Here is a 144,179-nt window from a genome sequence, read left to right on the forward strand (position 1 = left end):
GTGTCCAAGGCCACTGACTTCTGCCCGTTACCTCCTGTCCTCCTCTTCTTACTTCCCAGCTTGAGTACTTGAGTTCAGTTACTTTTTTATGATTCCATTTAAATATGTGAGATGAGACAGTAAGGTATTTGTCTTCCTCTGTCTATTTCCCTAAGAACAATGTGCTCAAAGTTCATCCAATTTGTTGCAAATGGCAAGCTTCTCTCTCTTTTTTTTTTTCTTGTGGCTGAATAATACTCCACTGTTTTTCTATATCTCATGACTGGTGGACAGTTAGGTTGTTTCCATATTTTGGCTATTGCAAATAAGACTTCTGTTGACATTGGAGCACTTTTATCTTTTTGATCTAGTGTTTTATTTTCTCTCTCTCTCTCTCTCTATATATATATATATATGTATAAAGCCAGAAGATATATGTTGCATTCTATGGTAATTATATTTCCATTTTTCAAGAAACATCTGTACCATTTTTTTTCAGAGCGTTTTAATCAAATACAGTCCCATCAACAAAGCACAAATGTTCCCTTTTCTCTGTACCCTCACATTTGTTTTTTCTTTTCATTCAATAATGTCTGTTCTAACACATAAGGTGATATCTCATGGTGGTTTTGATTTGCATTTCCCTAATGATACATGGTGTTTAGTACCTCTTTGTATCCCTGTTGGCCATGAATTTGTCTCATTTGAAAAGATGTCTCTTTAGATCTTCTGCTTATTTCTTTGGTGTTAGGTTCACACCTGGCAGTGTTCATGGCTTCCTCCTGACTGTGTGCTCAGGGATCACTCTTGGTAGTGCTTGGGGGACCATATTGGGTGCAGAGATCAAGCCCATGTTGACTGCTTCAAAGGAAGCCCCGATCTTCCTTTCTTTTAAGTTCTGTTTTTCTCTGCTAAATTTCCTTCCCTCTCTTTTTGAAGAACTTTCTTTAACATATTAAAATAGCATGTGAGTTGATTTCCTTTCATCTGAAAATGGCTTCTTATTTTCTTTTCTTCTTTCCTTTTCTTCTTTCCTTTTTTCTTTCTTTCTTCCTTCCTTCCTTCCTTCCTTTCTTTCTTTCTTTCTTTCTTTCTTTCTTTCTTTCTTTCTTTCTTTCTTTCTTTCTTTCTTTCTTTCTTTCTTTCTTTCTTTCTCTCTCTCTTTCTTTCTTTCTTTCTCTCTCTCTTTCTTTCTCTTTCTTTCTTTCTTCCTTCCTTCCTTTCTTTCTTTCTTTCTTTCTTTCTTTCTTTCTTTCTTTCTTTCTTTCTTTCTTTCTTTCTTTCTTTCTTTCTTTCTTTCTTTCTTTCTTTCTTTCTCTTTCTTCATTGAGCTATGATTAACTATCAAAAGCTCTATGTATTTATTTCAAGAGTAAACAAATATAATCAATTTCAAGAGTTTGGAGATAGTTCTACACCTGTGAAGTCAGTACTGCTGAGTCACACCCCAAGCTCCCTTCTAATATAGATTTAAGTTGTTATTTATTTATGTATGTTTTTGGGCTACACCTGGAAGTGCTCAGGGCTTACTCCTGGCTCTGTGCTCAGGGATCACTCATGGATGTGCTTGGGGACCATGTGGGTTGCTAGGGTTTAAACCTGGGGCCAACCATGTCCAAGGCAAGAGATTTCCTTGTTGTACCATCTCTTCAGCTTCTGGATACTTTATTCTTTGAAAAAAATTAAAAAATTATTTAGCTACCATGAAATTATAATGTTATTCATGATTGGGTTTCAAGGATGCACTATTCTTAAACCCAAAAAAGTACATGAGAAAAAAAATGAGTGCATGAATATTATTCTGAAATGTCCTGTATTTCTTGTTTTTCTTCTATTTGTTGATTTTATTCTGTTCACTCAGATTGCCATCTCTTAATCTTACTGACCCTCACTTATGTTGAAATCTTGCACATTTCACTAGGCAGCATTTAATGATATTTCCTTCTACAGAAATGATGTCAGCTTTCTGAGTTTCTGATTTCAATCTTACAAGATTTTCAGTGTTCTGTTCATATCTCCTTTTCAATGGTAGGATGGAGGGTATTCTGGTTTTTGGAAGGAGGGCTTCCGTGATCTAAGAGCAACTCCTAGTAGTAACCCTTGTCCAGGAGGGCTAGAAGGTCAGTGTAAAGGTCTGAGGGTGCACTTCTTGGGCCCTGCAATGCCAGGAAACCCCTGTGCCACCTCTGCAGTGCCTGGAGATCTCCAGGGCCACCCTTTGCAGTGCCCAGAGACCTCCAGGATTGAAATGCAGTCCCAGGGCTACAAAGCATACTCCCTTATCCCCAGGCACTGAGCTATTCTTATCACTCATCACTTGGTGTATTGATTGTATAATCTCTGGTTAAAGAACAAAGGAGTTGAAAACTGGAAATAAGCTTTATTAGAATCTGATTTAAGGTCATTCTGGTGATCAAAGAACCAGAATGGAGATGTGGATCTCTTCGCCTTAATTTAGTGGAATAGTGCTTATATGCATGAAACCCTCTCAGCAACAGTATGGCAAGCCACAGTGCCAAATAGGAAAAAAGGAAAAGAAAAAGTGCCTGCCATATAGGCCGGCTGGGAAGTGCGGGTGTGTGGGGGTGGGGAACTGGTGCCGTAGTGGAGGGAAGTGGACACTGGTAGAAGGATTGTAGCACTGTAGCACTGTCATCCTGTCGTTCATCAATTTGCTCGAGTGGGCACCAGGAACGTCTCCATTGTGAGACTTGTTGTTACTGTGTATGGCATATCGAATACACCACAGGTAGCTTGCCAGGCTCTGCAGTGCAGGCGGGATACTCTCCGTAACTTGCTGGGCTCTCCAAGAGGGACAGAGGAATCGAACCGGGGTCAACTGCATGCAAGGCAAGTCCAGGGCATGGACTAATGAATACAATGTATTGGAATAAGTTGAGAAATAAATGAACAGGAAATTATACTGACCTTATGTGTCACTGTATCACTGTGTCACTGTCATCCCATTGCTCATCGATTTGCTCAAGCGGGCACCAGTAACATCTTCATTGTGAGACTTGTTACTGTTTTTGACATATCGAATACGCCACAGGTAGCTTGCCAGGCTCTGCTGTGCAGGCGGGATACTCTCGGTGGCTTGCCGGGCTCTCGGAGAGGGATGGAGGAATCTAACCCGGGTTGGCCGCATGCAAAGCAAATGCCTTATTGGTGATAGCACAGAGGGTAGGGCATTTGCCTTGCATGCGGCCAACCAGGGCAATTCCCAGCATCCCATATGGTTCCCTGAGCACCACCAGGAGTAATTCTGAGTGCAAAGCCAGGAGTGAGTCCTGAACATTGTTCGGTGTGACCCAAAAAGCATAAATAAATAAATAAAAATTAAAAAAATCAACCTCTCTAACTGACCTTATGTAAATACTTATAGGGATTATACTTTCTGTCACTGCATCTTGGTTTTGAGCACTAGTCCTTTCCCTTTGGATGAGGTGGCTTTCTAATTCTTCTGTGTCTTTCCACTTCTTCTAAGCTATTGAAATAACACTATTTCCCATTTTCACAAAAAACTCGATGTATTTCAGTTGCTCTACATATTTTACTGCATTGTCCTTGGATATATTCACCCCAGCACTTCTTAAGCTGTTCAGTTACTGTGAACGTTAGAAACAAATAAACAAACACAGTAGGACAAGGTCCGTGTTTGAAACTACAAGGAAACTTTCATCAAGGGGAAGATAGAGGATATTGTAGGGCTTGGGTATTGGGAGATTCACACGTATTCTTATAATTTTCCAAGAAGAAAAAGTTTAGTGTTTAGGGTTAGTCATTTATAATTAGTTCTAAGGTTTTGGATCAGTATCTGCTGAATTATACCCAAAGCACTAGGTATTGTCTCCTCCCCTCCTCCCTCCCTCCCCCTCCACTCCCCCTCTCCCCTCCCTCTCCCCTCCCCCTGTCCCCTCCCTCTCCCCCCCCCCGTCCCCTCCCTCTCCCCTCTCCTCTCCCCTCCCTCTCCCCTCCCTCTCCCCTCCCTCTCCCCTCCCCCACCACTTTCCCCTCCCCCTCCCCCTCCCCCTCCCCCTCCCCCTCCCCCTCCCCCTCCCCCTCCCCCTCTCCTCTCCTCTCCTCTCCTCTCCTCTCCTCTCCTCTCCTCTCCTCTCCTCTCCTCTCCTCTCCTCTCCTCTCCTCTCCTCTCCTCTCCTTTCCTCTTTCCTTTGACCCTACACTCTGTACTATCTCTCCAGGCCCTGAAGTTTCTTACTCCTAACTCTTAAGTCTAGCATTTCTCTCATTATCTACACACTACAGTGTAATAGGCTATAAATATGCATATATTATAGACAATACACATATCTCAGAATGGAAGATAATATCATATATGCCAGAGTAAAAATGGCATCTAAAGTAATTAAGACTTCCCTAGATACTGGGCCCATTCTTTTCTATAATGAGATCTTCCTAGGAAGAATTATGACCTCTTTTCAGGAACGTGAATATTCCCTTAAAGAATAGTGCTATGGTATAAAGCTTTAGAAAGAGGAAATTTCTATTCAAGATGTAGATGTCAGTCATCCCTACAGCCCTATCTCCTCCTACTGTAAATTACAAAGTTTGCTCCAATATCTGAAGATACAGCATCCCATTGTTGATTTGAGTGACCCCTGGGAAAGTTCTGGATTGCCTTTGGGCTTCTGGAATAGCAGAGTTGCAATCATCAAGAGGGCTCTCTTGGCCAAGCTTCCCAGAGGAGGTGGCAGCCAAAGCTCCTGGTCCCTTGAAATTCACACTATGCCACGTTCTGCTGGAACCTGAGTCCCTAAGCACTGAACCAGAACAGAGGCTATGATCGGAGTATGCCTCCAAACGCCTGAGTTGTGCACTTTGCATCATGTGGGCAGGCCCAAGAAATTTGAAATAACTTTCATCAAGGGGAAGATAGAGGATAGTTACCCACTATCACGAATCACGAAATCCTGTTAATTGTCAATTTCTCGAGCGGGCTCAGTAACCTCTCCATTAGTCCTTTCCCTGAGATCTTAGAAGTCTCTCTCGACTTGGCCCTCCCAACGATGTCGATGTCGCACTGGGGGCTCTTTCAGGGTCAGGGGAATGGGATCCAGCTGGTTACTGGATTTAGCATATGAATACACCATGGGAAGCTTGCAAGGCTATCCCATATGGGCAGGAAACTCTCAGAAGCTTGCCAGTTTCTCCCAGAGGGAGAAGTAGGCTACAAGATATCTCGTGGCTGCAAAGCGCGCAAAGCTTCTGGGAGCTCGCTTTTAAGTCTCTGGATGTTGGCCGTTGATGGGATCACACACCCCTGGGTTCCTCTGCCGGTACCTTCATGTGTGAGGCCTGTCCGAATGTGTGGAGAGGGCCTCGAGCATGGCTGTAGCTAGGCTCCGGTGGTCTTCTGCCGCCGGGAGCTCTGCTCGGGGCGGGGAGGGAAGCTGGAGCCCATCCCCTCTGAGGGGCCCCAGGGAAGACAGCCAGGCGTGCGGGCAAGAGACTCTCTGCCCACTCTAACCCCACATAAAACTCAGAGGCACAGCATGTTCTATCTTATCATACATTTTTGGGCAGGTGGGTGAGCTACACCTGGTGAAGTTCAGGGGTTACTACTGGCTCTGCAATCAGGAATTTACTCCTGGTAGGGCATGGGGACATATGAAATGTCAGGAATTGAACCCAGGCCAGCAGCATGCAAGGTGGGTAGGGTAGGGTCCTATCTCTCTACTGTATTATCTCTCTCCAGCCCCATCCTTTCATACTTAATGCTGTTGTGTAGATTGTAGACAGTTAGTGAGAAAAATGTGATTTCTCTGCTTTGGTTGTATCCTAGATCTAGGTTGACATGTACTACATGTACTAACTTCTTTTTTTTTTTTTTGCTTTTTGGGTCACACCTGGCGATGCACAGGGGTTACTCCTGGCTCTGCACTCAGGAATTATCCCTGGCCGTGCTCAGGGGACCATATGGGATGCTGGGATTTGAACCCAGGTCGGCCTCGTGCAAGGCAAAAGCCCTATCTCTCCAGCCCCCGACATGTACTAACTTCTAAGAATGAATCAAGTGATGTAAATAATGAAGCTTATTTCATTTACTGCATTTAGATAATCTAGGCACTCTAGGTATTATATCTATACCTCATCGGCCCAATTTGCAGCCAATGTTCATCCCAACATCCTAGATAACTATAATTACTAACAGAAAAGCAATAAGTGACAGAGGTTCAAAAGATAAATATAATTATTTTTGAGGCCAGAGTGACGGCACAGCTGGTAGGGCTTTTGCTTTGCATGTGATTGACTCAGGTTCAATCCCTGTTGCCCCATACGGTCTGCCAAGCCCACCAGAAATGATCCTAGAGCAGAGTCTGAAGTAAGCCTTGAGCACAGTACACAAACAAAAGCACACAATAATTATTTTTTAAACTATTAGTACTCAGGAATTTAAACTAATACTAATTTAAACTATTAGTATTAGTGTTGCTGCAGCACACCCACCAGACCTCAACTTCCACCTCCAGGTCCTCGCATGTCCCTTCACTGTAAGTAGACTCTAAGTTTCAATTGTCACAGACCATTATGTCCAACACCACAGCAAACACGGGACCCAAACTACAATAACTGGATCTAAAATGGGTCTATGAAGGAGGACCCTGGGAGATGGGAGGGAACCGTGAGACACTGGTGGAGGTCATTCGATATTTGTCTTTCTCCATCTGGCTTATTTTGCTTTATGTGATATCTACAGTTTCATATATGTTGTAGCAACTTGCAAAATTTCCTTTTTTTCCCAAATTGTGGAGTACTATCCACTTTGTATGTATTGTGTATGGATTCCACAACTTTTTTTTCCTTTTTGGAAATCAATATATGTATTTTTTGGTTTTTGGGTCACACCCGGCAATACACAGGGGTTACTCCTGGCTCTGCACTCAGGAATTACTCCTGGTGGTGCTCAGGGGACCATATGGGATGCTGGGATTTGAATCCGGGTCGGCCGCGTGCAAGGCAAATGCCCTACCCGCTATGCTATCATTCCAGCCCCGGAAATCAATATTTAAAAAATTTTCTAATATTACTTTATTCTTTTATTTTTTCCTTTTTGAAAAAAATCACCATGAGATATAGTTACAAAACTTTCATGTTTGAGTTTCAGTCATGCAAGATCGAACACCCATCCCTCCACCAATGTACATTTTCCAACACCAATGTTCCCAATAGCCTCCCCCCTCCACTATCCCACCCCTCCCCCTGCCTCTATGGCAGATAATTTCCCTCTTCCCCTCTCTCTACTTTTGGGCATTAGGATACCACAACTTTTTTGGGGGGTCGGGGGCTAACACTCCTAACTCTTTTCATGGGCATTATTCCCCACATTCCTCTGGGAACCATTTAGTTTGAGGGATGAGTCCAGGCCACTTTCATGGGAGGCAAGCTCAACTCTTAGACTATCTCTCCTTGGACTATCTGTACCACACTTCTGTATTCAGTCAGCTGTCATAGGACATTTTAGATTAGTTTCCATAGTCTAAGCATTGCAGTGAACATAGATGCTCATATATCTTCTTGAATTAGTCTTTTTTGTGTGTTTTGGGGATAGATGGAATCATTGGATCATATATAAGCTCTGTGCTTACTTTTTAGAGAAATAGTCATACAGTTTTCCACTGAAACTGAATGAGAATATTTTCACATACAGCCAGTGAGGGTTCCTTTTTTCATATTCCAGCCAACCCTGGTGTTCCCAGCCTCTTGAATATGTGGTTTTCGTTGGTGTGAGGTATTTTGTTGTTTTGATTCATGTCTTTAATAATAAGTGACAGTCAATACGTTTTTCATATGTGTTGACCATCCATATGTCTTTTCAGAAAAGAGTCTGTTCATCTCTCTCTATTTTTGATTGTATCATTTGTTTTTGTTGTTATTGCTGTTATTGTTGAACGTTGTGTGTGCCTTATAAATCTTGTATATTAGCCATTTATTTAATGCATTGAGTGAAAATATTTTCTACCATTCAGTAGGAAGACTCATTTCTCTAACTTTAAAATATAATTTAAATTCATGAAACACAATACTTCCCATCTTCTTTGAGAATTGCTTTGGCTCTCCTGGGAATTTCGTGAGTTCATACAAATTTTAGTAGAGTTTGTTCTAAATCTTTGAAGAATGTCTTTGGTATTTTGATGATGACCTCATTGAATCTGTATAATGCCTTGAGTGTAATGGCCATTTTGACAATGTTAATTATCCAAATCTATGATCATGAGATACTTCCCACTACCTGGCGTTTTATTTATTTATTTCAAAAAATTGACATAGCTTTTAGGAGCTGGAGATATAGTACAGTGGGTGGGACACTTGCCTGTCATGTGACTGACCCGGGTTCGATCTCTAGCATCTTCTGTGGTCTCCTGAGTCCTGCAGGAGAAGTCCCTGAGTGCAGAGCCAGCGTAGCCCCCTACCAAATGGCGTAATTTTTAAACTTTCCATCTCAGTTGTCTCAAGTAGCACACTGAGTCCTACAAGAAAAGGTGACACCTTGCCCAGAGTCACACTAATTATCCTTTTCTTGGAACAAGACCTAATTCTTCTGGCAGCCTGAGGGTATAGCAAATTTGAGGAACATCAGAGGGTCAGGAAAGAAACTGCTTGTTCATTGCATCATCCGTGAAAGGAGCAGTAAGAGATGTGCAGAGAGAAGAACCCTATTGATGGGTCAGTGATTCCTACTGACAATTTAAGTTAACAGAGAAATTGTGGCAACTTAGGTCCTGGGAACACACAGGACTTTTCAAAAAAATCTTCCATATCAGAAAACATGTAGCTTGAGACACGTGTGGTGTTGGTGAACTGCTTTGGTGATTCTTGGGGGACCTTACAGTCCTCCCAAATTGGGGGTGGTTGCATGCAAGCCATTCTTCTTAACCTTGTGCTCTCCCTCTGGACCCTATTTTTTAATCATTTGAACATTTTACTGAATTCTCTGATGGCTTCTTAGAGTTTCCTCCAGGGGTCATTTCTGGATCAATTTTTAAAACCTTACTATTTTTTTTTGTATATTTTACTTAGTCTTTGAAAAGAATCACCTGTTTTATTTATTGAGTTGTTTATATACAAAAATATCTTACAATTAAACTATTTAGTTTAACTTTGCTTTGTTTTGTGGTTTGGCCACATCTGGCAGTGCCCAGGGGCTTCTCCTGGTCCTGCACTGCTGGGTCACCTCTGGAGCTGATTGGAAGGATGTCCAGGGCTGAGGATTCCCCTGCGCCTTCTTCATGCACAGCCCGTGGTCAGCCTGTTTATAGCTAAACAGCCAAAACCCTCTAGGTGAAGCAATCCTCCTGTTTGTTACTTCCTTTCTGAGCAAATTGTCTTTCTGTATTTCATTGAGTATTTATGATAGATATTTTGAATTCTTTTCCAGATCAAAAAATTCTGTTTTAAGGTTTATTGTCTGCAGACTTGTCTTTCTCTTTCTGTATATCATGTGGCTATAATTTTTGATATTTCTTAATAATATTCTTTTTTTTTTTTTAATTTTTATTAAATCACCATGTGGAAAGTTACAAAGTTCTCAGGTTTATATGTCAGTTATACAATATTCAAACACCCATCCCTTCACCAGTGCCCAAATTCCACCACCAGAAACCCCAGTTTACCCCCCGCCCCCACCCCCTACCCCCTACTGTATAACTAATGAATTTCACTTCATTTTTTCTTTACCTTGATTACATTCCATAATTCAACACAAAACTCACTATAGTTGACATAACTCTCTCTCTCTCTCTTTTTTTTTTCTCTTTTTCCTTTTCCATTTTTTTTTTTTAATTTTTCCCCCTCATCCCCCTTCCTGCGCCTCATAGTATGGTGTACTCCACGCCACGTTGGCCAGCGTGGGGCTTTTGCTTAGCTCATAGTCCAGAGGTGGCTGTTACATTAAGAACCTTCAATATTTCAACAAAAACTTACTGTTATTATTTGGAGTTTCCCCCCCAAGTCTGACCTGTTCAAATGGAACCCTTTCACATTGATGACAATTATAAATGTTAAGTCGCGCGGACGCTGCTGCGTCCGCGCGGTTTTGGATTTCTGTATAAAGTCCTGGGAAAATTCTGCCAGAAACCAATTCCTAAAGCTGTCTCTGGTTCCCGCTTGTTCCACATCCACCGGCTCTGCAGGGGCATGGGCGCCCGGGCCGAAAACCCGGCCGGCCGGAGCCGAGCACGGGCCCGACTAGGGCTGGCTCTGTATCCTGCGGCTGTTTCAAGTTCAAAGCACACATTTTTTTTTTTTTTTTTTCCCGCGCCACCAAGTTCGTACCTTCTCAACGGACCCACAAAATGTCGGACACCACGCCTTCTCCCGGAGGGGAGAGAGACCAAGAAGGAAGGTTCTTTCCTCCGTTAGCCGGCGTGGGGCAAAGGCTTAATTCACAGTCTCCATACATGGGTGCAGGCACTTGCTGGAACCCCAATTCCTAAAGCTGTCTCTGGTTCCCGCTTGTTCCACATCCACCGGCTCTGCAGGGGCATGGGTCTTAATAATATTCTTTGTGTGTGAAATATCTAACAGTGATTAGGTTCCCTTTTTTGATAAAATATCTTCATTCTTAAAATTTAATCTCTTCTACTATTTATTTTCTAACATCCTGGGAAATAGCCCGCATTTAATTCATTTTAAATTAATTTTTTGGGTTTATTTTTTATTAGACATCATGATTTACAAAAGGATTGATATTTATGTTTTAGGAATACATTGTGGCTATCCCACACCCACTGCCAGAGTGCCAACATCCTCCACCACCGCCTCTTTGGCCCTTTTTACCCTTTTGCTGCCTACTTCGATTTTTTTTTCTTTTTGGGTCACACCTAGCGATGCACAGGGGTCACTCCTGGCTCTGCACTCAGAAATTACCCCTGGAGGTGCTCAGGGGACCTTATGGGATGCTGGGAATCGAACCTGGGTCGGCCACGTGCAAGGCAAACGCCCTACCCGCTGTGCTATCGCTCCAGCCCCACTTCTATTTTTTAAAACATTTTAAAATTTTTATTATTTTACAAAGCTGTTCATGATTGGATTTCAGTCATACAGTATTCCAACACCCATCCCTCCACCAGTGTACATTTCCCAGCACCAGTGTCCCCAGGTTCCCTCCCCCTCCCATCACCTCCCACCCCCCACCTCCTGCCTGCCTCTATGGCAGTTGCTGCCTATCTCTTTACAAGCTCAATATTCTATAGACTGGGGCTGGAGCAATAGTACAACAGGTAAGGTGTTTGCGTTGCTTGTGGCCAACTTGAAGTTGATCCCTGGCATCCCATATGGTTCCCTGAGCACTGCCAGGAGTGATTCCTGAATGTAAAGCCAGAAGTAACCCCTAATACTGTTGGATGTGGCCCCCAAACAAAGCAAACAAACAAAAAGTTCTATAGGCAGAATCTCAAGTTTTGTTATTATTAGTCACTTGTTTATTGCTTTACTACGTTCCTTTATATTCCACATGAATGAAGTAATTTGGTATTTGTTTTTCTTTCTTTGATTCACAGTCACTCAGTTTGATATTTTCCAGTTCTATCCAAGTTGCAGTGGACAGTAAGATTTCATCTTTCCATAAAGTTGAAATTAAATGATATATAGTTAGTATACTATTGTGTAAAAATACTGCAATTTTTTTACGTTTATTTTTTGAAGTAATGTGATTTGCAGAAGTTTGAATATCATTCTTTAATTATTTGTTTTGTTTTGTTTAGGAGCCACATCCTGCTTCTATGCTCAGAGATCACTCCGGAAGGGTCTTGGGAGACTGTATGCAGAGTTTAGGATCCAACCCAGGTCAATCACATGTGAGGTAAAGGTTTTACTTGTCGGACTATCTCTCCAGTCCATATCACTTTATTCTTTTTTTTTTTTAAATTGAATCACTGTGAGATGCAGTTACAAGGCTTTCATGTTATAGATTCAGTCGTACCATGATCAAACACCCATCCCTCCACCAGTGCACACTTTCCACCACCAGTGTCCTCAGTATACCAGTATATCCCCCTTCCCTCACCCCAGTCCTCACCCTGTCTCCATGGCAGGCAATTTTCCCAATACTCTCTACTTTTGGGCATTATATATATATAATATGTGTATTATATATATTTTGCTATATATATATAAAGCAATATATATATTGCTTTTAGAGTCGCACTTGGCCATGCACAGGGGTTACTCCTGGCTCTGCACTCAGGAATTACTCCTGGTGGTGCTCAGGGGACCATATGGGATGCTGGGAGTTGAACCCGGGTCAGCCGCCTGCAAGGCAAACACTCTACCCGCTGTGCTATCACTCCCACCCCTGGCCATTATGTTTTGCTTGAATTTTCCTGCCACTATTCAAGCCTGCCTGCCAGGGGCAGATGCTAGATCATTTATTATTCACTGCTCATTTTTTAATATCTTGGGTGCTGTGGCTGCACACTTCTGGAATCCTAGATTGTAAATGGTTGGGTTCCAGAGACATTTCTGTAGGGCACTAATTCATTTTGGGATTCGATTGGGCGTCTCTGGATCAGGGCTGTTGGTGCACTCAGATGGTGCTCTAAGGCACATTGTGGGCGCATCACTTTATTCTGCAATGCTTCCTCCCTACCTCATCCCCAGTTTGTCAGTATACCTCCACTACTTGTCCAAGACCTCTTCTCCTTCCCTCCCTTAACTCATACAGGTCACTCTTCTCTGGGCATGATTTCAGAGTTTGCTTCTACTGGGGATTGTCTTATCCCCTGCTGTCCTTTTTCATCCCTCATATGAACCAGATCATTTGGTTATTGCCTTTTCCCTTCTGACTCACTTCATTTAGGATGATTACCCATTCTTCCTCTACTCCATCCAGATCTCATCAAGCAACATGGTTTTATCTTTTAACATCACTGTATCACTTATCTGTTCATTGATTTTCTCGAGCAGGCACCAGGAACGTCTCCATTCGTTCCCCTTGTGTGCTAGTGTAGCCCGATGGCATTATGGGGGGCTCTTTCAGGATCAGGGGAACGAGGACTGTCGTCATTCTGTCTGTCAACAAGCTACAGAGAGTGTGGACAAGCTACATTCTGTCGACAAGCTACGGAGAGTATCCCACCCGCACGGCAGAGCCTGGCAAGCTACCTGAGGCAAGCTGTGTATTATTCTGTAGTATATACACACAACAACTCTTGGGAAGAGTGTGAAGAATACAGGTGTGCATCCATCCTGTGGGATAACGTTTTAGTGTTTGGGTAGATGCTAAGGAGGGGAATGCTTGGGTCATATGAAAGTTCTAGTCTTCATTTTCTTTCTTTTCTTTTTCTCTGGGGTGTGGTGGGGCATACTTGGTGGTGCTCTGGGCTTACTTCTGGATGTCTGCCCAGGGATCACTCCTGACTTTGCTTGGGAACCTTAGTGGAGAGCTGGGGATGAACAGGGATTGACCATGTGCAGGGCAAGTGCCTTACCTGCTGTTCTATCACTCCTGCTCCCGTTCTTCATTTTCGGAGACACCTTCACACTGTATTCCATAAGGTCTGGTCCAGACATCTGTCCCACTAAGCTAAACGTGAAGGAGAATCCCTTTTTCACTGCATTCCCACCATCACTAGTTGTTTCCACTTTTTTTGTCGGGGGAGGGGTATTGGGTCTTACCTAGTGGTCTCAGGCCTTACTCCCGACTGTGCCCAGGAATAATACCTGGCGGAAGGGTGAGGGGACCATAAGTTGGAGCCAGGAACAGAACACGGGTCTCCTATGTGCAAAGTAATCACTTTATCTGCTGTACTATTTCTCTGACTCGCTCCCCACCCCCCAAATCAATCTGATTTTCTGCGTATCATTCTCACTGGTGTGAGATAATCTATCTCACTGTGATTTTTTTCTTTTTTTTTTCTTTTTTGGTCACACCCAGCGATGTTCAGGGGTTACTCCTGGCTCTGCACTCAGGAATTACTCCTGGCGGTGCTCAGGGAACCATATGGGATGCTGGGAATCGAACCCGGGTTGGCCCTGTGCAAGGCAAACACCTCGCCGCTGTGCAGTCGCCCCAGCCCCTCACTGCGATTTTGACTGTGATTTTAACTTGCATTTCCCAGATAATCAGCGATGATATATGCACTTTTTTTTTTCTTTTTTGGATCATACTTGGCGATGCTCAGGGGTTACTCCTGGCTCTGCACTCAGGAATTACCCCTGGCGGTGCTCAGGGAACCATATGGGATGCTGGGGATCGAACCTGGATTGGCTGCATGCAAGGCAAACGCTCTTTCCCACTGTGCTATCGCTCCAGTCCCTGATGAATGCACTTTTATATGCCCGTTGATCATCTTCATGTATTCTTTGAGAAAGTCTGTTTCTCTCTTCTCTCTATTTTTTTGATGAGGTTATTTGTTTTTCTGTTGTTGAGTTTGGGTGTTTTAAATATGTTCAATATTAGCCATTTTTTTAGATGTGCAGTGAGTGAATTATTTTCTTCTACTTTTTAGAGCATCTTTAAATTAATTAATTATTTGGTTTGTTTGGTTTTTGGGTCAACCTAGTGGTTACTCCTGGCTCTGTGCTCAGGGATCACTCCTGGCAGAACTCAGGGGACTATATGTGGTGCCAGGGATCAAGCAACAAAGGAAAGACTCATTTAAGGAAATAAATAATGATGGTCAAGTTTCAGATTGTAGAACATTGCATTTCTCATCTGTAACCACAGCGATTACAAATAGCACTAAGAAGTTTTCAAGGTAATGATCCAGGAAAGATCTGAGGAGAAAACTCAGTGGGTTCCACTGGGAGCCTTTACATTTCAAAGAGTTCTTACGAACCTAATCCTGCCCACTCTGTTCTCTGCATAGTAAGAAGCTCCCCTCAGGTAAAAACATTAACTCTAACCTTCGAAATGTGTTTGTTGCTCCTTTTCAGTTAAGTCTATCATCAATTTAAACAGTTCTGAAGATTATACATAACACAAAGTACTATACTCAGTGGTAGGATTCTTTACCAGGTCAGCTCGATCTCTTACTTTGTACTATATTTAGAATGTGCCGTTGAGTCCAACATAAAAAATAGAACTTAAAAGCAAACCAGTCAACCCAAGGTGGAGAAATTGTTCTCAACAGTGATGAATTTATTTCTTTTTTTTTTTTTTTTTAAGAAAGTAGAAAGTTGGGGGCCGGAGCGATAGCACAGCGGGTAGGGCGTTTGCCTTGCACGCGGCCGACCTGGGTTCGATCCCCGGCATCCCATATGGTCCCCCAAGCACCGCCAGGAGTAGTTCCTGAGTGCAAAGCCAGGAGTAACCCCTGAGCATCGCTGGGTGTGACGCAAAAAAAAAGAAAAAAAAAAAAAAAAAAAAAAGAAAGTAGAAAGTTGGGGCTGGAGAGATAGCACAGCGGGTAGGGCGTTTGCCTAGCACGCGGCCGACCCGGGTTCAAATCCCAGCATCCCATATGGTCCCCTGAGAACGGCCAGGCAGGGGTGATTCCTGAGTGCAGAGCCAGGAGTGACCCCTGTGCATCGCCAGGTGTGACCCAAAAAGCAAAAAAAAAAAAAAAAAAAAAAAAAAAGTAGAAAGTTCATTGAAAAATAGAAGAGAAGAGAGAGTAATTCCCTGTGTGGGGAGGAACTTAGTATGAGACGAAGTTCAAGATGAATTTCCTAAACAAGTAAAGGAATGAAAATAAAATATTTATATCATCTTTTGTGTACCAAATTAATTTTTAAAATATTAACTTAAAATTAGTAAAAAGAAGGAATTTTTTTATACATAACAAATGCTAAATTATAACACAGAATGTCCAATAGTATAATATCTGTTCTCTGGCTCACCCAGAATATTTCCCTTCCCTTTTCCAACTTACAGTTCTATAAATATTTAGAAACATCTTTCTCTGTCCTCTTAGTTATATACAATAACAGGAATAGGAGCAACAATAGCAATATTCTAAGACCAAGAATTCTTTTTTTTAAATGTTCTTATGTAATTATAGAAAGTTATAGATGGTTGAGTTTTGGGCATACAGTATTTCGACACCATTTCCACCACCAGTGTCAACTTCCCTCCATTAGTGCTCCCGGCTCTCTCTGGCCGTCCCCGACTCCCACGGGGCCACTCTAAAATCCTGTGGTTGCAGTTTAGGTCTCATGTTCTTAGTGTTGAGTCTGTGTTTTGTATGTATAGCCATGCCAATCTCTCACATCACCAGTGTAACGAAAACCCCTGAACCTTGTTCCCCGTTTCTTTCCTTCCTTATCTTCTTCCTTCCCCCTTAATTTCTCTCTTTCTCTGTCCCTCTTCTCTCTATACTCTGGGGTCAGGGGTGATAAAGGCATCTCCCTTTTACTACTTTACAATTACTCATTCAGTTACTCTATATACCACAGGTAAGTGGTATATAGCACTGGAGCGAAAGCACAGCGGGTAGAGCGTTTGCCTTGCACGTGGCCGACCCGAGTTCTATTCCTCTACCCCTCTTGGAGAGCCCTGCAAGCTACTGAGAGTATCCCGCACGCATGGCAGAGCCTGGCAATCTACCCGTGGCGTATTCAATATGCCAAAAACAGTAACAAAAGTCTCACAATGGAGACGTTACTAGTGCCCGCTCAAGCAAATCGGTGAACAACGGGATGGCAGTGCTACAGTGCTACCACAGATAAGCTAGATCACCCTATGTTTGCCCTTCTTCTGGCTTGTTTCACTCAGCATGCCATCTTCCAGTTCTAATCAGGTTGCTGCAAATTACATGACTTCATCATTCCTTACAGCTGCATAGTATTCCATTATCTTCATAATCCATTCATCTATTGTTGGACACTAAGGTTGATTCCATATCTTTGCTATTGTACTAAGTACAGCAATGAATAATGATGTGCATATATTATTTTGAATAAATGTTTCTCTGTCCTGGGGTAGATGCCCAAAAGTGGAGTTGCTGGGTAAGACCAATAATTCTAAGAGAGGAAATATGCTTGTCTAACAGGAAGAACAAGGGAAAAACCTTTGCTTCAGTATCTTTAGAAACCAGAATGGAGATTTTCTTTTTAATTTAAAGATGATACTTATTGTTTTATTGCATCTCATGATCACAAATAGGTCTGAAGAATCATCCTGTATCTTCTGCCATTTCTGTAGCTGGAAAACGTAAATCTTATTCATCAGTCTTGTTGTACTGTTCCCTTTTCGGAAACACAGATACCATCCCCAACATTTCAGATATCCTTGTTTTTAACTCTTGTGGCTTACTGAAGCAAAGCAGCTGAATTTGATACAAGTTTAATATTACGTCCTTCAGGAATTAACCCATCTTTCTGGGTTTGGGATATAGAACAAACAACAACTGAGCTCACCTGAACCCTGGGGTTATATTTTTCAGCCAAGAAATTTTGGATTTCAAGAAGTAACTCATTCTCCTGAATGACTGTGTTGTAGGGAAGTGAGTACACACAAACCTCATTTTGCAGAGGAAGCCCAGTGTAGTGTTCATGATCCCGTTCTGTACTTGAATAAAGATGATGCTGACTGAAGCCGCTTCCTTTTGGTTTCTCAACCATTAGTCAAGCCAGAAACTCTTTTGAAGTGATCGAAGTCCCTCTGCAGCTTGCCTGGGGGCCCCTCACAGTGACCTTGCACCCCTTCTGAGATTTGTTGACATTTCCTGGAATGCGGACAGTCTGATTATTGAGAATGCTCTTATCGGCAAGAATGTGCAGTAGATGTGGCCAGAATGGAGATTTCTTTAGAAAAAGTATGGAAATTTCCTAGGAGGCCAAATATAGACTTACCATACAATTCAGCAATTCCACCGCTATGCATCTATCTGAAGAGTATTAAACGCTAATTTGGTTCAAAATAAAGCAAGCGAATAGAGAAAACACAAACCAAGAGTGATCCTGCAGAACAGAGGTCACTGGAGACAGAGGATGTAACAAGGACACAGCAAGCTCAATCAATAGTCAGTGTTGGAGTGATTTGAAACTTTAGCGATGGGCAGGTATGACAATTTATTATTGTTGGGAGCCACACCTGTCTGTGCTCAGGGCTCATTCCCGGCTGTACACTCAGGGATCACTTCTGGAAGGCTCTGGGGATCCTATGAGATGTGAGGGATCAATCCAGGTCTGCCATATGCAAGGCAAACACCCTGCCTGTTTCCTATCACTTCAGTTTCACAACTGACTTTTGAAGAAGGCTGATAAGAAGTTCTTGAAACATATATGATAGGCAAATTGATATTACACTAAATAAAAAGAGAACGAGTGGGTATATGTCACTTCTATCATTGTTCCCTGTTTTCTGTGGCTCTTACCAGATACTCTACCCCAAATATCACTGTATCATGTCATCCCATTGCTCATCGATTTGCTTGAGCGGGCACCAGCAACATCTCCATTGTGAGACTTGTTGTTACTGTTTTTGGCATATCGAATATGCCACGGGAAGCTTGCCAAGCTCTGCCATGTAGGTGGGATACTCTTGGTGGCTCTCCGAGAGGGATGGAGGAATCGAACCCTGGGTCGGCCGCATGCAAAGCAAATGCCCTACTTGCTATGAAGATAGCTCCAGTCCTACATGGATGAATATAATTGAATATAATTCATGTGTTTGCAAAACTTGGGAAAGTTGTTTCCATGGGCATGTTGCTGCATCTCAACTATTTTCCAGATGCAATATTATGAAAACACCTAGTTCATACTCATTTCTCAGTAGATGTCAAATAGCACACAGAGTTTTCCAAGATAGGTTGCATTCCAAGCAGGGCAAACCAATGATCCTTTTCTTGGAACATCAAGCTACAGTTGTGCTCACAGCCTGCAGACATAACTGAGTTTCATGGAGCATCACAGGCAGTGAGGGAACTGCATGTTCCTACCATCATCCACCTATCTACTGTGCTGCAAAGTGATTATGTGAGCTAATAAATAAAGAAACAACAACAACAACAAAATGCTGAGGCGAAATACTAGAGATTTAGAAATATTTAAAAACAATCCACAAAAATCTCAAATACTGAGTGTACGAAGAGCTCTCAAAGTCCAACAATTTAATTTTAAAGCAGATACTTGAGGGCCAAAAACAGTAACAAGTCTCACAATGGAGATGTTACTGGTGCCTGCCTGAGCAAATTGATGAACAATGGGACGACAGTGCTACAGTGCTACTTGAGGGACTGGAGCGATAGCACAGCAGGTAGGGCGTTTGCCTTGCATGTGACCGACCTGGGTTTGATTCCCAGCATCCTATATGATTCCCTGAGCACCACCAGGAGTAATTACTGAGTGCGAAGCCAGGAGTAACCCTTGTTCATCACCAGGTGTGACCCCAAAAAGCAAAAAAAAAAAGAAAACAAAAAGCAGACACTTGATTTAGAACATAAGAACATACTTGATTTAGAACATAAGAAAATATTCATACAGACATTTCACCAAATAAATTATATAGATGGTAAACAAGACACACACACACAACTTTAGCATCACTAGCAAATAGGAAAATTTGAGTTAAGACCAGAATAAGATATTACTAAATGTCTATTAGAGAAGCTAAAATTAAAAATCATAAAAATTTAATACAATTATGAACTGAGTACACAAAATGGGGGTTAGAGACAGGAGGAGCCTAGAGACAATGGTGAAGAGACCTTGGCGCTCTGGTAGTGGGCAGGTGTAACAGTCTGCAAGTATGAAACAATGGTATTGTTGTTATTGTAATATTTTTAAAGTTTTATGTTTGTGTGTGTACATGACAGTACCAAATGTACTGTATACGGCTCCCTGAGCACTACCAAGTGTGGCTCCAAACAAACAGAATTCATAGTCACTAGATTGGTGGTTCAAGAAATACTAAATCATCTCCTATAAAGGCAAAGACATGTCATGCAGAAATAGTATATCACTGTAGCACTGTCATCCCGTTGCTCTTCAGTTTGCTCGAGCGGGTACCAGTAACCATCTCCATATTGAGACTTGTTGTTACTGTTTTTGGCATGTCGAATACGCCACGGGTAGCTTGCCAGGCTCTGCCATGCGGGTGGGATACTCTCAGTAGCTTGCTGGGCTCTCCAAGAGGGGCGGAGGAATCGAACCCGGGTTGACCACGTGCAAGGCAAATGCCCTATCTGCTGGGCTATCGCTCCAGCCCACAGAAGTAGTAAGATACAAAAAACAAACAAAAAGAACAAGAATAGGGGAAAGGAATGTCAATTTGCAGAAGTCAAATTTTCTTTAAATAAAAAAACATAAAAAAGGATATAAGTTTGAACTTTAGATGGAGCATCATAGTACCCTCAAGACAAGTACTTAGAAGAAACAATAAGAGACAAGTGAATCTCATCACTAAACAAAAGGCGGCTATCAGAGTACAGAGTGAGAAGATAAGAGCATGGCAAATAAATACAAAGTCCTCAAACAGACAAAATCCACATAAAAAGGCCAATAGATAAGTTTATTTATTTATTTTGGGGGCCACACTCAGTGGTACTCAGGGCTTTCTCTTGGCAATGCACTCAGGGATCACTCGTAGCAAGGTTGGGGCTGGGGCTGTGGGGAAAGGGTGCAGAGGATCAAATCTGGGTTGGCCATGTGCAAGGAAAGCGCCCTACCCATTGTACTGTCGCTTCAGCCTGTGATAATAGATAAGTTTAGATCAGCAATTTCTCTAACAGTGTATTGAGCTCACCAGTAATGGTACTGAGTGACCTGATGTATCAGTAAATGAAACTTAACCTATTGTCTACAGGAAATACACTTGAACTTCCACGAAAACACAAAGGATAAGGTTAGAAAACAATCATGTAGACAAGTGGTAGGCTAAAGAAAGACGGCAGGGTAGCCATAACTCTATCAGACAAAAATAGAGTTAAAATTAAAGCAAGGGAAGAGGAGACAGGAATAGACATGGTATACTGATGGCAGGAGCAGCACTGCATTCCAAGAGGGTTTACTAACATATAAGCAACAAATAGAGAGGTATCGAAGTTTATAAAATACTAGTAATAGATTTGATAAGAACAGTGATGGCAACACAATAGTAAAAAGAGACTTTAATAACCTACTCTCACTGCTGGAAAAATAGACCAGAGAGAAAAGTATAAAGTGAAAATCTTTTTTTTTTTTTTTTTGCTTTTTGGGTCACACCTGGCAATGCACAGGGTTTATTCCTTGCTCTGCACTCAGGAATTACTCCGGCAGTGCTCAGGGGATCTCGGGGGATCATATGGGATGCTGGGAATCGAACCCAGGTCAGCAATGTGCAAGGCAAACGCCCTACCCACTGTGCTATCCCTCCAGCCCCCTAGAGTGAAAATCTTAATTAATGGGATCATAAATTAAAGGGGAGAAGTTAAAATAAATCCACAGAAATGTAAAATATAAGATAATGCTATGACTATTATAATCCACTAACTTGTAGAACCTAGAATAAATGGATAAATTAATTAATTCACTTAAAAACTTAATTGATTGGGGCTGGACTGTTAGCACAGCGGGTAGGGCTTTTGCCTTGCATGCGGCTGACCTGGGTTTGATTCCCAGCATCCCATATGATCCCCTGAGAACTGCCAGGGGTAATTCCTTAGTGCAGAGCCAGGAGTAACCCCTGTGCACCGCTGGGTGTGACCCAAAAAGCAAAACAAAACAAAACCTTAATTGATTGAGATACTATGTTTTGCAATACATTTAGTGTTGATTTCCCATGTACATAATTCCAAGACTCCTCCATCACCAGAGTACCCACCTCCCTCCTCTAAGGTTACCAATATCCCTCCCTCTCAACCTCTTCCCCACCAACTCAGTTTGGTGGATCAATGATCTCCTCGTGAAGCCTTTGCCCTTTGTGCTACTTTGCTGTGTATGTTAAAGTCCCACATATAGTGATATCATTATGTATCTGCCCCTTCCTTCTGACTTTACTCAGAATGATATCCTCTAGTTTTACTTATATCGTGAAAAATTGCATGATTTTATTCTTTAATTGGCTGCATAGTATTCCACTGTGTATATATACCATAGATTCTTGATCCATTCATTCATAGTTGGGCATTTGGGTTGTTTCCATACACTGACTATTGAACTAAGTGCTGTGAAGAACATAGATGTGCATGTGTTCTCTCAAATTAATGTGTTTTTGAGTTTGGGGGTTAGATGCCAAGAAGTGGTATCTTTGGATTGTCTGGAAGTTTTCTATTCTTTTTTTTCTTCTGAGAGCTCTCCATGTTGTGTTCCATAGAGGCTGATCCAGATAACATTCCCACCAGCAGTGGTTTCCTTCTTACCACAACCCTGCCCACACAGACTGTTCCAGACTTTTTGGTATGAGCCATTCTCACTAATGTGAGATGATATTTTAATGTAGTTTGATTTGCATCTCCCTAGTCATTAGTGACAATGAGACATTTTTAATATGCCTATTAAACATCTGCATGCCTTCTTTGGGAAAGTATCTGTTCATCTCCTTTCCCTATTTTAGATGGTGTTGTTGGATTTTTTTTATTGTTGAGTTTTGTGATTTCTTTATAGATCTCCAATATTTGGTCCTTTATCTACATACTCTGTATAATCTTCTTCCCCCATTCACTAAGTTTTTTTTTATTAATATAGATTGAGTTTCTTTTGCTGTGCAAAAGGATTTTTTAAGAAAAAATTTGGGGCCAGAGTATAGGGTGCTTGCCTTGCATGTGATTGATCAGGTTCAATCCCCAGCACCCCACTTGGTCCCCTGAACCTATCGGGAGTGATTCATGAGTGCAGAACCACGAGTAAAGCCTGAGCACAGCTGGGTGTGGCCCCCAAATAAAAATTAATTAACTGAGTAGCATTGTAGCACTGTCCTCCAATTGTTCATCAATTTGCTCGAGCGGGCACCAGTAACGTCTCCATTGTGAGACTTGTTACTATTTTTGGCATATTGAATACGCCACGGGTAGCATGCCAGGCTCTGCCGTATGGGTGGGATACTCTTGGTAGCTTGCCGGGCTCTCCGAGAGGGAGGGAGATATCTAACCTGGGTTGGTGGTGTGCAAGGCAAACACCCGCCCTACCCACTGTGCTATCGCTCTAGCCCAATTAACAGAGTAGTTAGTAAAATTCCTTCTAATAGCAATTAGGCAAGGAAAAAATGAATGGTATTCTTTCTTTCTTTCTTTCTTTCTTTCTTTCTTTCTTTCTTTCTTTCTTTCTTTCTTTCTTTCTTTCTTTCTTTCTTTCTTTCTTTCTTTCTTTCTTTCTTTCTTTCTTTCTTTCTTTCTTTCTTTCTTTCTTTCTTTCTTATAAGTGTAAGGTGGGTACCATGAGGGTACAGTTACAAATTTACCCATCTTTGTCCTTGTGTTTCCCTCATACAATGTTCAAGAACCCATCCCTCCACCAGTGTCCATTCTCCACCACCAATGAACTCAGTATCCCTCCAACCCTCTACTCCCGTCCCCCACCCCCACCCTACCCTGCCTCTGTGGCAGGGCATTCCATTTTGTTCTCTCTCCTTTTGGGTGTTGTGGTTTGCGATAGGGGTATTAAGCGGCCATCGTGTTCAGTCTCTAGTCTACTTTCATTATGCTTCTCTTCTCGCACGACCAAAGAACTTTTAGAAACAATAAGCTTACACAGTGTTGGGAAGTTTGTCTTGTTTTTTGAAGAGACTCCCTTAATGCTTCTCACAAAACTGGTTTCAAGGCTATGAATTCCCTAAACTATTGCCTATCCATGATGAAGCTCTGTACTGAGTTTTCAAATTTGAACGACACTCTAGCTGGACAGAGTATTTTGGTGAGGTGTTCATTTTGTTCAGTTTTTGTGCTATCTCCCCCATTCTCTTCTGGCTCTTCTGAGTCTTGTTTGATTGATCTGTTGTGATTCAGTGAACTTTCTTTCCTTTGTAGGTAAATTTCTGTTTTAATCTTGTTGTTTAATATTCTGTCTCTGCCTTTGGTTTTTGTCACCTGAGCACGTTGTGTTTTGGTACATTGTGAGACTCTTGTGTTTGGTGACCTGTATTCCACAACTCTGGGAAATTCTTATCTATGATTAACTATTGGTTCTTCATTGAATTTGCCTTCCTGTTCCTTTTATTTTGGGGGAGGGAGAGTGGTGTCACACCCCGTGGTGCTCAGGACTTACTACTAGCTCTGTGCTCAGGATCACTCCTGGCAGGACTTGGGGGACCATATGGGATGCTCGGGATTGGACCCATTTCAGCCACATGCAAGGCAAATGCCCTACCTGCTGTACTATTGGCCCCTGCCTTCCTGTTCTGAAGGGACTCTGATGATTCTTATATTATTCCTCTTCTGCTCACCTTATAGTTCTCTGGTGTGCTGTTTCCTTCTTTTCAGACTTTCCCCCATCTTCTGCTGTTTTCTAGAGGCTTCTTCCATTTCATCTTGGAGCTTGCTGGTCTTTTTCTCAGCTGTTGCTATTCTGCTGTTTAGAGCTTCTAGTACTTTTTTTAAAAAATGTCACCTACTATACTCTTCATTCTGTCATTTCTATTTGTATTTTTCTCATTTCACTTTTCATGCTTATACTTTGCCGAATACCTGGTGCCATCATTTCTCTGAGCTCATGAGACATCCTCCCCATGGTGTCACTAAAGTCATTCTCAGCATTTACAGAGTTAGTTGGTACTGGTCGAGCCTTCCATGTTATTGTTTTCATTTACAGAAATATTTATTTGTAATTCAGTATAACATGTCTACAGGAAAGCACAAAATTCATAAGAATAGTTTGATAAATTAACAAAAAATAACAAGAATAACGAAATCAGGTCACAAAGAAATAGAATTTGGCCAGTTTTACTTGGCCAGTTCACCTTATTTTTCCTTTGCAGAAATCACCAATATCCTGATTTCTAATGCTATATATTTTTTGTTTATTGAACCCTAAAAGAATAAGGCTTCTTTCCCCTTTCATTGTGTTGAGACTAATCTCTGTAGAAATGGTCTATTTATTTTCATTGAGATGCAGTATATTTATTCTCTAGGTGTACTTTACATATGAGATGATATTTCTTTAAACATTCTTGTACATATATTTTTGTGTGTGAATATATGTACTCATGTCTATTAGTATCTGCTTAAAGTGGGCAGGGTGAAATGTTTAGAATGAACTTGTTCAATATTCCATTTATACATATAAAAGCAGTATATAAGGGTTTCTATTTCTCTATATCCTTGCCAATCTATGAAATTGCCATCTGGTTACTCATTCTATCATATGCTAAAAACATTTCAACAAAGTTTTTATTGACTTTTCTGTAGAGATAATGAGGGACTTGGGCCACTTTTGTTTATTGGTAATTTAATTACCCAATTTATATATTGCCAGAGTATTTTTTTGACTCACTTTCTTTGAGTAAGCGAGAAAGGCAAAATGCAATATTTCTTGTCTCTAAACTCTCAGTCTAAGCTATTCAACAATTTAGCTTTCTTTATTGTTTAGAGCCTTAAAAAAACCCAATTACTGGGGCTGGAGAGGTAGTGCAACAGGTAGTGTTTTTGACTTGTAAGTGACCTGCCCAGGTTTGATCCCCAACACCCATAAGTTCCCCTGAGTAATGCCAGTAGTGTTTCCTGAGTGCCAGGGAGAAATCCCTCATAACTGCCAGGTGTGACCCAACAAATAAATAAATCCAACTGAAAAGCCTCCCCCAAAACTCCCTCCAAAAGTCCCTCCTCTAGAGGCTGGAGTGATAGCACAGCGGGTAGGGCATTTGCCTTGCACGAAGTGGACCCGGGTTTGATTCCCAGCATCCCATATGGTCCCCTGAGCACTGCCAGGAGTAATTCCTGAGTGCAGAGCCAGGAGTAATCCCTGTGCATCGCCGGATGTGACCCCCAAAACAAATGTCCCTCCTCTAATTATGAATCTTCATAAAATAAAAGACAGACACAGGAGACTGAAATATATTTTTACAGTGAAAATATTTTCAGGAATCTTTGAAGGGGGGAAGTTTATCTTCTAATAATCTTGATATACGCCAATATCATAATTTGAATATGATTGGACGTCCATGTCTTCAGAAATGTTGAGGGTTGGTTCAATTTTGCTGCAGCATTTTTGTGAATTTGTGCACTTATATTCTTGTTTTTCATCTTCTTCGCATATATTTCTGCAGATTCCTGAACATGTAACTGGCTCCTCTGTATTCAGTCTCCTGTGTACTCTCCTCAAGCTTCCTGGGAAACATAAAGCTGCAGTTAGCTTTCTAGAAAACTGTGACATCAGCAGAGATTTAATGAGTAAGTACACAGGGGCTGGAATGCGAATCACCTTGGTCTCGGTTAATTTATTAGTTTCTAATCTTCAGACACACAACTTAGTTTTATTTTCTCTTTTGCCCTTGTGGCCAAAAAGTAGATTAGATGTTAAAAATGGCATCATTAAGTGAGTTAATGTCTGCAAAAATGCTTATAATAGTGCCTCTGCACTTATATTAATTATATGTACATACAAATGATAAATGTATTTAATATAATATATGAATACAATACATTAAAAATTATATTGTTGTAAAGGTCTTTTATGAGGGGTAAGACTATAAGACTTGCTTACATGAACTGCACTATAGCACTGGCACTGTCGTCCCTTTGTCCATCGATTTGCTCGAGCAGGCACCAGTAAAGTATCCATTGTGAGACTTGTTACTGTTTTTGGCATATTGAGTATACCACGGGTAGCTTGCCAGGCTCTGCCATGCAGGTGGGATACTCTCAGTAGCTTGCTGGGCTCTCCGAGAGGGACGGAGGAATCGAATCTGGGTCAGCTGCGTGCAAGGCAAACGCCCTACCTGCTGTGCTATTGCTCCGGTCCCTTACATGAACACTGCTAGATATGTTCCGATTGCCTGAATTGATGTGTGGTCTGAATTCTCAACACCTTGAAAGTAGCCAGTGCCAATTCCATGGTAGGATACACACAAGTATTGATGCACATATCTGTCCGTATCTCCATGCGTGAAATAAGAAACATGCTATATATGATAGTCTGTATATTATACCTCACAGAAAAAACACTGTGTATCAATGGACACATTGGCATGAACACATATGTTTAACTCTATTTATTCACAGATTGGGGCAGACTGGAGTGATAGCACAGCGGGTAGGGCGTTTGCCTTGCACGCGGCTGACCGGGGTTCGATTCTTCTGTCCCTCTTGGAGAGCCGGGCAAGTTCCCGAGAGTATCCCGCCTGCACGGCAGAGCCTGGCAAGCTCCCTGTGGCATATAAGATATGCCAAAAACAGTAACAACAAGTCTCACAATGGAGACATTACTGGTGCCTGCTCGAGCAAATCGATGAACAACGGGACGACAGTGCTACGACAGTGCTATTCACAGATTCACAGTCACACACAAAATGAACTTGTATAAATGTACGATATGTGTTTATTCTCCACAATCGTGTACAAATTAACAAGAATGCAGAATTTCACAGAATAACAAATTGCTCAGATATTAATATGTGCATAATCATTCTGCTGGAAAATGTTTTAATTAGACAGTTCCTGGCACATTGTTATCATTCTATTCTATAAACATTTCTCATGAGTCACAATTCAGTTTATCAGCTCAGAGAGATAGTGCAGAGGTTAAGACACTTGGTTTGCATGGAGCTAACCACGCACAGTTTGAATCTCCAGCACTATTTACAGTTCCCCTGAGCACTGCCAGGGGTCACTCCTGAGCATAGAGTTGAGTGTAGCCCAAAACAACAACGAAAACAAACAAATAAAAATAATAATTCAGTTTGTCAAAACAGTCCTTTGTAAAAAAAATAACAATAACCACTATCGAAAAATTTATAGCACTTGGGGCTGGAGCGATAGCACAGCGGGGAGGGCATTTGCCTTGCATGCGGCCGACCGGGTTCGATTCCCAGCACCCCATATGGTCCCCTGAGCACCGCCAGGGGTGATTCCTGAGTGCCGAGCCAGGAGTAACTCCTGTGCATCGCCGGATGTGACCCAAAAAGCAAAAAAAAAATTTATAGCACTTGATCCAAGAATCTTTATATATCACTTGGATGGTAAATTAAAATTTTGTTGTTGTTTTTGGGCCACACCCAGTCGTGCTCAGGGGTTATTCCTGACTCTGCACTTAGGAGTTATTCCTAGTGGTGCTTGGAGGACCATATGGGATGTCAGGGATCGAACCTGGTTGGTCTTGTGCAAGGCAAACACCCTAATCGCTGTACTATTGCTCTGGCCCTGGTAATGTACAATTACCAATCATTATCTCAATTTTGAAAATATTTTTCAGGGGGTGAAGCAATCGGACAGCAGGTAGAGCATCTGCCTTTTTGTGACTGACCAGAGTTTAATCCCTGGCACCCCATATAGTCCCTGACACACCAGCAGGAATAATTCCTGAGTACAGAGCCAAGAGTAACCCCTGAGCACTGCAGCATTGCTGGGTGTGGTCCAAAAACAACAAAAAAATTTTTTTTTGTTGGAATAAATGGAGTTCATGTTCCTGCTAAGATACCTAAAATAGTATGGGAGATAACCAAATTAGAACAGATTTTATTTGGAGGTTTTTGAGGAAAGGGAGAAGGAGGACAGGGAAAGCGAGAGAGGGAGAGAGAGAGGAAGAGAGAGAGGGAGAGAGAGAGAGGGAGAGAGAGAGGGAGAGAGAGGGAAGAGGGAGAGAGAAAAGGAGAGAGAGAAAGAGAGAGAACGTGGGTTTCTCCAAAGATGGAGAGAGCCAATTAAAAAAAAAATTTTGACTCTGCACATGACTTTGAACTGTGAAATGACATCAGAAAAAAAAAATAGGCGGGTATATGTAGACCCTAAATTCTTCCATAGAAACACTAAATAAAAACATGGGGACCAGATATATGTTGGTTTTTTCTTTCTTTTTGGGTCACACCCGGCGATGCAATTACTCCTGGCTCTGCACTCAGGAATTACCCCTGGCGGTGCTCGGGGGACCATATGGGATGCTAGAATTTGAACTCGGGTCGGCTGCATGCAAGGCAAACGCCCTACCCTTTGTGTATCACTCCAGCCCCTATATGTGACATTTTTGACTAACTCTTGCATCCTTCAATAATTGGTACAATGTGGCAAAATTAAAAAAAAATATTGCCTTATTCCCAAACCTTTTTTCAGGTTGTAAGGGGAAAATGGAATTTGTTAAATATGCTGGCAGGTGAGGGGCTACATAAAGGATGGCCTTGTTGAACCATTGACAGGGATGTTGGCATAATTTGAATATCAGAAGGCTGAAGAAAGAATGGTTTGTGATTTGTTACAGGAAACTGGGAGCCTCAAGACAAGAGATTATGAAAAGAGGAATCAAAGAGAACATAGGGGCCATGAGAATAAGCAGACTGAGATTCTAAAGAAAAGTTAAGGCATTTAAAATCAGCACTGGATATGATAAATTGGGGGAGGGGAAGCATTCCCTCAGACCCAGGGAGCACACTTCCTCCCGGAAATACTAGAGAGGAACTTTAGCTTTCACTAAAAGTGTATTGGTAAAGATATTCATCCAGTTAGAGCCAATATGCAGATTATGAGTTGTACTTGTTTTCAAATGCCCAGTTATCAACAAAAATCAGAACACCTATAAAGAACATGGAACATTGTCCAATGGAAGAAGCAAAATACATTATTGGAAACTGAACCTAAGGAAATACAGATGTCAGACTAACTGAAGGTCAACGTATCTTAACTGCTCAATGAGTTAAGGGAGAACATAGACAACTAAACAAAATCAGGACAGTGATATATAAGCAAAATGGAAATATCAACAAATATATAGAATTTATTAAAAAAATACAATAGAAAATCAGCCAATCTTCACAGGCTTGGGCAAGCCTCATTCATGAATGAATCCGTTGAAAAACTCAGGTATGCAGGTTTTGAGACCGAAATCTCCAGGCTTTCATGGAGTTGGGGATGGGTGACATCCCTCCATACCACTGTTTTACCAGGAGCCTGGCAGTCATGCCCACAGACTGCCTCTGGCACCATATAAGCTCATTAACCAGCCATCACCCGGAGACTTGTAAGTAAATCTAGGAAGAAATCAACAAGCTGCAGAGATGCCTCCAGACCCCAAAGTCATCATCCAGTTAAAAATTTAACTCTAACACTATCACCTTATTTAAAATTTTAGAATTCTTGGAGTGCGTGTGGCCGCGAATGTCATACTCTACACTACTGGAGTACCAGGAGTAGCACACACTGGATAGAGGTAGGTAGAAGGCAACAAGTCTCAGTTAAAAAAATATTAGCACACACACAAATCCTCTAGTAAGCTGGGAGTAAACACACCTTTAGTATCCTAGTAGAAGGCAGTCATAAGCACCACAAATGAGTGCCATACTCAGTACCACATGCCGGAAAGTTGTCCTGTCTTTTAAAGAAGCTCTTTTAATGCTTCTTACAAAAATTGCTCCAATTATGAATTCCTTGAGCCTCTGCCTGTCCATTCATGAAGCGTTGTATTATTCCTTCAAATATGAATGATAGTCTGGGACTGGTGGGATACTACAATGGGTAGGGTGCTTCTCTTGCATGTGGCAAACTCGGGTTTGAGCCCTAACACCCCATAGATGGTTCCCTGAGCACTGCCAGGAGTGATCCCTGAGAGCAGAGTCAGGAGTAAACCCTGATCATTGTTGGGTGTGGGCCCAAAACAATATGTATATGTTGGTTTATATATACATATATATGAGTAATAATCTAACTGGATAGCGTATTCATAGTGAAGTGTTCATTGCGTTCAGATGTTTTTCTATATCCTTCTCTACTCTCTGACTTGCAGAGTTTTATTTGATAGATCTGCTGTGAGCTTTCTCTTGATTTTAAGTTCCTTTTTTGATCTTGCTGCTTGCAGAATTCAGCCTCTGATTTTTGTCATTCTGAGCACAATGTGTTTTGAATTTTCCTTAGTTGAGTTTTCTCTTTCTTTTTTGGGGGGGCGTGTAGGATACCATTGGTTTGTCCTTTCTCCCTTGCCACAAAGAGATTAGGTTTATCTGGTAATACCCATCACAGTGCTCTTGAAGCACCTCCATTCCTCTGTGTTTATAGGAATGTAGCTCTAAACATTTTAGGACAATATTGGTATATCCTGTTCCCCTTGCCACAGGAAGCTGAGGTTTATCACAGTGCTCCTGAGGCACTTCCATTCCACTGCGTTTATCTGTAAACTCTTCTCTGTGCTCTCTTCCCCAACCGGTCTACCACCTCTTCCCCCTAGTCAGACTCTGTTAACCTGTAAGGTCAGATTCCTCAGAAATCTATGATTTTATATGTATGAGTGAAATACTGCCTTTCTCCTCTCTTTATGTCTTTGAATAGTTTACTTTAAAGCAATGTCCTTTTTGTATAGGCACAGGAAGATAGTTAATATTATGCTTTTATAACTTGGGATTTAATTGGCTTCTAATATTATTCTCTCCCGGGCATCTGCTTTCTTGACTTAAGCCTCAGTTGTCCTTAGTTCCTAGAACTCCAAAAGCAGGGTCCCAACGAGGAACTGGCATCGAAATGGGCCAGACCAAAGTGCCACGATACTCAACTATAAGTTGAGAGCAGATCATGGACAAATGCTGTCATGATCCGAAACTAATGATGAGACTAGGACCCTGCTAGGGACAGGAAAGACTAATCTGGCCTGAGCACTGTAGTCTGAGATCGAGATGACCCCAGGAGAGCAATTCTATAAGCTTAATATATCTCTTACTGTGTCCATACAAAATGATTAATATTATGAATGTTTATATGTTTGTTGGACTAAGGAGAGGAGAAACACACCCATATTTACCTTTAAGCCAGTCGTCTTGCTGGATAAGAATCTGTCCTGAAAGTAGCTTCCCCTGAGGGAAGGACCTTTCATCCGCTGATTGTATGATGACACTTATGTGTAAGCCCCAATCCCTCATGCTTGGGGATTTAACTAGGCTGTAAGAGTGGGCTGGGGGAGATCCAGATCCAGTTCCAGAGTGAGACGGAGAATAAAGTAGCACGGGGGAGGAAGAACAGGAGGAGAATCAGAGGAAAGTGGAGATGGGAATGGAATAAACTGCAACTGAGACCAACCAGCCTGGCCCTCCTTCCTTCCTTCGCTTGCCCATCGCCATCGACCTCCCCGGGGTGGGGGAAGCGGCTTGAGACTACCGAATTTGGGTGGTGGGAGAGGGATAGAGTGTCGCATGCCCTTTTTGTGTTTCGACAGGGGGGGGGTCACACCTGGTGATGCACAGAGGACAATATGGGATGCTGGAAATCGAACCAAGGTCAGCCGCGTGCAAGGAAAACACCCTACCTGCTGTGCTATCGCTCCAGCCCCCTTAGTTGAGTTTTTTCTTTCTTTTTTAAAAAAATTTAAATTTTTGGGGGGCTGGAGCTATAGCACAGTGGGTAGGGCATTTGCCTTGCACGAGGTCGACCCGGGTTCAATTCCCAGCATCCCATATGGTCCCTTGAGCACCACCAGGGTAATTCCTGAATGCAGAGCCAGGAGTAAACCCTGTGCATTGCTAGGTGTGACCCAAAAAGCAAAAAAAAAAAAAAAAATTAAATTAAAAAAAATTTTATTGAATCACAGTGAGATAGTTACGAGCTTTCATGTTTGGGTTACAATCTCACAACGATCAAACACCCATCCCTCCACCAGTGCACATTCCCCACCACCAGTGGGTATACCCCCCTTTCTCACCCTCCCCCTGCCTTTATGGCAAACAATATGTAGTTGAGTTTTTTCACCAAGACCCTTTGGGCTTCTTATATTTGATTGCCTGGTATCACTGAACTCTGGGATGTTCTTAACTATGCTTTCTTGAACTATTAGTTCTTTATCAGATTTTCCTCTCTGTCTGCAGGGACTGCATTGATTTTTATATTGTTCCTCTTTTTTTTTTTTTTTTTTGCTTTTTTGGGTCACAGCTATCAGTGCACAGAGGTTACGCCTGGCTCTGCACTCAGGAATGACCCCTGGTGGTGCTCAGGGGACCATAGCGGATGCTGGGAATCGAACCTGGGTCAGTTGAGTGCAAGGCAAAATCCCTACCTGCTGTGCTATTGCTCCAGCCCCTTGTTCCTCCTTATCTCACCCTGGAGCTCTGGTGTGCTGTTATTCCCTATCAGGCTTCCCCTCTGCCCACCTTCTGTTGTTTTCTAGAGGTTTTCTCCATCTGATCTTTTACTCACTTGTTATTCTGTTGCTCAAACTTTTTTTGTGTGTTTAAAGCAAACAGATTTATTTGAATTACATTTTTAGCAATCTTGGGGCCATATGACTGTATCTCCCCCACTAAGGAGTTTACCATCGCAGTGTTAGTTTTACATTTGTGAAAGCATTAGCATGTCAGGATGAACAATTGCTGCTACTCTTCCTAAGACTTGGCCTAGGACTTGCTGTCTGCCAAGTGTCCTGTTTGCTTTTCCATTCTTTGAAATTTCCATTCTTTAAAAACAAAAAAAATCCATATAGATAGAGCTTGAACATCTGAACTGTGATTAATATTGGAATGCTCAAACTCTCCCCTACATTTTTTTAAATTGAATCACCATGAGATACAGTTGCAAGCTTTCATGTTTGAGTTACAATCACACAATAATCGAACTCCCATCCCTCTACCAGTGCACATTCCCCACCACCAATCTCTCCAGTATACCCCTCCTTTCCCACCCTCCCCCTGCCTCTATGGCAGACAATTTTCCCCATACTCTCTCTCTACTTTTGGGCATCATGTTTGATCCTTTTTATCTCCTTTCAGCACACATCTCCCATCCTGACCAGTCTCCCCAACCCTCACTTTCTTAGTGGTCCCTTCTCTATTCCAGTAAAGATTACTACTTTCATTTCATTACTGCCTCTCAATTTATTGCAATTTTCCATTTCATCCTAATTCAGTATTATAAGGTTAAATGATTCTAAGAACTTAGTCATTATTTCTCTGTTGTCCAAATGGTTGACATATCTCTGTTTCATCCTGGTTTAGGCCTGGAAAGTTAAAAGAGTTCTAGAATTTATCCATTTCTCACAATTTCTCCAATTTTATGAATTTTCAGATGCATCTCTTGTAGGCAGCAGAAAGTTGGGTTCTATGCTAATCTGGCCTGCATTTCTGTGCCTCTTGGCTAGTTTCAGGCCTTTGATATTCAGTTGGTTGAAGGAACTTAGTGCTTTCATTTGGTAGAAATTCTGAGTGCAAGTGAAATTTGTTTTATCTTTTAAAGAAGTTCCTTCTTGCAAATCTTGCTTCAAGGATATGGCTTTCCTAAACTGTTGCTTGTCTACAAAGCTTTGCATCAATCCTTTAAATCTGACAACCTAGTTGGGTAGAATATTCTCAGTGAGATGCTCACTTTATTGAGTTGTTAAACTATATCCCACCACTCTTTTCTGGCACAAAGAGTCTTGAACTCATCTTTTTTTTTTTTAAGATGATCTCACTCATATTTGGGATACAAAGAAACAAAGCATCAGATCTACAAAAGCAAAGAAAACAGTCCTTAAAATTCAGACCATAAAGCTGTCATTACATAAAGGGAGGTAGTAATAGGGCAGGAAATCATTTCTGGTAAGATTCTTGCATTGCGTGTGTCTGATTCTGGCTTAATTCCCCCAGCTCAGCATATGCTTCCTCAAGAACCACCCAGAGTTATTCCTAAAATCAAAATCAAGAGTAATCCCTCAGTATCAAAGAGTGTGTCCTAATAACAGAGTGGGAAAGTGGGATTGACATGGAGGGGCTCAATGGACTGTGCTGGGTGAATATTGGTGTTTTGATGGTGATTGTGATGTGATAATGTGTCTTTTATAGATATGTAAAATTCAAACTCTAATACATTATAAAGTTATCTCAAAAATAAATGCTATAAAATAGTTGAAGATTATTCTCAAGTATTCTAAGAAAAACCTTCTATACGATGAAAGTTTAGTTGGAGAAAAAGCATAAAGTATAGAAGCTTTATGCTTTATGCTTTATGCATAGAAGCAAAGGTAACTCTTGGTGCCAGGAATCACTTAACACAGGTTTGTTGAATATGCAGTACTTGGTGAGCTATTCATTTCTTGTCACTCAAATCCAAATAATTCAAAGCAAAATAGCTTGCTAGGAAATATCCAAAAATATTAGCAACTCATCTGGCAACAGATGTCATGCTATATTTAAAGAAATGTTTAGCAAATTCATTTTTTTAATTTTAATTTTTTTAATTAGTGAATCATCGTGAGGGTACAGTTAAAGATTTATACAATTTTGTGCTCATGTTTCCCTCATACAAGGTTGAACTCATCTTGAACTTCCTCTTGAACTCATCCCACATTTCTCTAGTATGTTGTTAATTTTTCTTTCTAATTTTTCTTCAGTTTTATTTCCATCTTGGGGGGCTGGAGCTATAGCATAGTGGTTAGGGAATTTGCCTTGCACATGGTGGACCCAGGTTCAATTCCCAGCATCCCATATGGTCCCCTGAGCAGCGCCAGGAGTAATGCCTGAGTGCAAATCTAGGAGTAACCCCTGTGCATCACTGGGTGTGACCCAAAAGGCCAAAAATAAATAAACAAATAATTTCCATCTTAGTGGTTTTCTATAATCTTATATAAACTTCTATAATCTTATACAAATTTTCTATAATTTTTTTGGTTTTCTATAAATTTAAGTCACAGATTTGTTACTTGGCTGTCATCACTATGCTGCTGAGGTCTTGCAGTGAATTTTTTTATTTTGCCAAGCATGCTCTTCAGGTCTGTCATTTCTGAATGAAGTTTTTTCTTTTGCCCTCCCTCTCATATTTCCTCTATTTATGTTTGTCTTTAGAACTGATTTGATTTGAGTCCGCTGAAGGTAGAATAGAACTACCCTTGAGCATCACCGATGTGGCCCAAAAGCAAAGGAAAAATAAGATCAGGTAATAAAAATATTGAAGGTGACTAAGGAGAAAATTAAGTACCTGTAGTAGTTCTCCTATAAAGCTTTCATGAAATTCCTGAGAAGAAATTATAGGCCAGGAAAAAATTAGCTGCTATATTCATAATATTGTCAGTTAAAACTGCCAGTGAAAACATTATGAAAGACTCTAGATCTAAGAGATGTAAATATCTTCATAAATAAGGAAAAGCTAATGGAATTTGCCAACATCAGTCCTTTCCACAAGAAATAGTAAATGGAACTCACCTATTAAAATGGAAAAACAGGAGTTTACAACAAAATTAAACAAAGAAATAAATGGAACCAAAAAAGACAAATGCAATTGGAAAAACTTATATGTCAACAATCACCCTCATTGTAAATTAACTGAGCTTATCAATCAAAAGGCAGGTATGAGGAGTTGAAGAAAAGATAAACACGTGATCTATAAAGAAAATTACTAGTTATCCAAAGGGAAGGGGAGTGATTAATGTGCAAACTGAAGCAAAGGAAACAAATGGGTTGGACTTCTAGTGGTGAACTTGATGCAGTATATACATATTTTTTAGTGAGTCACACATAAAATTTATATGATGTTACAATGTAATATTCCTTCAAAAATATTTAACAAAATTAATTTAAGAAATAATTAATTAAATGACAACTATCACTGTATCACTGTATCACTGTCATCCCTTTGCTCATCGATTTGCTCGAACGGGCATCAATAACATCTCCATTGTGAGACTTGTTACTGTTTTTGGCATATTGAATACGCCACAGGTAGCTTGCCAGGCTCTGCCGTGTGGGTGGGATACTCTTGGTAGCTTGCCGGGCTCAACACCCAAAGTCCAAAGATGATACTTTATTTTTATATATATATACACATATATGCACACACATATATGTACATATACATACATGTGTATGTATACATACATATATATATATTGCCTTTGGGTCACACGTGATTGTCTTCAGGGCTTACTCCCAGCTCTCATGCAGAGATCACTCTTGGCAAGCTTCAGGTACCAAATGGGGTGCTAGAGATTAAGCCTGGGTTGATCAGTTTCAAAGCAAATGCCCAAACTACTGTACTATCTCTCTGCACCCACCCAATGCATATTTTTTTGGGCTTTTGGACCACACATGGCAATGTACAGGGGTTACTCCTGGCTCTGCACTCAGAAATTACTCCTGGGGGGACCATGTAGGGTGCTGGGGATCAAATCCAAGAAATAGAAGCAAAGGTAAGAAGAGAAAAGACTGAACATAGTAACTGAGCTCAAACCCTATAAAGAATAACTGCCTCTGTTATCTCTAAGGAATCATTGAAATTCCTTCTATGTTTTTGTTGTGTCCCTGTGTTTGCATGTGCCGGGATTCTGGGATACTGAGGGTTAAAGGAACCTGTCAACATTCTAACCTCCCAATTTCATTTTCTGCCTTTTCCTCCACACAGGGTTTTCTTTATAGTCTAATGAGGTTGCATTAAGAAAACTTTCAAGAGTAAATAAAGGCATTGCACATATTTAATTCAGTGCTGATTGATTGCTATTATTCTAATAATACTGGTGCTATAATCCACTGAGGTATATAATGTAAGTCTAATAAGCCCAGATCCTACATTAGGCTAGCTCAAATTCTATTCTCTTCAACCTTATATTTACTTTCCTAAAACAAACACCCGATGTTAAATAAGCTTAACATCAAATTAGGGTGTTCCTATGCCATACCCCAGTTCTAATACTAAGACAACACATAACACTAATCATGTCATCCAGCACCAATATCCAGCTTCAACTCACTTCGGTTTCAACTGTCCTACATAGAAACCCCATCTATTCCAGTTCCCAATTTTGCCCAGCTTAGTTGCAAGATCCATTCAACTACAAGTGTAATGGCCAACTTGATCTATCCTAGACAAACTTCATAAATATCGCACTTAACAATGTTGCACACCGACACACACATGTGTGTGTTTGTGTGTTTATTCCATAAACCCAGACAAATTCAATATACAGCCCCTTACAATGTATCATATATATTTGTGTGTGTGGTGTGTGTGTTAGTGTATGCATGTGTGTATTACATCAATATCTTAAACATAACTACAGCCCCTCACTTCCAGCTAATTACTATTTATTTTCTATCATTACTGCCACCAAAAGTTCATAATCTTTTTGCAACACGATTTATTTCCCAATCTAAAAAGTATTCCGTGATTGACCCTATAAATTCTCAAATTGATCTCAGCTCTGCACCACTAACTCATGTTCCGTTTTGTTGATGCAATGATACTGCTGCCCTCATATGACCTCTGCCCAGTAGTCTCCATCATCACCACTTCACTTAGAAAATGATAGTGGTCATCAGAATGAAAAGGGCACACCCGTTTAAATGCATCATAATATGACAAAGGCAGTAAGATTCTGACTCATAATATGAACCCGAGTTTAATATCTCTAAGCTACCTAACACCAGATGATCAACATTTATAAACTATATCCAGGATCCCTAAATCATTCATAGAAGCTTGAGTTACCTGAACTCCTATAAACCAGAATCAGAAGAATGGCAATGGTCATTAAATAAGTCTTCATGACTGACAGATTCTCAGGGAATGAAGGGCACAAACAGGAGACAGACTAGAGTTCTCAACAGCAAGGGAGTGCCAAGCTTTATTGGTTTCAGAAGTAGGCCGATGTTGTGGGCAGTGAGTTTAGAAAGAGAGGACATACCTGAGGTTAGCATGTACTGGGCCAGCTGGGTACTCTTTGTAAGTGTAGGTGAGCAGTCAACACCCACACCAAGGTGCAGTTTCCTTCCCAGTATGAGACAACATAAAGTTAAAGTCAGTTTATAATTTGTGTAAGACCAAGGAAATGAAGGAGAGATTCACTCAATTAAATAAAAATTAGAAAGAAATTAATTATAATAAAACTTTTTTATGATCCACAAACACCACTCTCTCAACATTTATCCAAGGGATGTTTATTCAAAATCCTAATTTAAAAGGATATTTATGCCCCTATGTTCATAGCAGAATTAGTCTTAACATTCAAAACATGGAATCAACCTAAATGCCATTCAAAAGATAATTGGATAAGGAAGCTGATGTACTCAATGGAAGTACTTACTCAGTGGAATACTACTCTGCCATGGGAAGAGATGAAATAATGTTTTTCTGGAGAAAATGGATTAAACATAAGTTGCTCATTATGCTGTGAAATAAAGAAACAAAAATAATAATTAAATGGCTTCATTCTTATGAAATATGTTTACTAAAACAAACAAGCTGGAAAGAAACAGCAAAACTAACTACTAAATGCAGGAAAATGATAGTGGTCATCAGAATGAAATGGGACTAATGGACAGAATGAGTAAGCAGAGGAGGCCTATTGGTGATGGGTTGGTACTAGAATGTTTGTGGTGGGAATGATGACAACAACACACATATAAAGGTTCAAATGATTAACCCCCCTAGAATTCTATAATACCTAAGCCAATAATAAATCAATGAAAAATATTAAAGGGGAGTGGTGTCAATAAGATATATAACTAGAGTATCCCCCATTAAAAACCACACTGATTACATACTCTATACCTTATCTATGTCTATTTCTCTTCATATCTCTTCCAAACCCTATCCTTTGCAAGGTCTGTCTTAACTAAGAAAGTCCATCTCTCCCAACGGAAAACCACACTGATCATAAGAGGATCTCAGTAAAGCCAAGACACTCTCCGAGTTGATTCTCGGCACTAACCAACATTCCATGTTGATTTCTGTCACCCATTCAAAGAAGTAGATGAAACATCACTGTCACTGTCATCACTGTCATTCCATTGTTCATCAATTCGCTCGAGCGGGCACCAGTAACATCTCCATTCATCCCAGCCCTGAGATTTTAGCAGCCTCTCCTTACTTGTCTTTCCCAATGATTGTAGGCTCTTTCAGTGTCAAGGGAATGAGACCAGTTATTGTTACTGTATTTGCCAGGCTCTTCTGTGTGTGGGCAGGATACTCTTGGTATCTTGCCAGACTCTCTGAGAGGGACAGAGAATGTATATCAAGAATACAAGCAAGTATGTTAAAACCAAACACATGTTACTTCAAAAAATAAAAAGTAAAAACAACCTTTACCCACAGTACTGAAACATACTGGTCAAAAACTCTTCAGATTTGAGAAGTTAGATCGGCATATTGAAAATGTGGCCTGGCATGGGAGGCAATGTTCCGGACTAGAGATGTGTGCTGAAAGTGGGCAAACAACCGAACATAATGGCCTTCAGTATCTGTATTGCAACCAGTAATGCCCAAAGAGTCGGGAGAGAGGGGGGTGAGAGAGAGACAGAGAGACAGAGACAGAGACAGAGAAGAAAATTGCCTGCCATAGAGGCAGGTTGGGGGATGGTGGTGGGAGGGATATGGGGGTATTGGTGATGGGAAATATACACTGGTGGAGGTATGATGGGTCTTGGAGCATTGTATGACTGAAAATCATAAAAGCTTTGTAGCTGGATCTCACAGTGACATGGTGATTCAACTAAAAAAACTCTTCAAATTTACTGGTCAAACTTTTGTGTAAAACCATATGGACCAGAAGTTCCAATGGGCTGGAGTTTATGCTTTGTATACAGAGGACCCTAGTTGGATTCCTGACTCCACATAGTCCCTTGAGCACCTCCAAGATTTATCCCCGAGTACTGAACCAGAAGTAGCCTCTGAGCAGTACTGGGTGTGACCCAAAATCAAACAAACAAAAATATTCCATGCTCATGATTGGAAAATTTAACATTAACATGGCACATCACCTGCAGTAATATACAAATTCAATAGAGTCCTAATAAAAATCCCAATGACATTCTTAATAAATATAGGATAATATAATAAAATTTACGTATAATTACAAAAGTCCTTAAATAGTCGAAACAAACTGGAGGGACAAAAAGAGCAAAAATGAAGATACTCTCTAGCCAATGTACCAAGGTATTTGAGTAAAATATAAACAGATGGCAGTGCAACAGAATAAAGAGTCCAGAAATAAAACCACCTATATGCACAACAACTAATTTATAACTAAGGAACCAAGGGCATAGAATGAATCAAGGAAATTTTCCTAAATGGTACCGGGAAAACTGGACAACCACATGAAAAATAATGAAGCTACAGGTACCAGAGAACTAATACAGAGAGTTTGGTTTTTGCCTTGCACATAGCCAACACGGGTTTAACCCCAGCGTTGCATATGGTTTCTTGGGCACTGCCAGGAGTTATTCCTGGGCACAGAGCCAGTATAACCCTAGAGCACTGCTAGCCCACTACCTAATGCAATACTAAAATTTAATTAAAAATTGATGAGACTAAGATACTTGATCTGAAACCAACTCATGAGTGCCAAAGGGAAGGGAGAATACGGGTAAAGTAATTCAAGTAAGAGATGCATTGTATAGTGATGGGGAAGACACTCTCTTGGAAGTAATGATTTGTTTTACTTGCAGTTTGAAATAAGCTAAATGAAGAAGGGATTTTTTTTCCTTGACATTTTGACTAAAGATGCTAGAATAGGTTCAAACCTAAAACCCAGCATACCTGATTTTTCTCAGACGTAAGCAGTAAAGATCAAAATGTAGATACAAATTACTGCCAGATTCAGTTGATAGCCCCTGTCTGAAATACAAAGCATTTGTAAGCTCAGAGGTGGAGCCTTGGGATCACCAAGCCACAGAAGAGAGATGCGGAGGAGGATCTGAGAGTAAGAAAATTTTTGATTTCTGTCCACATCCTGTACTCCACCTCCACTTTTCTTAGGGTCTTACAAACTATGCCATTTTTTTTCTCACAAGAATAACCAGACTCAAAGAGTTTTAGTATTTACCATCTATTTTGAATTTTTTTTCAGGAAGGAAGGAGAGAAGAGAATGTCTACCAGTCTGTGTATCGTTTCATCCCATTGCCTGACATAACAAAACTAGAGACTTCCTTGGATAACTGAATATGCCTTTAAATGCCCTTTAAGATTTGTGTCAACCGGCAATAGGAGGAGTGAAACTCAAGAAGAAAAATGAGAGAAATTGATAAATACTTGGGAGGATGAAGTTAACATTATGAAAGCCACTATTCAAATGGAATGCTAATAGCAACCAAAATAAATGCATGGACTTTGGTCTATTGGTTTGTCATTTGTCTAGTAATGGCATGTCCAGTTATAGTGCCTGTGACCAAGAACAATACTGTAAAACTGTCGTCCCGTTGTTGATCGATTTGCTCGAGCAGGCACTAGTAACATCTCCTTTGTGAGACTTGTTGTTACTGTTTTTGGCATATCGAATATGCCACAGGAAGCTTGCCAGGCTCTGCTGTGTGGGCAGGATACTCTCGGTAGCTTGCCGGGCTCTCCCAGAGGGATGGAGGAATTGAACCCGGGACGGCCAAGTGCAAGGCAAATGCCCTACCCGCTGTGCTATCACTCCAGAACAAAAACAGAAAATAACAGAAAACAAGAAAATAAGACAAATGAGACATATAAAACAAAAACAGAAAATAAGAAATATAGCAAAGTAGACCAGAGTGATATGACTATATACACAGTGATGTACAGGTATTGTGATATACTCATACTCGTTCCTCTCTCTGCCACACTGCCTTTCTATATGATGGGATCTCTAGAAGATCTCTTCTTTCCTTATCCATTTATTGGTACTCTGTACCAATCCATGCTCTCCGTACTAAGCATACAGAGGTCTACAGATTTGAAACTATTTCACACATGGAAAAGCAGTGCTAATTTTTTGATGAGAGAAAAGAAAAACTTAGTGAAGTTGGAGAATGGGAGGAGGGAGAAACAAGGAAATATTTCAAGGAGAGACACTCCGTAGCAATTGGGATATAAGTATATAAGTATATAGTGCCCCAGAAACTGTTACTCTGGTTCTGATAAGACAGTCAGTTGTTACTACACCAGCCAATCTTTTTGTTAAATCAGGGAAGGGTGTATAAAGTGACCTGCCATCATCTAAGCTACAGCATCATGGCTCTGCTGTATTTTCTATATTAATTCTTCTCAGAGTGAAACCTGCTCTCAATTTGGTACCATCCTACTAGAGCTAAAGCGGGTCTTTCTGGATAATATCTAAACTTGAACACTTTAATGTTCCTCCAAATATGCTGGATGGAAACCAATAGGCCACTCTTTGTGTCTTAGAGGTTGATAGGAACACAGAGTGAGGATCGGGCAAGACCCCTTCTCTCACTCTCGCCACACTGGAAGCAGATCAAGGCATTCCAAGAATTCTCTAAATTAGTGACTAAATGAATGAACAAACTTTTTTTTTATAGAAATTTATAACTTTCACTCCTGCAGTCGTTCTGGCTCTTAATGCCCTATGTAATTATGACACCCACACATCAAGTTAATATTAATATCACCTTAGATGTTCATCCCATCTTTATACTTATGTCAGAGGGAACCTGATTTCAAATCTCAGAATTGCTTCTGACTCTAGAATCTCCAACTCTCTACCTTTGCATGTAAGAATGGGAAAATTTTAATCAGAACCAAAAATTATCAACTGCACTTATGAAGGAGGGGATTAAAATATGTGACATATTTTAATGTTTCAATTTCATATTTTAATTTTTCAATAACCGGAGTGATTTTTAAGTATATTACCATTATGTCTTGATTTTATAGGTCTGGGGAAAGGCCACTGTGAGTGTGTCTGACAAGACTGTTTATTTTTCATAAAATGATCAAAGAAACTTCTGCTTGAAGTCAAGCTCACAATCCCACTTCACCTTCCTTATACAGCAATAAACTTTGCCCAGCTCATTTTTTTTTGCCACAATGAATTTGTTTTAAGAACAAATTTCAAAATTTCAAATTAAAAAAATGCTTTGGATATTAACAGTTCTGTTTAGAGACAAAATCAATACATACATTATTTCTCTGCTATTGTGCACCACATACATGATATTCCGCCTCTAATTGGAAAGGTTCCTGCTACCATTTATTAGGCATATGTCATTTATATATTCACCCAATAAGTATTGCTAAAATCTCTGCATAAAGCTCTCAATTCACTGTTTGCAACCGATTAAAAGGAGAGTAAAACTTTATTTTATGTGTTTAGTTTGGGATGATAGAAAGAAAAGTGGACTTTATTTCAGAAAAGATTGTCCAGAACAGTTCCTTCTCATAAATTGTGGCAGGTGAAACTATTAACTAGTTATTAAGGAAGCAACATTAGCTAAAGTTTTTAAAGCGTAAATAAAATCTTTGTCTTTATCTTCCTGATAGTAGAATTTCCCCTTGGTCATCTGTACTTACTGCAGAATCAACTCTTTCCTAGATATCATGGGATAACAAAGAAAATGGTGAAGAAGAAGGAAAGGGGATAAAGAGAGGAGGGCAGAAGAAAAAGAGAGAAGGAGGAAGGGGACCAAGAGGTAAGAGAAGAGATAAGAGAATGATAATAAGAAGCAGACCCGGGGAGACAATGGAAATGATGGGGGAAAAAATTGGATAGGAGGCATATCAGAGGAAGAAAAGGAAAGGCATGAGGTAAAATAATGGCAATTCATATTTATCATTAATCTATCTTGTGTGAGTTTTTATACCAAATACTATAGCATATAAATGAACACTTACTACATCACTGGAGTGATGCAGTAAAGCTAGGTTGTAGATGAGAAGAAAAATGTTTGAATAGGTGAAATAACATCTCTTGCCACACATTGAATGAGGCATATAGTCTAGATTATAAGTGATGTTTGTTTGCCTTACATACCTTTCGAGTGTTTAATTCGCTTTGTAAGTGGAGGGGCATAAAATAAGATGTAACAAAATCACATAATCAAACTGCTGAAAAATCAAACTAACACTATGCAAGATAAACTGGCTGAGAAAGTCAGAGTGAGAAAGTTTATCCCTTGAGAAGTAGAAGTGTAGAGATTTTTATTTTTAGGATACCACACTGTCTTTTGACTCAGATGATGTAGAAGATGACTGTAGAGGAAGTTCTTTAAATCTGGAAACCAGAGAAAGATGATTTCAAACATCTATGGTAGGATTTCTGCATCTGTCCATAATGGAAATGGAAGGGAACTGGCTCTTTCACAGGTAACTGGAATCGCCACTATCCCACCCACTCTCAGCAACATCAACTCACAGGAAGTGACCATACTAGGCAGGTATTCCACACCTTGACATCTATAAGAGTCATTGGGGAGGGGCTGGAGTGATAGCACAGAGGGTAGGGCGTTTGCTTTGTGTGCGGTTGACCTGGGTTCAATCCCTGGCATCCTATATGGCCCCCCAAGCACCGCCAGGAGTGATTCCTGAGTGCAGAGCCAGGAGTAACCACTGAGCAATGCTGGGTGTAACTCAAAAAGCAAAAAAAAGTCATTGGGGAATTTGTTAACCAGGTTTATTCGTCACCAAGAATACAAAAATATTAACTCAAGAATACATGTGAACATCTATGTCTATTGCATTAGTACAAAAAACAGGATATGGAAATAGCCATGTCCAATGACAGATGAACGGATGAAGAAGTTGTGGTATATACACACAATGGAATACAACACAGCTATTGTTGAAAAAATGAAATTATGCTCTCTGGTGCAACTTAGATGGCACTGGAGAGCATTAGGTTAAGAGAAATAAGTCACAGGAAGAAGGACAAATGATCTCATTCATGATATATAGAGAAAGAAAACAAGGGAGTGGAAAGTGTCAAATGATGAATGACAAACCTTTGGGGTTCTAATTATAGAACTGAACTACCAAGTAGTAGGGGTAAGAGATGGGGATGAGAAGAGGACTTGATGTGACATAAAGACTGTGGTAGAAGCTCTTGGATCCTTTGGTGATAGTGAAGTAGTAACTTTGTACATAAAAGCCATAAACAATAACACTATTGTTATCATGCTATCTAAAGTAAAATTTGATAAAATTAGAGACAAATATAACTTCACTTTATTGCCATTCAAGTTTGTATCTTCATCTTCAAGAGTGGGTGCCACTTACAACTTTCCCAGAGCACAGCGTGATGGATATGAAGAACGGACAGGAGAACGGCCCCCAACAGGAAATGACAAATAAAAAAACTTGTTGACAATGTTTAAATCATGCCTATGTTTACACATAATAAAAAATATTCATACTTGAATTAGAAAGTCAGTCTCCTCCACTCCACATGTGTGCTGTGGGGTCCTGAAGACCAAACTGGGGTACTCAGGTGCGCGTTCCCCTGGAGATCTCTCCGGCCCGCGGAGAGACAGCAGTGGAAAGCGCTCCTAATTGGGTGGGTTCTGTGAGCGCTTCCGACCTGAAATAAAACTAGTGAGGATAATAAATAGGGGGCCCAAGACGACACATGCCGATCAAGGGCAACTTTATTAACTGCCACACTGGCTTTATACTTTTCTTAGCAGGGGGTTGGTACATAAGTTGTCAATCATCAGGGAAGTGTCTTCTCAGACCAAAAAGGAAAGGTTCAGGGTGTATTAGGTGGGCTTACAACATTCTTCAAGAGTAGATTGAGAAATAGTGGGGAGGGGAAGGCAAGGGTCTATCTGGCAGGAGCATCTGGCAGGAGGAATGCACAAGGTAGAGGAAGGTATTCTACTTTAGGGCTTTATGGGGTCTCTCAGTTAACTGCCCTGGGCTACTTTTACCTCTTGAGTTTGGCTATTTCCTTTGTCACAAGGGCACCTTTGCCTCAGGTCATGCAAAGCTGGTAATGGAATTTTCCAGTTTGTCCAGGGTAAAGGTTTCGGGGTCCTCTTTTGTTCAGGGTCCTGAGCAGTCCCCAACACTCAGGATGCCAAGAAATAAGGCTAAAGGCTGTGGAGAGTGAATGTATGGAGATCTCTGGATTAGGAGAGTCTGCACCAATCCACACTCACATCAATCTTTTCATGACTTTACTCCACTATCTTTCTCCCTAGTTTTCCTTCCACAATCTTCTGCTTTTCTTAGAGCAAAGACTATGACTAAATCTCTGAGGATGGTGTTGTTTGTGAAAGTGGGTGTGAACTTCAGTTAGGAAGAGAGCAGAGATCTGGGTGGTGCTCTGAGAATCCTCTACAGGGACGTGATTTTGGACATCGACAATAACAAATGTCACTGGGGCATCTGTTAACCATACCTGAGGTGATCATCAAGTTCAATCAAGGAGCAGAGATATGGTCTATAGAAGAGTCTCCAAACCAAAGCATCTCAATTGGGAACTAAAAGAGAAGAATTCTACTTTCTTCTGGAAATGTCTGCTCCATATTCATAGTCCTCTACCTCAGAGTCTGGAGTCAGAAAAAGTTATCTAAACTATTTTCATTCAAACTTCCTGTAGCAAGAAGCTGGAGAATCCCCTGGCAAAGTCCGCAAGTCAAGTCTTCCATGAGTAGCTGGAAGAAAGGTGATACATAATGGTCTGACTGAATCTTCATACCTGTAAGAGTGTTCTCTAGCATATGAGATTCAAATAAACATCATTGATTTCCTCTTTCCATGCTCAGACATAGCTCAGTTTTGACTGGTTTAAGATTAAGTTGCAAATGTTAGACCAATCTCTACCTGAAAATATTATAAATTAACTAGATCTCTTATTTTGTTTGTTAAAAGGCAATAAAATATTCTTTCTGTGTTATGATTTATCTATGTAAGCTGAGAGAACCTTTGAAGATACGCCAGTCACCTAGAAAAGTCTATTGACTGTTCTTTAGATTAAAGTCCTCAGTTGGACTCTAAATAATCTCATTTTCAACACATCACGGTCTGAGAGGATAGTTGTTATAATTTCTCTCCTTGATTTTTACGAAGATACGTTTTGTGACCCAGCAGCTTGGCTCTCTTGGAACATGTTTCTTGTGCACTGGAGAAGAATGTGTATTTGACCTTCTGAGGATGCAGTGCCATGTTTATGCTGCGTAGACTAAACTGTAGCACTGTTGTGCCATTGTTCTTCGAGTTGCTCAAGCGGGCACCAGTAATGTTTCCATTGTGAGACTTGTTGTTACTGTTTTTGGCATATCGAATACTCCACGGGTAGTTTGCCAGGCTCTGGTGTGCGAGCGGGATACTCTCGGTAGCTTGCCGGGCTCTCCCAGAGGGACAGAGGAATCAAAACCCGGTCGGCCGCATGCAAGGCAAATGCCCTACCTGCTGTGCTATTGCTCTAGCCCAAGACTAAACTATAATTTTAAAATAATCTCTTTGATAAATTAATCTCTTAGTATTTAAAAAAATGAACGAAGAACATCATCTCAATCTTTGAAATTTATGAACATGTAAAATCTGACAGAGGAAGCAATTTTGTTCCCATGGTAAATCAGTGGCTTACAAATGGTAACAGTTATTTTACTCTTCAACTTCCCTGGTGTCCTGGAAAATTAAAATGAATGAAACTTACCCTAAATGATTCAATAAACCACAAGCTTATAGTAATCAAGGGCTTTACCTTGGGTTTATGAATACTAAAGTTAACTCACCTTAGCAAGTTTAATATTTCCCTGAGTCAATATTTGGAAATGTTGTGGGTCTCAGGAGTGAAACCTTGCTATTTACCTGATTTAAAGGCAGGTTGGCCTGTTTTCCTAGGGTCATTATGCCATCATATGGCCAGACAATGGAGGGTCCCTCTAAGAAGGTATGTCTACAGAGAATAGCACTGTAGCACTGTCATTGCTCTGGCGGGCACCAGTAACGTCTCCAGTATGAGACTTGTTGTTACTGTTTTTGGCATATCGGAATACACCATGGGTAGCTTGCCAGGCTCTGCTATATGTGCGGGATACTTTCAATAGCTTCCCGGGCTCTCCGAGAGGGATGGAGGAATCGAACCTGGGTCGGCTATGTGCAAGGCAAATGCCCTACCTGCTGTGCTATCGCTCGTCTACAGAGAATTGGAGATCAAATCTATATTCCAGTGTTGTAATAGCAGCGAGATTATTATGCTGGGAAGGATCCTATGACTCACAATACTGTCAAAGTGAAGAAGCAACACAACTGGGTAAGAGCATCACAGGTGAAACCAGAATCTACGACTGAATGAGTTGCAATTACCATTAGGACCTTAGGTTATATTCTCCAGACAAAAGCTTACAGCAAAATGCAAGATAAAGAAAATTGTTTCTAACAGACAGGTGGTGAGAGATATTAATTATTTTAAATTTCCTGGCCAATATAATTTTAATATTTTGTCTTGTAGCAGTAAAGCATGAAGCTTAGAATTTTATTTCTCCTTTATACAAAAAAATAAATAATAGTGCAGGAGCCTAGGAGATGAGCCAGTGACAAGACAATATGTCTTGGACCAGTTAGGCATGAATCTTATCATTTTATTCTCTTTTATAAAAAAACTAATAACTCAGGCGCCCAGGGGATGACTCAGTTGTGTTGCAAGGATGAGGCCACTACTCTGATCTTGCCCAGCTGTATGTGCCAAATGTGGTTCGTGTAGTTCTGTTGTCAGGGACACTATACAATGACTGGTCACAACCAGACGTGTGCAAGCAACACAACCAAATAAGTGGGACTCACAACCAAGTGTTTACAACACCTAGTCATCACAATACTAACAATAATAAAGGATATATAGAATATTTAAAACAGCCAAGAGAGAAATCAACACTACAATGTAAATTATATGGAAAGACTTGCCAGACAAAATATATCAAATGGATAATGATTAAGAATGCTAAACTTAATCTACACGTATTGAGGCATTTTAAAATATTTGACTAATCCAGATCAAAATGGATTAAAGACCTCAACATTAGACCACAAACCATAAGGTACATTGAAGACAAGGTCGGCAAAACCCTCCACGATATTGAAGATAAAGGTATCTTCAAAGGTGACACAGAACTAAGCAATCTTGTAAAAACAGAGATCAACAAATGGGACTACATTAAACTAAAAAGCTTTTGCACCGCAAAAGATACAGTGACCAGAACCCAAAGACTATCTACAGAATGGGAAAGGATATTTACACAATACCCATCAGATAAGGGGTTGATATCAATGGTATATAAAGCACTGGTTGAACTCTACAAGAAGAAAACATCCAACCCCATCAAAAAATGGGGCGAAGAAATGAACAGAAACTTTACCAAAGAAGAAATACGAATGGCCAAAAGGCACATGAAAAAGTGCTCTACATCACTAATCATCAGAGAGATGCAGATCAAAACAACCACAAGATACCACCTCACACCACAGAGACTAGCACACATCCAAAAGAACAAAAGCAACCGCTGTTGGAGAGGATGTGGCGAGAAAGGGACCCTTCTACACTGCTGGTGGGAATGCCGACTGGTTCAGCCCTTCTGGAAAACAATATGGACGAATCTCAAAAAATTAGAAATTGAGCTCCCATTTGACCCAGCAATACCACTGCTGGGAATATATCCCAGAGAGGCAAAAAAGTATAATCGAAATGGCATCTGCACATGTATGTTCATCGCAGCACTGTTTACAATAGCCAGAATCTGGAAAAAACCCGAATGCCCTAGAACGGATGACTGGTTGAGGAAACTGTGGTACATCTATACAATGGAATACTATGCAGCTGTTAGAAAAAAGGAGGTCAAGAATTTTGTAGTTAAGTGGATGGGCATGAAAAGTTTCATGCTGAGTGAAATGAGTCAGAAAGAGAGAGACAGACATAGAAAGATTGCACTCATCTATGGTATATAGATTAACAGAGTGGGAGACTAACACCCAAGAACTGTAGAAATAAGTACCAGGAGGTTGACTCCATGGCTTCGAGGCTGGCCTCACATTCCGGGGAAAGGGCAACTCAGAGAAGCGATCACCAACTACATTGTAGTCGAAGGCCATGTGGGGGAAGGGAGTTGCGGGCTGAATGAGGGCTAGAGACTGAGCACAGCGGCCACTCAACACCTTTATTGCAAACCACAACAGCTAATTAGAGAGAGAGAACAGAAGGGAATGCCCTGCCACGTGGCAGGGTGGGGTGGGGGGGAGATGGGATTGGGGAGGATGGGAGGGATGCTGAGTTTACTGGTGGTGGAATATGGGCACTGGTGAAGGGATGGGTTCCTGAACTTTGTATGGGGGAAGCATAAGCACAGATGTGTATAAATCCGTAACTGTACCCTCATGGTGATTCATTAATTAAAAATAAATAAATTTATTAAAAAAATATTTGACTAATCTGGGACTGGAGCGATAGCACAGCGGATAGGGCATTTGCCTTGCATGTGGCCGACCCGGGTTCAATTCCCAGCATTCCATATGGTCTCCCGAGCACCGCCAGGAGTGATTCCTGAGTGCATGAGCCAGGAATAATCCCTGTGCATCGCTGGGTGTGACCCAGAAACCAAAAAGAAAATAAAATAAAATATTTGACTAATCTTATATGCTACTATCATCTACTATTAGGTACAATAATAGTAGATACTGATAAAGAATTATAAAGAGTAGGACCCCAAAAAAGTCTGATAAAAAATTATATAAAACAGATTGTGAGAGTAAGTTTAGTGTAACCATACACATAAATTGACTTATGACTATTAACTAAACATAACTATAAATATGGATTGACCACACAAACAAAGCTATACATAAGTGACATATATATAGAACTAGTCAAGCAAATGCATAACTATACATGCAAATGTAACTATGCATGGGAATTAACATTTTTTGGAGGGGGAATTAACTTTTGTTTTTGCTTTTTGGGTCACACCCGGCGATGCACAAGCAGGGGTTACTCCTGGCTTTGCACTCAGGAATTACTCCTGGCGGTGCTCACGGGACCATATGGGATGCTGGAAATAGAACCCGGGTCAGCAGCGTGTAAGGCAAACGCTCTACCCGCTGTGCTATCACTCCAGCCCCCGGGGGGAGTTAACTTTTGACTGTTAACTAAACGAATATGAAAACTTTATTGCTATTTTGATGATTACACCAGTGTTATTGCTTGATATTTTCAGGATTGCTATGCCATGCCACCACCATAGGGCCAAGATACTGCCTGTATAACCCCAGGATCCCTGCCCCACCATCCCACCCCCACCCCTTACTTAGCATACTTAGAGAACAGTTCTATTGAGTAGATTTCATGATTTGTTTCCACTGTCTAATTTCTTGTTTTTTTGTTTGTTTTTTTTTTTGTTTTTTGCTTTTTGGGTCACACCTGGCAATGCACATGGGTTACTCCTGGCTTTGCACTCAGGAATTACCCCTGGTCATGCTCAGGGGACCATATGGGACGCTGGGATTTGAACCCGGGTCGGCCGCGTGCAAGGCAAACGCCCTACCCGCTGTGCTATCTCTCCAGCCCCTGTCTAATTTCTTTAGACTCCACATATGAGCGAGAGCATCTGATATTTGTATTTTTCTTTCTTCCTCACTTCACTTGGCAGGACTTCTTCCAACTCCATCCAACTTGCAGTGGACTGTAAGATTACATCTTTTCTCATAACTGGAGATGCAACTCCATTGCATATCAATAAAATGTTGTGTTCTTGGGGTAGAGTTGGAATTACACGGTCATATGAATCACTATTCTTAATTTTTTGGCAAGTCTCCAAACCATTTTTCAAAAAAGCTAACCCAGGTAATTGTTCAATTAATGAGAGATCCTTTTTGTCCAGATCCCTGCCAGCACTTATCATTTCCAGACTTTCTGATATAGATTATTCAGTCATTTTAATTGACATTTCCCTGATAATCAGTGATGTTAAACATTCTTTCGTATGCCTGTGGACCATTTTTATGTCATCCTTAAGTAATTCTATGTTCACCTCTCCTTTTTGTTTGAGGAGTTGTTGATTTTTTGTGATTACATTTTTAGAGATATTCATGTATCTCAGATATTAGCTACCGAAAGACAAAACCTGAACAACAATGTTCTCAGTGTTTATTGAAATAAAGGAATCATTGGAAGAGAGATTCAATAAAGCCAAAAAATATTGATAGAAAAAAATGAAAGAATTCAAGCAGAAATGATGGATATAAAGAATATGTAGCAGAACTCAGCAGAAAAATGGAAAAAGTAAAAACATCCTATCAGTGACCACAAAAATGAAGCATATTGGGGCTGGAGCAATAGCACAGCGGGTAGGGCACTTGCCTTGCATGTGGCAAACCCAGGTTTGATTCCCAGCATCCCATATGGTCCCCCAGCACTGCCAAGAATAATTCCTAAGTGTATGAGCTGGGAGTCACCCCTGTCCATCACCAGTGTGACCCAAAAAAAAGCAAAAAAAAAAAAACCTAAGCACATAATATCATCAATAAAGAAAGACTTTTCCTACTTTATTTAAACACTGTGGTTTACAAAGTTGTTCATGATGCATTTGTTACAGGCATTCAATATTCCATCCCCAATTCCACAACCTGTGATCTTTCCTAACCACCCCTCAAGTCTGCCCCTTTAGCAGACCCAAAATAATTCATTTTATATCCCAATCCCCTCAGCTGATACCAGTCCCTAAGATAACAAAGTGATACATCACTTAGAGAAAAGTTGTTCACTCTACTTGGAATCTATTTTTCCTCAATACCTATCAAAGGACTGTAGCGACAGCACAGCGGGTGGGGCGTTTGCCTTGCACGCAGCTGACCCGGGTTTGATTCCTTCACCCCTGTCGGAAATCTCAGCAAGCTACCGAGAGTAACCCGCCTGCACAGCAGAGCCTGGTAAGCTACCTGTGGCGTATTTGATATGCCAAAAACAGTAACAACAAGTCTCACAATGGAGATGTTACTGGTGCCTGCTCGAGCAAATTGATGAACAACGGGACGACAGTGCAGTGCTACAGTGCTACTGCTTGTTACTACTAAATGACTTAATGGAATTATCAAAAAATACTTCATTAAAAAAATTGTGAAAATTGTTCTATCTCACCACAAGAACATTAAGTCTTTGTCTGATGGTTTACTGACTACACAAGACTGTTGTTGCTAGTTGAGCCTTCTGCATTAACATTTTGGTTAATTGGTTAATTGAGCTTAGTTGGCTCAACATTCCCATCCTCACATCCAGATCCCTTCTCTGTGAGAACCTCTTTATTTTACAGTCCAATCATTTTATTCCTTGTTGTTTTTCCACTGTGCTTGCTTTGATTATTTATATTTTGCATGTAAGTAAAATGTCTCTTCTAAGTCAACTGTATTTCTGGCTTATCAAAAGGAGATTTTTATATCTAGTATCCTTTACCCTGTTTCTGACCTGATCTGTGATTGCGTAGGAAAGGAACACAACAGACCTAGCATTCAGTTGAAGTAGAACAGAGGTATTTTTTTTCTCCCTCGGGGACAGAGGTGGCAAGGATCCAGAAAATAAACATGAGTTACAAATCAAGGAAAACTGGCTGCTTTCAAGAAATCTTTGTAACCAATTCAGGCAAGAGCCTTTGTTCTATTGAATGCAGTGTCCCTCTGAGAACCTAGTGCATTTTAATGCTATCTGTTAACCAAGATGGTTTAAAATTTGTACTTTAATTCCTTCACTTTTCTTGACTCTTCTGAAGTAGAAAAGCATTGCAAGAGTCAGTCTCCAGGAGAGAGATTTCTTTAATGAATATATTTGTACATGTTACAAGGTTTCATTGATGCTCACTTCCTCAAGGATTTGCAGCCTTTAGAAAGTTTTTTCTTAAAGCATTCACTGTCACTGTCATTCCATTGCTCATCGATTTGTTCAAGTGGGCACCAGTAACGTCTGTCATTGAGAGACTTATTGTTACTGTTTTTGATATATCCAATACACACGGGTAGCTTGCCAGGCTCTGCCACACGGGCTCGATACTCTCGGTAGCTTGCCGGGCTCTCCGAGAGGGGCGGAGGAATTAAACTCGGGTCGGCCTCGTGAAAGGCGAACGCCCAACCACTGTGCTATCCCTCCAGCCCTCTTAAAGCATAAATAAATTTAAAGCATGAAGGACATAGGTTTGCAAAATGCTTTAAAGGAAAAAGGGAAAAGTGCCTGCCATAGAGGCTCAACCTGGAGTTACAAAAATCAGCTCACTGAACGACTTTGTTGAGTACACAAGACCACAGTCTAATCACTGTCCAATCAGGGTTAGAGCCAAACATTTAGGAAATCCCCACCCGGCATCTATGGCTGCCAGAAATCAGCACAGTTATAGCAACAGCCTGAACTCAAGAAAGGACCATCAGATCACCGCTCAATCACCTGGAATTTGGAGTTCCACCTTTAGCTCCCACAAAATAACAGAAATAATGATGATTATGATGATGATGATGATGATGATGATGATGATGGAATCAAGTATTCCTTAAGCCAAATCAATGGATGCAGAGAGAAGCCCAGAAAAATCCTCAAGGAGTTCAGAATGTATGACACTGCTGAGATTGAATTTAGAGCATAATCAGTTCAGTGTTCACTGAACCGAAGAAACCATTGGAAGAGAGATCCTATACACTCAAGTAAAACTGGAAAAAAGATGAAATATTTCAATAAAACTTTACAGGGACTTTGAGAGCCAAGTAACAAGATGAAGTAAGGGTTGACTGAGGGTGAAAATGAGTCTAAAAATGAAACAGAAGGCGGTGGATTCTAAGGGTCCTATCGGGCTTTTCTGTTACAGAGGCAGAGCTGGATGTTTAGGACTTCACGGATGGCTGGCAGATCTCCACAGTGCCAGATCCGTAGTAACATCTCAGATTTACCTTGGGGAGAGAGCAACTTGGGGGACACTGTGTACCTCCTTAATTTTGAGTCCTGTATCATTTTTCTCCACCAACCTCTGCAGCAGGTAGATCATTGTCTTGAATTCTCTGGTCACCACATAAGTGAGAGTAATACAATAGATTCACTTGTGTTTAATAACCTTACTTTCTACAAACCTTTACTGTGAATATGCCTGATGCACAAAGTGAAACACATGCTCCTTTCTCTCAGGAGTCCCACAGTCAAGTGCAGATGGACGCTTGAGAAAGTAGACTGCTGAAATAAGGCTGGAGTGAGAGGGTATATACTGAGCAGAGGAGGCAAGACCCTGGTAAGAAGAGAGAAGTCAGGGCAGGGATTCTGGGGTGCAAGCACTCCTCCACATCCTCAAATACTCCTAAGAGCCTCTGTGACTCAACCCCATGATGCCGTACCGGGGCTCAGTATCAGATTCTCTTTCCATGCATCAGGCAACAGAGGAGGTTCTGCATGAAGTAGCTTTAATATTATCTGTTCCTTTACCTCACCCCACCCCTCTCTGCTTTTTAATTGAATCATCATGTCATCATGAGATACCGTTACAAAGCTTTTTTTTTTTTTCGTTTTGGGTCACACCCAGCAATGCACAGAGGTTACTTCTGACTCTGCACTCAGGAATTGCTCCTGGCGGTGCTCAGGGGACCATATGGGATGCTGGGAATCGAACTCAGGTTGGCTGCATGCAAGGCAAACGCCCTACCCGCTGTGCTGTCGCTCCAGCCCCACCATTACAAAGCTTTAATGATTGAGTTTCAGTCATACAGTGTTCCAATACCCATCCCTCCACCAATATATATTTCCCACCACCAATATCCCCATATCCCTCCTGCCACTGCCCCAGTCTGCATCTATGGCAGGCACTTTTCTTCTGTTTCTCTTTCTCTCTCTCTTTCCCTTCTCTCTCTTTTTCTCTCTCCCTTCCTTCCTCCCTCCTTCTCACTCTCCCTCCCTCTCTCTCCTTTTGGGCATTATGGTTAGCAATACAGATACTGAGAGGCCATCATGTTTGGTCGTTTGCCAACTTTCAGCGCACTTCTCCAATCCAGAGTGATCCCTTCCTACTATTACTGTCATAATGGTCCCTTCTCTGTCCTGACTACCCTCTCGTCCAGCCCTTGAGGCAGGCTTCCCACTGTGGACCGTTAGTCCCGACCCTTGTTTCTACCGTCCTTGGGTGTTAGTCTCTAACCATGTTTTGTTTTGTATATATATATATATATATATATATATATATATATATATACACACACACATGGAGCGATAGCACAGTGGTAGGGCATTCACCTTTCATGCAGTCTACCCGTGTTAGATTCCTCCACCCCCTCGGAGAGCCCGGCAAGCTACTGAGAGTATCGCGCCCCCACGGCAGAGCCTGGCAAGCTACCCGTGGCGTATTTGATATGCCAAAAACAGTAACAATAAGTCTCACAATGTGAGACATTACTGGTGCCCGCTCGAACAAATTGATGAGCAATGGGATGACAGTGACAGCGATATATATACATATACATATATATACATATAAATAACAAATCACAAATGGGACGTCAAAAGAACGTGTGGCTGCCCACCTATGAGATGGTCAGACTTCTTTTCTTTTTTAAATTTTATTGAATCACCTGTGAAATAGTTACAATCTTTCATGTTTGGGTTACAATCTCACAATGATCAAACATCCATCCCTCCACCAGTGCACATTCCCCACCACGAATATCCCGGGTATAACCCCCCTTTCCCACCTTCTCCCTGCTTCTAAGGCAGACAATATTCCCCATACTGTCTCTCTACTTTTGGGCATCATAGCTTGCAACACAGACACTGAAAGGTCATCACGTTTGGTCCATTATCTACTTTCGGCCTTCATCTCCCATCCCAACTGGTTCCTCCAGCCATCATTTTCTAGTGATTCCTTCTCTATTCCATCTGCCTTCTCTCCTCCCTCATGAAGCAGTCTTCCAACTATGGGGAAATCCCTCTGGCCCTTGTATCTACTGTCCTTGGGTGTCAGCCTCAAGTGATGCTACCCTACACTCCACAAATGAATGCAGTCCCTCTATGTCTGTCCCTCTCTTTCTGACTCATTTCACTTAGCATGATACTCTCCATGATTATCCATTTATAAGCAAATTTCACGACTTCATCTCTCCTAACAGCTGCATAGTATTCCATTGTGTAGATGTGAGATGGTCAGACTTCTTCATCAAGACCCTGAACGAATGATTTGAGGCTCTTCGTGTTCCTGGTGTGATCAAATGCCATTGGGCGACACTAGCATGCGACAGGGACAAATGGAGACATTAATGGCGCCCCCTCAAGCAAATCGATGAGCAACGGGATGACAAATGACAACTGATACATTGAAGAATATGAACAATATCATATAAAATAACACAAACATTTATGTAATACTGAAAAGAATGCACAATACTTATGTGGTTATGCAGTACTGTTCTTTAATATTCTTCTTTAATATTTATTAATTACCAATAAATATTTAGGTCACCCATAAAGATGTACTTTACTTTTGTGAACTTCTGAAATCCCACTGCAGGGGAATTATTATCTTTGCAGTCGTTTGTTAATTGCTTATTTTTTTTAGCATAACAACAATGAATATACTTACATCAAAATCTGTGCATATTGGTACAAGGGCTTATACAGAATAGATTTCATTTCAATTACCTAGGCTACAAGTGTAAAATGTTTTATTCCATAAATTCCATCATTTCAGATACTTATAGGAGAAAGAGCTAGTTATCAAAGTTTTTTGCAATTCCAGATACAATAAGGGTCCATATCGCACATGCTGTGTCTGTGTTCTCATGGAGGAGTTGAAACGAGAAAAGAATGTTTTATTTTCTTTTTTACTAATTATTTCATATTCATGTTCATGTTACCTAGTCTTATATATTGCTTATGTTAATATTCATATTACCGGGGCTGGAGCAATAGCACAGCGGGTAGGGCGTTTGCCTTGCACGCGGCCAGCCCGGGTTCAATTCCCAGCATTCCATATGGTCCCCTGAGCACCGCCAGGGGTGATTCCTGAGTGCAGAGCCAGGAGTAACCCCTGTGCATAGCCAGGTGTGACCGAAAAAGCAAAAAAAAAAAGATTCATATTACCTGTGCATGATTCTATCTACATCATATAGCACTGCACTGTAGCATTGTAATCCTGTTCATCGATTTGCTTGAGCGGGCACCAGTAACGTCTCCATTGTGAGACTTATTGTTACTGTTTTTGGCATATCAAATATGCCACGGGTAGCTTGCCAGGCTCTCCCTTGCGGGTGGAATACTCTCTGTAGCTTGCCGGGATCTCTTAGAGGGACGAAGAAATCAAACCTGGGTTGGCTGCATGCAAGGCAAATGCCCTACCCGCTATGCTATCGCTCCAGTCCATCTACATGATATACTGCTCAAAATCTTGTATAGAAATGGGAACAGCCTTTGGGCCGTGCTGTGGATCGAGCATGATGGAAGAACCCAAAAGCGCGCCCTTGGACTCCAAGCAGCCCACTGAACTAATTCCGGCACGGGATCGGAGAACCCACGGCGGGCTGCGAGAGTGGAAACCGGGAATTCCCCAATTCTTTTAACCTCTCTCTCTCAATCCCTTCCTCCCGAGCACAGCGTAGGGTCCACGGCTTTCTGAGTGCAAAATGGAGACGCCGAACCTCTCTCTAGGTTTTTCCATCTTATGAGCACCATAAAAGGGTAAAAGTTTGTAGTGATGTTATTTCTGGTTGTACTTTCCCTGGACTTTATACAGAAACCCAAAACCGCGCGGCTGCTGCTGCGGCCGCACAACCTAATGTCATCTTAGTATCAGCAATATGTAATGGTTCCTTCTTAATGGGTCGGACTTTTGTGGGAGATCCTAACAAGAATAGTAAGTCTTTTGCTGAAATATTGAAGGCAATCAAAGTGGTAGCCATCTCTCTAGACTGAACTAAGCTATATCCCCACGCCGGCTGAGAAGAAATATCCTTCTTTCTCGGGAAGAAACACAGCGTGGTGTTAAACATAGTGTGATGTCCATTAAGCAAACAGACCTGGTGGCATGGGAATGGGATATAAGGGGAAAAATTATGTACATGGAACAGCGGGACGCTGGTGGAATCTCGAGCCGGAGCCGATACCAGCGCAAGACCTTTGGTTCCAGAAACTGCTTGCAGACACTCTACTAGACTATCAACTAAGCCAGAGCCCCATGCCGGCTGATGACAGGAAATAACCATCCTCTTCGGTTTTTTTCCCTTTGTCAGACAGCGTGGCGATTACTAAACAGGCGTGAACTCGGTGGCGCGGGGCAAGGGGGAAAAAGAAAAGTTATGTAACAAACAGCGGGACTTAATATCTCTATATTCTTAGCAATGGAGAACTATCAAATGCTTCCTTGGCAATAGGACTGTCTTTTTCTTTTTTGGGGGGAAACCCCAGCAACGGTAGTGAGTTGTGTGTTGAAACATGGAATGTAATCGAGATAAAGCGTAAACGAAGTGAAACTTATCACGTACAAGGGTGGGGACTGGGGAGGTGGGAGGGGGCGGCAGATATACTGGGGGGGTTGGTGATGGAAGATGGGCACTGGTGAAGGGAAGGGTGTTTGAGTATTGTGTAACTGACATAATCCTGAGAACTATGTAACCCTCCACTTGGTGATTCAATAAAAAAAATTTAAAAAAAAAGAAATGGGAACAACTTGGAGATGGAGCGATAGCACAGCGGGTAGAGCTTTTGCCTTGCACACGGCTGACCCAGGTTTGATTGCCAGCATCCCATATGGCTCCAATTCCTTGCAACTAATAACTTTTTAAAATTTATGGGAGACTAATTTCACATTCAGAAAAGATTTTTAAATGTCAGATGTGAGATTTGAAAGGTTTTTTTTAGGAACAAGGTGCTGCTGACTCCTGACTGAGAATTTTGTAGCCATAGTTTAATTGTGACCCAAAAGATTCTTGTGGGTGTCAAGGATAGAGTCATTTCATAAGACCTAGAATGCAACAAATAAAACTATTGGTATTTCCTTTTATTATTCAGGCATGGAGTCTTCATTGTGACCCCAAGATCATTTCAACAGACTCCACTATATCCATGAAAACTGTGGTTTCCAGTATCATACTATCCACAACACCCAATATTTCATAGGTTGATTCATATCCTTAATCAGCTACAAAAAAAAAAAAACCCACCTGGATTTGGGACCAGAGCAATAGTACGGTGGGTAGGGCATTTGTCTTGTATGCAGATGACCTGAGTTCAATCCCCAGCATCCCATATTGTCCCCCGAGCACCACCAGGAGTAATTCCTGAGTACAGAGCCAGGAGTAACCCCTGAGCATCGTCACATATGGACCCAAAACGAAAACAAATCAAAACAAAAAACCTAACCTGAATTTGAACTAATTCAGATCTAATTTGACTTAATCAGATCGTTAGTACTAGAATAGCAGGTAGAAATAGATAAATATACCAAGAGAACACTCCTGAAAGTGTGAGTCAAGGCAAAACTCCTGGTTCAGAACAGAGTGGTCATTGCTTACTCCATAGAAGTTGAGAGAAATGTCTCACGAAATGCATGAAAAGCCATCGTGACTTCAGTGTAATTGATTATCAAAAAAATTAAATCCTGAAAATACCACACTGACCCATGCATGTTACCCTCAACCTCTCATAGAAACAATTCTGTTGTATGGGAATTCTGCCTATTAAAACGTATTAATTTTAGACAGTTTGGAAATAGCCTGTCACATGGAACCACTAAGAAGAAAAAACATTCCTTGTCTCAGAAAGAGCCAGGCTCACTCATCAAAAAGAACAATAATAACCGGTGGTGGTGAGGATGCAGAATAAAAAGACCTTCATTCATTGCTGGTGGGAATGTAGACTGGTCCAGTCTTTTTGGAAGTCAATATGGTTATTACTCAAAAAACTAGAAATTGAGCTTCCATACAACTCAACAATTCCACTCCTGGGGATACATCTCAAGGTTCCAAAAGCACAATGCAGAAAAGACATCTGTACTAATATGTTCACTCAGCACTATTCACAATAGCAAAAATATGGAAATGACCCAAATAGCCAAGAACATATGACTGGATAAAGGAACTATGGTAGACAAGCACAATGAAATACTATTCTTTCATTAAAAAATCTTTTCATTGAAAAAAATGATCAAGTCACGTGGTTTGCTGCTATGTGGATCTATCTGGAAAGCATCTTGAGTGAAATCAGTCAGAGGGAGAAAAACAGATTCAGACTGGTCTCACTTATATGTGGGATATAAAGAGGCTTCATAGAGGAATATCAAATGCCAAAAGGCAATAGAGGGCTGGAGAGATAGCACAGCGGGTAGGGCGTTTGCCTTGCAAGCGGCCGACCCGGGTTCAAATCCCAGCATCCCATATGGTCCCCAGAGCACAGCCAGGGGTAATTCCTGAGTGCAGAGCCAGGAGTGACCCCTGTGCGTTGCCAGGTGTGACCCAAAAAGCAAAAAAAAAAAAAAACCCAAAAGGCAATAGAGGTGAAGAGCAGAAGAACTGGTAGGAAGCTTGGCACTGGGGCAGGGGTGGGAGGGATGCGTTAGGGAAGGCATCACTAGGGCAATGGGAGGGGGGGAAAGTGCCTACCACAGAGACAAACGTGGGGGTGTAAGGGAAACAGGTCATTGGTGGAGGGTAGTGGACACTGGTGAAGTGATGGGTGTTGGAACACCGTATGTCTGAAACTCAATCATAAATATCTTTGTCCTTTTGTTAATAATAATAAGAAGAACTATGTTAATTCTATAGGCTATACTCACAGGTATAAGCATCAGTTCCAGAAGAGGAAATCAATAACCTCATCTAAAATTGAAAAGGGACTTTGAGGGCCAAGTAAACAAGATGAAGCAAGAGTTGGCAGAAGGTGGGGTGGGACTAGAGGGGCCAGAGAGATAATACAGTGGGGTAAGGCGCTTGCCTTCTGTATGCCAGCACCTGACCTGGATTCAATCCCCAGGACCTCAAAGGGTCCTGTGAGCCCACCAGGAGTGATCCCTGAGCTCAGGGCCTGAAGTGGCCTAAAAATAACCCCCACCCCAACCCCCACAAAAAAGAATTTAAACCGAAGCAGAAGAAGCAAAAGGAGGTGAACTCGAAGGATCATAGCAGGCTGCTTGATCAAAGGCAGATCTGAACGTCCAGGACGTCACGGATGACTAGCAGACCTCCAAAGGCTTCCATTATGCCAGATCAAAAGTAATATCTCAAATCTACCTTGGGGAGGGAGAAATTTTTGTGACATTGTGTAACATTCTAACTTTGAGTCCTCTATTATGTATCTCCACCACCCTCTGCAGTAAGCATTGTCTTGAGTTGCCCTGGCGGTCACATAAGTAAATCAGACTATAGACTGAATATGTTCAATGTCCTTAATTTCTACAGAACTTTACTGAGAATATGCTTTATGCAAAAAAAACCTGAAAGACATGCTCTGTTGGATATTAACCCTAAGTGTTTTAGGCTTCATCAGTGAATTGCCCCCTTTCCTCCTCCCAGACAAGCTTACTGTGCTCTTGCTAACATTCCTAATTCAAAGTCTATCTATATTTAAACTTTCCTTTTGTATTTTACCGCTCATTGTCACAGTTCCCCAAGTCAATCTTGATTACTTATAAGCCAAAACTTTCTGGTAATTTCTGAAAACTTTGTATTTGTACTGATTTGTATTTGAAGTGTTGTGTATTTGTATCTGCTTTTCTATTTCCCTTGTAGCCTTTTTATATTTTACTATAGAGCAACGTTCTTTGAGTAAAAACAAAAAGACCATTAATGCTATGCTCCTAATATTTGGGAGTTGATTGACTCTGAAATATATCTATTCCTGGGCATAATTACTTGGACATACTTACTTGACTCAGGCTTCAGTTGCTATAGTTCTTAACACCCCAAAAGGGAGGTCCCACAGCAGGACTGGGATAAACCTGGGGTGAGTGACAAAGCTAACCCTGGTATAGAAATGGAACATTCTAGAAAGTATCAATGCATGATCTTGATGCAAGCTGTTATGACTTAAGAGACAGGACCCCCACGGGGAAGGGCAAGCTGAACTGACCTGAGGACTTAGTCTGAGATTTGCAGTAAAAGCCTTTCAGAACCCAGAGAACTAAGTTTGGGGATCCTTGTCTCTTACTGTGTTTATCCAAACAACTGCAAGTATTGATAACATATACAAGTAGAGGGAAAGATAAAAGCAATGTAGATGTCTCTGGGAGACAGAGTGTCCCCTTGAGTTAATCTCCCCAAGAGAATTGCCTCTGCCAAATGTTTATCTTTGTAAGTGATCAGTCCCACCTACATCCTTACCTCAACCCCCCTCAGATGTTCTATAAGTATGCTAGCAGCTCTGCATTAAATGGGTCTTTTTCACCATCAAGCTGTGGTCCTCCATCTCCCTGTCACTCTGTCTCTCTTCTGGCGAGGCCTGGGAAGGACCGGGAGGTGACTCTGGGACACCGAACGCACATGCGTCTCAGTAGCAGCCCCCTCATTATATTTTGTGGACTCACAATGCTCCTTTCTCTCAGGAATCCCACCGTTAAGTGCAGATGGACACACAGGAAAGTCAACTGCTGAAATAAGGCTGGAGTGGGAGGGAATCTGGGCAGAGAAGGCAGGGCCCTGGTAAGAAGAGAGGAGAAGCCAGGACAGGGATTCTGGGGTGCAGGCACTCCACATTCCCATACACTAAGAGCCTCTGTGACTCAACCCCATCATGCCCTGCCCCGGGCTCGTATCAGATTCTCTACCCATGCACTAGGCAACAGGGGAGATTCTGCATGAAGTAGCTTTAATATTATCTGTCCAGTCCACTGCCCTGTTTCTCTACCCCACCCCCTTGAAGATAATAAAACTCTAGTTCAGATTCACACTGCATAAAGTATTCTGGACTCCTGGACTCACTGCTTCCTGTTGCTCCACAACCATGCGATTCCTGCTCGTGGCTTTTGCCATCCTTCTGTTCCTTCCAGGAGTGACCCCAGGTAATCAGCTCTCAGGGCACCTGTGTAATTGGAGACAGAATGGCTCTGACCATAAAAGTTCCGGAATGGCATGGAGTCCTCCAACCAGGACAGCCCTGTAACTTCCACACTGAACCCATGTCTCTGGTAAAGAGAGGACAAGTTTTCCTTAATGGACGGGGACGACTCAACACAGAGTTGTTCTTGGCTCCAGAGTCAAAGTTGCCACCTAAGGAACCAGACGAGAGCGTGACTTGCCTCATTTATCTTTCATTTTGTGCCACTGTTCCACCTTACACAAATCACTTTCCTATATATATATATATATATTGCTTTTTGGGTCACACCCAGCAATGCACAGGGGTCACTCCTGGCTCATGCACTCAGGAATCACGCCTGGCGGTGCTCAGGGGACCATATGGGATGCTGGGATTTGAACCCGGGTCGGCCTCATGCAAGGCAAATGCCCTACCCGCTGTGCTATCGCTCCAGCCCCTCCTATATTTTCTTCACTCTAACATTTCTGGTATTGCTTTGAACAAGGTCTTTTCTTTTTCTCATATTGTGAATTTTGGCAAATAATCAGGAATTCTCAGGGACCGGAGCAATAGTACAGGTAGGGCACTTTCCTTGTACGTGGCCTACTGGATTCTTTCTCTGGCATCATATAGTCCCCTGAGCACCACCAGGAACAATTCCTGAATGTAAAACCAGAGCATTGCCCCAAAACAAAAACATAAATTCTCTATAGAACTATAATATGAAAATGGAACTGATTTCCCTTCCCCTTTTTTATTATTAAATTCTGGGCATATAATAATATTTAATAAGAAAAGTTAAAGACAACCTTTGCATTTAATACTGTGCTTCAAATTATATCTAAAGTCACTATCAGCACCTCAAAATTTCTGTCAAAGAAACTGAATAATTTTGTATTCAGAGTACTCTGCTCTCTTTTCTCTGGTATATCTTTCTACATACACTGAAATATATGAACATATAGATATAATATAAACAAATATTTATGTTTTATTGAAAGTAACATCACATGTATAGTTATGCAGTATTTTCCTTTCACTTAATATTTATTAAGTTATTATTTTTCTTTTTTTCTTTTTCTTTTTTTTTATTTTCCTTTTTGGGTCACACCTGAAGATGCACAGGAGTTACTCTTGGCTCTGCACTCAGGAATTACTCCTGGCGGTGCTCAGGGGACCATATGAGATGCCGGGAATTGGATCCGGGTTGGCCACTTGCAAGGCAAATGCTCTACCTGCTGTGCTATCACTCCAGCCCAAAGTTATCACTTTTCATGTCACCCTAAAAGATATACTTTCCTTTTGAAAACTTCTGATATTCTACTGCAAGATATTTTATAATATTTACAATATTATAAATAATATTTTCTGTAATATTTTCTGTCATTTGGGAAATGCCTAATTTTTGACTATACTAGTTAGTGACTATACTAGTGACTATACTAGTCACTAGTGACTATACTAGTACCAAAATTTGTGCATATTGGAGCAAAGGTTTATGTAAATTTATAAATTATGATATATGCTCTGTCTGTCTGTAGCACTGTTGTCCCGTTGTTCATTGATTTGCTCGAGCAGGCACCAGTAACGTCTCCATTGTGAGACTTGTTGTTAACTGTTTTTGGCATATTGAATACGCCACGGTAGCTTGCCAGGCTCTGCCGTGCAGGTGGAATAATCTAGGTAATTTGCTGGGCTCTCTGAGAGAGATGGAGGAATCGAATCCGGGTCGGCCACATGCAAGGCAAATGCCCTACCCCCTGTGCTATTGCTCCAGTCCTATAATCACTGTATCACTGTCATCCCGTTGTTCGTCGATTTACTCAAGCGGGCACCAGCAATGTCTCTATTACACTCAGCCCTGAGATTTTAGCAGCCTCTCCTTACTTGTCTTTCCCTATGATGGAGGCTCTTTCAGGGTCAGGGGAATGAGACCTATCGTTACTGTTTATGGCACATAAAATACGCCACGGGTAGCTTGCCAGGCTCTGCAGTGTGGGCGGGGTACTCTTGGTAGCTTGCCAGGCTCTCCGAGAGGTATGTATATATCTGTTACTGTATTTGGGATATGAATACGCCACAGGTAGCTTGCCAGGCTCTCCCGAGCCGGCAATAGACTCTTGGTAGCTTGTCAGGTTCTCCTAGGCTATCAGATGTCCGGGAGCTTGGATTTATAGTCTCTGGATGTTGGCTGTTGATGGGATTACATGGCGCTGGGGACAGTTTCTGTGTGTGACTGCCTAGCTACTGGAAAATAGAGGATCTGGGTGAAAGAGGCCCAGTCCCAATCTGAGCAGCCTTGGAGATCTCGGCCCTGGGTCCGCACACCCGGGTTCCTCTGCTGGTTCCTTCATGCGTGAGGCTCCTATAATATATGCTAAATTTATAAATTTCTTTGAAAATTTTTAGGCTAAAAGGAGGTGGAAAGGGGGCTGGAGCGATAGCACAGCGGGTAGGGTGTTTGCCTTGCACGCGGCCAACCTGGGTTCGAATCCCAGCATCCCATATGGTCCCCTGAGCACCGCCAGGGGTGATTCCTGAGTACATGAGCCAGGAGTGACCCCTGTGCATCGCCAGGTGTGACCCAAAAAAGCAAAAAATATATAATAATTAAAAAAATAAAAGGAGGTGGAATGAGTTTTATTTTTTATTTTATTATTATTATTATTATTTGCTCTTTGGGTCACACCCAGTGATGCACAGGGGTTACTCCTGGCTCTGTACTCAGGAATCACTTCTGGCGGTGCTTGGGGGACCATATGGGATGCTGGGGATCAAAGCCCGGCCAGCCACATGCAAGGCAAATGCCCTACCCACTATACTATCGCTCCATCCCCCTGAAAGAGTTTTATTTTATAAATTTCTCTCGAAGTAGCATTTAGGACACTGACAGTAAAAGAGAACTATCAGAGTTTTGAGCAATTCTCAAGTTGCAATTTCATACACAGTAAGGGGCAATTCAACATGATTCAGATGGAACCAATTGTGTCTGTTTTGCATTCTAGTGGGATTATTGAGACTAGGAAAAAAATCTTTCTTTTCGTCTTTCACTTATTGTCTCTTTTACAATTTTTTTTATTTTATAAGGTGGTTCACAATATTTTACTACAGTTAATGTTCAAACACCAATCCCACCATCATCACAACTTCCCACCACCAAATCTGGGATGTTCCCATCCAAACCCCTGATCCCTGTCCCAAAACACAACTGAAATAATATATTTTGTATTGTCTGTTATAAAAAACTACTGAAAGTGTTACAAAAAAAGTATCTATAGAGAGTGTGAAGATTGTTCTATTTTGGCAGGTGTCATTAAGACATTCTTTAGAATATCACTAACATGTTGTTAAAGGTTGAGTGATATGAGCTTTTGTATATATATATGTATATATATATAAAACTGTATATATGCATATATATTTCCCTGTATGATTTGTTGCCTGCTATTTGAACCCCATCAAATGTAGTGTGGTACTTATGGAGAATGGGTAGGGAGTGTCTTATGATGTGTCACGTGGCCGCAAATGCGGCCGTGGGGTCCAGGAATACATTCACTCGTACCTGCGGCTCAGCCCAATGGGCTGGAGCGATAGCACAGGGGTAGGGCATTTGCCTTGCATGCGACCGACCTGGGTTCGATTCCCAGCATCCCATATGGTCCCCTGAGCCCCGCCAGGAGTAATTCCTGAGTGTAGAGCCAGGAGTAACCCCTGTGTATCGCCAGGTATGACCCAAAAAACAAACAAACAAAAAACCCAAAAAATCTGTGAGGCTCGGCCTGAGCCTGTGGGAAATGGCCTTGAGCTTGGCGGCGGTTGGGTTCTGGAGGTTTTTGGCTGCCAGGGCTGAGTCCCTTGGGGCGGGGAGGGCTCTCACCCACCCCCATCTAGGGTGCCCCAAGTGAAGCAGCCTGGTGCGGAATCTGGTGCTATGGCTATGGCAGGCGTCATGTTGCTTTCTTCCGGGAGAAAAAGCCGTGTGATCTGGATGGTGGCCAATGATGAGATTATCTGGTGCAGGCAGGAGATGGCTTATGGGCGTGACCTCTGGGTCACCGAAGACTGGGGGGAAAGGGGCAGAGGATCTCTGCTCTGGTCCTGTTGAGCCCAGAGACCAAGGTCACAAAGTTCTGCATTACCTGAGTGTTGTCAGACTTCACTCATGCATGAGGCTTGGCTGAGCTTGTGGGGAGCAGCCTTGAGCCTGGCAGCAGTTGGGTTGTGGAGGTCGGCTGCCAGGGCTGGGTCCCCTGAGGCAGGGAGGGCTCTCACCCGCCCGCCTCTGGGGCACCTGGCTCGGAGTCCAGTGGCATGGCTCTATTGTCTCTTTTTTAAAAAAATTGTCTTTTAAGATGGAAACTTCCATGAAAGCAAGAAGTTTAGTTTGTGAATGGATGTATCTTCCTAATATTTTTTTATTTATGTTTATAAAGAAGTAAACCAGACTTTTTCCAAGTCTGTGTTCTCTCCTGAATACCTCCCTCTGTCTGTCTCTGTCTCTGTCTGTCTCTCTGCTTTTCTCCCTTCTGGAGATGCTGGTGTTCTCTCTTGAACACATCTCTCCTCTGTCTCTCTCTGTCTCTGTCTCTCTCTCTTCCTCTCTCTCTCCCCTCTTTCCCTCTATCTCTCTTCCCTCACTTTTCTGTAAATTCCTTTTTAAAAAACTATATTGCTTCAGAAAAGAAAGAAAGAAAAAAGAAATGAAAGAAAGAGAGAAAGAAATAAAGAAAGAGAAATATAGGAAAGTAAATAAGATAGAATAAAAGGAAGGAAGGAAGGAAGAAATAAAACAGAAAAACAGTAGTTCTCTAGTTTTAAAACCAAGATAATAATTTTATTAAGTGAGAAGTAATTTTCAAATTTCCCCCCTATTTTCTGCAACGTTTTGTATAGATCATACTGGGTCTTTTTTGAAATTAGTCAAACCATGTTTAAAAACACCTTGGACTAGAAAATAGTATAGGGATTACAGGGGTGATGACACATGCCTTGCCCAGGGCCAATACAGGTCCCATCCCCTGCACCGAAAATGGTCCCTGCACAATTCCAGAACTGTTGTTTGAGCACTGTGCTAGGATGAAGCCTTGAGCACCATTGTATGTGGCCCCAAGTCCCCCATCCCCCAAAATCACCTAGGAAAGCATCCTTTAGTCTCAATCACCAATTGGTAAGAGCGACTCAGATGATCATTGACAAATGAAATGTAATATGTACATATAATGGATATTATTTGGTCTTAATAAGGGTTGAAATTTGTGGATCAAAGAAATAGTAATATAGGTAAGATTCTTGACTTCCACACATTCAACAAGGGTTAAATACCCAGCACCACCTGTGATTCCATAATCTCCTGTACGCAGATCCAAGAGTCATCCCTGATTGCCACGAGGGGTGGCCCCGAACCAAACCAAACAAGCAAACAAAACTGAGAAAAGAGTAAGGAGATTTTGACAAGACTTTTATGTAAATGACATTGAAGATATTATGCTAAGATAAACCAATCATTGAATAACATGTACTGTGTAATTTCACTCACATGAGATACTTATACTGGTTTTAAAAACTAGTTTAAAAATCATAGTAGTCAGATTCATAGAGAAAAATTCAAATGCCAAGAGAATGGAGGTGTGTGTTTTTTCAGTGGTATAAGACGAAGATTTCTGTAGATGGAAGGTTGAGGTAACAACACAATGTATGAATGTGTATTGTGCTCTGAACTTACTGTGCCCCCCAATTTTATACAACTAAAGTGGTTAAGATGATAGTTCTTATGTTACATACATTTTATTAGAACTATTAAAATCTTTGGAATCTGAGGCTATGTGAAAAAATTTATCACTATTATTTCAACTTCTTAACACATTGCTTTATTCAGAGTTTAACTCTGGATCCCCATATGACTCATAAAAATGCTGACCTCCATATGAAAGCAATCCAGTATCCCAACATTGCACAGAATTTATTCAAAAACAAAACAGAAGAGAGAGCATGTTAAAGAGTTCATGATGGAAAGTGAGACCAACCGCAATTCCCTGACTCCAAGATCATAACCCCTAGGCTAACAACCCTCCCTGGAGGACCTCCCCTGAGAAGGAACAGGAAATAGCACCATTTCCTCTGAGAGACAGAGGTATGCTGGGTCCCGTCCTTTGCTGATCTATAGTGAATGGTTACCTCTAGCTACAAGGATTCATTTAAACAGTGTTCTGAATACTCATGTTCATGTTACCAAGTCTTATGTATTCACTATGTTTTGATATGTTTTATCTGTCTATGATTCTATGTATATCATATGCTGTTCAAAAACTTGAATTGAAATGAAAACTCATTCAAGTTTAACAAGAAAACTTTGGCCAAGTACCTGAGTAACCCAAATGTCTTACACAGGAATATTAGACTCTTGCAATGTTCTATTTCTTAATCATCTAGTTGATACTTGGGATTATTATTATTATTATTATTATTTAAACAACATATATGTCCTAATACTCATTTGCATGTATGTTTTGCTGTAGATTACATTCCAAGAAATACAGGCAAGTTGAGTATGGCCAATGCAAGTAACTCAATCATAGTACGACACTGATTTGTTTTGTGCAGATCACTAAAACAGGACTAGCAAATTTCAGGATGACTAGTTCAAATTCATTGAAGGAGCAAATTTATTTTCATATATGGTAAGACTAATTACATGTTCAGGAAAGACTTTTGAATGGGCAGATCCAAAACTGGGGAAGTATGGGGCCAGAGTGATAGTATAGGGGGTAGGGTGTTTGCCTTGCATGCAGCAGGCCCTGGTTTGATCCCCAGCATTCCATCTGGTCCCCCACGCATTTCCAAGAGTAATTTCTTAGTACAGATCCAGAAGTAATTCTTGAGCATCCCTGGGTATGATCCAAAAACCAAAATTGGTGAAATATATTCTCAGGTACAGAGTGTTGCTGAGTCTTAAACTGAGAATTTTGTAGCTATCATCTATGTATAACCCAACAGACTCTTTTGAATTCCAAATATAAAATCATGCTTGTAAGACTGGGAATCTTCGTAATTAAAACTAAGAGTATTACCATTTTTTTTTCAGGCACAAGGAGCAGAATACAATCACCTATGCCTTCAGAAATTCGACCACATCCAGAACGCAAATTCATGGAGGAATCAGCAACAGGCTTTAAGCCACAACTGTTGGCGCCAGACTACACCGTCAGGATGAACCTGCAGAGACTGGCCCGCAAACGGATAGACACACAGGGACCCACGAAAAAAGTGGGCGAGCCATAACTCGTGTGTGCAGATTGGTTTGGATGGGGCTGAACATCTCTTTCTTTAAGCTGCCCTCAGTAAATAACCTAAATCTCAGTATACGGAAAGAGTAGTCTTCTTCTTGCAGAGCCCAGCCTCATCTTGTCTTGGATATATAAACCCCAGATGCTTGCCCAGATTGTCCTTTTTTTTTTTTTTTTTGCATTTTGGGTCACACCCGGCGATGCTCAGGGGTTACTCTTGGCTCTGCACTCAGGAATTACCCCTTGGTGGTGCTCAGGGGACCATATGGGATGCTGGGAATTGAACCCAGGTCGGCTGCGTGCAAGGCAAACGCCCTACCCGCTGTGCTATCTCTACAGCCCCCAGATTGTCCTTGATATGCAAACCTCAGGTGTTTATGGCCCCCCAGAAAGCTCCCGTTTTGCATTTCTTTCCAGAGGTTGAAGCTAACTGACTTGTGAACGTAACGAAAGAATGGATGCCTCAATGTCCTTCTGGTAACTTCTTTGCTTCTTTTAGAGGTGTGTACGGTAGGTAGAGTGGTAATAAAAGGAGATCTCAGGACGCTCTACCTTGGTCACGGGATCTGAGTGAGTCCTGTGATTCCCATGAAAAATAATTTCTCTCCCGTTCCTTGTCTCAGTGCCTCCGAGTGAACCAATATTCTCACAACACATGACTTTCAAAGAAAAAGCCTAAATCCCATTTTAAGAAGAAATCAAATGAGGTTTCGACTACTAAAAAATCAGGGATTAAAATAACACAGAAAAATTAGATTACCGCCAGGAGTAATTCCTGAGTGCAGAGCCAGGAGTAACCCCTGAGTATCACCGGGTGTGACTGAGAAAAAGCAGAAAAAAATAAAATAAAATAAAAATTAGGTTACTAAAAGCATAACTCCAGGTGCAAACTTCTAGTCCCAGCCCAGCTAGATTTCTACTGGAAAGTAGTAATGAAAACAACTACCTACCTAACACACAAAATCATCCGTGACCTCAGAGTGCTGGACTGTCATAAAGAGAGATCCCGTAAGTACCCTAGGGAGTCACTCCACTTTAACGTGCAGTCCTCAAGAAAAAAAACTGTGTGAAGAAATCACAAAATTTCTGTACTCCCAACGATAAAATCCTTATTGCTTTTCTGAAAGTGTAAATTCGTTTCAGTGAAAGAAGAGAGAGAGAGAGACAGACAGACAGAGACAGAGACAGAGACAGAGACAGAGACAGAGACAGAGAGGAGGAGGAGGAGGAGGAAGAAAAAGCAGCAGCACTGGGGTCTGTAGAGATAATACAGGGGTTACGCTGCTTGCCTAGTGTGTGGGTAAATTGGATTGTTTCTTGCATTACATGTTCCTGGGAGCACTGCAAAGACGCTGAGCAGTCCCAGGAGTCAGAACTTACCCAATCCTGGAGCAGGATGCAGATTTTGGTGCAGTCCCAGGTGTGGCCAAACCTCACTTCCAAAATAAGTTGTTAAAGATTTTTTTTATAAGACTTAAGTCATGTTTTCATGTCCTTTGTTTACTGGAGCATAGCCTTCATCACCGCTTGATTGAGTAAATCAGATCTTTCCTACTCTCCTGTCTTTTCAAGATGTAAGGATATATGACACAGTCCTGCCTATATGTGACAGCATAAATATAAGTTATATGGCAGGGTATACATTTCTGAATTCTTGTGTTTATGAGGGTAACTTCCAGAACAAAATACTAAAAACCCTCCTCCTTTTCCTTTCCTTAAAAAATTTTTTTTTTTGCTTTTGTTTGTTTTGGGGCCACATCCTTCGGTGCTTAGGGTGTCCTCTTGCTCTGCACTCAGAGATCATTCCTGGAAGGTTTTGGGAAACCATACGGGGAGCCAGAGGCTGGACCAGGCTCGGCCACCTGCAAGGCAAACCTCCTGCCCTCTGTACTATCACTCGGGTCCTAAAAACTTTCTTAATAGAAAATCCAGGCAGAATCACCCATTTGACTAGTAACTAACTTTGGCCCTTAAACCTTAAGTGATTTCTCAGAAGTGGAAGCCCGTGGGCCTGGGTGCAAGCTCCTCGTTGCACATACTTCTAGGTTGGTGCAGGTCCTGTTGACAGACTGGATTCAAGGTCTATTTTGAGTTAAGGTACAAACCCCACATGCCCCTGCCTCAGGTTTGCTTCCTGGCACCCGGTGGTCCTGAGCATCACTGGTGTGGCAGGAGAAACTCCAGCACCACTGCCTTAGGGCCTTGCACTGAACTGTAGGCCCCACTGGCGGAGGAGGGCTCCTCCTGCCCTAGTTCTCCTGAGCACTTCAAGGGAAAACCACCAACAGAGTAAAGACTCACTTCATAAACCCTTTCACGGAATAATTCTTGATCACAAATGCACATCTGAGAACAGGACCCTTTCATTGTAGGGGAAGAGATGGACCATTTTGTCCACAATGGTTGCTGAGAACTTTCTCTTCCCTTCCATCAAAATATTTGGTGACACCCTGTCCACTCTCTGAAAGATGCATCTGTATAACTCTACCATATACTGCTGTTACAAACTTAGTTCTGCTCTTCCTAAGACCCTGACTAACCCACTAGTCAATGCATTATCATATCCTTCTACTCTCCTAGATCTGTACTTTAGGGCCTGGAGAGATTCTAAAGGGGTTACAAAGAGAAGACAGACCCTGCCTTGCTGTTTCCTTTTTGATCCCCAGCACAATCAGTTCCCCGAGGACCCCTCAGGACCACCCCCCAGCACAGCCAGGAGCAACCAAGCACAGAGTCAGGATCAGCTCCTGAACATCACGGGGTGTGGTCTGCAACGCTCCCCAAAAGTTAATGAATAGGGGGCTGGAGCGATAGCATAGCGGTAGGGCGTTTGTCTTGCACGTGGCCAACCTGGGTTCGATTCCCAGCATCCCATATGGTCCCCTGAGCACCGCCAGGGGTAATTCCTGAGTGCAAAGCCAGGATTAACCCCTGTGCATTGCTGGGTGTGACCCAAAAAGAAAAAAAAAGTTAATGAATAGATCTATACTCTACAGCATGTTTCCTAAAGTGGAGATGCCATGATGAAGGTAGGAGGCAAGAGGAGCCTCAAATGCAATTAGAGAGTTTTTTCTGTGTTCCCTTAAATTAGGTAGAGCTCCAGGGGGTGCTCAGAGCAATATTTTGTTCGCTTCTGAGCAAGGAGTGGCAAGGCAAAATAATTTGAAACCTCTGCTTTAGATCACCCCCTACTAACAGGATTTCCCTACTCCTCTAAATTCTGGGCAACCCCCGGAAGCAGTCTTTAGTGTAACCCCGGAAGTCTCTAGAATACCACCTCTGCTCAGTGTCTGGTCAATCATGTGACGTGCTCCACAAACCTCATTTTGCTTTTTTCCTTTTTTTGACACAACCGCAGGGATGTGTCTTGAGTCATTAGTGTCAAATGGAGGAGGGACAACAGCCCCTGAGGTATGAGAGCCATTTGCTCTTACCTTCATTTATGTCTCCCAAACCTAGGGAAGTCTTTGTTTTACACATGTTATTTTCTTTTCTTTCCTTTTTAAAAAATATAGTGTAGGAGTGGCACTGTTGTGGCACGGTTGTCCCATTGTTCATCAATTTGCTCGAGCGGGCACCAATAATGTCTCCATTGTGAGCCTTGTTGTTACTGTTATTGGCATATCGAATACACCTTGGGTAACTTGCCAGGCTCTGCTGTGTGGGCAGGACTGGAGCGATAGCACAGAAGGTGGGGCATTTGCCTTCTACACAGCCGACCTGGGTTCCATTCCTCCATCCCTCTCAGAAAGCCTGGCAAGCTACTGAGAGTATCCCGCCTGCACGGCAGAGCCTGGCAATGTAGGAGTACTGCTATTTATTCAGCCATTGGCTAAGCTGATTGAATGGGGCATGAACTCCACATTACTTTTTCTTTTTTTATTTCGAATATTAATTTTATTTTATTATCTTATTACTATTTCCGCCTACCCCCTTTTTTTGATTGACCATGAGGTACAGTTACAAAGCTTTTATGCTTGAGCTTCGGTCATACAATCATCAAACACCCATTCCTTTACTGGTGCACATTTTCCACCACCAAAATCCTCAGTATTCCCCCACCTGCACCCCCATTCCAACCCTTCCCCAGCCTGTGTGGCAGACAATATCCCCCATACTCTCTCTTTACTTTGTTTACATTCGATATTTCGACACCAGTCTCACCACCATTCAAACCTGCCGAAAAGGCAATGCTAGACGATGTGTTCTGTATTGCTCGTTATGGATAGAGTATAATGTCCAGGAAGTTCTGTGTCACTCTCTTCTGGGAGCTTTAGTTTGTAGTCTCTGGGTCTTGGCTGTTGATGAGATTACATGGCACTGGGGGTGGTTTGCGGGTGTGACTGTCAGGCTACTGGAAAACTGGCGAGCCGGTGGGAGGAGGCCCAGTCCTGATTCAAGCGGGCTTGGAGATCTCAGTACAGGTTCCCACGTACCTGGGTTTTCCGGCCAGTCCACTCTCCAGTGAGGCTCATCCCGTCTTGAGAGAGGTTCATCCTCTCTTGGGAGAGGTCGTCCGAGCTTGTGGAGAGTGGCCTTGAACATGACAGTGGTTGGGTTCTGGAGGTTTTCGGCTGCTGGGACTCTGCTTGGGGCGGGGAGGGTGACTCAACCCGCCCCCCTCCGAGGTACCCTAGTGAAGACTGCCTGGTGTGGGGTCAGGGCATTTTGCGGTGCTTTCTTCTGGGAGCTTTGTAGTCTCTGGGTGTTGGCCATTGATGAGATTACATGGCGCCGGGGGCAGTCTGTGGGTGTGACTGCCAAGCTACTGGAAAACTGAGGAGCTGGAGGGAGGAGACCCAGTCCTGATCCAAGTGGGCCTGGAGCTCTCAGTCACGGGTTCCACCTACCTCCGTGCTACAGGCCCTAACTGCGTCTTTTGATCTCTTTTAAGATTTATGAGTCTCTGATTTAAGGCCAATAACTGAGCTTATATAGCTGAGCCGGAGGTGGTTTGTGGGTGTGGCTCTCACATACTTAACTTTTGGCCGTTTAATTTCTTGGTAAACTTGGCCCCAAGTTGTTGGGGTCTGGCCAAAGGCACAGCAGCAATTTTAGGGTATCTGGAAGTCTGAAGGCACCATCAGGCTGCTGATGCACTCACCCCACAGGTAGAGGTTGACCTTCTGGTGGCACCATGCCCCCTAAACATGCTATTTTTATCTTATATTGGAGTGCTTCTTCACAGAGTCATTTGAGAGGAAACATTCAGAACTTTCAGATTTATGTTTCTAAATTACTGTTTTTACTAAAGTTTTTAACAAATGAAATATTTGATGTTCTGAATCTCTGGTCTACTGTTTCTGCTGACCTTAATTTGTGGTGCTTTATATCATTGTTTTATGGCTGGGGCTCTGCTGATCTGCAGATTTTCCTTGTAAGCTATCTGAGCAAATGTTCTGAGTCCTAGGGTCAGAGAGAAAGTAAAGGGGTTAGCACATGAGGCGGACCCTGGTTCAATCTCTAGCACTGCATATTTTCCCCAGACCGCCATTAGGTGTGATTCCTTTAGAATAGAGCCAGGAGTAAGCCCTTTGATTTTTATTATAACACTGTGATTTACCAATTTGTTCGTAATACAGTTGTTTTAGGCACAAAATGTTCCAACACCGATCCTACCACCAGCGTGCCCTTCCCTTCACCAGTATCCCGTTTCCCAACCACCACCCCAGCCTGCCCTTTCTCAGACAAAAACAAACTTACTTCATCTTGTTAGTTACAATACAAAGGAAACTAGAATTATCAAACCTTAGATCAATAAGAGTGAATTTGGAGCTGGAGCGATAGCACAGCGGATAGAGCGTTTGCCTTGCACGCGGCCGACCCGGGTTCGATTCCCAGCATCCCATGTGGTCCCCTGAGCACTGCCAGGAGTTAATTCCTGAGTGCATGAGCCAGGAGTAACCCCTGTGCATCGCCGGGTGTGACCCAAAAAGAAAAAAAAAGAGGAATTTGTGATTATTGTTATAGCTCACAAGGATGATTCTAAAATCATTGTCTGCAGATCTGCTATGCTGCCTGGTGCAGGTTGAGCCTCTGTGTTATGTTGAGGCTTATTAAACTTGGTGGGCTTCTCTGTAACTATCCCAACAGATTTGCTGTGACCCTACTGAGCTGACAGCACTAAGAAATTTGGAGGTATTACACGGCCATTTGGTCTAGGAGCTATAGATCTGTAACAATGTGCTGGCTTGGCAGTTTCACGTGGTTCAGTTGTGGATCCGGACCATTTCTATGTCAGAGGATGTTGGGTGTGTCTGCAGGCTGCCGTGTCTTCAGGCAGAAAGGGGACTTTGCCCACCACCATTCCAAGAAGTCCCCGGAGTTCTTGGCCCTGAATCTAGCTGGAAAGATTCCGCGGTATTCTGTTCTTTTGGGGGGTGTGACACTGAGCCGTTTCTCTACCAGAAAGACAGTGCTGGCCAGGGCTTTTCTGGTGGAGTTTCCGGTGGCATAGGGGAGTGTAGAGGGATTTGTCTCACCCTCATTCTAAGAAGGCCCTAGAATCTCAGCCTGGACCAGTGAACCTGGGAAGATGTTCTTTTGGAGATGTGGCTCCAGGCGAATTCTCTGCCTGCAAGGTGACAGATTAGACTCCCACATTCTTACCAAATATGTTTCCAAGTTTTATCCATGTTCCTAACTCTTTCTGTGCCTCCCAGGACATCTGCATGCACTTTTATTTTTCCAGTTGCCTTGACCTTTCTAGAAGCTACTCTGTACCTCAATCCTTAGTTTATCTTTTTTCCCAGGAACCAGTCAGGGCAGGTCATTTTCATCTATCCTATAATACCCTTCTCTAGACCAAAATTATCCCAGGCACATTAAATTTCCTGAGGACTAAGTGCTAATGTGCAGACAGTGTAAAGACAGAACTGTCTAAGGAGGCTCCGACCCCTGGAGGTAGTGGAATGCTTTCTTTGCACACAGCTGACCCAGGTTCGATTCCCCTTAACCACCAGGAGTAAACCCTGAGTACAGGTGTGACTCAAAACCAAATATATATTGTTTATTTTATATATATTATATATATTGGCTACATTATATATTATATATAGCCTATATATATCAACTTTTTTAGGAAAATGAAAATCAAGCATTTTTCAGTGATCTTCATAGCCTTCCAAAGGCACTCAAAATAAGTTTATCATTCAATCACATCTTTCCCTCCTCCTGTTGATGCAGGTGGAGCTGGGATGACTGGCGGCTACAACAGGCTTGGTTGTGATGCTCTCATGACAGGTTGCAGTGCTCTCTTGCTGGGCTGTTGTTCTCGCCAGGGGTCACACTACTTTAATTTTTTTTAATTTAATTTAATTTTATTTTATTAGTGAATCACCGTGAGACAAAGTTACAGACTTACAGGTTTTCATGCTTACGTTTCAGTCATACAATGATCGAGAGGGTCACACTACTTTAGCTGTGGGGCTTACACACATAGTGTTCAGGGGGTCTACACTTCTGACCATGGTGTTTGCACATCTGCTTAGTTGCCCTGCTTGCTGATGGGCCAAACTCTTCTTAGGTGTGGTGCTCATAATACCTGAACTTTGCTTCCAGCACCAAGAATCACAGTAGTGCCAGGATGACAGCTGGTGTAGGTGGGCAGCTCCAGGGATCAAATTTCGTAGCCTCGTGCTTAAAAGGTAAGCTCTTGAGTCACTGAGCCATCTGCTGTTCCAATAAGTAAAACCTTGATTAAGCACCAACTGTGTACAGTATACTCTCTATTGAATTCCAGTAATATGCAACAGCATAAGAAACTGTCCCCTTAGAGAAAACTATATTAGAATAAACATGGTTATAATGTGGTAACAAAACAAAATTCTTGGTAGTTTCTAGGAACAAAGGTTTGTTCTTCATACATGCTATTTCCCATTGCAGTTTGCCTGTAGATACTGTTCTCTAGAATCCACAGTGAATACCCAATTTATGCTAAGATCCATCACAGAGGAAAAGAGAGCTAAAGAGTATCCTGAATTAATCATTATAAGCCCAGACCTTGGAAATAAGGGATAGCTCCTAAAATGACCATGAACATCATGGCCCCATTCTGCTACAAGATGGATAAGCAGTGCAATTGGACCACCGGCCAAGAAAGCAGAAAGCAGGATTCTTTGATGAATAGCATCAATACTCTTCAAATATAATATTGCAGTTATCACGAATGGCCACCTTTAAAAAAAGCCAATAAAATGGGGCTGGAGCGATAGCACAGCGGGGAGGGTGTTTGCCTCGCAGCGGCTGACCCGGGTTCGATTCCCAGCATCCCATATGGTCCCCTGAGCACCGACAGGAGTGATTCCTGAGTGCAGAGCCAGGAGCAACCCCTGTGCATGGCCAGGTGTGACCCAAAAAGCAAAAAATAAATAAATAAAAATAAAAAGGCAATAAAAACTAGCTTTATAATGCAAAGTGCTGAATATAGAAATCAAAAGAAAAGGTTAGAATAAAGCAGAACTTAGAGCGATCCCCAAAGGTGAAGGTGAGGGACGGCTTGGGGAAGACCTTATCCAAGCCTTAAAAAAAGTTAAGTTTCAGAGGAATGGAGAACAGGGAGGGGGTGTGAAAGGACAATTCTAGTAAGGGAGTTGAAAGAACAGGGATGATTATGAATTATTTGGAAACAAATGAAAATACTGCATGGTTCCTGCTGGGTGTTTATGCTCCATACAACTTGGAGAATTGCACCATAAGATATTTTAAATCCTTGTATGTGAACATAATGAACTTGTTTCTGGGGTCAAAATCAGAGAATTGAAGGAGGCTAACGGAGTAGAATCTAAATCCTCCCTTTTTCTCCTGAGTGAGCATCTTCATTTGGATCTGTTTGACATACTGACTTCAGTGTCGGTTTTTGTTTTTTAAAACAATTTTTCTGCTCACAGATTCAATAAAACTGAAAACATTAGACTTAAGAAGCAACCACTGAAACTTTATGACGTACCTGTTAAGTTGACAGACAGGGGTGGAATGGGGGTTCAGTGGGGGTGGGAATCTAGGGACACTGGTGGAAGGAAGTTGACACTGGTGGGGGGATTGGTACTGAATTGGTATGCCTAAAACTCAACTATCAGTAACTTTGTAAATCATGGATTTTTAATAACATTTTAAAAAATAAATAAAAATGATAAAAAGGTTTGGTCTGCTTAAAAGAAAAGTTCTAAAATTCTTGGTGAACCATAATGCCCAAAAGGAGAGAGAGAGAGAGGAAGAGAGAGAGAGAGAGACAGAGACAGAGACAGTCAGACAGACAGAAAGACAGAAAGACAGAGAGACAGAGACAGAAGAAAAGTGCCTGCCACAGAGGCAGGTATCGGGGGAAACTAGGAACATTGGTGGTGGGAAAACCCAATTATTAACCACCTTGTAACTAACTGTATTTCACTGTGATTCACACAAAAAAATTCTTTTTTAGAGGTTGGTGTTGGAGATAAAGACTTTTAATCTTTGATCATAAACTCTTAAAATTTGTACCTTAAAGGTTCAGAGAAGCTGTCTCCTCAGAAACATTTCCAAAGATGAAAAAATGAGCACATATCAAGATAGTACACTCTATTGTTGAAATTCCCTAGTTTTAGAAAATGGGTTCTATTGAATCAAAATTTGCTTTCCTGCATTAAAAAAAGTCATAAATTCATAACTCAAATTGGCCTCATTAAATAAATGGCTCCTGAATTAACAGCATTATATCCAGGAAGTTGAAAGACAATACAAAGATTTACCAAAACCAGAAAGCTTTTATGATTAGAAAAATGGGTGAGGGGGCTGGAGTGATAGAACAGCGGGTAGGGAGTTTGCCTTGCACAAGGCCAACCCGGGTTTTATTCCCAGCATCCTGTCTGGTCCCCCAAGCACCACCACCAGTGATTTCTGAGTGCAGAGCCAGGAGTAATCCCTGAACATCGCCGGGTGTGACCCAAGAATAAAAAAAAAAGAAAGATGGGTGAGGAACTAATATACCAAGAGTATTGTACCACATTTGATGGGGTTTAAACTAGAAGGCAACCAATCTTAGGGGGAAATATATTTATACAGATATAGATATAAGCACACAAGGCACAACCTTTACCAACATGTTACTAACCTCTTATAGAAGGGTTTAATGGCTCCTGGGTGAAATACAACCACCTTCACACAATTTCCTCTAAAAAACCTTTTTTGGATCATTTTCAGTAGATTATTCACAACAAGCAATACAAAAGAAATTATTTTGGTTGTGCTTTGAGAGCAGGGTTTGGGGTTCGGGATGGAAACAGGGTGGTGGGAAGGTGTCATGGTGGTGGGATTGGTGTTCAGATATTAAATTAATCAAATATTGTGAATAACTTTACAAAAATTATATATACATATATATGTGTGTGTGTGTGTGTGTGTGTGTGTGTGTGAGGAACCATATTTGCGAATCACCGCCCTGGGGCCCCGGAGACCAGTGGGTTGCGGTGGCTGTCGCAACTACTGGGCCTGCGCTCTGCGGCCGATCTCAAGGCCGGCCCGGGAGCTCAGCAGCACCGGGGCGCGGGGGCTGAGCCCGGGGGCAGTGAAGGACACGTGCTGGTGATTTCCGTTCCAGGAAACCAAAAGGAGAGTCGAAGCGCGGGCGCAGAGAGGCCCCACTTTCCTGCATCCGCTTTACCGTCCCTCCAACTTGGCACTTCACCTTGGGCCTCTTGCTGCCATGAAGTTCTTTTTAGTGGCTTTGGTGGCCCTGCTGATCTTGACCTACGCTCCAGGTAAGGTGGGCCGCTCTGGAGGGAGGGGCCTGCAGATTGGAGCCCTGGCCATGGGGTCCTGAGGCTGGGAGTGAGGGGTGCTCAATAGGTCACCCAGAGAAGTCACAGGAAGGAGTTGTCTGCCAGCCCCCAGGAGCCACTTGAGGTACCAGCCATAACAGGCCCCGCACGCCCATCCCCAGCCCTCCCCGAGGCTTGCCAGGCGGCTGAGTGTGTGAACCGGAACGGGAGAGTGGACAGCAGCAGCAGGAAGAGAAGGCCATGGCTGCCCTTGCAAGAAAGAGGCCCCAGAATAATCTAGGCATTGCCGAGATTGCAGCCACCCTCACAAGAGAGCAAAGTTCCTGGTGCCATGTCTGTCCCCGACCCTATGTGGGGAGGTCTACGCTCAGAGATACGTGCAAGGGTCCTGGGGTGCAGGGAGAGCTGGGCTGTGACATTAAGTTGCAAGTGCAATGAGCTGGGATGGGGGGTGCAGAGGGCGAGGGTGTATTAAGTAATATCAGCTTGGTTTGTGGCCCTGCGGAAGCCTCCTGGATGGTGGCCACAGTCCTGAAGGGCAGGGGGAAGTTGGAGGAGGCAAGGAAGGAGGCAGGAGAAGGACGCTGCTACCTCGGTTTCAATGTCTCCCTTGCTCAAGCTGCTACAAGGACCATAGAGCATATCGTAACCTTGACCATGCTGGAATTTTGATATTCAACAGCAAGGCCCAACATGCAGCTTTTTTCATTCTCTGAAACTCACCTGGAGTTTTCCAGGAATGTGCATCTAACTGGTGAGACCATTGGAGGGTGAGGGATGGGGTGGGCATGGAAATAGGAGAGAACACATGGGCACTCTGTATGGTACCCTGAGCACCACCACGAGTGATTCCTGAGAGCAGAGCCAGGAGTAACCCCCGAGCACCGCCGGGTGTGCCCCCTCCCCCCCCCCACACACACACTGATGTGCTGGAGCAGTAATCCAGCAAGGGAGTGCTTGCCCTGCGTGGGGCCAACTCAGGGCCAATCCCTGACACCCCACGGGGTCCTCAAACTGCACCAGGAGTTTTGAGCATTGCTGGTGCAAAAACAAAACGAAAAGATAATAATTCTCCCCAAAAAGCTAGCAATTTCTCTGAGCTAAACTCTGAGGGGCAAGAAGTAAACATCCCTTGTGCTAGCAGTCTCACCAGGGGGACTAGAAGGAGTCTTCTTGCTTCTGCCTTTCTTAAATTATTTTTTAATTTTAATTTTATTTTGCATTTTGGGTCACACCCAGCAATGCACAGGGGTTACTCCTGGCTCTGCACTCAGGAATTACTCCTGGCAGTACTCAGGGGACCATATGGGATGCTGGGAATGGAACCCAGGCCGGCTGCGTGCAAGGCGAATGCCCCACCCGCTGTACAATGGCTCCAGCCCCTTCTTACGTTATTTATTTCTACTACCTAGGCTTTTAGGCTGACTGGCTGGTTGCTAGCACCGGTGGAGGGCAAGGCCTTTGTCTCTTTCTGAGCTCGGGAAGGGGAAGGAGGCCTCAATCAGCCCCTTAGGGGGGAGAAGTATGTGGATTCTGGTAGATCTTTCTGGCCTGCTCTTGCTATTGCTGCAATAAATGAATTTAAGTCCAGTTTACTCTCAGAAGAGCATTTGTCTCTTTGTGCTTTTCTGTTAGATGTGGTGGTATTGGAAAATGTATGGCAGTTTCTCTAGCTGGACCATCAGCTTGTTTTGTTTTATTCTGGTCCACCAGGCTATGCTCAGCAGTTACTCCTGGCTCTGCACTCAGGAATTACTCCTGGTGGTGCTCAAGGTGTCATATCGGATGCCAGGGATTAAACCTGGGTGATCTGAGCGCAAGGCAAACGCCTTACCTACTGTACTATCGCTCCAGCCCAGACATCAGCTTTTGCCTCCTGTGGCTTAAAGTGTTATTGGAATCCACAAGTTTACAAGAACATACAAAAGAGCTCTTTGAAACATGAAGATCCTTGACCTTTCTTGAAAAGCTTTCATTCTTAAAAGTATTGTCTTGATGCAAACTAAAAACAAAACAAAAACAACAACAACAACCTCATCTCATTTAAACTGAGCAATCACCTTGTCAGTCTCTTGTTTACCATTCCCCCCAAAGGCCAGAAACTCTGCCCACATCTGCTTCTTGTTCTCTGGAGAATCTCATAATGAAACTGAAAAGATGGGCCAGAGTGATAGTACAGCGGGTGGGGTGCTTGCCTTGCACATGGATGACCCAATCCCCAGCACTTAGTATGGTCCCCTGAGTTGGCCAGAATGGATCCTTGAATGCAGAGCCCGGGGTAAGCCCTGAGCATAGCCAGGTGTGTTCCCAAACCAAAAGCAACAAACAAACAAAAGACAATATGGAGGGTTATTGCCAAAACTCTGAGAGGAGGGGAGAATGGGGTTGCTATTATGTATCAGGCCAGAGATTTAGTTTTACAAGATGGAAAGAATGATGGGAAAAGATGGTGCTAATGGTGGCAGAGCAACGGAAACGTGTGTAATACCCCTGAATATTAAAATGTTTAAACTTTTAAAATTCATTTAGAAAGTTTAATGCTTAATGTCATTGGTGTTCTCCTGTCACTTATAAAAGGGAGGGAAGAGGGAACGAGAAAGGAGGCGAGAAGCAAGAGACATGGAGAACCCTCTTCACAGGCCTTTGTATTAATTTTTTTTTTCGAGTCACACCCAGCTATGCTCAGCGGTTACTCCTGGCTCTGCGCTCAGGAATTACTCCTGGTGGTGCTCAGGGGATTATATGGGATGCCGAGGATCAAACCTGGGTGAGCCACGTGCAAGGCAAACACCTTCCCCGCTATGCTATTGCTCCCACCTCTCACAGGCCTTTAAAATCCCAAACCTATCTCTTCTGCAACTCAGAGTCTTTGTTCTTTTTTTTCCTGTGTCAGGTGGCACGGAAAAATGCTGGAACCTTCTCGGCAAATGCCGCCAGAAGTGCCTCGGGAAAGAAAAGTTCTTCGTTTACTGCTTGAATAACAAGCTTTGCTGTGTGAAGGACAAGAACATGCCCAGAGACAGGCCTTGGCTACACTGAGGTCTTAGAAGCCGAAAGCCTGGAAATGCAGACGGTGTTCCCCTGAGTCTGCTCCCACGGGTCCCTGTGCTCATTCAATAAACGTCTCTGCCTTACTGCCTGTGTTTGCCTTGGAGTCCACCACAGAGGCCCTTTTATTTTCCTACTTTTAAATCTTAAAAAAAAAGTAAATAAATGTCAGAGTTGCTAAAATTCAAGTCATCCTCTTCATAATAAGCAGACATGATTTACTTTTTTTTTTTTTTTTGCTTTTTGGTCACACCCCGTGATGCTCAGGGTTTACTGCTGGCTCTGCACTCAGGTATTACTCCTGGTGATGCTCAGGGGACCATATGGGATGCTGGGAATTGAACCTGGGGCGGCCACTTGCAAGGCAAATGCACTACCCGCTGTGCTAATTGCTCCAGCCCCATGATTTACCTTTTTTTTGTTTTTGTTTTTTTGGGTCACACCTGGCGATGCTCAGGGTTTACTCCTGGCTCTGCACTTAGGAATTACCCCTGGCCGTGCTCAGGGGACCATATGGGATGCTGGGAATTGAACCCGGGTCAGCCACGTGCAAGGCAAACGCCCTACCCGCTGTGCTATTGCTCCAGCCCCTGATTTACCTTTTTCAACCTCACTCACAAATGTGTGCAGTGGAATTGGGGGAGGAGGAGGGGGCGGTGTCTACAGTACAGATGATGACATCATTGTTCTAGCAGCCAATGAGAGGTGTGCTTATCATTGGAAAATGTATGGAAGTTTATCTAGCTGGACTGTCAGCTTGTTTTGTTTTGTTTTGGCTTCATGGGGCCAAGCTCAGGGGTTACTCCTGGCTCGGCGCTGTTCTCCTGGTGGTGTTCAGGGGGTGTCATATCATTGGGTTTCTGAAATTTTGTTATTCAAGTATTTTTGAAGCATTAGGGTTTACAATAGTATTAATATTATTGTCTTATGCTATAGTGGTACTGTACCACACCGCCCCCGCACCCCTGTGAGAGAGTCCATCTCTTTCCACCATTATCTCAGGAAGCCTTCTGCTCCCACCCCATCTGGCAGCCCCAGTTCTTAGTGCTACTGGCAGTATCTCAGGGTTTGCTTTCATTAGTCAGTGTCTATTCCCTGCCTTTGTTTCTTTAAACTCTGTCTACCTAGGAGTGATATTTGTCTTTTTCCTGCTGGCTCACTTAACTTAGCAGGACACTCTCCAGTTCCATCCAAGTTGAAGCACACCGCCAGATTTCCTGTTTTCTCAGCACTGAGCAGTATTCACTGTGTTTATGTACTGGAATTTATTTATTCACGGATGTGTTCTTGGACACTTGGATTGTTTCCAAGTCTTGGCTATTGTAAATCGCATTGCAATGAACATAGGTGTGCATATATTTTTTTTAAATTTTATTTATTTTTAATTAGAGAATCACTGTGAGGGTACAGTTACAGATTTATACACTTTTGTGCTTATACTTCCCTCATACAAAGTTCGGGAACCCATCCCTTCACCAGTGCCCATTCTCCACCACCCGTAAACCCAGCGTCCCTCCCACCCTCCCCAATCCCATCTCCCCCCCACCCCACCCTGCCACTGTGGCAAGGCATTCCCTTCTGTTCTCTCTCTCTAATTAGCTGTTGTGGTTTGCAATAAAGGTGTTCAGTGGCCGCTGTGCTCAGTCTCTAGCCCTCATTCAGCCCGCAACTCCCTTCCCCCACATGGCCTTCGACTACAATGTAGTTGGTGATCGCTTCTCTGAGTTGACCTTTCCCCGGAACGTGAGGCCAGCCTCGAAGCCATGGAGTCAACCTCCTGGTACTTATTTCTACAGTTCTTGGGTGATAGTCTCCCACTCTGTTATTCTATATACCATAGATGAGTGCAATCTTTCTATGTCTGTCTCTCTCTTCCTGACTCATTTCACTCAGCATGAAACTTTTCAGTTGTGCATATATTTTTAAGGATTCATTCTTTGGGTTTTGTTTGGGGGCCACACACAGTGATGCTCAAGGCTTACTCCTAGCTCTGCACTCAGGAATTACTCCTGGAGGTGCTCAGGGGACAACATGGATGCCTGGAATGGAACTCACACTTTGGCTGCATGCAAGGCAAACTTCCTACCAGCCCTACTACCTCTCCAGCCCAAGAATTAATTTTGTATGCGTGTATTCTTGGGATAGATGTGCAGGAGCAGAATCACTGGATAGATGTTTTATTTTTAACATTTTGAAAGTTTCCATCCCATTCTCTATAAGGTCTAAACTGGACAACGGTTCCACTAACCGTGAATGAGGCTTGCTTTTTCAACTCCTCACTACCAGCACTATTTCCAGATTTATAAGTAATTAATTAATTTATTTTGGTTTTTGGATCACACCAACCAGTGCTTAGGGGTTACTCCTGGCTTCTTTGCTCAGGGAACACTCCTGATGAGCTCAGAGAACCTATATGGGATGCCAGGACTCAAACCTGGGTTGGCTGCATACAGGGGAAGTGCCTACATGCTATACTATCACTCCAGCCCCTATTTCCAAATTTCTTAGTATAGATCATTCTCACTGGTGTGCGGTGGAATCTCATTGTCACTTTGATTTGCATTTCCCTGACAGTCCCTGGTGATGAGTTTGTTTTCATATGCCTCTTGGTCATCTGAATGTTTTCTTTGAGAAAGTGTCTCTGTATATCCTCTTGCCCATTTCTTGATGGGGTTGTTATTTTGTTGTTGTTGTTGAGTTTTGTGAGTGCTTTATACATCGCCGATGTTAACCCCTTGTCAGATATGTGACAAGCTAAATTTTCTCCCATTTTGTACTGTGCGTTTTCATTTTGGGTCTTCTTTTCCTTGAAGAGACTTTTTAGTTTAGTCCCATTTGTTTATTTGCTTCTTGGCCAGTGGGATTGTGTCAGTAAAAACTCCTTTAAGGTCAATATCTTAGAAGTTCTGCCTGTGTTTTCCTTAATGTGTTTTATGGCTTCCTTTTTTTTTTTTTCTTTTTGGGTCACAGCTGGCTGTGCAAAGGCGTTACTCCTGGCTCATGCACTCAGGAATTACTTCTGTCGGTGCTTGGGGGACCATACGGGATGCTGCAAATTGAACCCCAGTCAGCCGAGTGCAAAGCAAACACCCTCTGTGCTGTGCTCAGCTCCAGCCCCTGGGTTCCCATATTTATCTTTTTCCTCCTCCCTTTCCTTTTGTTGTTCTTGTTATGGCCATCAGGGGTCGTGTACTTCACTGCAGTATCTCAGGGGTTGTGCATCTTAGTTGTCTTGCTTGTACACATGGTGTGGGACACTGACAGTTGTACACTTAATTGGGACTCTGGGAATCCCAAATGGCTTTGCCAGTGGAATCACACTGCATGACCCCCAACAATATGTGGGGTGGTGTGGGGCTCCAACTCACGGCTCCATCACTGAGCTCTCCCTGAGTGCTCTGAACACCTTGTTAAATTTCTCTCTGTTAAATTTCTCTCTCTCTCTCTCTCTCTCTCTCTCTCTCTCTCTCTCTCTTGGCTTTTTGTGTCACACCCGACGATGCACAGGGGTTACTCATGACTGTGCGCTCAGGAATTTCTCCTGGTGGTGCTCAGGGATCATATGGGATGCTGAGTATCAAACCTGGGTCGGTCACATGCAAGGCAAATGCCCTACCCACCATGCTATTGCTCAAGCCCCAAATTTCTCTCTTAAAAAAAAAAAAGCTTGGGGCCGGAGCGATAGCACAGTGGGTAGGGCGTTTGCCTTGCACTCGGCCGACCTGGGTTCGATCCCTGGCATCCCATATGGTCCCCCAAGCACTGCCAGGAGTAATTCCTGAGTGCAAAGCCAGGAGTAACCCCTGAGCATTGCTGGGTGTGACCCAAAAAGCAAAAAAAAAAAAAAAAAAGCTTTTCTTAGAACAAGGAAAGCCTCTTCAGCAAGTGGTGCTGGGAAAACTGGACTGCTACCTGAAAAAAAAAAAAAGAACTCAGACCTCTCTCTAATGCCAGGCACAAAAGTCAGATCAAAGTGGATTTAAAACCTCAGTATCAGACCTGAAGTCATAAGGTACATAAAGGAAAATATAGGCAGAACTCTCCATGACATTGAAGCTAAAGGCATCTTTAAGGATGAAACACCACTGACCAAGCAAATGGAAACAAACATAAACAAATGGGACTACATCAAACTAAGAAGCTTCTGCACCTCAAAAGAAATAGTAACCAAAATACAGAGAGAACCCATGGAATGGGAAAGATTATTTACCCAATGCCCACCAGATAAGGGGTTAATATCCAGGATATACAAGACATTAGTAGAACTGTACAAGAATAAAACCTCTAACCCCATCAAAAAAATGGGAAGAAGAAATGAACAGAAACTTCCTCAAAAAAGAAATACAAATGGCCAAGAGGCAAATGAAAATTGCTCTACATCACTAATCATTAGGGAAATGCAAATAAAATCAACAATGAGATATCATCTCACACCACAGAGACTAGCACACATCAGAAAGAACAAGAATAACCAGTGCTGGAGTTGGATGTGGGGAGAAAGGGACTCTCTTTTATTGTTGGTGGGAATGCCCACTTGTTTAGCCTTTTTGGAAAACAATATGGGCATTCCTTAAAAAACTAGAAACTGGGCTTCCATATGACCCAGCAATACCACTTCTGGGAATATATCTCGAGGATGCAAAAAAGCATAGTAGAAATGACATCTGCAACTATATGTTCATTGCAGCACTGTTCACAATAGCCAAATCTGGAAACAACCTTAGTGCCTGAGAACAGACAACTGGTTAAAGAAACTTTGGTACATCTACACAATGGGATAATATGAAGCTGTTAGGAGAAATGAAGTCATGAAATTTTCTTACAAGTGGATGGTCATGGAAAGTATCATGCTAAGTGAAATGAGTCAGAAAGAGAGGAACGGACATAAAATGACTGCACTCATTTGTGGAATATAAAATAACATATGAGCCTGACACCAAAGGACAGTAGACACAAGGACCAGGAATATTGCTCCATGGTTGGAAGCCTGCCTCATGAGCTGGGGGAGAAAGCAGCTGGAATAGAGAAGGGATCACTAAGTCAATAATGGTTGGAGGAATTGTTCGAGATGGGAGATGTGTGCTGAAATTAGAGAAAGGACCAAACGTGATAGCCTTTCAGTATCTGTATTGCAAATCATAATGCCCCAAAGTAGAGTATGGGAGAAATTGCCATAGAGGCAGGGGAGGAGTGGTGTTGGGATATTTGGGACATTGGTGATGGAAAATGTGCACTGGTGAAGGGATGGGTGTTCAATCATTGTATGACGGAACTCAAACATGAAAGCTTTGCAATTGTATCTCATAATGATTCAATTTTTTTAAAAAAAAGAAAAATTTAACAAAAAGTTTTTCTACAATTCTTTTTCTGCTTGAATTTCTCCATAATATTTATAAATATTTATAAACATCTCCGTAATATTTATAAACAGTAATAACAAGCCTCACAGTAGAGATGTTACTGGTGCCCGCTCGAGCAAATCAATGAGCACTGGGATGACAGTGATACCGTGATTTATAAACATCTACTAAAGATTTTTCTTAATTTTGTGTTTATTGTTTCACCCCTCCCCAATCCAAATATTATGAAGATACAATGAAAATATACTCTGTCAATTTGTCAAAGAGCTGAGGAATAAAATTAATATTTGGCTAAGGAAAGAATCATCTAGAAAAATACAAAACATAACAGGTAATTCATGAAAGGAATTAGTACAGATTACACATTTGTTAGAACTATTATTTTTTAAAGACCAAAAAGGAATAATCCAGACTTTAGTAAATATAGAAGTAGATATGGTCTTTGAAGTTGAAAAAATTTCCCTTGACCCTCCTGTTGCTCTGGTACCCCGTTGGCCCTCCTGCTGTCTGACCCAGCAAGGACAACATCTGTAGCACCTCTAGATTCTAGCCCCCAGTTGAGTTCAAGAAATTAAGTGACCCCCATGAATAATTAAAGCAATCATTGGGGAAAAAATGATGGAAGGCATCACTTTTCCCAACTACAAACTGTACTACAAAGTGGTAGTAATTAGAACAGCATGGTCTTGGAATAAAGACAAACCCTCAGATCAATGGAATAGAGAGAGTTGAATATTCTGATACAGACCCTCAAATATATAATTTAATCTTTGATAAAGATTTGGTAAACAACCCAAGTGCCCAAGAACAGACAACTGGTTAAAGAAATTATGGTACATCTACAAAGTGGAATACTATGCAGTCACTAGGAAAAATGAAGTCATTAAGTTTTCTTAGACATTAATGGATATGGAGAGCACCATGTTGAGTGAAATTAGTCTGAGGAAGAGGGAAAGACATAGAATGATTGCCCCCATTTGCAGGATATAAAAATAAATCTCACAATAGCACAAGATTAATACCTAAGAACAGTAGAAATGAGGGCCAGGAGGACTGACCCATGATCGGAAGCTTGCTGCAGTGGCAGGTCTGAGGGGCTGGCAGGGAGAGCAGTTCGAACAAGAGGAGGGACCACTATGACAATGATCAGAAATAATCACTCTGAACAAGAACTGAGGGCTGAAAGAAGGTAAAGGGATATACATGATACCCTCTCAGTACCTGTATTGCAAATCACAATGCTTAAAATGTAAAAAAGAGAGAGTGAAAAAGAGGGAGCGAAAGCGTCTTCCATCGAGGCAGGCTGTGGGGGCTGGCAGGAGGGAAACTGGGGGCATTGGTGGTGGGAAATATCCACTGGTGAAGGGAGAGGTGTTGGAACATTCAATGACTGTAACACAATCATGAACAACTTTGTAAGTGCGTGTCTCATGGTGATTCAATAAAAAGGGGGAAATTATCTTCAATGGACAAAACGAAGAAAAGAAATTAAATGATCTTATCAAGGTTTCTAGAGGAGGGGAAACATTTTACAAACTAGGATGCATGGGGCCAGAGAAATTGTACAAGGGTGGGTTGCTTGCCTTGCTGCATACAGCTGACCTGGGATCAATCTCTGGCATCCCGTTGGATCCCCCAAGTACTGCCAGGAGTGATTCCTGAGTGCAGAGTCAGGAGGAAGCCCTGAGTACCTCTGGGTGTGGCCCCCAAATCCCCCACATTAACAATAATAAATATTTTACAATGTCCCCCTTTGTTTCCTAAAATAAATTTCTCAAATAGCGCAACCTATCAGTCACATAATTTTTCAAGAAAAATTAAATGAAGCCCTGGTTCTAGCAGAAAGGAAAGGAGAATGAATTCTTTCATAACAACATGCATTTCAGTATATAAACACAGGTAGTCTTAAGGTATAAATTTTCGACCTAAGCATAGAATGAGTACAAAAACTACAAATGTAGACTCAAAAGTGTGTGCTAGGAGCTGGAGAAAAAGTACAGTGGGTAAGACACACTTGCCTTGCATGCAGTCAACCCAGATTGAGTCACTGGGTTGACTGCATCACCCCATTTGGCCCCCAAGTACCATCAGGTGTGATCCCTGAGCACAGAACCAGGAGTAAGCCTTGAGCACTGATAGGTGTGACCCCCAAAACAGAACACACAAAAGGGTGTGCTATGTGCATGCTTCAAATACTACCCAAAATATTTGCTATCACATCCTCACTTTACAAAATGGTAAACAAAAGTTTACCAAAGAAACGTTCTAACTCAAAGCATATTCATCTCTTGACTTCCCCAATAGCTCCACATCTCATGGAAAATTTTCTCATCACAGAAAAATTCATGTGAAAAATATTTGCAAAATAGCCTTCAATTCTGGACTCATAATTTTTTTAAAAAACCCAGGTGTTCCACCACTTCTGGGAATATATCCCGAGGATGCAAAAGAGCACAGTAGAAATGACATCTGTGGGGCTGGAGTGATAGCACAGCGGGTAGGGCATTTGCCTTGCACGCAGCCGACCTGGGTTCAAATCCCAGCATCCCATATGGTCCCCTGAGTACCTCCAGGGGTGATTCCTGAGTGCATGAGCCAGGAGTGACCCCTGTGCATTGCTGGGTGTGACCCAAAAAGCAAAAAAAAAAAAAAAAGAAAAAAAAAGAAATGACATCTGTACCTATATATTCATTGCAGCACTGTTCACAATAGCCAAAATATGGAAACAATCCAAGTGCCCTAAAACAGATGACTGGTTAAAGAAACTTTGGTACATCTATACAATGGAATACTATGCAGCTGTTAGGAGAGATGAAGTCATGAAATTTGCTTATAAATGGATAATCATGGAGATGGAGAGTATCATGCTAAGTGAAATGAATCAGAAAGAGAGGGACAGACATAGAGGGACTGCACTTATTTGTGGAGTGTGGGGTAGCATCACATGAGGCTGACACCCAAGGATGGTAGATACAATAGCCAGGGGGATTGCCCCATAGCTGGAAGACTGCTTCATGAGCGAAGGGGAGAAGGCAGATGGAATAGAGAAGGGATCACTAAGAAAATGATGGCTGGGGGAACCAGTCGGGATGGGAGATGCATGCTGAAAGTAGATAATGGACCAAACATGATGACCTCTCAGTGTCTGTGTTGCAAGCTATAATGCCCAAAAGTAGAGAGAGAGTCCGGGGAATATTGTCTGCCTTAGAGGCAGGGGGAGAGTGGGGAAGGGTATATCCGGGATATTGGTGGTGGGGAATGTGCACTGGTGGAGGGATGGGTGTTTGATCATTATGAGATTGTAACCCAAACATGAAAGCTTGTAACCATCTCACGGTGATTCAATAAAATAAAATAAAAAAACACAGGTGTTCCAAACCAAAATAATAACAGGTGATTCTTTATTCTAATCCCCAAAAGGTCAACTAACAATCATTCCTTCATAGTAACTTGATTTTCTGATCTGTCGGGATTGGGGGTGGATTGTTCTAGGTTATTGACATAGCGATAATCCAATAGCTCTAAACGTTCCGTGTGCTGACATTGTCATCAGATCAACTAAGGCGGGGGCACTGAGACACCGCAGCACCTCGCTGATGTAACTGGAGCCCAGAAGAGTGATTCACCAGCCCAAAGCACCCCCGTGTGGAGTCGGGAGACGGCTCACCTGGGAGGGAGGCTGGCGCGTATGGTCTGCAGGCTAGAGCCCCGGGATCATCACTGTCTGACCCCCAAACTCAGAGCCAAAAGTAACCCCCAAAGACAAGGGGAGGGGAAATAGTTCTTGAGTTGTTTTCTGAGACACTGATTAGCCAGCATAGAAACAAAAACCCAGAACAAGTTTAAAGCCCAGTTGTGTGAAATTCAGACCAACTGGTCATCCTGATATCACCTCTCTGAAAGTTGGCATCAACCTTGGCATCCAATGAGGCTGAGTGGATACACTAGCCTTCCGGACACCCCCGGTGAAACTTACACACTGGGGAGAAGGGGGTCCCTCCCTCCCTGTGTGGGGTTACCTCCGGGAACCTTCCAATATAGACCCCTGCACCGCTGGGTGCCAGTCCAGCTCCACCCCCGATTATTCCTAGCTCTCCCTCCCTCCTTTGATCCTGATTGGACTTGTGTTTATGGCATAATGGGGGATCCTCTAGAAGAGTATGCTGCGACTCTGTGACATTGACTTGAGTCATAGAGTGAAACCTGTTCACTCGAAGGTGGACATTTGCTCTTGAAATTAGAACCTCGGATGACAACCTGCCATGCTGTGCTAGAAGGTTTTCCGGCACTTGAGAAAGGTTTTGCAGGACTTGTTCTCTCTAGAGCAGGGCTTGTGAGCCTGTGTCTACCCTGGCATGAAGTGGCCCCCAGTGTAGCCCTGGTATGTCTCGCCACCCACCCCACACTTTGCAAGGAAAGAACCGTGGAGAGTTTTCCCCAAGCCACCATCCTATCAGGGGTCCAATGAGTCAAGTCATGGATATAATGTAATAAAGGAAGCTGTATCCTGAAGGGCAGTGAAAGGCAGCCACAAAGCCCCAGGCACAAACTTCAGCCTGAGTTACATTTCTGCAATTGTCTCACTTTCTTGGTGGCTGGTTTCTGAATTTCAAACATAAGGGTTGGCTAGTTATCAGGAGCCGAGAATGTAAAAAGCGGTGTGAAATGGAAGTTTTTCTTTTTTGGTCCACACACACCCATGCACTCTGGGTCCCCAGGCTACAAATTCTACTAGGAATTTTTTTTTTTTTTAATTTCCTTGTATTTCCAGTACCAAATATACTCCCAGAAATTCCCAAAGTAACCACTAGATGGCAGTATCTCCCCTGGGAGAATTGATCTGGCCCTTAATGTCTGCCTGGACGGTCCCAGAAACCAATGGAGTGTAACTTTCTCTCACTCAATTACAGGTGCTTAGAAAAGAGAGGAAAATAGACTTCTTGTGGGGAAGGGTCTTTTTTTTCTTTTAAAACTGGTTTTAAAATCAGCTTCATTTGCTATCCTGAAATTTCAAATAAATAAAATCATTCAGAAGAAAATTTGGGGAAGGGGGGATGAATTGGGGGGGCACACAATGCTCAGAGAACCCTTCTGGCTTTACACTCAGCAGTCACTCTTGGAGTTTCATAATATTAAACCCAAGTTCTGGCTCTGAGCCTTCGGAGCTCTGTGGCCTTGGATCAGTCACTTGCCCACTCTGATTTTGGGTGACTGGTCTCTGCCCCTGAAAACACCCCCCCACCCCGCTTCCTGCTCTGACTTGGGGCGCTGTGTCTGTGTCTCTTGAGGAGCCTGACATCCTAGAGCTGCCTTGTTCTCTGGGTTTGTTCGGATGGAGTCGGTTAGAGGCTTGGACAGGGTCCCAGAGGACAGAAACAGGAAACTGCCCGGTGTGTGTGAGGCTGAGGCTTCAGAACACGGGTCTCACGAGGCTTGCTCCTGCCCTCCGAGGCCCACGGCTGCCTCTGACATACTGACCGCACCGAGCGACTCGAAGTGTTGCTTTGGTCGTGTTCCCACCCAAACTGCTTAAGTTGCGATCAGAACAATGGATAGCAGCTGACCCAGGTTGCATCTCTGGCATCCTGTGTGGTCCCCGAGCACTGCCAGGAGTGATCCCTGAGCACAGAGTCAGGAGTAACCCCCAGCACTGCTGAGAGAGAGAACAGAAAACAAAGACTCTCTCTTTTTTTTTTAATGCAGGAGTACCATTTATTCAGCCATTGATTAAGCTGATTGAATTAGGCAATTGGGCATGAAACCCACATTACTTTTTTTTAAAATTGAATCACCGTGAGATACAGTTACAAAGCTTTCATGTTTGAGATTCAGCCGTGTAATGATCGAACACCCATTCCTCCATCAGCACTTTCCACCACCAGCGTCCCCAGTGTATCCCTCCCCACCCAACCCCAGTCCTCACCCTGCCTCCACGGCAATTTCCCCAATATTCTCTCTCTACTTTTGTAGATTAGAGGCTTGGACTCTAACCTACAAAAGTAGGTTTTGTAGGTTAGAGTCATTATGTTTTGCTCAAATTTTCCCACCACCATTCAAGTCTGCCTGCCAGGGGCAGATGCTAGATCATTTATTGTCCATTGCTCATTTTGGATATCATGGGTGCTGTGGCCACATGCTTCTGGAATCCTAGATTATAAATGGTTGGGTTCCAGAGACATTTCTGTAGGGCACTAATCCATTTTGGGATTCATTTGGGCGTCTCTGGATCAGGGCTGTTGGCTCGCTAAGATGGCACCTGGAGGTACATTGTGGGGGTGACAGCCAGCGGGCAGGGAGCCGGGGAGGGACAGCCCAGCACCTCTGCCCCCATGCAGCATGGAGATCCAGTCCTGGAACCCGCATACCTGGGCCTTGCTTGTGGAAGCTCTTGGTCGCCGGGATTCCATCTGGGGTAGGCGGGGAGACTTGCACCTGCTCCATCTGGGGTGCCCCCGGTGAAATTGGGTTGGTATGGGGCCCGGAGAGATCTCCAGCTCTGTGGTATCTTCTGAGACTCACTGTTGTGTCTCTGGCTTTTGATCTCTTTTGAAATTTATTCTCTGAATCAAGGCCACTAATAGAGTTTACAGTTTGGCGCTGGAGTTGGTTTGTAGGGGTGACAGCCAGTGCTTCCATGTGTATTGGGAAGTCGGTGTGTGGGGGGAGGTGGCCCACCCCAACTCCCTGAAAGCCTGGAGATTTCAATCACAAAACCTGGACACCCGAATTTTCAACAGATTATATCTTGGCGAGGTGCGTCCTGAGACAGTGGAGTCAGGTGGCGGTGGGGTGGAGGGTTGGTGGCGATCTTGGATTGTGGAAGCATGTGGCTGTTCAGGGCTCTGCTTGGGCAGGCACAGGCCACCCTGCCCCCCTCCGATTTACCCCAGTCTGTTCAACCATGCACGGGTCCGAGATTAACTGTGGCTTTTGATCTTTTTCAAGATTTATCTATGGGTCTCTGAAATAAGGCCAATAAGTGAGTTTATATAGCTGAGCCGGAGGTGGTTTGTGGGTGTGGCTCCCACATACCTAACTTTTGGCCATTTAATTTCTTGGTAAACTTGGTCCCAAGTTTTGGGGTCCGGCCAAAGGCACAGTGGCAATTTTGGGGTGTCAGGAAGTCTGATGTACTTGGCCCACAGCTATAGGCTGACCTGTTGGTGGCACCATACCCCCAACAAAGACTATCTTTAGGCTCTTTTTTTGGCAAAGGAGTATGCAGATGTGGACACAGGAAGTCACCTTCCTGGCTCCCAGAGCCTGTGGCCTATGTGTGGCAGAGCTGTGGACTCGAGTCTGTCTGAGTCCTCAATCAAATCTTTGCCATCTTCCCTGAACAAGGTCACAATCCCCGCACACCACATTGGAGAGGAAAGGTTCTGTCTGGCTAAGACAGCAAGGGGGTGGGCATGGAGGGAAAGAACACATGAGTAAATTTAGTTCCATCCAGGTTTTGGGGGGTAGTTTCCTTGGAAGGAGCACACCTAGCAGTGCTCTGGGATTACTCCTGGCTCTGTGCTCAGGGATCCCTCCTAGAGGGACTCGGGGGGCCATATGAAGTATTGGGGATCCAACCTGGGTCGGGCACAAGTAAGGCAAGCCCCTTACCTGCTGTACTATACCTCTGGGCCCTATTTGTTTCTTGTCTTGGTTTCTGAGCTGCCTCTGGCTGTGCTCAGGACTTAACGCCTCGCTCTATAATCAAGGATCACTGCTGGCAGTGCTCTGGGAACTCATTAGGTGCTAAAGATCAAACCTGGGTCAGCTGCACACAGAGCAAGTGTTTGAGTCCCCCGCCACACCTAGCTCTCTGGCCCGGTTCAATCCAGTTTACAACCTGGTCTAGTTCGACAACTTCGATATACTCTGGCAATTTCTCAAGTTCTAAGAGACTTGATCTTTTTGGCAGCTTTGCCCAGTCTTCGGATTTCTCTTCTTCTCCCCTTGCCTCTCCCGCTACGCCAACGGGGCCAACGATGAGGAGCTCAGATAGCTGGCTGGAATCTGCTGGAAATTCAAATGACTGGGGTTTGTCCACCGCAAAAACACCCCTTAGTTTCCCGCTCTGTCTGGTTGCCACTCAACTGACATGATGCCCAAGGTCTGTTGAGGTTTCATGATCATACCAGGCATCTCATGTCAGTTTTCGAGTTCTCCGCAGTTCTGTTGCTACTCTACCCCCACTATAATGGATACCAAAAAATGGGCCAGCTCTCCGTTCAATGTCTAGACAACCTAGATTTAAGGTAGTGCCAAACCCCAAGTGATACTCAGGTGTTGTGCTTTGTTACTGAAATAATCTGATGCTTCCATGCTTATGGGCAAAGAGCTACGAGCCGAGCCCTCTCTGCTGCCTTAGATATATCCCCCGGACCCTCTCCAGCTGGAAACTAAAGGGTTAACACCTGGTGCAGCAAGTAGCCCTCCACCACCCACCCAGAGACTGTCCCCTGGGTTCAGCATCCCTTCAGCTCTGAAGCATTTCCAAGGTCAACACTCTTTCTTGGCCTGGCAAGGCTGGGTTCATGCTCTTACTCCAAGACAGATCTGAACTCTCTAAATGTCTCCAAGGACAGTGGACAAGAGCCTTTCTGCTGTTGGCATTGCCTCGACTTACCCAACATGTCTGCTTGACTCTGGCTTCATCCCCCTGGAAGAAGTTGGCAGACAAAGAGAGTGTTTCCCAACTTCATTTCTCTTAAACTCAGCTCTGTGTACTCAGGGATCACATATAGTGGGGCTTGGCGGGCCATTTGTGTGTGTGTGTGTGTGTGTGTGTGTGTGTGAGAGAGAGAGAGAGAGAGAGAGAGAGAGAGAGAGAGAGAATTGAACCTGGGTCAGCTGCATACAAGACAAGCGCCTTCCCCACTGTACTAGAGATCGAGAAATTTTTGCTGAGCTCGACAGAGAAAACTAAGAGAACAGAAACCATTGGTCACAAAGCCCCATCTTCCCAGGCACTCCCACTCCCTTCCACCAACTACACATCCCACACCTCCCTTTGGGGCTGGGGAACAGCGAATAAGCAACCCAGGAAGACAGGGGTGTGTGTTTTATTGAAGAGCAGGTGTGCCTGCTGAAGGCAGGGGCGCAGCTGAGGCTTGCTTCTGTCGGAGAGGCAACGCAAGGTAGCATCCGGGCACAGGTGCATATAGGTGTCTTGCTTCAAGCAGTAAATCCGGTAGGCCCCTGGGCCCCTCCAGCATCGTTTGAATTCATTTCTCCCTGCGCGAAGGAAGATTACGGATCACAGAGAGCCCAGGAGTTACCGCTGGGACCAGCGTCCACAGGTCTGAGCCAAATCAAGGGCTAGGCCACAAGTGACATTAGTTCCATGGGCCCGCTTAGCTCTCAGATCTTTTGTTGGACTGTCAGACCCAAAACAGACCTGAGGTCCCGGGTGCGACCCCTTGTCATTGGTTTCAGCACAGATTAAGATGAAGTCACGATATAGACTGAACACGATGGCCACTCAATACCTGTATTGCAAACCACAACAACCCAAAGGAGAGAGAGAACAAGAGGCAATGCCCCGCCACAGAGGTGGGGGTGGGGGCGGGGTGGTAGGGGGGTTGGTGGGAGGGATACTGGGATCATTGATGGTGGAGAACGGGCACTGGTGGAGGGATGGGTACTTGATCATTGTATGACTGAAATGTAAGCAGGAAAGTTTGTAACTCTGTAACTGTACCTCATGGTGATTCATTAAATTTTTTTTTTAAAATGTAAAATCACATACAGAAATTTAAAAATAAATAAATAAATAAAATTTAAAGAATAAAAGATGAAGTCACGAGTCAGATCACTGACAACTTAGACCACAGAGCCCAAGTCAGATATCAAGTCACTGGTTAGATGAAGGGTCTTAAAGCCCCAAGTCATATGCCAGGCCACAGGACACGGGCTCTGAGCAGGGCTCCAGGGGACAGACCAATGATCACTGATGAGGCTGCTACTTAAACCCTGGACCTCAGGCTCTGTCCAGATTAACCCATGGATCACCAGTTAGACTCTCACCAATTAGACTCATTTCTTGTAGAGTTTAACCCACACCTTGGGAACACTCTAAGCGCTTTTTGAAAAAATAACATTACCATTAGAGTTGAACACATGACAATCCCTGTCCTACAGAATAGGAAACTGAGGCACACAAGGTTAACACACTTGACCCAGGTAACACAGTCACTAAGGAACAGAGACAGGATTTCTAGCTCGAGAAACACCCCACCATATGCAAACTACTGCACATAGAGAATATTAGGATTTGGTGAGCGAATTTCAAACCCGGGGCCATGGGAGAATAAGTCCTTCCCCACCCCCAAGTTTTCTTGTTTACAGGCTGGGGTGGGGTATCTTTCTCTTATATTCATTCAACAGGCCTGGGATCACTCAGGTACCACAACAACCAAGACGGTCTGCTCCCTCAAGGATCTCCCAGCACGAGAGAGCCTTGATAACAGGAGCAAATAGACGTGGCAAGTAGAAATGCAAATATCAGGGGGTTGTGAGGCCGACCAGGGCGTCGGGAAGAAAAGCAGAGGATCACCACTTAGAGAGGTCTGTTTATTAGATGCTTCTAGAACGTGACCCATGCATGACTCAGAAGAACCAAGACCAGGGAATAGGGGTATGGGAGACCAAAGATAAAGACTTTCCTGACTGTACCAAGATTTAAAAAGATCCTGCGGGGACCGGAGCAATAGTACAGCGGGTAGGGCATTTGTCTTGCACGTGGCCAACCCAGTTCAATCCCGGCATCCCACATGGTCCCCCAAGCACTGCCAGGAATGATTCCTGGCTGCAGAGCCAGGACTAACCCCTGAGCATCACTGGGTATGACCCTCACCCCTGAAAAAAAAAAAGCAAAAAAATTTTTTAATAAAATAAAAAGATCCTGCGCTAATGAATTTTGGAATTGAGCATCTCGCCCAGAGATGTCTCCAGACCTTGCGCCAGGCTGAGTTCACTGGGGAGCCTCAGACGGGAGCAGGCGTGGTCCTTCCATCTCCCCAATGAACCCGGGCAGCCGCAAACCTCCAGAGCCCAATGAAAAGCTCATGTATGCGGGACCACCAGTGACTGAAAACTCCAAGCCTCATGGGATTGGGGACAGGCCACTCCTTTCTGTCTCCCCGCCCCTTTGGGGTCCTGGCTGTCACGCCCATGAACTGCTCCGGGTGCCATTTAAGTGAGCTAATGGCTAAGATCCGGAGACTCACACATGAATCTCAGAGCCGAGCAGCTCACTGCAGAGATGTCTCCGGGCCCCAACTATTTAAAATTTTAGAATTTCAGGAGCATCTCATGCCATGCATAACAAGCACTACAAAATAAATTAACTAGCATCTGTCTGTGGGGCACTCTTGAGTGGTAGTGAGGCAATTCCAAATAATGGTGGTGGGAAGGTGTAATGGTGGAACTGGAGTTGAAATATTGAATGCAACCAATTACTGTGAACAACTTTATGAAAAAAATCTAAAAATTTGAAAAAAATTAAAAGATCCCACAGACCTCACATGGTAGTTGGGCCAACATGCATGCTGCTCGGCCCTGTTCACCATCCAGTAATCTTAGGATGAAGCCCAGCTCGTCTCAAGGCCTCCATGTGGGAACCCAAGTGGAGTGCATGCCTTGCACCTGAGAAGCCCCAAGTGGAATCCCTGGCACCACAGAGCGCCCCCTAAGCACCACCTGGGGTAGTTGTGGAGACTCCTTGCACCAGTCATGGCCATGGAGGTGCCACTGTCCCAGAGTAGCATCGGATCACTGGACTTGATCATTGACACATTCGCTGAGGTAGCTGAATACCTCCAGAAGTGACCCCTGGCCCATGCTCTGAAGAGGGTGGGGAACATACAGAGTTTTTTTATTTGTTTATTTGATTTTGCTTTTGGGGGTTTTTTTGTATACAAGTTTAAAGTGTGTTATCCATCTGATCAATGGTTGGAATCTACCACAACTGTGTTGGGGGGCAGAGGGTAGGTAAGAGAGAGAAGGGACCAGTATGATAATAATTGGAAACGATTGCGCTGGACAAGAACTGAGTGTTGAAAGTTGGTAAAGGGTACATGATAACCTTTCAGTATCTGTACTGCCAATCACAATTCCCAAAAGGAGAGAGAGAGCGAGAGAGAGACAGAGAGAGAGAGAGAGACAGAGACACAGAGAGACAGAGAGAGAGAGGTGCCGCCACAGAGGCAGGCTGGCAGGCTGGGGGGTGGCAGTTGGAGGATGCTGGGAGGGAAACTGGGGACATTGGCTCTGGGAAATGTACACTGGTTGAAGGATGGGCATTGGAACACTGTGTGACTGAAACTCAAAAAATTAAATATTAAAAAAATAAAGTGTGGGGCTGGAGCAATAGCGGGTAGGGCGTTTGCTTTGCACGCGGCCGACCCGGGTTCAATTCCCAGCATCCCATATGGTCCCCTGAGCACTGCCAGGGGTGGTTCCTGAGTGCAGAGCCAGGAGTGACCCCTGTGCATCGCCAGGTGTGACCCAAAAAGCAAAAATTAAAAAAATTAAAAAAAAATAAAGTGTGTTCTCCACCCAATTCCCACTGCCTGTGCGCAGATCCCCCCTCGGCCACTCCTGAGTCCCAAGGCCATGGCGCCCTCCTCTGGACAGCTTCTGCCAGTGGGCAACGGCCGTGGCTTTAACCGCATTAGCCCCAGGCAGGCAGTAAACATTCAACAAATGGCAAGTAGGGTTACCAAAAGGACAGGGAGCTGGAGGGAGCCGTGTGGGCGCTAGACAAGCCCGCTCAATTTCACAGATGAAGACGACAGGGGACTTGCCCCACTTCTGGCCACAAGGGAGACTTGGGGCACAGTGACAGATCCAAGCTCCTGGGATTCAGTGGGAGCAGTTCCTAGAGCCCCCTTCATACATCGTCACTTAACTGTCCCAAAGCCAGGACTCAGAAACTGTCACTTTTGTCTACGGTTCACGGGTCCCAAACTTACCCTACTAATCTCCTTTCAGGGGAAAAATTAAAAATTGCTCAGAACCCCCTTGGCTGCCAAACCTACCTGGAAATCTGCCCTTTTTGTTTTTGTTTTGCTTGGAGGCCACACCTGGCAGGGCTCTGGGCTTACTCCTGGTTCTGCGCTCAGGGAGCACTCCTGGCAGAGTCCACATACGGTACGCTGAGGATCAAACCAGATCGGCCGCATGCAAGGCAAGCGTCCTACCTGCTGTACTGTCTCTCTGGACCACACCTTATTTTCCTTCTGAAGGTGATTTGGACCCTATCTAGAGGTGCTCAAGGCTCACCCCCGGCTCTGTCCTCAGTAGGTCATTCCTGGCAGTGTTCAAGGGACCATATGTAGTGCTGGCAATCAAACCTGGTCAGCCACACGCAAGGCAATTGCCCTGCTCACTGTACTATCTCTCCACCCCGAAAGGCAACTCCCTTTAGAGGAGAAACAAAGCACCCCACAATTGCACCCGAGACTGCCACCCCCAACCATTCCAGACCCTGGGAAGGCCTGGTCTTGTCCACTCGGGAACCACTGGCCTGTCTGTCATGCCCCCTCCTCTGACTTCATCTCTCCTACTCTCCTCTTGTGCTCCCCACCCCAGTGACACCTGCACCCTGCTTCTCCTCAGAAGCATCGTCACCCTCCTGTCTCCTCCTTCCTCCAGCCTGTCTTACGAGAGGTGCAGGTCTCTGCATGAACCCACTTGATACAAACCTAGTAGCTCTGGGCCCGGGAACCAGTCAGTGGGCTGAGCGCAGACTTTGCATGTTTGAGGCCCAGGCACGGGCCCTGTTACTACTTGATGCCCTGTGACCACTTGGAGTGTGATCCTGAGCACCACTGGGTGTGGCCCTAAAACAGGAGAATAAAAATGACATACAGGGGGCTGGAGTGATAGCACAGCGGGTAGGGCGTTTGCCTTGCACTCGGCCAAACTGAGTTCGATTCCCAGCATCCCATATGGTCCCCTGAGCACCGCCAGGGGCGATTCCTGAGTGCAAAGCCAGGAGTAACCCTTGTGCACTGCCAGGTGTGACCCAAAAAGCAAAAAAAAAAAAAAAGACATACAAATATACACATTTCCCTGGGGAAGGCGGGGACAGGTGACAATGGCTGGCATGGGGTGATGAATACAAGGACGAGGGGCGTGGGATTATACTATTTTTCACTTATGTTCTAAATTTTTCTAAAATAAAATGATTGCTTTTAAGAACACACAGCATTCCACTTTTCCTAGTTGGCTGAATTTTACGTTTTTCTATAATAAATGTCTAATTCGCCTTCTTCTTAATCTCTCCACTTTGAAGTTCATCTGAAATTTCCCAAATTAAAAGTTGAAAGACAAACCAAAGCAGAGGCCTTCCTGAGCGCCCCGGCCCCCTCTGCCCCCACCACCCCCAGCTCCTTGCCCTGCTCCCATTCTCAGCACACGACACTCCTGGCTCTGTCTGTGTGTGTTTGGTCATTTTCTGGCTGAAACATCAGCTCCATGAGAACCAGGACCTTATTTCCTTCCACTGCTGGGTCCCTAGTCATTGTATTAGAGCCCGATGCGCAAGAAACACTTTTCAGGTGAAGAGTGGTTGAGGCATTCCATTGTAAGGCTCAGGAAACTGAGGGGCCCACTGAACAACTTGCTGTAAAGCTGCCCAACAAATCAGATGCAGGCATGACTCATCTCTGTGCACTCACACACCCTCACACATTCACTCACACAGTACTTACACACCCTTACACATTCACTCACACAGTACTTACACATCCTCACACTCAAACATACACATATCCTCATACACACACACACGCACATACATCCTCACACATTCACTCACACAGCACTCACACACACTCACACATCCTCATACACTCACACATGCTCACACACATCCTCACACATTCACACACACTCACACACATCCTTACACACTCACACAGCACTCACATACACATCCTCACACACTTATTGCACTTACTCACACAGCACACACATCTCACACCCACACAAATACACTCTCTCACACACACATTCTCACTCATACACATCCTCACACACAACTTACTTTCACACTCACTCACAGACATACGCACATACACACATACATATACTTTCACTCATACAACATATCACATACACACAGTGAAACACATGTACACACACTCATACATACATGTACCATACATACATCACATTAACATACCACATACAGATGACACATACACGCATATACATACACAAACCACATATACTCACACACCACATATATACACTTAAACACATATACACACCCACACGTATAAACACATATTACACTCACTCACACACATACACATACTACATACATATATCACACATATACATATACATACACATACCACATATATAGTTACATATACACATTCACGCACACACATAAACACACACACCACTTACACAGACGTACACCAATACACTTACACATACCACATACACATGAATACACATATGCACACCATGCACACATCACATACCACATAAACACACTCATGTACACACACATACACACACACACACTTACAGAGACGCTTGCTCATGCATGGACTCTTAGCTGGAGACACAAGGTCCAGGGCCAGGAGAATCATAAAGAGCAGAAACAGCCGGGTCATGGCCACAGGGCTTCTGGGGAGAACAGGAGAGCCCGGGAGTCGAGCAGGTGGAGTCCCCGCCTTTGCTGTGGACCCACGGGGCTGCAGATCAAGACAGGAGTGTGGGCAGCGGGTGAGCCAAGGGGCAGTGCTCCCAAGAGTGTGGCTGGAGCTCTGCCAGCTCCCTGGGGAACTGGTCATCTATACCTGTTGGGGGCTTCTGAGCTCGGAGGCAGAAAACAGCGTCCGGGGGCCTGAAAGGGTCCCTTCCCCCACCAGAGATGGAGGAGACGGCCTTCGCTGCAGAGGGGCCTGGTTCAACACCAAAGTTATTGGTCTCTCGGGGCCAAACCTATTCTTTAAGAAGTGGCGGTAAGTCCAAATACTTTATAGTTCCCCTTCTTAAGTCCAGGGATGGAAATGGGACCCACAGACCCTTTCAAAAAGAAAGTAGGTCGTGAGATGGGCTCTGGAAACGAGACAATAAATGGGACCTGCTGCGCCAAGTCCACGGAAAATGAACTGATATAGCCCAGGGACTCCCACAGTGCCACAGGTGCCCAGAGCAGCAGCTGAGGATTGCCCAACACACACGTTCTCAAGTTCTCCCCAAACCTACCGAAGAAAAAGCTGAGAGTGGGTTCTAGCAAGTGGCCACGTCCTTGTTTAGCCCCTGCAAGGAATTTTAGGAGTTTTGAGAGTGCTGGAGGGACGCAAGCATCTGAGCAGAATCCTGAGAGACGACCAGAGGCGAGGCAGTTCCAGGAATAAAATGCACCTGGGAGTGCGGGCCTGGCCTCCGTGAGGGGTGTGCCGGGCAGAGACTAGCAGTGAGCCCAGAGAGGACAGGAGCCAGGGCTGGACAGGCCCTGGATGTCAAATGTAGGCCGCTGTACCTTAGACAAGTAGGATTTGCAAAGCTTTTTAAATTCCTTAGACAACCAAGTTTTTAAGCAAAGATGTAAGCTGGGCAGATTTCCGTTTTAAATGAGGAAACTGAAATCCGAAGAAGGAAAGGGGCTTGACTAAACTCCCACCGCAATTAAGTTGCAGCACTGGGACTGAAGCCACAGTTGCCTCCCTCCCAGACAACGTACAATGCCGTGCATACCACACAGCCCGTCCTGCGGGTGGGGAAGAGGCGCTCAGAGGGCCAAGGCGCGGCAGGAAGCCAGGCGTGACGGGGTTCGGCTTCTCCCACAGTGCGTGGGCTCAGCTAATCGACCCGGCTGCTGTGGGAATTGCTTTGAGCTGGACACCTGGAACCCGTCAGCCACGACAATGAGCCCACCCACAAGTACAACCTGGTGTCCAGGGCCCCCAAAAACACAGCACCACTGACCGGGATAGAAAAGTAGGGACCCTCCTCAAAAAGGTCCTGACCCTATGGATGGCTAAAGCCACCACTTCCAGAAACAGGAGAGATAATACAAGCAGCTAGGGCACTTGCCTTGCATGTGGCTGACCTGGGTTCAATCTTCAGCATTACCTATGGTCCCTCAAGTATCCCAGGAGTGACCCCTGAGCACAGAGCCAGGAGTAAGCCCTGAGTATTGCCAAGTGGAGCCCACTCCCCAAAATAAATAGACAAAACATTAAAAATAAATAAAATCCCCAGGTCCCTCTGCCAAGATCACACAGTGTCTCCTCCTACATGCACACCTGTTGTCGCCACTGCTGTAAGATCATCTCTGCGAGGGAAAAGGACCTGAAGCTCACAGGCAGAGGCCTGAGTCTACGAGAGAGCTGGGTCTGCCCGACCTCTCGAGGAGCTGAGAGGGCTGGAGAGGTAGTGCAGCAGGTTCTCACCCTGGCACCGCAAAGAGTTCCCTAAGCACTGCAAAGGAAGAAAGAGAGAAAGAAAGGAAGGAAGAAAGAAAGAAAGAAAGAAAGAAAGAAAGAAAGAAAGAAAGAAAGAAAGAAAGAAAGAAAGAAAGAAAGAAAGAAAGAAAGAAAGAAAGAAAGAAAGAAAGAAGGAAGGAAGGAAGGAAGGAAGGAAGGAAAGAAGGAAGGAAGGAAGGAAGGAAGGAAGGAAAGAAAGAAAGAAAGAAAGAAAGAAAGAAAGAAAGAAAGAAAGAAAGAAAGAAAGAAAGAAAGAAAGAAAGAAAGAAAGAAAAAGAGAGAAAGAAAAAGAGGGAGAGAGAGAGGGAAAGAGAGGAAGAGAGAGAGAGGGAGGGGGGTCTGGAGCAATAGCACAGCGGGTAGGACATTTGCCTTGCACGCAGCTGACCCGGGTTCGATTCCCAGCATCCCATATGGTTCCCTGAGCACCGCCAGGAGTAATTCCTGAGTGCAAAGCCAGGAGTAACCCCTGTGCATCACCGGGTGTGACCCAAAAAGCAAAATTTAAAAAAAAAGGAAAGGGAGGGAGGGAGGGAGGGAGGGAGGGAGGGAGGGAGGGAGGGAGGGAGGGAGGGAGGAGGAAGGGAGGAAGGGATTCAGACAAAGTGCCCAGACCATCCCAGGTAGAAGGGAAGTGACCTGAACACGCATCAGAGTGGAGACAGTCATTCTGGCAGGCGCAGGACCACCCTCCCTGAGACAAAGGTGCTGACCGAGAACTTGGTGAATGCATGAATGAATGGGTCAGTCAGTGATGTCGGGACAACACCCTCTTCAGTGCGGGCTTCCTGAGCTCCTACGTCCCGCCAGTCCTCTCCCTACATTGACCCTCCTCGCAAACCGGTTTCTCAACCAACTCAGCACCCCCTTGGGCACGATGGGAGCTCAAATATCCTGAACTCCGCTCCCACGACGGCAGAATCGCCTCTCCTGTAGGGGGGCCCTACCAGGGAATCTGGACATTCTGCTCCCCACAAGTGGCTTATCTAAGAAGGGCAAAAGTCGGTGAGCCCCACTGCTGGATTCGGAGCCAGAAATTCTGTACCTAATCCTTCCTCTCTCGCCCCCACCCCTGCACCGCCGCCCCCAGGCGGGCGGAGGAGCCGAGAGAGGCGGCGGGTCGGCAGCGGTCAGCAGAGTGCGTCCAGCGGCCCGGGCCGCGGGGACCCCGGGGCTGCCCTAACGGGGCGGGGCTGCACCCGGCTGGACCCGGCTGGACGCGGCGGGGTCGCGGCTCCTCCCCCGGCGGGGCGGCGGGGCGGGACCGGCCCGAGGGGCTGCAGCCCAGGCGGCGGGACACCCTGAAGCACCCGGGCGGCGGCGGCTGCGGGGACTCGGGACCCCTCCCCACCCCAGGTAAAGGCCGGGACTTGGCGGAGTTGGGACGGAGTTCGCCGGGCGCCTGCAGAGTCGAGCTGGGGGGGGGGGGGGGGGTGGGGAATGTCCCCTGCAGCGCCAACCGGGCAAGGGGACCCTGGACCCCCGCGTGCCCGGGCAGCTTCTGCGATCTCGGGCGCTGGGAGGACTGGCAAGCCTCGGAGCGGGACACTCTCACGGCCCGGTGGGGGGCTGGGGGCGCTCGGCGCCAGGGGTCCCGGCCCCGGCAGCGCGAACTTGGACCGCCGGCGCCGTCACACTTGCGCTCCCGGGCCCTGGGGCTTCTCCCCCCGCCCCCTGCCAGGACCCTGTCCTGTCACCGCAAACTTGGGGCCCGGCTGCCGCACACCCCCCACCCCCAGCCCCAGCCTGAGGCCGCAGCGCCGGCCCGGCGGCTCCTGAATTTTTCACGTAGGGGGCGGGCCGGACGCACGTTCCCCTGACAGCGGGGCGCTCGGGTTACGCCCGGGGAGAACCCCCCCCCAGGACCACCTCGCCCTGGGGAGGCGCACCCACCCCGGCCTGCCTCTTCCTCGGCCTAAATGCTCTCGGGCGGTAGAATTAACCCCTCCCCCCGCGAAGGACACCCCCCTACCCCCCAATTCCCCTCCAAGAACCCCCAGCTGTGCGGGCAACTCAGGTGCCTTTCGGGGTGCGAATGCGGTTCCTGTTGGGGCCCGCGATAGGAGGGCCTGCGCTGGGGTCCTCACCCGGCCACGCTCCAGGCAGGGGAAAGGGACCCCTAGGGCGCACGCTGGTGTGTGCGGGTCACAACTTGGTGCTCTCGCCCCTCCCAGCCTGATGCCGGTTCACACCGGACCTGAAGCAGAAACTTCAACCCCAAGGAGCCGGCCCCTCCCGTTAGATGGGGGTGGCACCCGCAGAGGGGCGTCTAGGCAGCTGATCTGGACCCCAAAGGGGCTCAGAGTAATTCACCATCCCTTCTCTTCGCAGGAGGAAGGAAAGAGGAGAGGAACCAAGCAGGAAGGAAGGAGGGAGGGAACAAGCCAAGCCCCCCTTCCCGAGGATGACACTCAACACGCAGCAAGGAGCAAAGACCTCCCTCCAGAGGAGAGCCAGCACCCCGCTGCCCCTGTCATCCCGGGGTCATCGGCCAGGCCTCCTGTGCGCCACACCGTCCATGAAGTCCCAGCATCCCCGGCTGGGCCAGTCAGCCTCTCTCAACCCTCCTGCCCGGCAACCCTCACCAGCCCCCAACAGCTGGTCCTCAGAATCCAGCGACTCGGAAGGCTCCTGGGAAGCCCTTTACCGGGTGGTGCTGCTTGGAGACCCGGGAGTTGGGAAGACCAGCCTGGCCAGCCTCTTTGCAGGGAAGCAGGAACGGGAGCTCCATGAACAGCTGGGAGGTAGGCCCTGAGGGCCGGCTGGGAGGTGGGCAAAGGAGCGACAACCCTTGGCTGCAGGGGCCAGGAGGCTGCCAAGTACCGCTGGGTAAGGCATATACGCTCCACCATTCACGTCAACTGGAAAGTGAAGGGCACCCCCGAGAGTTGTGCAAGGTACAGCAAGACAGTGGTCCATGGGAGGGGAATTCCTTGGATAATAAGCCAGAAGTCGGCCAATGTCTTAGGTGCAGGATTATTCCCTGTCATAAGGAAAGCAATTCTGAATTCCGTGAGTCTATGAGTAAAGAAAATAACTTTCCGGGGCTGGAGCGATAGCACAGCGGGTAGGGCGTTTGCCTTGCACGCGGCCGACCCGGGTTCGATCCCCGGCATCCCATATGGTCCCCCAAGCACCGCCAGGAGTAATTCCTGAGTGCAGAGCCAGGAGTAACCCCTGTGCATTGCCGGGTGTGAGCCCCAAAAAAGAAAAAATAACGTCCAGATCCTACTCTCCCCTGCTCCTGGGTCCCCCCGGTCCCCTGGCCAGTCATCCTGGGGCCGCCATGACCTGCAGCAAAACTAAGATCCTACCTACTCCAGAGGAGACTTGCAGATGCTAGGTTCTGAAACCTGAATTTCTTTATCCCCTAGAGACTCGGAGAACTTAGAGTTGTCCGGGGTTCTGGTAATGGGGCGTGAGAAGATGAAAAATGAAGCTGGGTTCCTGTAGCACTGGCTGAAAGGTCGCAGGGTGAGGGGGACAGGGTTGGACCCGCAGTGAGAGCCCATAGGAGAGGTCTATAGGAGACATGCACCAGAGGGGAAGGCAGGGGCCCAGAAGATACAGGAGTGCCGGAAGCACATGCTAAGGAGAATTCCCAGCTCAAGATTAACCCCTCCAACACCCCACTCCCATCCAGGCAACCTAGCCACTCTCTAGCACCTACTGTGCACCGGGTACTGAGCTGGCTTCTCAGCGAGGCTTCTTCACGGGTCCAGAGAGACAGGCCTCAGTGTGGTGAGCCTCAGTGTGGTGAGCACCTCCAGAGAAAGAGCAGAGGACACTGTGACTGCAAAGGAGGGTCTGGGCCCACCCTGTCCCCAGGCCTGCCTCCTCCCTGAGTTCCGGCTCTTTCCTCGCTTGCAGAAGAAGTGTACGAGAGGACGCTCACAGTGGATGGAGAGGACACCACGCTGGTGGTCGTGGACGCCTGGGAGGCCGAGAAACTGGTAGGGAACAGCAAGGGGCCGGGGGTGGGGAGAACTGGGCCTCATCACAGGCTCCATCCCCTGCGTAGGCACCAAAGAGCAAGGACTAGGCGGGGAGCATCCTTAAGCTCCCAAATCCCAGCGCTCCTAAGCAACCTCTCCAAACAAAGACCTCGCACGCCTGACCCCCTGGTCCTCTCTGCTGGCCCTTCACCCTCGCTGCAGCCACGCCAGGCTTTGCTCCTCCTGCCGCCTGTCAGCCTCCCACTGGCCATTAGCGCCCTCATTCCATTCCACCCAGCTGTGCTCTGCAGAGACGGGAGCACGGGACTGAGCACCGGCACACCTGAGGTGGAATTCTCCTTTCTTTTTCTTACCAGTTGTGTGGTTTTGTCCAAGCCATGAACTTCAGTATTCACATCTGATAAGTGGGTCAATCACTCCTATCTTTCTTACCAGCTGGTTTTTATTTGTTTTGGCTTTGGGGACACACCTGACTGTGCTCAGGGCTTACTCCTGGCACTGCACCCAGGGACCTCAGGGGACCATACAGGGGGTTGGGGGTTGAAGGATTGAACCTGGGTAGGCTGCCTGCAAGGCAAGCACTTTCCCAGCTACCTCTCCAGCCCACCAGCCTTGGGAAACTCTTATGCAATTGCACAGAGGTGAGCACTGTTTAGAACACACCCCAAACATGGTGACCATGGGGCCAGAGAAGGTTGGAATGCGTGCTGGTAGCTCATGGTCCCCAAGCACGACGGGGAGTGTTTCTGAGCATCATGCCAGGAGCAGCCCCGAGCACTGTCAGATGTGGCTCCAAATCAAGCAGTAATGGTGAACATAGATGAAATACGTAAATTGTGATCACTCACATTAACTGTAACTCGGGAGCTAGGGAAAAAAGGAAACCAGAAGGTGTCCTCCCCTGGCCCCTTTCAGAGCAGAAGAGAACGGCAGACTGGAACATGGCCCTCTCATGCTCTTATCTTGCTTGAGTTTTCTTTTTTCCTTGCTTTTTGTTTGTTTGTTTTGGGGCCACACCCAGAAATGCTTGGCGCTTACTCCTGGCTCTACGTTCAGGGATCACTCCTGGCTGGTTGGAGTGACCATACGGGGTGCCGAAGATTTAATCCAGGTTAGCCGCGTGCAAGGCAGATGTCCTGCCCGCTGTAGGATTGCTCTGACCCCTTTTCTTCTCTTTTCTTTTTTTTTAATTATCTTTTTTATTGAATCACCGTGAGATACACAGTCACAAGGTTGTTCATGATTAGGTTTCGGTCATACAATGTTCCAATACCCATCCCTTCACCAGTGTACACTTCCCGTGACCAGTGTCCCCAGTTTTTCTCACCCTCTCCACCTGCCTTTCTCTCTCTCTCTCTCTCTCTCTCTCTCTCCCTCTCTCTCTCTCTCTCTCCCCTCCCTCTCCCCCCCTCCTGGGTATTATAATTTGCAATACAGTTCTGAAAGGTTATCATGTATATCCCTTTACTTTATTTACTATCGGCACTCAGCCCTTATCCAAAGTGACCATTTCCAACTATCATTGTCATATTGGTCCCCTCTCTATCCTAACTGCCCTCCCCTCCCCAGCCCCTTTTCTTGCTATACATGCTCACTGTAGAACTTTAGAGAAATATAACTAAGGAAAGAGAAGGATCTAAAATCACCTAGGATCTCTCCAAGAGGTAGGCCCCTCCTCTAGAATGCAGGGGGACCCTGTCCCTGGGCGGGGCTTAGGTGAGCACTGTTGGGTGATTAACCAGTGATAGGCCCAGAGGCTCGTCGTGACGAGCAATGTGGCCAATTCCTTTTAAGTAAGCTAAAAGGAAACTCGGGTCCAAAATGAACCAATAACTATGATGGTTCCCTTAATAGACATGCCATTTATGGAGTGTCAGTCCCTATGCTAAGCACGAGACATACATTAGGACTTTCTATCAAGGCAAAGCAGTGAATGTTCTGATTCCTATTCTACTTGAATTAAAGTTCAGAGGGGTTAATAATGTGCCAGACTTCTTGAATAGACACGTGGGATTCAAGTCCAGATCTAGAAAACCTCAGAGCCTATTCTCTCTCTGCTTCAGGACGACCCCTTTCTACAACCCTTTTCCTCCCCAGAAGTAACGCCTTCTGAACCTTAAACTGAGGTTTCTCTTTGTCACTCATTCATTTGTTAAGAAATATTTTCTAAAAAATATATATACATATATATTTTTTTTCTAGGGACTGGAGTGATAGTACAGCATGTCGGGCACTTTTCTTGCAAGCAGCTGACCCAGGTTCAATCCCTGGCATCCCATATGGTTTGCCACACACAGCCAAGAGTAATTCATGAGCTCAGAGTCAGGAATCACCCCCAAACCTCACCAGGTGTGGCCCAAAAAATGGAAGAAAGAAAAAGAAAAAAATATTTTCTAACTATTTCTGAATATACAACTTGGTCAGAACACTGGAAACCCAGCAGTGAATAGGGCAGACATGTCCCATAGTCTCATGAAACTCACAACAGGTGAGACGGGGTTTACTTTTTGGAATCAGTTAAGAATCCTATGGGGGCAGAGTCCTAGTCCTAGAAAACTAGGAACTGAGATTCTATGCCCTGCTGGCTATGTAGTTTTAAGAATATTTTCTCTTGTCTGGCCCTTGATTTTCCTTCAACTGAAGAAACTGAACTCATTTCACTGGTCGGTGACTGATGGCATCCCCCCAAATTAATTCATGTGGCAACAGCCTTTTTTGGAGTCAGTATCTATCATTTCCATCCTTGGTCTAGATGGTACTCTGATGTTAGGGAGAATATGAGAATAGTGTGTGTGAGCCTTTGGCTCATTTAATAGAACCCAAGTTTGACTAATTACCACCTACACAGAATACAAAAAATCAAATTCACGGGGCCTGGAATATAGCTCCGTGGTAAAGTTCTTGCCTGAAAGTGTGAAGTCTTGGAATTGATGCCAGATACACACACACACACACACACACACACACACACACACACACACACACACACACACACTTCTCATTCCTTACCCCAAGACCCAATGAAATAAGAGTTTATACAAGTGGGGTTCCTTGACTCTATTTTAATTACATCCCTTGGGGCAGAGAGATAGTATAGCAGGTAGGGCGTTTGCCTTGCACTTGAGTGATCTGGGTTTGATTCCCCACACCCCATATGGTCCCCCAAGCCATCCAGGAATGACCTCTGAGCATTGCTGGATGTGGCAAAAAAAAAAAAAATACATCCCCAGGGCTCTTACCCAAAAATCCGTGCACCAGATTATTTTATGACCCTAAAACATAAATCAAAATTCTCCCTAAATATTTCTGCAGTGAAGAATGGTCAAGAATGATACTCTTTCTGGGGCTGGAGCAATAGCACAGCGGATAGGACATTTGCCTTGCACGCGGCCGACCCGGGTTCGAATCCCAGCATCCCATTTGGTCCCCCAAGCACAGCCATGAGTAATTCCTGAGTGCATGAGCCAGGAGTAACCCCTGAGCATCGCTGGGTGTGACCCAAAAACCAAAAAATAAAATGATCCTCTTTCTACAGGTAGAGAAACTAAGACCCAGAAGGGAAAGAAATCTGTTCATAGTCAAGGTCGAGAACCCAGAATGAGACTCCATAGTTGTCTCCCAACCCAGGGTGAGATCCCACAGTTGTCTTCATGGTTATGTGGCCTGGGAAAGAATTGATATGGGCTGCTGAGAAATTATTTGACAGGGGTGATTCCTCCGTTCCTCTTGGGGAGCCCGGCAAGCTGCCGAGAGTATCCCGCCCGCACGGCAGAGCCTGGCAAGCTACCCGTGGTGTATTCGATATGCCAAAAACAGTAACAAGTCTCACCATGGAGACGTTACTGGTGCCTGCTCAAGCTAGTTGATGAGCAATGGGAGGACAGTGCTCAGTGCTACCCACTGAGTTCGTGCTTTCCTACTTGTCTGTCTTGCTTGGTTTTCAGAAAGCTTTTCTGGCTGCTCTCAGCAAAGTGTCTGTTCTTTCTTTCCAACCCCACTCACCAGTCCACAGGGAAGCCCTCCTACCTATACTTTGCCAGGTCGGTTTCTTCTGACTTCCACTATCCTCTTCCACTACCTGCCTGCCACTTGCATATGCTTCTCCCCACGATGCTTACACTATGCATTAAAACTCTCCAGCTCCCTAATCTTCCTCCAAAAAGATTTTGGAGGTCAGGAACCCTGTCTTAGAAACACTTAAACAAGTTATTCAGAGTCAGACAGTACAAGGGGTTGGTCCCTGGTCTTTCATGTGCTGACCCTGGTTCAATCCCTGGTACCACACGTCGTTCCCTGAGCAAAACTAGGAGTGATCCCTGAGCACAGAGTCAGGAGTAAACCCTGAGCACCACCAGATATGGCCCCAAAACAAGAACCAAGAGTTGTGCTTGGGGGAGATGGAAAGAATACAATGGGTAAGGCACTTGCCATGCATGCAGCTGACCTAGGTTCGATCGCCAGCACCCCACATGGTCCCCAGAGCACTTCCAAGAGTGATTCAGGAGTACAGAGCCAGGAGTAAGCCCCGAGCCCCACTGAGCGTGGCCCCAACCCTCTCAAAAGAAGAGAGCAATGCATACCTTGAAGGGGAGTGGGAACAAGGAGGGAGGGAAGACATACATAATCGTATTGCCAGCCAGGGACGGTGACTGCAGAATTCTGATGTTTGCATACTTTTATGGGGACTTGATTCTTATAGTTATGGCTGACCACCTGTGGTTTAATATCAGATATACCTCCAAACTTCCAAGTCAAGACATTCTTATCAGGCAGGACACTCCAGGGGCTCAGGGATTACCTCCCAGGAGCTGAGGGCAAAAAGTGGGTCTTTATTAAGGCAAGTTAATGCTTTGTTTTTAATATTTCCTCCCCTTCCCTTCCCTTGGTTGTTCTTATGGTGGTGGCAATGGCCAGAGTCATCACTCCTGGTTCTGTGCTCACCAGAAGTCACACACCAGGTTGCCATGCTTGCACACTCACCGTGGTGCTCACCAAGCATGGTGCTCCTTTAGTTGAGGTGCTGAGGTGCCACATACTTGCTTGGCAGCGATTGTACATTTTTTGTTTTGGTTTTGGTTTTGGGGTCAACCCAACAGTGTTCAGGGCTTACCCCTGGCTCTGCACTCAGGAATCACTCACTCCTAGCGGGCTCCATATGGGATAGAGGGAACATATGGGGTGCTGGGAATTGAACCCAGGTCAGCCACATACAAGGCAAACACCCTACATGCTGTAAAATCACTGTTCTACCTGAGGCCGTACTCTTTTTTTTTCTTTTTTCTTTTTGGGTCACATCCAGCGATGCACAGAGGTTACTCCTGGCTCGTGCACTCAGGAATCACTCCTGGTTCTGCTTCAGTGACCATATGGGATGCTGGGAATAGAACCCGGGTTGGCTGCATGCAAGGCAAACACCCTACCCATTATGCTACCGCTCCAGCCCCTGGGATTGTACTCTTTAGTTGATGCCCAGTTTTTGTGGTGCTTTTCCAAGGGTCATTGCAGTGCTCACACACATGCTTTCCAGGAGACACACTTCCTGACCATGGAGCTCACACATTTTCATGGTGGTACTCACTGGGTGTTGCATCCCTTTGTGGTCTTTATGGACAGCTGGATTTGATACAGCACAACTCACTGTGGCACTAGAGATCACAGGCAACAGAATTGCCATGCTCAAAGAGCAGAGCTTTCAGCTTTCACTCAGTGCATGTGAGACACTAGGGATTTGAACTCATGACCACATGTTTGTGAGGAAGGCTTTCCAAGGTATTGGAATTATTCTCTCTGTACTAGCAAGTTAATTTCTTTACCAGATAGTAGGATACATAAATTTCATTTCAGGACAGGAAGGGTCAGCTTGGAGAAAAGTAATAATACATTGATAAACAGGATAGGGTGTTTACCCTGCTGTGGTCAACCTAGGTTGGATCCTGGGCACCCCACGCCCAGCCAGGAGTGATCCCTGAGGGCAGAGCCAAGGGTAAGCCCTGGGCACTAACAGATATAGGCCCCAAAACCAAAACCAAACAAACAAACAAAATAACAACAACAAATAAACTTCAGTCCCATGAAACTGAAAACCCCTAAGTAAAAATATATCGAGGGCCTGAAGCAATAGTACAGTGGGTAGAGCATTTACTTTGCACGGGGCCAACCCAGGCATCCCATATGGTCCCCGAGCCCCAATTATTCCGAGCACCGCCAGGAATAATTCCTGAGTGCAGAGCCAGAAGTAAACCCTGAGCATCTCCAGGTGAGACCCAAAAAGCCAAAAAGAATACATATGCCAAGATGCAACTGAGTAATGAGGGCTCACTGGGAGGTGTGAGGAGTAGTCATCCTCTTCATCCTCTTCGTGATTATCATTAAATCATGCATGTCCTCGCTCCCACGATGACTGCATGCGTGTGTAGCTTGGCCTCTCAAAGAAAGCAAATGTGACTGTCTTTTCTCTATCAGCCTTCTGTGGGAGTTAACTGGAGGTTGTGGTGCCTTTCCCGCCCCTTCCCTGACATTCCACGGCTACTCCGACTTCAAAACTGTCCTGAAGAACTCTTCCCCTCGTGTCTGCCTCCTTCCTTCGTCTCCCTTCCTGCCCTTCTCTTCCGTTATTCTCCTAAGCCGGGACTGCAAAAGGACCCAAAGCACTCACGAGCCTGAGCCCTCCTCAGACTGAAGAGCTGACAGAGTCAGACCCTCCTTAGCGGGAAGAGGGAGCCGATGGCTCCAGGGTGTCCGGAGCGCAGCCTCCTGAGTGAGCGAGAGCAGTGAGGTCGCCCTGTTTTTCAAGCAGCACGGGGACCAAGAGCAGAGCTAGCCGTCCCCACCCCGCTACCCGCCTGTCTCGCCAACCTAAGAAATAATCCTTGGGCCCACCCCACTCACCAGATCATCCCAGTCCCGCGCGCCCCCTCCCCCCCTGCCCACTTTCAAAGCCAGGACCCAGGCACGCTCTGAGGATGGGCCTGGGGTCCCTCCCATGCAGGATGCGAGCTGGAGCCAGGAGTCGTGCCTGCAGACGGGCAGCGCCTACATCATCGTCTACTCCATTGCAGACAGAGGCAGTTTCGAGAGCGCCTCTGAGCTCCGCATTCAGCTCCGGCGCACCCATCAGGCGGACCACGTGCCCATCATCCTGGTGGGCAACAAGGCAGACCTGGCACGCTGCCGAGAAGTTTCCGTGGAAGGTGAGCGCCTCATGCCGCCTCCTCTACCTGCTTTCTCTCGGCCACGCTGCCAACTGCCCCTCCCATGAGCCTCGTCTCAGTGACCGTCCTCCTCTCACCTGTACCCCCCAAAACCGTCCCCTCTTTGCCTACGCCTGGGAGCGAGGGACATTCTAGCCTCTGCTCTCACTCCCCCAAACCAGTCTTCACTTCCTACCAGGTCTCCTCCCTACACCCCATCCCTTCCCTCCATGTGCATGGCCTCTGCCCAGTCCTGACCTGTCCTGGCCAGCCAGCCCTGTGCCTGTCAGCCCCCTCCCCCCGCACAACCAGTTCTGCTCACCAGCCTCGGGAGCTTCCCAGAACCACATCAGACCTTGTGACTTCTTCACTCGTGTGTTCCCCTGGGGCTCCCCAGGTCCTTAGTCAGAGACACTTAATCCACCCAGCACGATAGGCCCTGTGCCACCAGGCCTTTCCAGGGCTTACCTCGGCGGCCTCAGAAAGATAAATTGACTCCAACCTACAGCGAGTAGTAGAAATTCAAATTTCATGATGCCTCTGAGGCCAGGGATGGAGCTCAAGGACAGTTTCTATCTGCGGGAGGTGCTGTTTCCATTCCTGGCACATACATAAGCAAAGAAGGAACTCAAATGTCACAAGGTGTGAATCGTGAAGGAAACCGGACACTGTGCCGGGAGGGGAGTTCAGCCGGCGAACACCTGCTGTGCATGTCTGCCGCCCTGGATGTGATTCCCAGCGCCAGAACCAAACAGCAGCAACGGAACACCGTGGTTCAGCCAACAAGGGCAGAGCAAAACTTGTGAAGTTCTAGATGACTTATATTTAAAGAGACATGAGCAGTGCTTTTTGATCTATCTTTATAGGGTGTTTGCCTTGCACGCGGCTGACCCGGGTTCAATTCCCAGCATCCCATATGGTCCCCTGAGCACATCCAGGGGTAATTTCTGAGTGCAGAGATAGGAGTAAACCCTGTGCATCGCTGGGTGTGACCCCCCCCCCAAAAAATAAGATAACTACCTCCTAGGCAGGGGAGCCAGTTCCACAGGGTCATCGGTCCCTGAAAACTAGTCCAAAGACCTTCTGGCATCCCAGAGAGGGGAGAACCATCTGTTCTGTGACAGGTCTGCAGCAGAACAGTTTCATAACCCACTGTCTGGGAGACTTCGTGAAATGCGGATTTTCAAACCTCATCTCAAACTTACCAGGAATCATACTCTCTACAGGTAGACTTAGGAATCTGCATTAAAAAAAAAAATTGAGGTTCTGTGGTTAACAATGTTATGAATAATGGTTTCTCATGCACCTTATTCCAACACCACACCCATCACCAATGTACCCACCACCCTCTCCCAAGGACCCCAATACCCTTCCTCCCATACTCCCCCTACTCGGTTGTGTAAACCATTCTCCCATTATGATGTCGGTGGGCCCCACGGGTGACTTTCGTGAAGCGGGGAGGAGAAAGACGATCACTTTCTCTCCAACCGCCTCAAACACCCGGGACCCACGGCAACTGGGTTCTTGTCTCACTCGCAGAAAAGAATTTCAGGAGTAGACAAGTAGTGAAGTGAAAGATTTTATTCAGAGGTTTCTGAGAGAGGGAGGAAGGGATAAGTGGAAAAGAAATGCCAGTAGGAGTAACGCGCTCAAGAGAGAACGCGGGCTTCTCCAAGGGTGGAGGAAGCCTCGAATGGGCTATTGGGCTGGTTTTTATAGGGTTTCTCCAACCTGCCCTCACGTGGGGGCTTCCTTCCAGGTGAAAGTCCGTTACCAGGGAGGCTGGGTCAGTCTCAGGCTGGGTCAGTCTCAGGATTCTCCCTCCTAGAGGCTTTGTTAATCTGTTTCATTGCCAAGGGCCTTTCCCTATCTACCTACCTACATCAATTATATTGCCTTTGGCTCTTTGTTGCTCCCTTACTGTATGTGTTTTTTTTTCCCTTTGTTGGGGGGGGTGTTGGGGGTCACACCCTGTGATGCTGTTCAGAGGTTACTCCTGAGCCTGCACTTAGGAATTACTCTTGGTGATCGAACCTGGGTGGGCTGCATGCAAGGCAAATGCCCTACCAACTGTAAGGTAGCTCCAGTGCCTCACTGTGTATCTTCACATCCCCCAGATGAGAGAGATCGTTCTGCATGCATCCCTGTCCTGATACCTGTATCTATCCCTTTTCTGACTGACTTCACTCAGCATGATATCCTCCGGTTCCATCCATGTTGCTGCAAGTTGCATGCTTTTGTCCTTCCTTCAAGCTGCATGTAGGACAAAGTCCAGCCTAGTTCATTCTGATACACAAATCAGACCCTTTCCTTGCCTGAGGCCAGCCTCCCTATTTCCCCAGCCCCCTTCTGCAACCAGCTTCAATCACTGGCCTGGGCATTAGCTATGCACCACCAGGTCTCATCTATCTTCGAGGCCCCTGGGACCCAGCCAGACAAAAGACGTGCAAAGAAAAACGGCTTTTAAAAACGAACAGGCCTTGGGGCTGGAGCGATAGCACATCGGGTAAGGCGTTTGCCTTGCACGCAGCCGACCCAGGTTCAAATCCCAGCATCCCATATGGTCCCCTGAGCACCGCCAGGAGTAATTCCTGAGTGCAGAGCCAGGAGTAACCCCTGAGGTGTGACCCAAAAAGCAAAAAAAAAAAAAAAAAAAAAAACCGAACAGGCCTTGGGGGTGGAGCAATAATCCAGCGGGTAGGGCACACGGCTGACCCAGGTTCGATCCTCGGCATCCCACATGGTCCCCCAGCAACGCCAGCAGTAATTCCTGAGTGCAAAGCCACCCCCACCTCCCCAAAGCCAAAACCAAAAAGACTGAACACGCCTCTCTCTCTCTTCTGCCTTTTCGGTCTTCTCGGATGGGTCCTCCGCCTCGGCCAGAGGGTCGCGCGTGCGCGGTGGTGTTCGACTGCAAGTTCATCGAGACGTCGGCCGCGCTGCAGCACAACGTGGCCGAGCTCTTCGAGGGCGTCGTGCGCCAACTGCGCCTGCGCCGCCGGGACAGCGCGGCCCGGGAGCCGCCGACCCCCCGCCGGCGCGCCAGCCTCGGCCAGCGCGCGCGCCGCTTCCTGGCCCGCCTGACTGCCCGCAGCGCCCGCCGCCAGGCGCTCAAGGCGCGCTCCAAGTCCTGCCACAACCTGGCGGTGCTCTGAGGCCACCTGCGGGGGGCGGCGGGACCCTGGGGTGCAGGCTGGGCATCTCCAAGCAGCAAAGGCGTCGTGGGCCCTGCTGGCCTTGCGGCCGGAGGGCTGGAGCACTGCCCACGGCCCCGGCTTTGGGGAGCCGCCTTCTGCCCTGGCCAAGCGGTGGACAGACTTGCGGTGCCGCAGGCCCAGACTGGTCCTAAGAATCGTTTGTTTCCTTCTGTTTGTTTTTTAAAATGGGGTTCGTATCTTTTTGTAAAAATCTGTCTTGTCTCGGGGCCGCAGCGACAGTTCAGTGGGTAGGGCGTTTGCCTTGCATGCTGCCAGCCTCGACCAGCACCCCCTATGGCCCCCCCAAACCTGCCAGAAGTAATTCCTGAGTGCAGAGCCAGGGCCAGGAGTAAGCCCTGGACACCGCCTGGTGTGGCCCCCAAACAAGCAAACAAACAAAACACTCTTGTCTCTGGACTCTGGCCAAGAACCACCCCCCACCTTCCACCCCAATAAATCAGACCGGAAGGATGACCCGCCTGAAAGCCCAGACCTCTTCTTTTGGATTCTTCCAGATATGCCCAGCTCCCACTCTCCTGTCCACCCTGGCTGTGACCAGGCTTAGCCCCTTGGCCTAGTGTCACGGCTCAGTGAACTTGCTGGGCCAGTTGTGTGTTCACCTTCTCCCAGCCCCCAGGCCGGGACCCCTGGTCTTTGCAGGACACACGTGGAGCATAGTCACGGATCTGAGGTTTATCCTGCTCTGCAGATTGACAAAGGGCCTCTGCCCTGGGGATAGGGAAGCAGAGGATTGGTGCCCCCTGCCTGGGCTAAGCTCCCAGTGTGTTCCGGAACCTTCCCAGGGAGCAGGTGGTAAGCGTTCCAGGGTCACTCCGCCAGCCCAGACTCAGCCTCCTCCTCCCCTTTGTGTTGCAGCTTCCAAGAGAGTGAAGCTTCCAGCCGGCTGGAGCTGGGGCTGTGCCTTGGGGATGGGTCGGGAGTTTCCAGCCCGAGGGGAAGGGGTGTGACTACAGGGAAAGCAGAGCAGGATGCAAACGTTTGGATCTCAGCGTCCCTGGGCCCTGACGACTGACACGCCTGCCCCCGACCAGCTGCCTGCCCAGATGCTTCAGCCCCCCACATGGACCGCTTCCAGGGTGCCAGGGACACGGTGCCAAAAAGGAGTGGAGTTTAGGTGGGCGGGCTGTGTCCTCCAGATGCACCCCTCTGAGCCTGCCAGCCGGCTGGCCACTGATGGCCCTGGTTTCCCCACCCAACTTCAGCTTGGGGAAGGAAAGACAAGGAGGGTCTCCCCACCCCCACCCCCACCCCCACCCCAAGCGGTCTCCAGCCTGTGGTCATGGGGGAGGGGTGATGGCTGTGGAAAGTTGGCAGAGGCAGCCGGCAGCAGCCGGGAGAGTGGAAAAAATGATATCAAACCCGGAAAAATGCAGGCCGGATGGAGGGCCTCAGTCGGCCCTGGGAGGTGAGAGGGAGGAAGGGGGCGGGGTGGGGTGGGGGGCCTACAGGATGGGAAAGGAAGAGAGGCCAGGCAGAGAGTGCAGGCGCTGGGTTGGAGGAACTGAGGGCCAGGGCAGCTTTCCTTTGCTTTTAAGTCACGAATGTATCTTGAGAGCCGACTCAGTGCAGGGCACCCCACGGGGTTCTGGGGAGATAGTCAGGCTCCCTGGAGCTTGCATCTGGGGGGGAGGAAGGAGGGGGCCATTAAATAAGCGGCCTGTGAATAAAACAGTGAGCAGGTAGGGGGCCGAAATGCAAAGTGGACCTGGAGGGTCCAAGTGATGACCCAACCCATGTCCAGATTCACAGTTGGGGAGGCTGGGGCCAAGGGGGTGAAAAGCTTACTCCAGGCTACTCCGAGCACGGACAGCATCACTGAGACCAGGACTGGTGTGAGGGAGGGAAAAAGAGAAAGAGCGCAGACCTGCAGTGCAAGAGAGCAAGCGGTCTGCAGTGCAGAAGAGCACAGCGTGCAAAGTCTGGCTCTGGACTGGGAGGGTGCAGGGATGAGGGGGGCATCCTGATGTCCAGTCCTGCCCCCTTCATCTCTCTGTGCCCGAGTCTTCCCATCTGTAGAATAGGATTTCTGACGTTTGCCCCCTCAGGATTGATGGAAGGATGCAATCACTTAAGATGTGTCAAAAACTGGGGGCTGGAGTGATAGCACAGCGGGTAGGGCGTTTGCCTTGCACGCGGCCGACCCGGGTTCGATTCCCAGCATCCCATATGGTCCCCTGAGCACCGCCAGGGGTGATTCCTGAGTGCAGAGCCAGGAGTGACCCCTGTGCATTGCCAGATGTGACCCAAAAAGCAAAAAAAAAAAAAAAAAAAAAGTGTCAAAACTTTAGAACAGCTCCTGTGTCTGACAAAGGTCAGTAGACGCTGGTCCCTACTATCACAGCTACAGGTGTTGCAGAAGCCAACCAAGCTTTGCTCAGGGTAAGACCATCTGAGCTGGTGAGGATCAGCCTGCGAAGCCAGTATAACGGGCAGGGCTATGCATGCAGCGGTTCAGAAAAGCTCTTGCCCTTTTGGGCCTCCCTTTCCCTCCCCATCTATGATTGCATAAAGGGATCGAATCTGAGTATGTCTCACAGCCTCCGTGTCGAAGCCCCGTTCACTGTCTGCCTTTCCCACAGGCAGAAGCACCCAGAAGGCAGGTCCCTCGGCATTGCTCGAGCCCTGCACTGCCCACAGTGCCTGGCTATAGCCGGATCGGGGGATCCTGGGGTGCATTCATGAAGTGGCCTGTAAGCTGCCCTCCAATCCTAACCTCTCTGAATCTGAATCTGGAATCTCTGTGAAGAAGGCATGACTGGGAAAGCATGTGTGAAACCTAACACCCCTCCAAGGGACACAGCTCATTAAAATTTAGAAAGATTTAGACATTTTTTTTCCTGACCCATAAATTGTTTTTCTGTTTGTTTTGAGTTTGGTTTTTTGGTTTTTTAGGGTTTTTTTTTTACACCCAGTGTTGCTCGGGGGCTTCTCCTGGCCCTCTGCTCAGGAGTGACCCAGGCGATGTTCAGGGACCGAATGTGGTGCCGCATACATCTGCGGCAGACAAGGCAAGAGTCTTAACCCCTGTATTCTCTCCAGTCCTCATCAAAAAAATAAACCGGGGGGGGGGGGGTGGTGGAAATAAGGCTACCTCTGCTTAGCTCTTCTTTTGCGGTAGATTCTACACTTTGCTTTTGTATCATCCTAAAGCTATCTCTGTAGTCGTTTTGCAGTAACATTGAGGCTAAATGAACCCAAGCAATATGTCCAAGTTCCCACAGGCAGAAAGAGTAGCTGATCAAGTTTACATGGGGAGGGGGTCGCTAGGGAGACAGTACAGCCAGTAGGGTGCTGGCCTTGCACCTGGCAGACCAGGGTCAATCCCAAGCATCCCATATTCCTTGCAGTAACCCGAGAACTGCCAGGAGTAATTTCTGAGTACAGAGCCAGGAGTAAACCCTAAGCACTGTCAGGTGTGGCCCGAAAACGGAATATAATAACAACAACACCAACAACAAACCATTATATTACTCTTACCACATGCTGGATGCTTTGCAAAGTGCTTTTAATGCATTAAATCCTCAATACTGGTCCAGTTACCACCATGCCGTTATCCCTGGGGGTAATGGTAGCACAGTGCCCTGCTGAGGATTCACACCAAGGAAGTCTAATGTCAGGATTCTGAGACTGTTCTCTGTTGCCCCACAGGCTGTCCAGAAAGTCTGGAGCAGGTATGAAAGAGATGTTTGGGGAAGGTTGTCACAGAGATAAAACAGGGGTTACGGCATTTGTTTGCCTGCTGATAATCCAGGTTCCATCCCCAGCACTGTGTGATTCCCTGCTGTGTGTTTCCACATCAAGGAAGTGACTCATGAGCAAATTCAAGAGTAGGGCTGGAGTGATAGCACAGTGGTTAAGGCGTTTGCCTTGCACGCGGCTGACCCGGGTTCGATTCCCAGCATCTCATGTGGTCCCCTGAGCACCGCCAGGGGTGATTCCTGAGTGCAGAGCCAGAAGTGACCCCTGTGCATTGCCGGGTGTGACCCAAAAAGAAAAAAAATAGAGTAGCCCCCAGCAACACCAGGTATGGCCCAAAAATCTAAAACAAAAAACAAATAGGGGCTGAAGCAATAGCACAGCAAGTGTGTCCTTTGCTTTGCACACAACCCACCAGGATTCAGTTCCTGGAACCCCATATAATAGGGTCCCCTGAGCTCTTCCAGGAATGATCCCTGAGTGCAGAACCAGGAGGAAGCCCTGAGCACCACCCAGAGAGGCCAGAAAAAAAAAAAAAAGCAAACAAGCCAAAAAAGGTGTTTGGAGCCAGGGATATGGCTCCACGGTAGGACACGTGTCTTTGCCTCAAGTGTGTAAGATGCTGGGCTCGATCCCAGCACTGCAGGAAAAAGAAGGAAGACGTTGGTGCCAGCAGGAGCTGCCTGAGCTGGGGGCAGGGCCGAGAGGAGAAACTGAGACTCCTCGGCCACAGCTGGTCCCCTCCACCTTGAAGGGAGGGTGCTGTTGTGGAAAAAGTGATAAAGTGCTGGAAAGATGAATGTCTCGCTGGGGCCCCCAAGTCTCCTCAGCGCTGGCTGTGGGGGGCAGGCCGCAGACTGTGGCCCCGATGAGATGAAGGCCACCTGGAGCCCGACACGCCCCAGCTGGCCGGCCTGCTTGAATTCTTGAATGCTGCTTGAATGCTGTGGGCCTTGATGGAAAGTTCCAGTTTCCCTTCAGCGTCATGCTGCTTGCCCCCAGGAGCCCCCAAGGAATCAGGGTCAGGCTGGAATTCCCTGTGCTTGGATGGTGGGAAATTCCCATCTCCCAGGACCCGACTGAATCCCGCCTCCTTGGCCCAGCAAATGCTGACCCGGATATTTGCTGTGAGGAGGGTGCGGGGAGCAGAGAGCAGCACGGCAGGCTGGGAAGGGAGGGGAAAGGTCCCTGAGAGGTACGAATTGTGGAAACTTGGTCTCTGGCAGCTTTTTTTTTTTTAATAAAAACATTTTTTTATGGAGGTAGCAGGATTTCCAATAGCATTAATCATCCTTTTCATGCATCCATCATGCCAACACCACACCCATCTCTGGTGTCCGCTGCATTCCACCAGTGTCCCAAGGGAGCCCTCCACCCAGTGAAACTCCCCCACATAAGCTCAGCTCTGTAGACAAAGTCTTTAGTTCTGATGACTTGAACCATTTGTTGTTTCGTTCTGTGGTTCCTTGCCACCCCACTCTCTCTTTGTGTGCTTGTGTGTATGTATTTGTGTGTATGTGTGTGTGATAATACCGACACATATATAAATGAATCTCCTGCAATTCCATAAATTGTATGTCAATCATAGGTTGATAAAGTAATTTTTTTTTTTGGTTTTTGGGCCACACCCAGGGATCCTATGGGGTGCGAGGGTTCGAAAGTGGGTGGGCTGCATGCAAAGTAAGCACCCTCCCTGCTGTGCTGCCATTCTGGCCCTGATAAAATAAAGTATTTTAGGGGGCTGGAGCGATGTACAGCGGGTAGGGTGTTTGCCTTGCACACAGCCAGCCTGCGTTTAATCCCCGGCATCCCATATGCTTCCCCAAGCACCGCCAGGAATAATACCTGAGTGCAGATCCAGGAGTAACCCTTGTGCCTCACTGGGTGTGACCCAAAAAGCAAATAAAGTACTTTATCAAAAACTAAATTTTGCCTTTTAAAAAAGAGGTTTGTAAATCTAAAGAATTAATATTACGGATGATTCTGTGTTCATACATTTTAAAGTGTATGGAAAATAGGTAAATCTTACAAATGTAAATTTTAGTAAGAGTGAAAAGAATTAAGAAAATTTAAAGAGGGGGTAGAAAATTTAAAGGGAAAAGTCTGAAAAAAAAATAAAGGGAAAAGTCTGAATACACCCATAAAAGGGACAGCTTTTGAAGGATGGACTTCTTCAGCTCTACCAGGGCTGCACGACCTTGAGCAAATCCAAATACACAAAGTGAAGAGGCTAGGACAGAAGTCTCCAGAGTGTCTGTCTTGGCCTCAAGAGTGCTGGAATCTTCAAGCTCAAGAACCTGAAAAAATATACAAGTTCAGCTTCAATGTCAGCAGTGTTTCCCTCTGCTGGGTTCAGGGTTCAGTTAAAAATAAGATGAAGGATGGGAGAAGAGCGCCGGGTGCTGCTTCATGGCACGTTTTCCTCGGCTCCTTCTGCTTCCAGTTCAAGGCGAGGACAGCTGCTGCTCCTATGATGGCTGTGGATCAGAGCACCAGGGAGTATTGTGCGCTCCAGGGGTTCATGGGTCGAGAACCTAGGCAAAGTTGGTACAGGACCCTGGCAAGTCGGCTGTGAAACTCAAAGATCAGAGTGACTTCGTCACTGGGAGGTCACTGTCACTGTCATCCCGTTGCTCATCGATTTGTCCAAGCGGGCACCAGTAACGTCTCTCATTGAGAGACTTATTGTTACTGTTTTTGGCATATCCAATACGCAATACGCATGGGGAGCTTGCCAGGCTCTGCTGCACGGGCTCGATACTCTCGGTAGCTTGCCGGGCTCTCTGAGAGGGGCGGAGGAATCGAACTTGGGTCGGCTGCGTGAAAGGTGAACACCCAACCGCTGTGCGATAGCTCCAGCCCCACTGGGAGGAATCGTTGGTTAATTGCCCAGGGGTAGATACTGCCTGGGACCTCACCTATATGTGGCCTCTTGCTGCTGTACCAAACGATCACTCTTTGGGTCTTAAAGCAGCATAAGTGGGGGCCAGGAGATGGCTTGAGCGGTAGAGCACATGCCTCGCATATGCCAGATCATAAAGTTGATCCCCAGCACTGTGGGCCAAATGCAAGCATAGCCACGTATGGCCCTCACTTAGAGGGGGTGGGGGAGAATCAAGAATGTATTGTGTTACAATTTAGTAGAAATCAAACATTTATCTTATTGGCCTCAAATCAAGGTGTCATCAGGGCTGCATTTATTTCTGAGAGTTTGCAGTCTAACCTTTCCCAGTTTCTAGGGGCCAGCCCCCAGGCCTGAGACCTTCCTTGACTAATGACCAAATTCAAAGTCAATGACTTTGGACCAACTCCATCTCAGGCTGCCATGTCTCTGCTTCTCCCTCTTCTGCCTGCCTCTTCCACCCTCACCATCACAATGAACCCACCAGGACAATCTAGGATAACCTCCCTATGTTAGCGTCAGCAGATGAGCCAATTTAATCTTATCTACAACTGTAATTCTCTTTTGCCATGAAACGTAACACAGTCGAAGGTTCCCAGGATCTGGATGTAGATACTAGGGTTCTCTTATTCTGCCTACGATCATAGGATAGAGGGGGAAATGTGGGAGGCAGACCGTAGGCCATTACCGTACAGAGAAAAGAGAGTCTTGTTCTAACAATAACTAGAGAAGGCCCAAAATTCAAGACCTTTCTCTCCTACCGGGATGTCACCCCCACAGTCTGACCTGCCTCCCTTTCTCCTGTCCATCCATGCCAGGAGTATAAGATTCTTCAAACCTTCCCTGGACTAAACCCCATCTACCTTTCATTTAAAAAGCCCTACACACATCATGCTAAGTGAAATGAGTCAGAGAGAGAGAGACAGACATAGAAAGATTGCACTCATCTGTGGAATATAGAATAACAGAGTAGGAGACTAACACCCAAGAATAGTAGAAATAAGTACCAGGAGATTGACTCCATGGCTTGGAAGCTGGCCTCACATTCTGGGGAGAGGGCAGCTCAGATAGAGAAGGGAACACCAAGTAAAATGTAGTTGGAGGCCACTCAGGGGAAGGGAGATGCGTGCTGAATGTAGACTAGAGACTGAACACAGTGGCCACTCAACACCCCTATTGCAAACCACAACACCTAATTAGAGAGAGAGAACAAAAGGGAATACCCTGCCCCAGAGGCAGGATAGGGTAGGGGGAGATGAGATTGGGGGGGTGGGAGGGATGCTGGGTTTATTAGTGGTGGAGAATGGGCACTGGTGAAGGGATGGGTTCTTGAACATTGTATGAGGGAAACATGAACACAAAAATGTATAAATCTGTAACTGTACCTTCACTGTGACTCACTAATTAAAAAATAAATTAATTTAAAAAAACAGTAAAAAAAAAAAGCCCTACACACTATCCACAAGAAGTTCATCGTATTTATACCACCCTCTTCTCCAGGAGCGCATCTTCAGAAATGTATTTTTTGCCTTATAGCTGGATTGACACTCTAAGGCCCCAGACACTCTGGGCTATTGAGGGGACCTGAGCCCTTCCAGGCTTAGAAAACCCCCAACTCTCCTCAAGGCCTGCCCACTGCCTTTTCACATGTCCGATTGTTTAGGAAGTGATCGTTGACCCTTATACATGCATACACACACAGATCTTAGATAAATTCTAAAATCAGCTAAGGTCACTAACACTAATTCTCAGTATCAGATAGAAAGCAGCAAAGTCAATTGGGTGAAAGACATTGTGGACTATCAAGGTATGTGGCAAACTAGAAACACCCACAGGAAGTCCTAGAGCTAACAGGCCTATTACTGCCATAACTATTGGCAGAAATTTGGGGGCTGGAGTGATGGTACAGAGAGTTGGGCATTTGCCTTGCATGTGGCCAATCTGGGTAAAAACCCCGATGTCCCGTATGGTCCCCCAAGCACTGCCAGGACTAATTCCTGAAAGCAGAGCCAGGAATAACCCCTGAGCACCACCAGGGGTGCCCCCCCAAAAAAAATGTTTATTGCTATAAATTTTAAGTTTTCTCAGGAAACCAGGGAAAAAAGGTATTTTTGTGAAGTCCCTCAATTCTTTTTTTTTAATTTAAATTTTATTGAATCACCATGTGGAGGGTTACATAGTTCTCAGGATTATGTCAGTTATACAATACTCAAACACCCTTCCCTTCACCCGTGCCCATATTCTATCACCAACCACCCCATTATACCTCCCGCCCCCTCCCGCCCCCCCAGTCCCCGCCCTTGTAAGTGATAAGTTTCACTTCATTTACACTTTATCTTGGTTACAGTCCATGTTTCAACATACAACTCACTATTGTTGCTAGGGTTGCCCCCCAAAAAAGAAAAGACAGTCCCACTGTCAAGGAAGCATTTGATGGCTCTCCATTGCTGAGAATGTAGAGATATTAAGTCCCGCTGTTTGTTACATAACTTTTCTATTTTTTTCCCCCCTCGTCCCGCGCCACCGAGATCACGCCTGTTTAGTAATCACCACGCTGCCTGACAAAGGGAAAACAAACCAAAAAAGATGGTTATTTCTCGTCATCAGCCGGCATGGGGTTCTGGCTTAGTTGATAGTCTGGTAGAATGTCTGCAAGCAGTTTCTGGAACCAAAAGTAATATGCTGGTATCGGCCCCAGCTCGAGATTCCACCAGCGTCCCGCTGTTCCAAGTACATAATAATTTATTCCCTTGTATCCCATTCCCACGCCACCAGGTCCGTGTCAGCTTAATGGACATCATACTATGGTTAACGCCACGCCGCGTTTCTTCCCGAGAAAGAAGGATATTTCTTCTCAGCCGGCGTGGGGATATGGCTTAGTTCAGTCTAGAGAGATGGCTACCACTTTGGTAGCCTTCAATATTTCAGCAAAAGACTTACTATTCTTGTTAGGATTTCCCACCAAAGTCCGACCCGTTAAAAAGGAACCATTTCATATTGGTGATGATTAAATGACAATAGGTTGCACAGCCATGGCAGCGGCCTCGCGGCTTTGAATTTCTGTATAAAGTCCAGGGAAAGTACAGCCAGAAATTACATGTCGCTACAAACTTTAACCCTATCATGGTCCCCCCAAAGTCCAACCCATTACAAAGGAACCATTTCATATTGCTGATGATTAGATGACATTAGGCTGCCGCGGCCGCGCGGTTTTGGGTTTCTATATAAAGTCCAGGGAAAATTCTGCCTAAAATTCTATCGCTACAATCTTTTACCCTTCAACAAAAAACTCAGTACTATTGTTTGGAGTTTCCCCCCACGGTAAGCCCTGCCAAAAAGGAACATTTACACGTTGCTGACAATCAAGAGATATTAGGACGCGGTTTTGGATTCCTATATGAAGTCCAGGGAAAATTCTTTTGGTAATTGCATCACTTGCTGGCAGCGCCTGGGCCAGTAGCTCCGAGCACACAGTTTGGAGGCATTTTGGGGGCGCCGCTCGTGTCCAAAGTGGTTCAGTTGCCTACGGGGTCGATCTCGCACGGGGCCGGAAAGGAGCGTCCCCACATGGCTCTGTGCTTAAATGTCGGCCAGCACAGAGTCCCTCAATTCTTGAATGAGGATTGCTAATCCCTTTTTTCCTTTGCTAAAGCGGTGTACTTGACTAATGACACATGACAAGGTAGAGCTCCCTGGACTCTTCCCTTCTTTGAGGAGTCTAGGATGGAAACTGAGTCAAGAACAGGAGATTCTCGATGTCTTGGAGAGTGGGAGAAGAACTCCCCCTCCATGGAGGGACTCTTTTCTCCCCATGACCTCACTGAGGTTGGTGAGGCTGGGGGTGCTTACCTCTTGGAGGCCATGTGGAACATTAGGCCAACTATCCCGCTGCTGTAGCCAAATTCACTGTGATACAGGGAAATGAGCTTGAGGGCGTAGTGGTTGAGGGCGATGCCAGTGCCAGCATCAAGGATGGAGAAGTGAATGTCCCAGAAAGGCTTTCAGGAAGCTGTGCCAGAGAGATAGCTCAGAGGGCTGAGCAGATGCTCTGCCTGCAGGACCCTCAGATGAGATCCCAGGCCCTGCATAGTCCCTTGAGCCCTACCAGGAACAACCCCCATGCACAGAGCCGGGAGTTAGCCCCTGAGCACTGCCAACTGAGCCCCCACCAAAATATTAATAAAGTTGCAGGATACAACCCAGTCCTCAGTGTAGTTCACGATGCCCTTGAGGAGAGCCTGTGATGTCTGAGTCACCACCTTCTTGGGAGTCGCCATATTTGGAAGCTTTAGCCAAGCAGAAGGTCCAATTCACAACTGACGTGTTGGATGGGGAAGACTTGGAGGGATGGGAGGGCCTTGCCAGGGAGCTTCCCATTCTGCTCAGCAATGACTCTGCCCCCCATCTTGGCACAGCCAATAGAGGCGAGAATGATGCCTCTAGGCCACCAAGCCACAGATTTCCAAAGAGACCATCCATTGTCTTCTAAGGAGCAGTGATGGTAGAGCTATAGTCCTCAGCCCCTCTGTGATCACCAGGTATCATGGATAACCTTGGCCGGGGGTCAAGCCATTCATGGTGCAGGAGGCATTGCTGAGAGTCTTGAGGGAGTTTCCATATTTCTCATGGATCACACCCATCACAGAGATCACAGAGGAAGAGGCAGCGATAATGACCTTGAGGGGCCCGCTCTCCAGATGAACACCAGCCATCCCCCAGGACACTGAGGACCCTGCCCCACAACATATTGAGAACCAGCGTCACCCCATTTGATGTTGACAGGACACCTGAAAGATGGATTTTTTTCCACTGAAGACAAGCTTCCTGTTTTTCCGCCTTGGTGGTGCCATTGAACTTGGCGTGGGGGGTGGGGACGGGGATCATATTGGAACATGTAGACCAAGTAGTTGAGGTCAAGAATCATTCTTGGCGGCAATATCCTGTTCACCAAAGCTGAAAGCAGCTCTGGTGACCAGGTGCCCTGGGGGGTCAAATTCATTTACTTTGATCCTTGTCTCAGGAATGTAGCTGGCACCGCATGAGTGTAGAGAGCTGGCGAGGTGCAGAGAGCCATTGATTCTTATGTTCCTATTGATTTGTCATTGGTTTACAATACTATAGCACTTAGCTTTTATAGTACAGTAGAATATGGGGTAAAGCTTTATACCGCTACAGTTCTAGGATTCATCATAACCATCGTCAATGTTCCAGTGGCACTTCATGCCTTAAAAGACCCTTTTGGGGGCTGGAGAGATAGCACAGGGGTTAAGACGCTTGTTTTGCAAGCAACTGAGCCCAGTTCTTTCCCCAACACCACATATGGTCCCCTCGTCCCTACCTGATACAGAGCCAGGTCGTAATCCCTGAGCACTGCTGGATGTGGCTCTTCCCCCACACAAAAAATTACCCCTCCTGGGAACTATAAAGATAGTACAGTGAGCAAGGCACTTGCCTTGCATGCAGGTTCAATCCCTAGCATCCGATATGGTTCCCCAAGCCCCACCAAGAATGATTCCTGAGCACGGAGACAGAAAAAATCCCTGAGCATTTCTGGGTATGGTCCCGAACCAAAGATTAATAAAATGAGATTGTTTTTTAAAACGACCCCTCTACCAATTTCTCAACTGCCTTCAGCCCTCCTTTTCCATGTGGTAGCTAACCATCGCAGTTTCCACTGAGCTCATTTTGTTAAAAACCCAGGACAAGAGAAGCAGAACAAGTCCTCCAGCCAAATTATGACCAAAGTTTGTAACCTCTGGTCTAAACCCAAATAATGATAGATAAATGTATTCTCAGCCGTACCCTGCCTACAGGGTCACCCCTCATACCATGAAGTTAGTGCTAAATCATAAAGAACAGCTTGTTCCTTTTATCCATCTCCTCTCTATCCCCTTCTCAAGAGTTCCTCTTCAGAGGTCGGAGTGATATTACAGCAGTAGGGCATTTGTCTTGCACGCAGCCATCCCAGGTTCGATCCTCGGCATCCCATATGGTCCTCCAAGCCCATCAGGTGTGATCCCTGAGCTCAATCAGGAGTAAGCCCTGAGTACCACCAGCTCAAAATTGGGGTTGGGGGAGGGGAGGGAGGGATGAGAGACTTGAAACCTCAACAACCCCAACCTAAAGGGGGCGCCAGAGGTCAGCTCGCCAAACTGCCTCTTCAGCTCTAGTGGGACTCCAAAAGTACCCAGTGCCAAGTGACATATATTCTTTAAATTTAACTGTGAAAGGACCAGAGCTATAGTACAGTGGGTAGGCATTTGTCTTGTGTGTGACTGACTCAGGTTCGGTCCCCGGCATCCCATATGGTCCTCCAAGCATTATCAGGAGTAATTCTGAGTACAGAGCCAGAAGTAACCCTTGAGCACCACTGGGTGTGTCCCAAAAACAGAACAAACAAACAAACAAAATCAAGTATGGTCAAAGAGGTTGTACAGTCAGACCGTGCTTACATTGCTTGACGCACCCAACTTGGGTTTTATCCTTGGTATCACATATGGGTCCCCAAGTCCCACCAGAAATGATCCCTGAGCACAGAGCCAGGAGTAACCCCTAAACATAGCTGGGTGTGGCCCCAAAACCAAAAGCTTAAAATGAAAATTATCGGGGCCGGAGCGATAGCACAGAGGGTAGGGCATTTGCCTTGCACGCTGCCGACCCGGGTTCGATCCCCGGCATCCCATATGGGCCCCCAAGCACCGCCAGGAGTAATTCCTGAGTGCAAAGCCAGGAGTAACCCCTGAGCATTGCTGGGTGTGACCCAAAAAGCAAAAAAAAAAAAAATGAAAATTATCAAGCAACAGAAAATAAGTGGTTAAAAAGTAAAAATGTGTTTGCCTCTTAAGTTGTCACAGCTTAATGTGATTTAAAAAAAAAAATCTTATAAGAATATTTTTTAATAAGATGTCCTGAAGCAGGCTACTTAAAGACTAATTCACCCTCTGTAAAGTGCCAGGATACTGGATCTGCATCTCCATATGTCTCCCGGCATGGTTCTTCATGGTTGAAAAGAGGCTGCAACAGCACCAGGCATCACATTCTCATAACACTGTCCCACACAGGAATGGCAGAATAAAGGTCAGAAGTCATTTCTTTTTACCAAGGAGAAAATTGTTCTCTCAACAATTTTCTTTCACTGGCCAAAGTGACTCTCACAGCCACCTCTAACTACAAGGAAAGTTGAAAAAATATCTGGCAAAATAAAGAATAAAGTCACCACATCTGGCTGGACCAATCATGCTTTATTCCTTTGTATCTAACAAAACGACTTGTGAGTCAAGAGTTGGGGAAAGGTCTTCGAAGAGGGAACTCTGATGTTGCCGTAGCATTCCCTCCACTCTTGCTCCTCTTCCTCCCCTCCCTTCCACACCCTTCAGCCCACTTACATACACACTGTAGAAGACATTTGACCATTTTTCTTTTCTTCCATACTGTGAGAATTTTTTGCCTGTGACTCTTTTTACCATCCAATAAAGAATAATTCCTGGGGCTGGAGAGATAGTACAGCAGGTAGGGTGCTTGCCTTGCTCACAATTGACCTTGGTTTGATCCTTGGCACCCCATATGGTTTTCTGAGTCCACCAGGTATAATCCCTGAGCACAGAGTCAGGAGTTAGCCTGAACACAGCCAGGTTGCCCCTCACCTCCCCCCCAAAAAATAAATTCTAGGCTGGAAAGATAGCTCAACAGGCTAAAACACATGCTCTGCATGCAGGAGTCTTGCACGTAGAGCAAGACTTTGTTAGATACAAAGACACTTGCCTGGAAAGCTTCTAATCCCAATTCAAACCCTGACACCGACACTACATGGTGTCCCAAGGACTCATCTGTAGGAAGGAACCTGGAACCCAGAACCCACAGTAGTCTCTGAGCACTGCTGCATGTGGTCCTCACCGCTCCCCCCGCACCCCAAAAAAATGTAAATAAAGATGGAACTGCAACCAGCTATGACCATGAGGAATGAGGGAAAGTTGGCTGGGGCATTCTAGAAAACTGTTTTGCTCTGAGAAAAGATGAAAAACAAACATACAGAAAGAACTGAAGCAGGAACGAACAGTTCCTTATCTTCTCCTAGTCACCAAGGCATGTGAACATGATGTCTGGGAACTCGCATCACCATCCTGTAGTTCTTATATGGGCTCTAGCCAGCAGATGGCAAAGTGGAAGGATGGGGCGTACCCAAGACCCTAAAGATGAAGTCAAACCATTAACGCGAATAAGCCTAGGCTGCCCCATCTCTGGACTTTCCGTTGCGTAAGTTGATATATCTTCAGTGGGGAATTTCCTTACCCATGTCAAGACCATTCTTCGGATACACATCTTTAGATTTGCTTGCTTCCCCCACCCACCACACACGCACACACACACACACACACACACACACACACAAGGAATCAGAGCTGTATATGTTGTAACTGAGTGCAGTTTCAAGAAATAAAACCCACAATAACAGTGATGGCAACAAGAGTGAAGTATATTTTTCTGTCCTGTAAAAGAAGTGCAACAAGCCAAAGCTGGTGTGGCCTTTTACAGAGCAGGGACTTGGCTCTGTGATCCACCATCTTCATACAGTCTATAACTCGAACTGCAGGGGCTGGAGCGATAGCACAGCGGGTAGGGCCTTTGCCTTGCATGCGGCTGACCCGGGTTCGATTCCCAGCATCCCATATGGTCCTCCAGCACCACCAGGAGTAATTCCTGAGTGCAGAGCCAGGAGTAATCCCCGTGCACTGCTGGGTGAGATCCAAAAAGCAAAAATAAATAAATAAATAAATAAATAAATAAATAAAGCTCAAACTGCAGCCATTCCCTTCCAGCCAACAGTAAGTTGTACAGGGAGATAATTATGGATGATCTCTCAAAGATATACGCTTCTCTGCTTCTATCTCATTGGCCGGCCCTTAGTCACATTGCTACACTTCACTGCAAAGGATCCGAGGAAATATGCTTTATTCTGAAGAGCCATGTGCCAGCTCAAAATCAGGTATTCTATGCGTAAGGAAGGAGAGAATGAAAAATCTCAGCCATGATACTCTGCACGTTTGATATCATTTGTATAATTTGCTTTTTTTTTTCACTCTACTTATCCTGTTTTTTTTAACCACACCAGTACATGTAACTTTACCTCATTGTTTTGAGATTTACTTTGTCAGTTTATTAGTTTCAAAAGATAAAAAAATTACATAAAAATTACATAATTATTGGGGCCAGTGGCATACTACAGAGAGAAAGGTGTTTGCTTTGTAGGCAACTGACCCTAATTTGGTCCCCTAAGCACTTCCAAGGCTCAGTCCTGAGCACAGAACCAGGAGCAGTCCCTGAGCACTGCCAGATAAAGGCCAATCCCACCCATCCCCCAAATTATTTTACGTAATTTTTCTGAGATCTTTCTTCTTTTCTAATAGAAGCATTTTGAGCTATATTAGAACAAAGATAACATATATATACATGTTTATATATATATATATATATATATATATATATATATAAAGCTACACATTTTCCCCTAAGTGCTGCTCTGGATGCAATCTGTAACATTTACTACGTTGTGCTTTCATTACCATTCAGTTAAAAATCTCACTTCCCCACATGCACTTCTTCCTGCAGGAGATTCAGAAACGTTCTTTTAAACAACCTAAGTGTTCACTGACGAATGGATTCAAAGCCTGTGATCTGAAACAGAGAGATAGTCCGCGCGCCTTGCAAGCAGCCAACCCAGGTTGGAGTCAAGCACTGCCAAAGGCAGCCCCTGAGCGCAGAGCTGGAGGCGAGCCCTGCGCACACTCGGTGTGGCCCAAAAGTTAAAGAAAAAAAAAAAGAGTATGTGATCTATGGCAGTCGATGGGCACAGGCTCTCTCTGGACAGTGGACGCTGGTGCTGGACCCTGGTCGCCGTGTCTTGGAAACCCACGCCTGGGGTTTCCGTGCTTGTTTCCCGTCGTCTTCTGCTGCCTTCCCTCAACTTTCTCTTTGCCATGTCACTGCTTCTGTTTATTCTTTTGGCCCCAGGCAGTTTCTGTCCCCAGCTTCGGACCCTCCTGCGGGCCCCTCTTGGGTGCATTTGATTTGTTCATGTGTTGAACAGGCCAGGCTGTTTCCACTTGGGGCGTCCCAGAGGGGGCCGGGTGAGAGCCCTCCCCAGCCCCGGCAGTGGACCTCCACAACCCAACCACCACGCTCCAGGCCGCTTCCCCATCCTCGGGCCAAGCCTCACACATGAGTGAAGTCCCATGGAACCCAGGTAATGAGGAACTTTGTGACCTTGGACTCTGGGCTCCAGGGGACCTAGGAGCAGAGAGCCTCTGCCTGCTTCCCCCAGTCTCCGGCAACCCAGGAGTCATGCCCATAAGCCACCTCCTGACGGCACCAGATAATCTCATCGACCACTGTCCAGAACTCACAGCTGCTTCTCCCAGAAGGGAACATAAAATGAGGTCCCCATAGCCATGCCACCGGACTCCGTGCCAGGTTGTTTTCACTCGGAGTGCCCCGGGGGGGGGGCAGGTGAGAACCCTCCCTGCCCCAAGGGTCCCAGCCCTGGCAGCCAACCTCCACACTCCAACTACTTCCATGCTCCAGGCTGCTTCCCACACACTTGGGCTGACCCTCACATATGAGTGAACATATTTCTGGACACATAAGACACCCCCTACTCATTTTCCATAACTCTCGGAGAGACTGGCAAGCTACGGAGGATATCCCGCCTACACGGCAGAGCCTGGCAAGCTACCCATGGAGTATTTGATATGCCAAAAATAGCAACGATATAATGTGCTCTTCATGTTCCTGGAGCAAGCAGACGCCACTGGGCTACACTAGCACGTGACAGAGATGAATGGAGACATTACTGGCTCCCATTCAAGTAATCGATGAGCAACGGGATGACAGTGATACAGAATGAGAATGAAATATTACTCAGTTATTAAAAGATGAAATCTTCACATTTCCAACAAATGAATGGACCTGAGGATACTATTCTAAGAAAAATAAATGAAAGACAACTGTAATTTCACTCCGATGTGAAGGACAATAAAATTAAGCAAAGACAGCAAAACATCACAAACTTAGGGGCCACTGAGATAGTAGAGCGAGTAAGGCATTTGCCTTGTACCCAGTTAACTCGGGTTCAATCCCCAGCACTCCCCAGGCCCTCTGGGCAATCACAGCCAGGAGTGATTCCGGAGTACAGAGTCAGGAGTAACCCCTGAGCATTGCCAGGTGTGGCCGTAAAACAACCCCCCCGCCCCAAGAAAAACCATTGCAAACTTACATTATGAGAACAGAGGGGAAAGAGAGACAGCACAAAAGGTAGAGGGAATAAATCACAAGATGATGGGTGGAAACTAGATTTTTGGATTTGATCAAAATGTTGCCCTTATGTATGCCGAAGAATAAATGTGTGCCTAAAACTTACATGAAGTTATAAACCAGTATTACTTCAACAAAAGTGGGTTTTTTTCACCTTTTTAAAAAATTAATTTGGATACTAGAAAATCAGCTGGGGGTATATTCTTTAATTTTCAAATACTTAGAGGGATTCCGGTAAGTCTTTTATTTCTAATTTTATATAATAGAAATGTTGATACCCTTTTATAGTTCAACAGATAATCTATGATCCATGTTCCTTGTGTACTTGAAGATAATATACCTCCTGCCAGTATTGGGTTTCAGGTCCCAAAAATGTCATTTAAGTCAAGGTGACTCAATGTAGTTCAACTCTCTCAAATATTTAGCATTTTATGTCCTCTTGCTGGAAACGAAGTATTGACATATTTGACTAAATTTCTTTTTTAAAAAATTGGGGACCATACCTAGTGATTTTCAGAGCTTACTCCTGGCTCTGCACTCAGAGTTCACTCCTGGTAGAGCTCAGGGAACCATATGCGATTCCAGGGTTAAAACTTGGGTTTGCAAGGACAATAGATACAAGGGCCAGGATTGCCCCATAGCTGGAAGCCTGCTTCATGAACAGAGGGGAGAAGGCAGATGGAACAGAGAAGGGATCACTAAGAAAATGATGGCTGGAGGAATCAGTCGGGATGGGAGATGTGTGTTGAAAGTAGATAACGGACCAAACATGATGATCTCTCAGTGTCTGTGATGCAAGCCATAATGCCCAAAAGTAGAGAGAGAGTATGGGGAATATTGTCTGCCATGGAGGCAGGGGGAGGGTGGGAAAGTGGGGGTATACAGGGATATTGGTGGTGGGGAATGTGCACTGGTGGAGGGATGGGTGTTTGATCATTGTGTGATTGTAACCCAAACATGAAAGCTTGTAACTATCTCACGGTGATTCAATAAAACAAAAACAAAAACAAAAAAGCCCTTGGGTTTGCTACCTACGAGGCAAGTACCCGACATGTTGTACTCTCTCTTTGGTTCTACTTCTGAAGTGTTTATTGCTCCTTTGAGTCTGTCTGTTTTTCTTTATTTTAACCCGTGGCATTTCTTTCTTTATCCATTTCCCCCTCGCTTGGTTGTTTCTATGACTGGGGGTTGCACGTGCTTGGCTAGGTTGAACTGGAGATTGAACACTTGGTTGTGGTTCCAAGAATCCCACTGGCAAGGCCACCAGGATTGCACTTGACTTGGGCACAGTGCCCAGGGTGGAACTCCCAGCCTCATGCCCAGAGGCAGATTCTCTGCTACTGAGCTCCCCCTGGGTCCCGTCCAAGTTTCCATGACTGTATTGCTACAGTGTCTGCAAGAGAGTCCACCACACAGGTACACATGTTTCATCCAGGAAAAGACTTTTTGGTTTGTTTTTTGGCCACAATCAAAGGTGCTTAAGGGCCCAATCCTGGCTCTGTACCCAGGCATCACTCCTGGTAGGGCTCAGGGAACCACAAGGGATGCCAGGGACCAAATCCAGTTCGGCCATGTGCAAGGCAAACAACCCTACCCACAGTATTATCGCTCCTGCACCTGAAAGGATGTTCTGATGGATAGAACCATTGGCCTTCACCAAACCATGTGGCCGTGGATATCCTTGCACACAGAGCAGAAAGCAACAGATTTAAGTTTATTAATTCAAAAGACGTGCCCTGGGATGGGGCTGTAGCTCAGTGGTAGCGTGCCTGCCTTCTGCAAGGAAGATTCTGAGCCCTATCCTCAGCACCATGGGGAAAAAAGAACATGTACATATTAGATTTTGACAAACACTCCTAAATTGCCCTGACAAAGGCAATTTTATTTCTATTCAGAACCACATTACATACCCAGTTCCCCCGCTCTGTTAGAAATTCCCAGTCTTTTCACCATTGACATAGTTTTGGGGGAAAGTTGCAGGGAGTCTGGGAAAGGAGGTACCTGTTGGGCAGGGATGATGCCTTACAGGGCTGGAGTGGACACTTCATATCCATGGTGATGCTTGAGAGGCCATGTGGTCCAGAGAGCCACCCTGGGCCATGCATATGCATCCTAACCCGGTGCTGGCTCCCTGGCCTTGAGTCAAAGTCTTAGGTAAACAATTAGAGATGTGCTACAGGTGGCCAGAGAGATAGTACAGTGGGTAGGGCACTTGCCTTGCATGTATTTGACTTGGGTTCAATCCTCTGTGTCCCTTATGGACCCCTGAACCCACTAGGAGTGATCCCTGTTATTTGTCTCCTCTCTATTCCCTTCTCAACAGAGAGGGAACCCCCTAAAGAGAGACCTCTTTAGAGGTGGCAGTGGTAGTGCTAGCACAGCAGTAGGGCATTTGCCTTGCACGCAGTCATCCCAGGTTCCATCCTCAGCATCCCGTATGGTCCCCCAAGCCCGCCAAGAGTGACCCCTGAGCACAGAGCCAGGAGTAAGCCCTGAGCATCACTGGATGTGGCCCAAAAATAAATAAATAAGGGTTGTTATAGAGCACCATAGCGAGGAGGGTGGTCCTGGTAAGCACACATCCAATATATCACAACTAAAGTGTGTGACACAGCCTTCCCCAAGCACCACAAGCACCACAACCAAGTGTGTGTGTATGTATGTGTATGTGTGTGTGTGAGCCCTGGTCATCACAAGCTCAGTGTAACAAAGGGAATGGAAGGAAGAGATAAAAATGAATTCTTAGTTTAAACTCTTCTACTTTTCATTATTTAGAGTAGAGGAATACTCTTTCTTTCAGGTCCCAGAGCCTTCATCAGAATAGATAATCTGAAGTCAACTAGATCTGTCTTTGAATTCCTCTGGCTCAACTATTTGCCAGCTGTGTGACCTTAGGCAAGTTACTTGGCTTCTCTGAACCTTTAGACTATGAGCTTTACAAAGGGAATGACGAGCACTTTGCAAGGGTGTTATACACAGATGAGATTTGGGATATAAAGCATCTTGCGAAGGACCTAGTAATGACTAATCACAACTTTTGAAAACAGGGATTCAGAGCCCAGGAAGAGCTCAACCAGTTGAACTCATGCTCTGCATGCAAGAAGCCAGGGTGGACTCCCCAGAACCATCAGGAGTGACCCCTGAGCACTGTCAGGAATAGCCCCTGTGGTCCACTGCTACGCCAAAAATAAAGAAATAAAATTGAACGGGGATTGTCATCGTCATTTGCTACATGTAAAGTCTGAAGTAAGCCTTTTCATCAATTATCTTATTTAATTTGCCTAATAGAAGGAGACAAGCCCACCTGACACCAGGAACACTGGAGCCCCAACACACTCAGAACTTTGTCTAAAAGTACACAGCAAGTGACCAGCAATGCCAGGAATAAAATGGAGACTGTCTGATTCCAGGCCCACTTCCCAGCATGGCAAGCCCATCTCACTGC

The 144,179-nt window shown here is 44.9% G+C and overlaps 4 protein-coding genes and 1 pseudogene across 5 annotated transcripts; 2 read left to right on the forward strand and 3 right to left on the reverse strand.

The window, feature by feature from the left end:
- Positions 1-3,402: 3,402 nt before the first annotated feature.
- Positions 3,403-4,652, reverse strand: DEFB127 (defensin beta 127). The gene is given in 2 exon segments (XM_004622709.2): positions 3,403-3,587; positions 4,619-4,652. Coding segments are annotated over 2 exon segments (219 nt in total).
- Positions 4,653-17,106: 12,454 nt separating this feature from the next.
- On the reverse strand, positions 17,107-76,328 carry LOC129404984 (60S ribosomal protein L9-like; annotated as a pseudogene).
- A 6,203-nt stretch (positions 76,329-82,531) lies between these two features.
- LOC129404985 (beta-defensin 123-like) lies at positions 82,532-85,646 on the forward strand. Its single transcript, XM_055139935.1, has 2 exons — positions 82,532-82,586; positions 85,501-85,646. The coding sequence occupies exons 1-2, from the start codon at positions 82,532-82,534 to the stop codon at positions 85,644-85,646; spliced, it is 201 nt and encodes a 66-aa protein (XP_054995910.1).
- A 14,352-nt stretch (positions 85,647-99,998) lies between these two features.
- DEFB124 (defensin beta 124) lies at positions 99,999-106,644 on the reverse strand. Its single transcript, XM_055139936.1, has 3 exons — positions 106,597-106,644; positions 104,816-104,831; positions 99,999-100,243 (listed from the first exon to the last, which is right to left on the reverse strand). Exons 1-3 carry the CDS (start codon positions 106,642-106,644, stop codon positions 99,999-100,001), a joined length of 309 nt encoding a protein of 102 aa, XP_054995911.1.
- Positions 106,645-109,713: 3,069 nt separating this feature from the next.
- On the forward strand, positions 109,714-123,254 carry REM1 (RRAD and GEM like GTPase 1). Of its 2 annotated transcripts, none has more exons than XM_055139726.1 (5): positions 109,714-109,821; positions 110,797-111,209; positions 112,336-112,418; positions 119,410-119,611; positions 122,495-123,254. In XM_055139726.1, the coding sequence occupies exons 2-5, from the start codon at positions 110,870-110,872 to the stop codon at positions 122,764-122,766; spliced, it is 897 nt and encodes a 298-aa protein (XP_054995701.1). In that variant the 5' UTR covers positions 109,714-109,821; positions 110,797-110,869; the 3' UTR covers positions 122,767-123,254. The 2 variants fall into 2 exon arrangements, with proteins under 2 accessions (XP_054995701.1, XP_054995702.1); XM_055139727.1 differs by having other exon boundaries at positions 119,480-119,611.
- Positions 123,255-144,179: the final 20,925 nt, after the last annotated feature.

This window comes from Sorex araneus, chromosome 5, assembly GCF_027595985.1.
Source record: "Sorex araneus isolate mSorAra2 chromosome 5, mSorAra2.pri, whole genome shotgun sequence".
Lineage (NCBI taxonomy): Eukaryota > Metazoa > Chordata > Mammalia > Eulipotyphla > Soricidae > Sorex > Sorex araneus.

Bases quoted from the DNA above. Each gene is read 5' to 3' on its own strand.
- LOC129404985 (XM_055139935.1), top strand. From the start codon at position 82,532: ATGAAGTTCTTTTTAGTGGCTTTGGTGGCCCTGCTGATCTTGACCTAC. The intron at 82,587-85,500 runs GTAAGGTGGGCC...TTCCTGTGTCAG, and splicing joins GATCTTGACCTACGCTCCAG to GTGGCACGGAAAAATGCTGG.
- DEFB124 (XM_055139936.1), bottom strand. From the start codon at position 106,644: ATGACCCGGCTGTTTCTGCTCTTTATGATTCTCCTGGCCCTGGACCTT.
- REM1 (XM_055139726.1), top strand. From the start codon at position 110,870: ATGACACTCAACACGCAGCAAGGAGCAAAGACCTCCCTCCAGAGGAGA. The intron at 112,419-119,409 runs GTAGGGAACAGC...CCTCCCATGCAG, and splicing joins CCTGGGAGGCCGAGAAACTG to GATGCGAGCTGGAGCCAGGA. The intron at 119,612-122,494 runs GTGAGCGCCTCA...CGCCTCGGCCAG, and splicing joins CCGAGAAGTTTCCGTGGAAG to AGGGTCGCGCGTGCGCGGTG.